Raw genomic sequence first — 123,522 nt, 5'->3', positions numbered from 1 at the left:
CCCATCACCTCAGCAGCTCAAGCACTGACCCAGAATCCTTAGAGTAAAAGCTCCACAGCAAGAGGCTGCTTAATGAAGCAAAAGTAGCTGTAAAGCCATGGGATGTGCTGGTGGCCCAGCAGCCACAGGCAATGGACATATTCACACCTGGGAGCAAGGCACCCGTCACTGCAGGGGAGGGAGATGTCAGTAGCTCCAGGGGGTTTCAGCCACTTCCTTTGCACTTCTTGCATTTCCTCCTTCCCTTTGCTGCTAGCAACAACCTTGCCCTTCTCACTTACAAGAACGCAGAGTGCAGGCTAACTGCCAGATACCTGTTTATCCACTGAAGAGGTGCAGCACACAGGACATCCTATGACAATGCTGAAGAGGCCCCCTCCCCTCGAAGGGAGAGATGGAGGTTCACACTTCATGTCCTCTCCAGTGCTTGAGATTTAGAGTAGAGAAGCATAAAATGTTAAAAGCTTTATGTGATGAAATGGGAGGTTTTCTTGGGGTGTTGTGTTTTCCGGTGGTTTGCATGCACAGGGGGTGGGACTCAGGTTCCCTGGGTGTTACTGGTTTAACAAGGTGAGGGGAGAGGGAGTTTGTTGTTACAGAGGACAGCGATGGCCTGGAGGATGGATACCCCAGCGACTGGTGACCCGCAGACCTGGCTCAGGAGACATAGCTGGTTCTGGCCAGTGGGAAGACAATGGGCTGCAGAGAGAGGACCCCGGTGACCTGACCAGCCAGAGGAGAGCTGAAAGGAGAGGATACCCAGGCCTTCCTATTTAGGACCCTGTTTACCCGGAGAGAAGACAATGGACAGAGGCAGGGCTTGGGATATCAGAGGCCCAGTGGGAAGCAGGGGGCTCGGGCTGGCGAGGGGAAGTAGGCAGAGCCCACCTGGCTGCAGGGGAGACTGGGATGTGCTGTGCTGGGAGAGGCCAGGCCTGAGGCCCTGAGAGTTTCCTGTGCTGTGTTCAACTCTCAATAAACCCTCCTGTTTTATGCTGGCTGAGAATCACTCTGGTCTAGAGAACAGGGTTGCATCAACCCCTTCGGGGGGTGGAGGCCCCAGGGGTCCAGAGCGTGTAGACTCCCTGAGGGGGCCCACAGCAAGAGAGACATGCTAAGGCTCAGAGAGGTGCGGCTCCAGGTGGAGGGGACTAACCCCGAGAGTGGACCCCCAAGAAGGGCTGTCACACTGGAAGGGGCACCCCCCACGGACCGCACAGGGCCAACGGTGGGCACGATCTGTGAGTCCGTGACACTTTATTCAAAAGGTGCTTTAAGTCTTTCCTTGAGAGAGATCAGTGCTTCACAGCAGTGGTTCTCAACCCACAGGCCGCTTGCAGCCCAATCAGCATATAGCTGCAGTCCATGTAATATTCTCAGGGCCATACAGGTAGTATATATAGTGTGGATGCAGCCCACATAACAGAGAGCGCTGCACAAGCGGCCCACAATGGTAAATAGATTGAGAAACACTGCTTCAGAGTCCTGCTCCATTCATCTTAGCTCTCAGCGCACAAGAGCCGGGAGCAATTTGGGAGACTGATGAGTTGCTACAGATGCCTGACAGATACAAAACCATTTGACTAGCAGCTGGCACAGCATCCACGCATGTGAGGCAGAGTCACGCTTCCTCAGCCAGAGCTCTGAAGATCTGTGGCCAAGACATCACTCTTTCTCCAGAGTGGGAAGGAAACAGGTAGTGTAATCACATGGCCAATGTACTGAGCTTGGGTTGTATTCTTGTAGCCATCCTCAGATGCAAGCCAACCAAGCCTAATTCAGACACCTAGCATGCGTGGGTGCAGTGCTATTAAAGGTGCCAGATAGCCCCACCAACCAGAGGCCTTCATCATGCCAGGCAGCAGTAGCATAAGCTTCCAATATGGCCCCCCGCCCATGTCTTAGAGCGAGAAAGGGTTCCCACTGCATAATCCACTCAGTCCTTAAAGGGGGAAGGATCAACAACTCCTGCCCCCTAAAAACTTGACTAAGACCTCCTAATTTCAGTCCTACATTTGTCTTGTTTCTCTCCCTCCCACCCCTCCGCCCACCAGAGATAGGGGAATGAAGGAGGCCAATTCCAGCTCACGCTCGCACTTTATTATATACTGAAAAATGGCGAGTGTCAAAGAACCACAACAACATGGGACAGAAGCAGTGAGTGGGGCCCAAAGGCACCGTCCCCACCCCCGGCACAGCCAATCAGCAATAATTTATACAAACACTTCCATAAATAAGTTAATTCATAAATAAAATTGTAAAAAGACAAAAGCAGCAAGGAATGATTTCCGGGGCTGTGGCACGTTCACAGCACTGACAATACCAACGCTATCTCGTGCACAGCCACACAACAGCAGTGAGGTATGGACACAGATCCCTTTCCCACTGTAGTAGTGGGATCACAACCCATCAGACACAGGCAAAAGCTACACAGTTCAGTACTGATACACTTCACTGGTCTGGCCAGAAGAGCCTTTTCCCTACACTTTCTTCCACAGAGAGTGGAGGGCATAGCAGTAAAAGGCCGCCACTGGTTATATACAAAAGAAAAATAAGACAGCCTGCCCTCACCCCACCGGGGAGCAAACAGACACTGGTTTGGCTTGCACATGCCCCCACTCTGCTTTTAACACAAGGCTTCCAGTTCTCCTTTAGAGTCAGTGGTAGCAGGTTTAACTGAAGGGGACGGGTTCTATCAGGCAAGTTTTGCTCTTGGCAGGATAAAGGAGGAAAGACAACTACTCACATCCTGCCCCCCTGCAAAATAAATGCATAAATACTGGACTGGGTAGAGCCAGGAACTGAGAAAGAAGGGAGAGAAGAATGGGAATGGGTGGAAATCTGGACTGGGATTGGGAACCCCCCGACACTCCACCCCACCCCCTACTCATCCAGGCCTGCTATCAAGTCTGCAATGCTGTCCACATAGTAGTTGGGCACCAGGTCCTTTGCAGCAGGGCTCTCGCTGGCCATGTAGGCCTGTGCCTCCTCCAGGCGGGACACACCAGTCAGGGTCAGGATCGTGGCAAGCCCACAGTTCTTGCCGAACAGGATATCTGTCTCCAGCCGATCGCCCACCATGAGGGTGCTGGAAGGGTCCACACCAAAGCGCTCTACAATGCAGTCGAACATATACGTGTTCGGCTTCCCCACCACCACCGCCTTGCGCCCTGAGGCTGTTTCCACTGCAGCCATGAGACTCCCTGTCCCTGGGAAGGAGAGAAACAGGCATTCACAAATCAATATGAGATTTTAGCTACTATGGGACGCAGCCATGAGGGAGAAACTCAGAACAAACGCTTGTTATCCAAGGGCAGACAGGGAGTTAGCATCCCTGCCAGTCAGTGGAATTCAAAGGTCTGCCTGCCTCTTTGAGGTTCAGTGCACTTTATACCCAGAGTTTGCGGGGTAGCACTGTCCCTCTTATTTGAGATGGGCCCTTGTCGTCAGGGGCAGGCACCACCGAGCACCGTGGGGTCTTGGCTCATGAACGGCACTTCTAGGCACTGCCTCTATTACAAATAATAACTACTGGTGGTTCAGTAAAGTTTAAGGATTAAATGTGTCTTTTCTAGATAAAGAGAGAGAGAGAGAACCACCATCAGTCATCTCCATCTGAAGGGGCTACTAGGGATGGGGCATGGCACCTCTCACATATAGGTCCCTGGCCCAGTCTGGCTACTGGCTGTGGGAAGTGAATTAAAGCTTTTGGTGCAGTTTCTAGTGGGAGAGATGTTTTTTGGTAACATGGCCCCACCACCATAGATGCCAAGCCTGCTTGGTGGTCACTCTCAGGAAGGGACTGAGCCATCCGACTCCCTTCTGGCCCACAGGGCTAGTCCCAGAGATCAGGGCAACTGTCAGAGCTGCATCTGCCCAGGGAACACCCTGGGGCTCAGCCCAGCAGCTTCAGTGTGGCAAGAGAAGCAGCAGCACCAAAGGGGGGGAGTAGACCCAGCGGGGGGCAGGCCTGAGTCTCTAGGCACCCGGAGGCCGCAGCGGTGGGACCCACAGACCCCCCCCCAACTGGAGATCGCAGCTCCCGGGCCTCTCACCCGGGGTGCACTGCCCGTCGCTGAGCAGGTGCCAGGGGTCAGGGTCGGTGGCCACCAGCAGGCACTGTGGGTCGCGCAGGTAGCCGCAGGCCTCGGACAGCTTAGCGAAGGTGAACTGAACATCGTAGCCGACCAGCACGGCGCGCACCGGCGGCTCGTCCTTCCCGCCGGCCGGGTCGCCCTCCCCGGCCAGGCGCAGCCCGGCCTCCCGCAGCTCCCCGCGCAGCCCCTCCCCGCCCAGCACGAAGACCCGGCCGGGCCCGGGGCCGGCGCCGTCGCCGGCCCCCCGCCGCCGCTGGCGCAGGGAGAGCGCGGCGCAGAGCGCGGAGCTGAAGACCTGCTCGGCCCGCACGCCGCGGAAGCCCAGGCGGCCGAAGCGCTGCTCCAGCTCGGAGACCGAGCGCCGGCTGTTGTTGCTGACGAAGAACGTGGCCTTCCCGCTGCGGCTCAGCCGCTCCAGCAGCTCGGGCGCGCCGGGCACCGCCCGCTCGCCGGTCCACAGCACCCCGTCGCAATCGAACAGCAGCCCCCGCGCCGGGCCCAGCACCTCCCGCGCGCTCGCCCCGCTCAGCCGCCTGCAGCCCGCCATGCCGCTTTCTCCCGCGGGAATGACGTCACCGCTGGGCAGAGCGCCGCCGCCTATCAGCGCGCGCCCTCGGCCTGATGGGCAGGCCCGCGGCCCGCCCACCTGGAAGGGGCTGGCCAGTGCCGTCCAATCACCGCGGGAGGTGGGGGAAGCGTGACGGATACATGCGACAGCCCTACCGCAATCGGGGGCGAGGCTTCAGCGTCCAATCACTACTGCGGACAGGTTTGATGGGCAGGGAGAATTAGCCACGCCCATGCCAGGGGAAAAGCGACTCGGGGACAGCAAGGAGGGATTGTGTTTGAGTTTCCTCGAGGACCAATGAGAGGAAAGATAGGGAAGAATTGATAGTTGTTCAGAGCCAATCAGCGTCCGTCCACACGCCACTCCGACCGAGAAGCCGGAAAGAACCCAGCCGCTATAGCCTATTACAGGGGGAGAAAGCTGTAGGGAGGCGGGCAAAACAAAAATGGCGGCTGTATTAGCTTCTCAAATATCAGGACATAAACGAGAAGGCGCGGGCAGTAAAGATTGACAGACGCATTAGCCTATCAAATATTGTAAAATGCTCAGCAGGTGGCGAATGGGTGAAACGACAGCTACCGGTGGGGCTTTAGTGCCAGACTGGCCAATGAGATGCTCGTAAAATTGAATGGGGTGGGGCTAAGAGAGAGACAATAGAGAGGCGGGGCAAAGGAAGATGATTGGCAGGCGGATAGAGCGGCCGAAGCGGTAGTCGAGGCTAGAGGCCCGCCGCAGCCAATAGGGCTGGGCTCGGGGGGCGGGGCCACGCGCTCCGTTTCCTTGCGCTCAGCGGACCCGCAGCGGCTCGTCTGCAACCTGCTGCCTGGGCGCGGGCTTGCAGCAGCCGCCTAAAGCAGCAGGGCGGCCGGGAGAGGGGACCCCTGTGCCAGGCGCTGTACAAACACCATGGGGGCAGCCCCTGTCCCCGCACGCTTGCACCTGGAATAGCCAAGTCAGCAGAGCCAGGGGGTAGGTGCAGGGGCGGCTCTAGGTAGTTTGCTGCCCCAAGCACGGCAGGCAGGCTGCCTTCGGTGACTTAACTGCGAGAGGTCCCCGGTCCTGCGGATCTGGCGGCACGCCTGCGCAGGGGTGGCTCCAGGTCCCAGCACGCCAAGCGCGTGCTTGGGGCAGCACGCCGTGGGGGGCGCTCTGCTGGTCGCCGGGAGGGCAGCATGCGGCTCCGGTGGACCCTCCGCAGGCACGTCTGCGGGAGGTCCACCGGAGCCGCAGGACCGGTGACCGGCAGAGTGCCCCCCGCGGCGTGCCGCTGTGCTTGGGGCAGCGAAATGGCTAGAGCCGCCCCTGTGCCTGCGGGAGGTCTGCTGAAGCCGCGGGACCAGCGGACCCTCTGCTGGCAAGCCACCGAAGGCAACCTACCTGCCGCCCTCGCGGCAACCAGCAGAGCGCCCCCCCATGGCTTGCCGCCCCAGGCACGTGCTTGGCGTGCTGATGCCTGGAGCTGCCCCTGGGTGGGTGTCCTACACGCTAGCAGCTGTGACCTCCATCCCATCCCAGCTCATTACAGCCCCTAGTGGGCCACAGGGTGCTCAAAGCTACTACAAGGAGGGCTGTGGAAGTAGCTAGACGCGGAGGTGGACAGATATGCTCCTGCAGGGGCGGCTGCTTGGCCACAATGGGGCAACCACAAGTGGCAAAATCCATAGACTAAATTGGCCAGTTCCCTTGGCCAGGCACATAGCAATAGCAGCCAGAAGGAAACAAGTGCTCTTTGGGGGCTGAGAGAGTGTTGCCAGAGAGCTCAAACCAGGGAGTCCGGGCAGCCCCGCAGAAGGGATGCAGTTAACCATCCTTATGGACCCACTAAACAGTCACCTCTCACCATTTTGTTCCCTTCCCTCCATGGACCAAGTACCCACACATAATGTGATTTTCCACCCCCTAGAACCATAGGCCCTCTCAGAGGTGATGGCTGCTGGCCCATATACAAAAAGGCAGGAAGAAATGTGTTAGAAGTGGGGAATGGGAGGTCATAGGAGGCTGGGACCTGCCCCCATTAGTCATCTAACAGTTCTAGCCCATGGTGACTGTAATAGTACCCAAGCTGCCCAGCTCGTACCTTCCAGGTCCATATTTAGGGTGCACTGCCCATCCCAATTCTTATGGGTGAGTCATGTATCCTGCACTTTAAACAGGATTTTCCACCACCATCCCGTCTACCCCAAGAGTTGTAATAATTTCTGGCTTGCCTGAGAGAAGAGAAAACCCTGAGCTTATGTGATTTGCATGCACTGTAGAGAACTAAATGCTGTTGTATTCCCAGAGGCTAGGGGAAAACTGCAGGTGGGGATGGGGAAACCCATCGTTAACTCAGTGCTGGGATGGTCCCCTACCTCCTAGTATTCTCTGTGAAGAGAAGTGGAGAAGCAAAGGGAAGGAAGGGATCAGCCCTGCAAGCATTCAGTGTGACAAAGTTGAGACTTTTTCTTTAAAATATATGTACATATATATTTGTAAAAGTACATTACCAGAGGAAACCGTGAGATACCGCAAAACACAACAGACAAAAAACAGCATTTATTTTACCGGGTTTTCTCACGTACAATCCCAGGACCAAATTCAGACTTGATGAATGCAGACTTGATCAACCCACTGAAGTTAGTTAAGTCGTGCTTGCTTACACCAACTATAAATTTGGCCCCAAGTCTTTAAATAACTTATCAGCAACACGTTAAAAAAATAGTCCTACCCCAAACCTCACCATGTCAATGTCAGAGATTCTTAGTGGGAGGAGTTTATCAGAACTCATTTGAAGGCAAAGTTGGTCCCAAAGGTAGAGAATTATTGCATTGCATATGTAGAAAACCAGAACAACCCTGTGTATCCAAATCTCATTCATTGGAAACTCATCTCAGTCATGACCTCTACTGTGTGAATCAATTGCAATTCAGTGCATACGCTCCGTTTCTCTGAATATGCTTTGAATGGCTCCAAACCATTCTGGATACAGACGAGTTTCCTCTAACTGAAATCCAGTCTTTAAAAAGAAGGAAGAGCTGTCTAGAGTCTGCAGGGTCCTTTGAAAGTGCGAGAGGGGATTTATGAAACCTGAGATTAGTTGAATGAAGCAGAATCATTTGGGAAGGCTCGGGGGGGAATGCTGGATAAGCATCTAATGATCCCCCATCTCCTTAGATTGTGGCAGAATCCTAGAACTCCAGGAGCTGGAGTTTGTGTCTTCCTATGGAAAGTTTCTGGTAGTTGGATAGGAAAGAGCAAGTTCACTGGTACTTTTGGGAAGACATAGGCAATGAGGTGCCAATAAGGAGAGACGAGGGAAGCAGTGGGAAGAGCGGGGTTCCCAATTTCAAGGGAGAGATTGGAAAGCACAGAGACACACATGCAGGGAGTGTTGGGAAGAGAGAGAAGGGAAGCACATGGAGGAGAGGGGAACACTTTCAAGGCTGGAGATGTGTGAACTACCTTCCCAGGAAACATAGTCCCATGGATCATCCTGGTCCATCTTCACAAGGTCCTCTCAGCTGAGCTGCTAGATAGATTTTTGGCGTATGTGGTCTGCTGGACTCTGGAGGAGCACCAGTCCCTCTTCCCTCCTCCTCCCTGGATCCTTGGCAGGCAGGCAGAACTGATGCCTTCAAAGCTTCCAGTGGGTCTCAGTCATTTTCTGGGGACTGGACCGTTGGCTGGGGTATGGCTGAAGAGCCTGGCCCTCCTGTATATGATGGCTCCTCCGGCCCTGCTACCTCTGGGGTGCAGTCTGCAGTGGTTTCTGTACTGTCACTATGTGCAGGAGGTTGGTCACCTGCAGAGGCCTCATCCCTCATGGTGTCTGGAGGCAACTTGGGGGTCAGTGGGGGCTTGGGGGACAGCGGAGCACCTCGACTCTGGCGTCTGGCAGGCTGGGGTGGAAGTGGAGGTGGAACAGCGGGAGCTCGCACGGACCCACTCACCGTTCGGCGAGGGATGACTTTGGGGATGGCAGTGCTCTCAGGCACAGGTGGGTTTTGAGGTGTGGGAGTTTGGGTTCGAGGCTGCACCTGTGGTGGGGGCACCATGGGTCGGACTGGGGCAGCTCGCTTCACTGCAAAGCAAACAGGGAAATAAAACTCCTTTTACCAGCTTGTTTTCCATCCACATGGCACCTACATGGCAGGCCTGCAGTCTGACTCCTGGCTCTCCCATCCTGTACTCCCATGCCCAAGTCCCATGGCGCAGCTCCTCCCCTTCCAGCCAGACTGAACTGGACAAGGTAGGGTCCAGCTCTCCATGATGTATTCGTACAGTGCCCAGCCCAATGGGGCCCTAATCCCTGACAGGGACCCCACAAATAATTAGGGGACTGCCCGTAGCAGCTTTGGCCAGAGGCACCAGTGCAGAATGCCAAGACCTTCCCCACGGCCAGGGGAGGAGCTTGCTGCCTCCACAGAAGGGCAGGATGGGTAAATTGAGAGGCTTATAGTCATCAATGCCCCACAATGGTGTTCTGTTTGCACTAGTTGGGCCACAAGTCAAACTGCATTAGGGACGTCTGAGGCATGACGGAGGCTGGTCCTATGGCAGGGGAGAAGCCCAACAGCCAGAGAGGCCAGAGCTCACCTGCCCCAGCTCGATAAATGCTCCCAGTTCCATATTGCCTGTTATATCCCAATATGCCCAGTCAGGACCAGCTCCAGTCCCCAGCCAGTGCCCCTTTCCCCACATCTCTGGGTCATAGCCTTGCTTAGAGACAGTCCCCGATATAATCACCTGCAGGGCCGGCTCCAGCCTTTTTGCTGCCCCAAGCGGTGAAAAAAAAGAAAGAAGAAAAGAAAAACCCAATTGAGCTGCCGACGAAGTGCCGCCAAAGAGGAAGAAGGGGACTGAAGGAACCGCCGCCGAATTGCCATCAAAGACCTGGACGTCCCCGCTGCCGAATTGCCGCCAAGGACCGGGACGTGCCACCCCAATAACGGATGGAGTGCCGCCCCTTTCTATTGGCCACCCCAGGCACCTGCTTCCTTCGCTGGTGCGTGGAGCCGGCCCTGATCACTTGCCAGCATCCCCTTCACTCCCAGAACAAGCAGGGCTGGTGAGGGGAAGCCAACCTTGGAACAGGGCAAGATGGGGGCCAGCATTGGTGGTGCCACTCAGGCAGGACCCTGATACCAACGTACCCCAGTGTGGGCCTCGCCCAGCTGAGGCATATTCCTCAGCAGACTGGTGAGCCCACTGAGCGGCAGCTCCATCAGCAGCATGTCGGTGCCTGGGCCATGCACCAGAAGCGATAAAGACTGTACGCATTGAGGTGTATCGGCCTGACAGACTTACTTTTGCGTGTGGTGTCATCAGCCGAGGGGCCCACAGCCACAGGAGAAGTTCTGGTCACCTTGGGGGAGACTGGTCCAGAGGACGTTTCGGGGTCTCTTCTGCTGTGGGGAAAGGGCAAGTCAGGTCTCTGTAATCACATCTGCTGGAGACCTGAACTATGGGCCTCAAATACGTGTGTCTGCCAGAGAGACATTGTGTGTCTGCCAGAGAGACATCGTGTGAACACGGCCGGCACATAGGGTGACACACCTAGCATCTGATCATGCTGTTAGCTGCATGGGGTTGTAAATGCGCATGATGAGTCGTACAGAGTGGGAGATGGGATGGGGTGAGCAGTTACTGGTACAGGGTGACCGTGCTAAAGACACGTGTCACTGGGGAAGCAGATGGAGCTCTCCTCTTGTGACACTGGTGGCAAGGGGTTCTCCTCTCAGACACCCAGGTGGGATATTGCTAGGAGACAACGGTGTGGGATGCAGAGACAGCTATACAACTGACACAGGTCAGCAGTGCAGCTTATCCAGGACGCTGAGGGAGGGGGACAGAGAGAAAAGGAGAAGATACTGAACATCATTATCATAGGACCTATTTATATGGCCTCCTTTACCATAGCATTTGAGCGCCTTTGTAATCATCAATGTACTGAGCCTCACTGCACCCCTATGAGATAGGGCACTACCATTATCCCCATTTTGCAGACAGACTAAGTGAGGTGCCCACGGTCATACAGGGAGTCTATGGCAGAACCAAGAATTGAATCCACGTTTCCTGAATCCCAGGCTAGAACGCTAACGCTGGACCATCCTTCCTCTTGCCCTGCCTCAAGAGGAAGCACATATCGGGGCACTGTGAAGCATTCTCTCTTCTGGTGGGGGGCAGTGTGTGCCAAACCTCCAGGTAAGGGAGGAAGATTCAGTTCATATCTAGAATCGCCTACAGAAGATGCCACTGGCTATGATGTGGGGACCCCATCTTTCTGCAGCGGGCCCAGGACAGATAGAACAGCACAGCCTCACTCACGGCCAGACACTTACGCTTCTCCAGGTGCTAGAGAGGGAACGCTGGCAGGAAGGGGCTGAGGCGAGGGCTCTTCCACTGAAGGGGCTTCGCTGGGTTTGATCTCTGGAGGGGGAGTGAACATGCCCGAAACATTGAAGTCTATCTCTTTAAAAAATAAAGAAATAAAGTGAATTAATGCAGCACAGAAGCACCCTCCTCGGTGTCTGCACAGACACTCCCCACACCAAAAGCAAAGCCACCCCATGCAGAGCACTAGGGGCCTGATCCAAAGGTCACTGGGAGAATCCTATTGACTCCAATGGGCTTTGGATTGTGTCCTGGGAGAGTGCAGCCAACACAGACTATCCTGCAGAGCCCACTCACCTACCTACAGGGACCCCTCACTCTCTTCTTCTCGAGTTACTCATGGGAGAATTCTGCGACACTGCGCACATGCAGAATGCATGTCCCCCGCAGAAAATACATTTTGCCAGGGAGGCACTGCAATTACACCTTTTGCCCACCAGTGGCTGCTGTGACACCAGAAGAGAGGGCAGCTGGCTCAGAGCTAGAGCAGCCAGCTGTGGAGAGGGAGTGGGCAGTGGCTGCCTTCCTCACAGTGCCCTGCCCGCGGGGACCGGGTGAGGAAGCATGGGATATGGGCGGGGGAGGGGAGGGGAAGTGCAGGATACATGGAGCTGCTGGGAGGGTCACATAGATTGGGGTTCATAAGGGCTAGTGTGGAGACAGAATGGGACTGGGGCACAGGAGCTAGTAGGGTGACAGCATTGAGCTGGAATGGGATTGGGGGTGCTGGGACAGATGGGGTCAGCTGGTAGAGGGCTGCAGGGCCACATGGGGTTGGGGGAAGGAGGGGTGGCTGACAGGTGTTTTGAAACAAATTACGAAAATAATTGAAACTGGTGTGATTGCATTGAATTATTGTGACAAATAAGATATGCGGATTTTTAAAATATTGTCAGTAGAATTTTTAATTTTTTGGTGCAGAATTCCCCCAGGAGTATCGAATGTATTGGCCTCAAGTCTGGGAGTGGGCAGTGCCCCCATCACAATACACTGAGCATCCAGAGAACAGCTACCCCTTTATCCTCCTGCAGCCTAGAGACAGACAGTGCCCATCAGTATAGACTCTCCAGACCCTGCACAACATCATTCCCAAGAGCCCCCCAAGAGCATGCACAGCAGTCCCGGGGGCTGGTGCCTTGCGTGTGAAGTGGGTGAGAAAAGGACGCCACCGTCCAGAAGACAGGTCACTACCAACGTCACTACGTTAGCTCGGCTTGGAGCCCCTGGGCAGCCTTTTGTCACTATATGAGGCTCCCAAGGTTTCTCCTCATTCTTCTCACCTGTCCAATTCTAAAACCAGGTCCCCAAATTTCACAGTGAGCCTGAGGGGAGGGTTGGGTGGGGAGCCCAGCTGTACCGCCTCGGAGATCTCCGTTCTTCATGTTCGGCACTGCAGCCACAAGCCTACCAACGAGGGCAGGGGAGGAGAAGGGAACTGCCCTGGACAGGATACCCCTTCATGTCAGTGTGGTTCATTCCTTTGGCTTTGTACCCTTCTCATCTTGGACTCTGAGCACGCAGGGCCTGATTCTGAACAGCACTCACTCCCACCTGTTCGACACTGGCATCACAGCATTGGCCCCATTGGACTTGCCCTAAGAGAAGCCAGGATCTAGACCAGCATTGCCTTACCTCCAGGGAAGAGAGTGTCGGCATTCTGTATCAGGGCCTCCACGATGCCCACCACCTGGATGGAGGACACGGAGGCGAGGTCTAGCTGTAACGGGTCTCTGAGGGACAGAGAGAGAGGAGCCGTTAGAATGGAGCTAGAAATGGACAGTCAATGAAGCTGTTGCTTCTCCTCTGGCAACAGCGCTTGCGACTATCTCTCTGCTGAACACGGGGCCTATTTGGAGGGGAATCATGGAAGGCAGCAGGATGAACCCATTTTCTAGATAGTCAAAAACTCGTGGGGTGCTATTAGCACCAGGGGTTCGCAGCAGAAAGCACAGCTGAGGGGTACAGCTCTGAGGTGGGGGCTATGTGGCACTGTGTGCAATGAGCACACTGCCCCTTTCACCTTGAAAAACCTGGATTCAAGCCCTGTCGTAGGTCACATGTGCCATGAGCGTGCTGGGTCTCAGCCACTGCCCAATAGATATTTGCCCCCCTTGCACAAACCCCCTGTGGATTGGCAGAGCGATGTGCTGGGGGACGAGGCTTGGCAGAGGGACACAGGTCAGCCGGGAGTTGAATCAGCAGAGCTGAGGGAGAGAGGGCCGATCCTTTCACTGGAACGGCAGGGGGTGTTTGCAGGTCAGGACCGGTGAAGAGGCTGAGGTGTGTGTTGCGGGCAGGACAATGAAAGGCCAGGAGTGAGGTACATTAGTACAGCTGGCTGGTGGGGCAGGACTGGAACAGAAAGAGGTGCATCCAGTGAGGATTGGGGTGCATTTGCAGAGCTGGGGCAGGGGCCTAGGACTGGAACAGTGGGGTGTGGGCGAGATCAGGAGTGTGGTACATTAGTGGAGTTTCGGATAGGAATAGCAGCAGGTGCTGCTGGTCAGTACTGAGCTCTATGGACCATTGGTATTAAAAAAAAAATCCCTTTAAAAGTTCTCAAACTGCCCTTGATGGTTACTAAATCCCAGCCAGGGCTGGTGCTGCTTCCCAGCCACAGCACTTGTTTTGTGGGGAGGCTGGTAGAGGAAACATTCAGAGGTGGTGGCGGAGGAGAAGTTCATGCCCTGGATCACCCCCAGCTGCTGACCCCCTGAGGAGTCCCGTACATTACCCTTTGCTCTGCTGTGACCACAGCAGGTTGGGGCCCAGGACGATGGCGATGTTGGTAGGGGTCATTTTATTCACTTCCTGATGTTCAGCCAGCTTAGCTAAAAACCTGATCAAATACCTGTTGAAAAAGGCAGGGGGGTTAGTAAATATCAGGGGAATGCCGCCCCTCCTGGCCACAGGAGTCAGTGCTCTGCATAGCCACACGGGGAGACTGGGATTCCCAACTGGGTCTCTCTCTCTCCCTCAGAACAAGTGGGGCTGCCAAAAGCGTGGAGACCAGGCCCTGGTCTCCGTGTGAGTGCCATGCAGGAGACCAGGGTTCTACTCCCGGGGCTGGCAGGGGGCATGGCAAAGGCTGCGCCCATAGTCTGAGGGGTTGGCATTGTGCACTGTAACACACCAAACTTCAGCTTAGGATTCCCCCCCGCCCCCATCCTGGTCTCCGGCTGCCTGGGAGCCATGCAGAAGCTGAGGCCAGGGTGCTTTGGGAACTGTAGCCCCTAGTCTCAGAAGACAGGGGATCACTCACCAGCTGAGGCACTGTGATACCACGGAGATGGGCAGAGCGCAAAGCCTAGAGACTGACGGATCCCTACCTCAGGTTGTTGTAGTTGTCTTGGGGGAGCTGGCTGCAGGTGTCTTGGAGGCTCTGTAGACGGCCCTCTAGATCCTTGAAACTGAGAGAGGAGAGGGAAAAGAAGAGATTTAATGTGGCCTGAGAAAAGGAAGGACGGAGCAGTGTCAGAGGGAGAGGCGAGAACCCCCTTTCCCTCTCCATTCCAGTACAGGCTGAAGAACAGGGGATCAGACTCATTTGGGGAGAGGGCCGAACTTATTCCTATGTGCTCCCCACAAAGCCCTCTGGTGTTAGCAGGGGCTTGCAAAGGGATCAAGGGAAGAATCCAGTTGTTTATTATTTCTTCAGCGCCTTCTTGTTGCAGTCACTATGGAGAAAATCTGCTTCTATTTAGATCACTGCTATTCCCACCCTTTGTCTCTCGTCCTTCCCGATCGCCTTTCTCTCTCTCTTCCTTTCCTGTCTTTGTGAGTCTCCTCTGTTCCTTCCTCTGCATTTCCTTTCCTGCAGCAATTCCCAAATGCCAACTGGCTTCACTCCTACCGCCCTACCCCCATTCCATCCCCTAAAATGACCAGCCATTAAATAGCTAACTTTGACAAAAGCATCATCATCACTGGACTTTAAAATTGATACTCCAATCAGATGAATAGGGGCCAGAAGATTTCACTCCCGAGTCTTTGTTTCAGGATCTCTGCACACTCAGGCAGACAGCACTGCATGCCTTCAACTCAGTTCACATGTGGAACATTCTCTCCACAATCAAGGGGGCTAGAAACATATTTTTCTTTCTTAAAAGGAAAGCTTAGATTTTGGGCAATGGGAATATAGTGCTGCCCCCTTTCAACCTGAGCAGCTAGTCAAGTTTGGGGCCCCGGGGACGTTCCAGCTGAGAGCAGAAACAGGCATGTGCAGTGATGTTGCAGCCCTGTCAGTCCCAGGGTATTAGAGGGACGAGGTGGGTGAGGAGCTGTAGTGCTTCTGGTGAAGACACCTCGCGGAGGTGGACTTATTAAGCCAATGGCAGAACTGTGCTGGTGCAAGTCTGTAGTGTGGATCTCTCCTGTCAGTAAGTTTCCCAGCCCGGAAGAAGCGCTCTGTGTAAGCTGGAGAGCTGGTCTCTCTCACCAACAGAAGTTGGTCCAATAAAAGCTATTACCTCTCCCACCTTGTCTCTCTAATATCCTGGGACTGACACGGCTACAACATAACTGCACCCCTCCGAGTCACAGGGAGGAAAGGAAGGTGGGGTGGGAGGAGAAAAAAGCAGCAGGGGTGTGTGTTGTTAGTGGGTTCCAGATAGTTGCAGTAATCCAGTGTCTCTGTTCAGTCCATGATTTTTTGTGTCTAGCAGAGTAGTGAATTTAAGCTCCCAGGCTTGTCTCTTGAAGGTGTTGGGCACCTGAGAAAAGCGTTCACTCATCGGTGATGTGTGTTTTTATCCTTTATCATTTTCCGGTGTGAGTTCATTACAGAGCGGAGTGATTGTCTGGTATCACCCACATAATTGTTATTGGGGTAGTTAGTGCACTGGGTGAGGTTCAGCACATGTGATAGGCATGTGTAGGACCCATGGATCTTGATAGGTGTGTTATGAGGGGTGTTGATCATTATAGCAGTGGATATATGTCTGCAGGTTTTGCATCTGTGGTTCTGGCAGGGTCTGATACCACTTTGAGTTGGTGCGTCTTGGTCTGAGGGGCGCTTGCTTCTGATGATGAGCTTGGAGAGGTAGGGGGGGATTGTTTGAAGGCCAGAAGAGGGGGTTCAGGAAAGATTTCTTTCAGGATGGGGTCTCCATCGAGTATGGTTATAGATGTTTGATGATACCCTGTATGGTTTCCTCCAGTGTGGGGTGATAGGTGACAGTTAGGGGTGTGTGGTGGGAGGAGATTTTATTTCTGTATTGAAGCAGGTTCTCTCAAGGTATTTAGATGGCTTGTTCCATGATGTGATTTACTTCTCCGGTGCAGTGTCCTTGTTTGGTGAAGGCGGTTTTGAGTGTATTAAAGTGCATATCCTGGAGCATATTCTGCGGTATGTGAGTGCCTGGCTGTAGATAACATTCGTGGTATGTTTGGGGTGGTTACTGGATCTATGAAGGTAGGTGTGGCGATCTGTGCATTTCTTGTATATAGCTGTCTGTACAGTTCCATTGTTGAAGCCAATCATGGTGTCTAGCATGTTGATGCTAGTGTGGGAGCGTCGCAGAGATAGTTTAATGCATGGGTGATGGTAGCTGTAGTTGTGGTGGAAATCTGTGAGAGAGTTTAAATTGTGTGTCCAGAGGATGAAAATATCATCCACGTAGAAATCGATGACAGTCAGGGATTTCTTTGGTGCAGTTTTACTTATTTACAAAGAATGTACAAAGTTCTGTGTCTTTGAACGCAGAAGGAATCAGATAGCAGGACACAGCTTCTTTTGCTCACAGCACCAAGAACATTCTTTTCAGACTGCCCCTCCTCCCCCCAAAGTCCTCCACCCACTTAGTCCAACTCCCAGGTGGATTCACAAACCCCTTTTTGTGTTAGGTGGGGGAGCTTCTGATTAACTCATCCTGACAGTTATGTTAACTGAAGGGTGTTTTCACACTCAAAGAGGTTTGTGAGGGAAGCCACCAGTACCTCTCAGCATAACACTCCCCCCATTTTAGCTCTGCCCATCATCCTGATGATGCCCCAAAATGGTGACACCCTGTATGACCCATCCCAAACAGAAAGCAAATAAACAGTTTAGCAAATTAAAAATGATACAAGGTTAAATGATTTATATAGGTATAGTGGACTTCTGTCCAGATGTTTTCACATCACCAGTCCAAATTGCTTTTCATTCCCATCCAGTATCCCACTCAGATTTTTCCCCCTCTCTCCCCCCACCATGGTCTTTCTTTAAACAACCAGGGAGAGGACCCCTTTCAGTCAGCCCTGGAGGGATGCCTGTTGTTTCTGTGGAATTTTCTGGCTGAACCAGCCCCTGCTTATTCTGTTTGAATGGGGGATTCACCTCTGTAAAAAACTTTTCCAGCCTCAACTTCCACAGCTACATTCTCAGATCCAGGGGTGGGGGAGGAGGGGAAGGCGAGAAGAGCCAAACTGAAGCTCTGTCTCCCAGACCATAAGCACTAGCAGCACCTGTGTCCAGCATAAAAGGGGTTTTGAAACATGGATAGGCCAGGACAGGAGCAGTCATCACCAGAGCCTTTCTCAGCTCTGAACACGCTGAATCACACCCTGAGGGCCAGTTAAACAGTTTCCCTTCTTCACTATTTACTGCTTGTCAGAAACATTCAGCAAATGAACAGAAATCAGTTCCTGGCTGTTTCAGATTCACAAGAGCTTGAGCAGCTAAGAATTCCCTGTCTCTCAAAACAGGTTTCAACCACTCCCATGCTGGAGAGCTACTACAGCATGTACCTGTTATAATGGTTTCTGCCCCTGGGGGCAGGATAGTTCACTCACTGCAAACCAACTGCCTACACACCGATTGTCTCACCTGCCTGGCCCATATCTTTAAAGGGCAATTTCCACAGACTGACTCTGTAAGTCACCTTTCCTGGCACTGGATTCCACAGGCATTAGCCATAATGAAATCCAAGCCAATTATGAGCTCATGCACTATGTCAGCCACCCAGACTTCTTGCTCGAATTCCAGAGGTCTGTTCTTCAAACCCAGTTTGGGAAAGGTGCCCTTGCCCCAGTCACTGTCTCCACTTGAAACCAGTTAGCTGGTTCGGTTTTGGAACCCTGATTCCCAAGACGTTTTGATGTATCTTGGTTTAATAAACGGCTGTGTCTGAGCCAGTGTCAATCACCGCTGTGCATTTTGCAGATCTTACTGTAGTCAAACTCCCATGTTGTTCAAATGCTCACATCCAAACAAAAATGGTGGGGCTGATCCTGGTACCTCCAGCTTGGGGTACCTCCATTCTCCAAACTGGGCGAGAGAGAGACTTTCACTAGCCATTTGTGGCAGTCTGTGTTGGTCTGCCTGGCATTTATATCAATTCTTTTTGTGGCCAGTTTTGTCACACTACCAGCGTTTAACTGAACCATTTCCTTTAATTTTTGCATACATGTCAATTTCTCTTCATTTACAAACCAAATGTATCAGGTTTTATCATCATTCAGTATGGTCACAAATCAGACTGAAATCCTCTCTTTCATCATACTCAGCAGATGCAGAGCTGTACTTACAGAGCTCATGGCAAGCAGTTTGCCTCTTCCTCACTAGCAGTCGCAGATGCTTCCTTCCTTGTCTGGTGAACTGCTGCAAGAAAATATTCAAATTCTGCGGCCAATTCCCCCAAACTCTCGGTGTGTCTTTGGCCTCCTTTCGCTGATCTTGATCGGCAAGTCCAAGTCCTGCTGAAGATCTATAAACTGGTCCATTGCCGGCCCATCCTAAAAACCTTGGTGTTATCTGGATATGCCATGAACACAAAGCTCTGCAGGCCCTCTGCCAGTTCAGATGGGGTTTCTTCTTTCCCTCTCTTTCTAGCTCTTAGCTGTGCCCTGGCCAGCTCAGATTGATGGCTAGCTCCAAACCACATGTCAAAGGCTTGTACCAGGTCTGGATTACACAGTCTGTTTTCTAGGAGTAAGATCTGCAGCACAATCAGAGCTGGGCCACCCATGTTATGAGTAACGCCCCTTCCTGTCCTTCCTCCCAGCCATTCATTGGCGCTATAATGTTGAGTTGAACCACATAAGCTTCCCAGAGAGTTTTTCCCTCAACTATAGGGTTTTTTTGCCTCATTTGAGCTGAGACAGACCAACCTCTCCCCTCTGGGCCGCTGTGGATTGCAAACTGGGTAGAAAACTTGTAAATGTCCAGCCTTCCCCACATCCTTTGGCTGGCTCAATTCCTCATTCAGGCGGTGGACTTCCTCTGTGGTCAGCAACCCTTTGAATTCCTCTGGACCTGAATTTTCATCTCCTTAAGTCCTTGCTGCAGCTCATCTCAGCTAGCCCATTCCCAGTTGGCTAAAGCTTGCTTGGCTCCACTGTTTTGTGGGAAAACTTCTGGCTTATGGCAGTCCGATTGTTGGTCACCTCATCAGTCTGTTTTATTCCAGCCGGGTGTGTTGCAGCCGGTTTTGCTAACCTGCCCAGGCACTTCATCACTGGTGTTCCAACAAGGATCGCATCTCGGCCTCCAAGTCGTCTCTGAGCCATTTCTGGGAAACTTTCAGCTCTTGTCTTAATGCCTTTTGCGACGTCTCCAGCTCCTGTTTGAGGGCTTGTTTTACATCCTGCTGGCCATTTTTGATTTCTGCAAGCCCTTCCGGGATTTGTTCCATCGTGGTTCCAAGCTCACCATCTCTCTCCTCGGAAACCAGATCCCACTCCTGACGTGAGTGTTGCCCCTTTTCAACCCAAAATGTGAGGCCCTGGGCATGGTCTAGTTGAGAGCAGAAGTTGGTGGTTGTCAAGTATTTCTCTGAGGTAGTTTTGTTTAGTTACAACAAAGAATGTACAAAATCCTGTGCCTCTGAAAGCAGAAGGAATCAAATAGCAGGAAACAGCACCTTTTGCTCACCATACTAAGAACACCCTTTTCAGCCTGCCGCCTGACCCAAAAAACCTCTCCCCAGGCTTCTTCCAGGGTCAGACTGTCTAGACACTGTGCTTTCAGTTGCTCCTTTCCTCACGGACATGCACAAAACACAACAGTACTCAGCAAAAGCCCTCTGCCCACTCAGTCCAAACTCCTGGGGCTGATTCACAATGCCCGTTTGTGTTCGTGGGGGGCTTCAGATTAACTCCTCCTGGCAGTCATGTTAATAGAAGAGTGCGTTCTGCCCAGTCTCGGAGAGGTTTGTGACTGATGCAGTCACCAGTACCTCTCGGCAGAACGCTATCAATACATCATGCGGGCCAGATCTAGCCTGGGGACCCCTATGTTTGACACCACTGCTGAAGAGTCCATAATCAGAGGGGTCCTTCTGATAATTTAGCCTGCCTAAGAATGTCCCTCTCTCTGGTTCTTTCTTACCAGGCTACTTTAAACCAGTCATCGTAGAGTTCAAAGGTCATCAAGGGTTGGGGCAGCTCTCGCAGGTAGGATTTCAGTGCACCTGAGATGGAGGCAAAGGGTCATGCTTTAGAGAAGGGGTTCTCAAACTTTTTTTTGCTCAGAACCCCTTTGAAATTATTTCAGGCTTTGCTGACCCCCCCATACCACGCTGCCCTTACTTCTGCACTGCTGCTGGGGGCTGTGCTGCCTTCAGAGCTGGGCACCTGGCCAGCAGCCGCTGCTCTCCGGCCGCCCAGCTCTGAAGTGCTCTGGCTGTCAGCCCTGTCCATGGCTGACAGCCAGAGCCCCGGCATGCACGGGGGCTGACAGCTTGCCACCTCCCCATAATAACCTCATGACCCCACTCCCAGTTTGAGAACTGCCGCTTTAAAGGTAACACCATGCTTCTGAGGCTGCTACTTGTCCAGTCAGCATCTCCGGGTCCCTTACCTAGGGCCTTCAGCACGTACCTGCAACAGCATGTGGGTCGGAGTAGAATTCCTCTAGCGCGTTGGAGCCGCTGGCCAAGCTGCACTTCAGCTTCCTCAGCACCGAGGCCCCTGCTGCCAACCTGAAGAGCCCCTAGAGGAGGGAGGTGAGAGACAGCATGACAGCAGGATGGACTGGCTGTGGTGGGGGGAAGGAGTTGGGCAGCAAGCAGAACCTACCTCCTCCCTCATGCCCGACGCCAGCAGCATCATGACACAGGCTTCAATGGGGAGGGCAATCTCCCGACCCAAAGTCCTCAGGTGCGTCTCCAAAGGCACCCCATAATACCCTGACACCGGGGTATCCACGGGGAAAGGGGACTCTGGAAAAGAGGAGAGAGATCAGGAGGGGGTGGAGGACAAACCCCAAGTGGAGAGGGCGCTTGGAGTCTCTCTCCTAGTCCTCTGGTTCTAGGCCAGGTTCAGGCTGGGGAAGGATCAGTGCTCATCACAGTCCAACAATCAGCTCTGTGGTAAATGAGCTGAGAGGTGTCAGCCTATTTCCTAGCAGGACAGAGGCTCCATATCACCAAACCGCCATCACCACGCCTGGCTGTAAATTGCCCTCCGATTGGCAGTCTCAGCAGGGAGGCCAAAGACCAAATGAGCCGTGGGAGACTAACTCTCCTCTCACTCCTAGCTTTGGTCTCTTCAGTGAGGGCTGAGGTACGTCGGCAGGGGTCAGCTTGGTGCGCAAAGCTCGCCCTGCTGTGTTCGTACAATCCCAGTGTAACGGGGCAAGGAAGAGAGCTGCCCAGCAAGCAGGGTCAGTGGGAGCTTGGAGAGACCCTGAGGAAGCAGTAGAGAGAATCGACCCCCTCTGCCTACATGCCTTGTGTAGCTACTCGCACTGCCATCCACAAAACCCTGCCCCGGCCCAGCTTGTCCTACCCACCTGCCTGGCTGTGGGTCTCCTTCAGCTCCGCCAAGACTGTGTCCAGAGATTCAAGAGACTTCCGGTGGTACTGAGCTTGGATTTCCATCAGCTGCCAGACAGATCACAGGCAAACACAGCTTTACTCGGCACAGCATCTCTCAGAGACACTGGGTCCCAGGGCATTTGACAGGGATGGGCACTTTCAGATGGGACGTGTGATGCAAAAGAAAGTGGCGAAGACGGAGCGGGAGCAGCAGGGTAGAAGCCTCTTTTGCCAGCAGCGGCAGGGCGGTGGGATGGGACCGAGAAGAAGCCAGAGCAACATGGAGACCCTAGGGGACTTGTACACAATGGGAACGAGCTGGGGGTGAAGGAACAGCACAGAGGGGCGGGACTTACTTTGATGAAGTAGTTAGCATAGCTGTCCTCCTTGGTGGAGAAGTGATAGAGGTCAGCCATGTACTCATCCTGGAGAGGAGACAGAGCAAACATTAACCTTCTCCTCAGCACCACCACAATGAAGGGGCCCCCATCAGCCCTCATCATTAACCCCGCCAGTCCCCCAGACAGTGCTCCCATAGCCAGATCTGGGCCATGAACACACGGCAGGCTACATCAAGAGATGCAGGGGGTCTTACTGGTGTTTGGAGCAGAAGCATATGAAGACAGTGCCCCAGAGGAGCTGGCTTGTTAGATTTGGGGTTACATGGGTCAGTGTTCACATTCTCCCTTCAGCCCCCCCAGGAAATAAGTCTCTATGCTTCTCTTTGTTATTATGATTGCAGTTGAGGCCTCAGCGACTATCAGGGTCCCGTTGTGCTGGGTGCTCCATGAGAGACAGTCCTCGCGTGGAGGAGCTCACCATCTGGGTTGACAAGACAGACGTAGGCAGAGAGGAAGGCAGGGTTGTCACCCCCAGGGACCAGAGGCACAGAGAACTGAGGCGACTTACCCAAAGTCCCACAAGGAGTCTGTGGCAGAGCTGGGTGCTGAATTCTGATCTGCAGAGTGCCAGGCCTGTCCCTGAGCCACAAGACGGACCTTCCAGTCTACAGTATGTTCCTCTTTGCTGCAGGTTTCTCTGTTCTATGGTGAGCACCCCACCAAGCTCTCCTGCAGCAGCTTTACTCTCTGACCACCACACTGCTGCTCTAAAGCCTTTACTACTCTATTACACTGGGGCGTGGGGCTGGCACTAGGGTCTGCCGGCTGTCTACCCCCTCTGGAGTCTGGGACACAGCCATCTTACCAAGGCCAGCACACCGCTGGTGCTGGCTGCATCTGGACCAACCCTCTCACTCTAGACAGAGCTCTAGCCTGTAACTAGTGACTGGCTCCTGGGGCCTCCCGGGACACAACCACTGGAGGTGAGTGGGTCGTTGCCCAGCTCTCAGAATGAACCCAGACCTGGCCTCCTTTCCCCCACTTGGTATCATCAGCTTCCCCTCCCCAAAGAGGGCAGACTCGTTTTCCACTCGCCTTACACTGCTCCACCCTTCGCTTCACCTCCTCTTCCTCTTCCTTCAGGTTCTCCAGTTTGATGGCAGCGGACGACCCCCCAGGGCCGGGGCCAGCACCAGTGCTGTTACTGGAGTTCTTGACAGCTTGGTTCAGCCTTTGGGTTGCAAAAGAAGAATCAGGCCCACACCCTGGAAGCCTGATGGCATTTAATACCAGGGATGCGGACACTTCAAATGGAGAGGCACAGACCCTCCAGCCCTCTCCTCCATCCACATCAGAACTCTGGCCGATATGTAAATATGCCTAGAAGCAGCAGGGTTGCCCCTCTCTTTCCTCTTGGCAGAGCATTTTCTTGAGGGTTAAACCCTCCATTTCTGCCCCTGGCACAGAATTTGCTCATTCAGAACGTGTGAACACAGAGAAACACCCCCCTCACCACCACCACTCCTGGAACCAGGACCTGTCCTCCTAGGGGCATGGACATGCAGGCAAATAACCCCTGCACCAGCTGGAGTCACCCATACAAAGAAAGGCTGAACATTTTGCTGCCCCAGGCGACTGCCTGTTCTGATTGTATAGCAGAATCCACAGTGTCTTTAACAGGAAGGGACTTCACAAGTGCACACTGCATGCACCTGGACTCATCCTTGCGTGTCAGGGACTTAGACCCTCTCTGAGGGTGCAGCTGTCAGCTCCACCCCCTCAATCCCCACTCTCAGGGGGCAATCATCTGGATCACAGCTGCAACTCACCACTCTCCCCTTCGCTCAGTACCTGCTCTTGATGGAATTCCAGTCCGAGATCAGCTTCTGAAGATTCTTCTTCTGTTTCAGGATGACAGGCAGCTCCTCCTAGCCGAGATTGGATGAGGGAGTTAGTTACAGATCCTACTCCTGTGCTGCCAGGAATGGCTGCATTTGTGCTGCATGTTGTACAATCACAAAGAGAGAGAGGCGAGAAGGTGCAGGGGAGAGCAGAGGTGGGGCAGAGAGCACAAGCAGGCAGGAGAGATGGAGGGAGAGTGAGCAAAGAAGGGATGGGGAAAGCAAAGGTAAGAGAGAGAGAGAGAGATCAGGGCTACCTCACTCAGTTTATTCAGAGGCTGTAGGACGTCTCTCTCTAAGGTGATTTCAAACTCAGACAGGACTTTGGCCAGCATGCTTTGTATGAAGCAGCTCATCTCTAGAGCTCTCCTGCAGGAATGGAAGGGGAGAATCACAGCAGGCCCCAAACACCCTCCCCCTCTCCCCCCAGGGGTAGTGCACCAGGGAGGCAGGCAGTGCCAATCCCAGCACTAGTTCCCAGATCCTGCTGCACTCGGAGGTCGAGAGCACAAATCCCCCAGCGCGCGTGCTCAGAGGCGGGGAGCCGCCCTGTGGCTGGCAGTGTTAACCTTGACGCAAGTGCTCAGAGGCTCAGTCTGGGAGCATGAACCCCCGAACCAGTGCCCTGGGGAGTGTGCACTGATTGTACCATATGCACTGATACTTTTCAGGGCTCTTCCCTGTGGGCACTTACCCGAGGCTGGAATCGGTGTCCAGTTCTTTGAAGCTCTCAGCCATAGTGATGGAAAGAGCCATCAAGGGCAGCTTCTTCTGCACAGAGCCAAGGAGAGAGGGGTTGGGGGGGGGGGGAAGGAAACAATGAGCAGACAGGTCAGATCCTCCCTCCCACTTCCAGTGTGGGAGTGACACCTTCAGCACCACAACCTGCTGATGGCAGGGCCAGCCAAGGAAGTGCCACCTCACACAGGACACATTTCACATCTGTCCCCACCTCACAGTCCCTCCTCAGAATCCTAGGGAGCTGTACCATGGAGGAGGAGATTACCCTGAGTGGGGTGTGATTATTCAGGGTCAGGACCCCTTCGCTCTAGGACAGGCATAATACATGGGAGGTCAAAGTACTGTCACATCTGAGGTGAAAGGTTCTGCATCTTATTCCTCTGTGCATGCAGTCTCCCAAACCGGCTCAGAACCCATGGCAATTTAGAGGAGAAAAGGTCTTTTATCCATTCCCCAGCCCCCTAAGCACTGTAGTTCCAATCTGGGAGCAGATCAGGACCAGTGACTTAGAGGAGAAACGTTCTCCATTCCCTTCCCAGCCCTCGGTAACAGCCAGTCTCACCCCAAGGCTCTAGCAGAAGCAGTGATCTAGCTGTGAAAGTTCAGCATCCACTTCCCCATTGCCACCACCTCCTGATCTCTCCAGAGCACAGACCAGACCCTCCACGGTGGAGGGGAATAAATGTGACGCTGTAACACTCAGGTTTCAGGCATTTTGCACCCTTGAAGCATCTTCCACCCAGCAGAGTCTCGCATGGAGCGGCTGGGCTGGGCTGCTGGGGGGAGGGGCTGACATCCTCTTCATGCGTAGGCTGAAGAGGCAGCTTGCCAAGGAGCGGAGCAGAGGCACTTACCACTCGTTTTTCCATGTCTGCACCGCACTGCCCCTGCAGGCACGCCTGGAGCCTCTTGGACACATTGTGCGCTGCCCGTTTGGCTGGCTCGATTCTCTGCTCAATCTGGAGAGAGGGAAGAGACTGGGAAGCGGGTGGGGCTGGGCTGGGGGATTCCCTTCCCCAGCCACCCCTCAATGTATCAGGTTCCAGGGTCGCCTTGGGATCTCTCTGCTGGGGTTTCCTAGCTGAGAAGGCAGCTGTGAATTGAGGGAAGAGAACTTCCCTTCTTCCGGAGGGCACAGGGTGACCTCCTCTGCCTATTGACATCTATCCATGTCCCTCTGGTGCCTCCCCTGTGTGTGCGGGATCTGGTGAGGTGTTGTGTCCCCATCCCACACCACCGCCAGAGAGGGATGGAGGGATGGACTCTGAAGCCTTGCCTACACTACAGGTACAGCCCGTTTGCATGGTGACCCTGTTCTACCACCGCTTGATCTTGGTAGATGTCACATAGTTTCCTTAATGTGGTTATAACACGGATTTGTCTGATCAACACAGGAAAAAACCAACCCATGTTCCAGCGCGGCCAGGCTGTGTTGTAACTGGGGTCCCTAACGTGGCTAGAGATAAGGCCTCAGAAGCAGGCTAGCATGGGAGGCAGGGCTCGGGCTTGAGGTCAGCTCTGTCCCCCACTGATGTAATCAGGGAGGCTTGTTAGATGTGAATTGCTTTGCTACTGTAACTTGACCCCTCTGCCTTCAGGCAAAGAAAGAAAAAACTCTAACAAGAAACATTTGTCCTTTTAAAATTCTGCTGTGCTTTTAGTTCAAAAATGATCCCACCACTCTGTCACCATGTCAGGGTTCCTTCCCCACTCTGAACTCTAGGGTACAGATGTGGGGACCCGCATGAAAGCCCCCTAAGCTTATTTGTACCAGCTTAGGTTAAAACCTGGTACGCTGCCACCACCAAGTGATTTAACAAGAAACAGGGAAAGGACCACTTGGAGTTCCTCTTCCCCCAAAATATCCTCCCAAGCCCTTATACCCCTTTTCCTGGGGAGGCTTGAGAATAATATCCTAACCAATTGGTTACAAAGTGATCAAAGAACCAAACCCCTGGGTCTTTGGACAATGGAAAATACTGTCAGGTTCTTAAAAGAAGGATTTTATTAAAAAGAAAAGGTAAAAATCACCTCTGTAAAATCAGGATGGAAAATAACTTTACAGGGTAATCAGATTCAAAGAGCCCAGAGGAACCCCCTCTAGCTTTAGTTTCAAAGTTACAACAAAACAGGGATAAACCTCCCTCTAGCAAAGGGAACATTCACAAGTTGAGAAAACAAAGATAAACTAATACGCCTTGCCTGGCTGTTATTTACAAGTTTGAAATAGGAGAGACTTGTTCAGAAAGATTTGGAGAACATGGACTGATGTCCAGTCCCTCTTAGTCCCAAAAGTGAACACCCCCAAAAACAAAGAGCACAAACAAAAGCCTTCCCACCCCCCCCTCAAAATTTGAAAGTATCTTGTCCCCTTAATGGTCCTTTGGGTCAAGCGTCAGCCAGGTTACCTGAGCTTCTTAACCCTTTACAGGTAAAAGGATTTTGGTGCCTCTGGCCAGGAGGGATTTTATAGTATTGTATACAGGAGGTGTTACCCTTCCCTTTCTAGTTATGACAGAGGCCTATCACCCACTGCTGCATTCCAGGATGCAGAAAAATCCAGGTTGAGGCTGCCCTGTGACTTTGATATAAACACAGAGAGAGAGGAACTCTCATGCAGACACACCAGATGTTCGCCCGACATGCAGGCACAGGCCCACACATGCCCACGGACCGAACCCAGGCCTTACCTGCAGCAAGTCTTCAGTCAGGAACTCTGTTGTTTCTTGGGCTCTGGGGAAGAGGGCGTGGGAGAGAGAGAGAGGCTTATTACACTTGGTGACCTCCAGCCAGCCTCCTCAGGAGGGAGGGCACTGAACCACAGCTGCTCTGGGTTGGTCCAGGGGGATGGGAGATGGTGGGTCCTGGGTCACCCCATCTAAGGCTGGGCTTGACTAAGAGGAGCTTTCAGGTGGGCCCACGGGAAGTGGATGTGAGGCATGGGAATGGCTCCCACCCTGAGAGCAGAGGGGGCTGGGACTCAGGCACAGGGTGGAGTGATAGCACTGGAGGTCCACGCTGGCTCCCTCTCAGCTGAACAGGGGAGCTAGGCCAAGATTTTCAGAAGAGTCTGGTGATTTGGGGCTCCCCACCAGAGACACTTGATTGTCCGGGGGTGCTGAGCTCCCGCCCCTAGTGATCAGGGCCCTACAAGACGTGTCGGGGTTGGAAACCCAAAAGCACTAGGCACTTGGGCAGCTCTTGGCCCCAGTTCTGGTTCTTCTCCTCCTCCTCCTCCCCCCAAGGGCTGCCCCCAGAGTCCATCCAATCCAAGGTCGTCTTCTTTCAGGGACTGTGCCCAGAGTGAAGGGCAGGTGAAGAGGAGAAGCAGCAGCGGGACAGTGGGGTGGCAGTGATTAAAGAGGGCTGGCAGTGGGATCCCACATCAGGTTGAGGAAGGGAGGCGCTGAGGTAGATCCGTAGCCTGTGAGGGGGCCTTGTAGCTGGGTTGAACAAGCTGATGCTCTGTCAGGCCCTAATGAAATCTCCTGGCTGGACACAGCTGGGGACCCCTTTAATGCAGAGGATGTGGGGAGAAGAGAGGCACTGCAAGTGCCCTAGTCCTTACACAGGGGGAGGGGGAATTGAGGGAGGGGACTGCTTTGGGGTAAGGGGAGCGGGAGGAGGGAAGAGCTTGCAGCAGCATAACCTACTGCTCCCAGTGAAAGACCCACTCGCCTGGCCTGGGGGCTCAGGCAAACAGTGAAATGAGTTTAAGCCATTCTCAGCCTCTTGACATTAAAAAAAACAATGTGTTTGTGTGTGTGGGAGTGAGAACCGAGACGGGAGAGCCCAGCCCTGCCAGGGCTTTTCAAGGTTTTGCAAGAGGAACAATTGGACAGAGAGAAAAACAATCAAGCAGAGGTGGCACTGGGCTGGGGAACGGCAGGAATGGAAATACAGTTAGAGACCCAGAGAGGAAAGGAGAGCAGGGCATATGCCCGGAGCCCCCTCCCTTCTCATCAGCCTACTGAGACACTCCCTGTTCCCCTCTCCACCTCAGGCAGGCTTTTCTGAGACACTGGGGGATACAAGAGGAAGCTCCCATAGCACCGTGTGGAGGATTCAGCTCCAAAGGGGGCCTCCAGCCCAGGAGGGAGAGAAGCCTTGGTTGGGAATGTTCCTTTCTCTTGTTACTCTTTTTCCTGCATCCCTGTTCCTCTCTGCCCCAATGGGGCCTGGGGGATTCCCTCTGCTGCCGACTTCTACACTTCCCTGGCCCCACCCCCTGGCTGCCATCCTGCTGCACAGAGGGGCACAATGCGACAGGCTCTCCCTGCCTAGCCTGTCAGGCTTAGGGTCACCACCTGGCCTGATAATCATGGGGCTGAACCACACCATTGAAGCTGAGCTTACAGGGCAATTCAAGGTCTGCCTGGATGGAGGGGCCCCGCTGCTTGGTCCAGCAGGACAAGTGGAGCCAGGCAGCAGCTCTTTGTTAACCTGGCTTTATAAATGACCAGAGGGAGTCGCTACTGAGCAACATCGCTGCGTCCCTCCGGCTCTCCCAGCCAAGAGGGCCGAGTTAACCAAGTCTCCCTGGGGGTTAGCTAAAGCTTCCCCACAGCTGGGGCTGCTCTGAGCAACCCCGGCCCCCTTCCACGGTCACTCAACCGCAGGGCCTCGGTGGTCATCACAGCTTCTTCCCCGGCTCTGGGCCAGGAGCGCGTCCGGCCTTCGACCTGCTGGAAGGCTGGGTGGTGGTGGTGCAACGCTCTCCGGTGCGGCTTCCTGCCCTCCCCGGCAGCCCTGCCAGTGGAAAGCTGAAGGGCTCGAGGCTGGGTCCTTACCGTCCTGTGATGCCGGGATAGGAGAGCTGCTGCCGCATCCGATTAAACTGCCTCTTCATCATCTTGGGAGCGGAGCAGAGAGCGCAGCACCGACCGCCCCCACGAGTGGCTTCCCCTACTCAGCACCAGCCAGCTGCACTTGTCATCAGAGGAGCCAAAGCCCACTGCCTCTTCCTCCCCGCTGCGCTTCTCGTTACTTCCCTCTCTCCTCTCCTCCCTCCCCACTTGCTGTTTTCTCTCCCCCTTTCTCTCTGTTCTGACTTCGCTTCAGACTCCCGCCCTTTTCTCTCCTCCCTCCTCCGGTTCTCTCACTCCTTCTTGCTCATTGGTGTCCTGCCTCCCTTTTCTCCTCTAGCTCCTTCTCTCACTTCTCCTTCCTTCTCATTCTCTCCTCGGTTTCCTCTCTGGTCTGGCTCCCACCCTCACACACCCCTGTCATTGCTGAGCAGGTAAGAGCAGTCAGTGCTCCTGTTGCTGCTCTCTGTTCCTGTCACCACCCCGCAAGTATAAATAACTTCAGCCAAGCCTTAAAGGGGAAATATTTTTACAGCAAACACGTAACAAGGCAGAACAAGCATCCGCCACCGCCTAACCAGAGCGCAGGGCCCACACACTCTCCCTCTTGTTTCCCACACTCTGTCTCTACCGGTGCTTATTTTGCCTTCCTTACGCCTTGTCAAACGCACTCGGGGACTCAAGCAATTGATCCCACTAGCTAGAGACAGGCACAGAGTGGGCAGGAGGCATGTTAGGTTCCCAGCAGCTCTGCCAACTCATCTCAGTCGTGGCCCGCAGCCTCCCTGCTGTACCTGCCCTGGAATCCCTGGCCAGCTCTGCCAATGCCCTTCATTCCTGGCTTTTGGTCAGGTGAAGAGTTTATTTGCCAAAAAATGCAGTTTTGGTTGACCCCAAACCATTTGTGAATTTGACACAAATTCACCAAATTGGTTTGGCCATTTCTTTTTTTTTAAACTGAGGTGCTATTCATAAAATGGGGGAACCCCAGTCTCTTCTAGCCCTGTGGTCAAGGTGCTCCCCTGGGATATGGGAGGTTCAACCCGTCCTTGGCCTGAGGTGAAGAAAGGATTCAAAAGTAGTGCTCCCACCCTGCAAGTGAACACCCTCACTGCAGGGCTATGGGATAATCTGGGGTAGTCTCTGCTCCTGCTCTCCTATTGAAGCTGTTCCACTTTGTATGAATAATTAGCCATTGGAGCATGGACTTGAACTTGGCTCTTCCATTACCTAGGTGAGTGCCCTAACCCCCATGCTGTTTCCTCCCCCTCCCACATGACTATCCATTGTTCTTCATTATGGCAACTCATGGTCATGCATAATGACAATGACTAGACATACCAAGGGAGGATGACTTTGTAATCTGGTGGTTAAGGTCTTCCCGCAGGATATGGGAGACCCAAATTCAAATCCTTTCTCCACATTAGGAAGAGAGGGGAACTGAACCTGGCACTCTCACCTCCCAGGTAAATGCCCTCACCCCTGAATGTTATAAATGGGTGAAATTTATAAGGAGTGCACTTTCTTCTCCTGTTTTGTGAAGCTTTCTAAAGGCCTGAACCAAAACGTGTTGGGTCCAACACCATGTGTCATGCACCGCAAATGGATTTGTTTTCAATTTGCTGACTTTTTCCTGTGATTGCAATTTTCAGATTTGATTCAAGCCAAACCATCATTTCCCCTGAAACTATCAGCAAACCATCACATCAGTTATGCACCCAGCTCCACTCCTGACCTGCTGCACTTCCTGCTATTCCAGTCCAGTCCAGCCCCACACCACACCCACAGGTCTTTCGCCCTCCTGCCCTGAACTAGCTGCTATTCCTGTCCTGCCCTTGCAGCACCCCCGCTCTGCCAACACGCCCCCATCCTGGCCAGAAGCAGTCCCTTCTGTTACAGCCATGATCTCCTCCCCTCCTCACTCCTGTTGTATGGCCCCTCTAACAAGGCAAGGATGGTCATTTTCTATGTACAGCACCTTGCACGAGGCACCAGCTTGGTGCAGCTGTAGTAATAAATGATAGCCCACTGCAGTCCTGGGAGATCTCCCCCAACAGCTGTCAGTGTACCTCATGCCTGATCTGCAGCTCCTGATAGGGTGACCAGACAGCAAGTGTGAAAAATCAGGACAGGGAGTGGGGGGTAATAGGAGCCTATATAAGAAAAAGACCCAAAAATTGGGACTGTTCCTATAAAATTGAGACATCTGGTCACCCTAGCTCCTGCTGCTATTCCTGTCCTGAGACCCCCACCCCAGTCCTGATCTGCAAGCCCCTTGCCATTGCAGCAAGGGGACTGTATTCTGCACCCCCAGAGTGATAATAGTGGTGCTGCAGGCTTAGGCTGGGTTCCTAGGTGTTGCATGTGCACCCTGTAGAGAGGCTGTGGCAGTGGGCTCACCACCGCTTTATCTGTAAGGTGCACTGCAGCACCTCCCACTCGTATGTCTGCAGCAAACCAATGGCAGGGGACCGCAGTGTTGCAAACACCCTGCTCCAAGCGCAGTGTGCAGCTCAGCACTTAAGCTGTCAACTCTGCAAACTTCCTTGGTGCCTTCCTCTGCAGAGCCCAGCCTCCCTAGCCACAGCCTGCAGCTGCAGGGCTCTGGGACATGTGGCAACCGGGCCCAGTTCTTACCCTCCCACTGACTTTATTCACATGCTCGAGGGAGACAATCTGTTAGACCGGAGATTTCTTTCCCTGCTGCGAGATCATCCCCAAGCCCCCCAAAGCCAGGAGCAGCCCAGCCATAAAGAGACTTAGGGAGGAGCTGTGGCCAGCCTGAATGGTCAGTAAGAAAGCACAAAAGCTGGGACAGGAAGTGGTGTGTGTGTGTGTGTGTGTGTGTGTGTGTGTATGTATGTAAAGAAATACACTGTGTAACTGTCAAGGAGGGAGAGAGGCAGGAAGATGCGGCCCATCTGACACCATCCCCATGCATGGCCCAGGGCTAAAATAAACAGCACCCCTGAGCCCTTACATGGTACTCTGCGCCCAGAGATCTCATTGAAGTAGTGTCATCATCCCCATTTCCCAGATGAGAAAACTGAGGGGTGGTCACCCAGTACCCCAGAGCAGAGCTAGGAGCAGAACCCAGGGTTCCTCGCTTGCAATCCAGTGCCCTAGAGCCCAGACCATACTTGATCCACAGGGGTTAGACTTTAGGCAAACAAGAGTGAAGTTTACGGACAACAGTGGCCAAAGACACCAAGGCAAGGCAAGCCCAAGAGGGAGTCTCTGTGCTACTCTGTGGGGACCATTGTGACTGCCCCTTCCCTCCCCGACTCCTTAGCCAGACTCCACAGGGATCAAACCCAAAGCCCAAGAAGCTGCTTGCTGAGCTTCTGCACTCAGAGGCCCTAGGTGTAGGGACAGTAGGGGAAGCCATTGCACAGAGGGTGGAAACCCCCAGCAGGGGGCACTCCTGCCTGCTATGGGATCCATTTAACGAGGACTCCCTGCCACTCCTGGACTGGGAATGAGGATCCAAACCACCTGTGCACCATGGACCTTGGTAGCCACCCTAGCTGGCATTTAATGGTGGGAGTTGGCAGTAGGGACACAGCCCTCGGACCAGCCCCACTATCTCAGAGACACAGGGCTACAGCAGGGATGGGGATGGGAAAACCCCACCCTCAAGTTGCAGCCGACCGTTACTGCTACTTCCCAAAACCAACCATCTTCCCAGCCCCCTTGGGAGGCCAGCGGGGCCTCACAGCACAGCGTGTGACAAGACGCACTGCGGCAGCTGCTGCAGAGGCTCCCACAGAAAACCCCAGGGGAAGAGGAAGTGGGGACAGTTACTAGCAGCCAGCCAAGCTGCTTGGCTGCAAACAGCAGTTGAACCTGGACTAAGACTGTTCAGTCAGGGGGCTCGACAGTCAGGGTTAACCCTGGCGCCAGGAGTTCCTAGCAATCCTCTCCAGGGTGGGAATGCTCAGCCCTGCAGAGCGCAGTCCCCTCCCTCCATCCTCCTTCAACCTGGGGAGCAGAAGGGGTGACAGGCAGCTCTTCCTGACATCAGCCTTGCACAGAAAAAGGAATTGAGAAACCGGGGAGGGGCATTCCAGCCCAAAACAGGAGCAGGTGCTGCTCCCAGTCCAGTGAGCCAAGACCATGAAATCCAGAGCAGCTCCAGCTAGCCAGCAAGCGGATTCGCTGCTCTTGTTTGCACTGGCACGTGGTTCCCACAGGGCAGGGCAGTGAACAAAGTCCAGGGAGGCTCCTGAGTTTCATGGCTAGGCTAACTGAGCTAGGGTGAGCATCCAGCCCAGGTTTGGCTGCTGTAGACAGAACTCAAAGTGGGTGGAGGGCACCATCCAGCCCCTGCCTCCCCGTCACTGGGGATCCATGCTGTATTTGTCTAGGCTGCAGTGTGCTGACATGGGCAGAGGGAATGGGGACACTTCCAGCACGTTAGCACAGCATTCTCCCCAGGTCCGGCTGCACTGAGAGGAATCCCCACATCAGGGATGGAAGTCTCCCTCGCACCAACCGGGAGCACTCACCTTAGCTGGGAGGGTGTAGGGACACTGGCAATGCAGGGGGCGGAGTTTCCATGGCTTACAGGTGTGGGGCTCGCTGGTGACAGCAGGGGGCGCTCTGCCCAAGTCTGACTCAGGAAACACAGACATCAGGAAAGAACACTCTTTATTTCCCATAAATACAGCAGATTTCGCGCCGGGCGGTTTTTTAAATCCTTTTCCATGTACAGAATTTGCACCGAAAATATATACAAGTCTGTTCGAGAACCAACAAGATCTGCAAAGAAAATCCATACAAAAACCCTGAAAGAGACCAGAAAGGAAAATAGATGCAGCAGAGCCCCACCTCACAGAGGCCTTCCCTCCAACCCATCCTCCCACTCCATGCTCTACCCCCCATCCCCAGAGCAATTCTGATTCCCCCAAGACAGGAGCACAGCCCCACTGGTTGGCCTCTGACACATGGATTGAGCCCTCACTCATGGACAAGGTCCCTATGCCAGCACCCTCTCCAAGGCATCTCCAGGGAGAGGTTTTGCCTATGACATGCAGGTCAATTGCAAATAGATGGAGCCCTCTCAGCACAGAGCCTGAAACCTGCCTGGGGGTGGGCAGGGGAAGAGGGGTTAGTGCAGCCTGCAAGCTGATCAGCAAGGTGAGGGTGTAGTGGGGAAGGACGCAGCTTGCAGCTCAACTATTAATCCATCCGTTCCCCTCCCTACCAGCATCATGGTCCAGCAGATACCAGTTTTGCGTCACAGTGATTGAACTGCTGGAATCTGATGCACGGAGAAAGACCTGCCCTTATGTCAGTCAGATAGAGCATCAGGAGTTTCCCATCTCCCTCCAAAGAGCCCTCTGGAATCTGGGCTCCCTCATCACTAACCTGCACTTTGTCAGCTCCTCCGGGAACAGTGCCGAGAAATGCCCCCTTCCCCTTCCCCCGTACCAACATGTGGGGCTCTACCAGTGGGGTTCCCCTTTGAAGTCCTCAGGCAGCTGCCTGCGCTCTCCCAGGTGGCGAGTGGTGTGGGGTGGGGGGGACTCCCCTGCTGGCCCATCCTCACAAGAGGAAGGACATAAACCCCCCAAACCAAGGAGTTCAAACGGCGAGATGGAAGAAGGGCTTTTAGCTGCTTCTCACCCCAGGCTCTTGCAACAGGTGGGGAGGGGAGGAGCCTGCGGGTTGGAACAGCCTCAGCCAAGCCCAGGGGTGGAGACATGCTTCATACCTGCTCCTCTTCCTCACTGCTGCCCAAGAAGGCCACGCTGCTTTCTTGCTAGTCCTTCTCGCATACGGCGTGTTGCCCCCCGCCCCCACCATGACCCTGACCACTTGCTGCAATGGGACACGGTCTGACGGGGCATGGCCAGTTCCAGAACCCCCTCCCCGGGCTTGAGTCAGTGGCTGGGAGCCAGGATGCAGCCTGGGTGCCATGGAACTGAAGAGCTCCCTGCTGGCATTACACAGGCTCAGTGTCACAGAGCAGCCAGCCTCCCCAGCATCGCTCTGCCCCTGGGCGGGAGCCAAGGACTCTGGGAATCCTGCCCCCAGCAGGGACGGATGCCTGCTCTGCGGTGAAGGGAGGTCAGGGCCCCTCGCCCAGCCCATTCAGCCTTGCTCCACACGGTTTCTCGAGGTGATCCCACCGTGGGTAGGGAATCATGACGGGGTGGGGAGAGACAACTTGGGGCCCGGCTGCAAAGGGGGAGCCCCCAAAGAGTTACACTCAGAGGTCTCAGAGTGGAGTTTGCTAGGAGTAGGGATGGGGAGTCTGAAGCAGATGGGGGTCAGGAGCAGCAAAGGCCCTACATCAGAAGAGGATCCCTGGATTCTGCCCCCCAGGCCAGGGTTTGTTAGTGTTGCTCTCAGCTGACCATTACGCCTAATGCTGAAGGGGAAGCGGGGTTAGAAGAGAAGCAGGAGGGGAGGCTGGATTACAAGAGCAGGGAAGACGGTCAGAGCAGCTTCTTGCTCCATGCCGGTCCCCCACCCTGTACTGAGCCGACACCCTCCTTCTCTTGGCTCGGCTCTCATCCGCAGGCCTTCACATACACGGCTGCTGCCCCCTGGCCCCAGTGGCTAGTTTCAGAGTCCACGCGCCGGCCCCAGGGGACTCCAGTCCTGCAGGCATGCGGAGTCCTTGGGATTCGGGAAAAGCACCCTTCTCGTGGCCCTAGAGGCTGCCCCAGGACTCTGGAGGGGGGAACTGGTCCACGTCCCCCATTTCATTGTAGGTTTGCTCCCCCATGGTGAAGGTCAGCTTGTATCGTAGTCTCACTTTCTCCTGGCAAGAGAAGGGAAACGCGGTCAGGAGGTGGGGCTGGGGGATGTGGTTTGAGAGACCCACACATAGGAGGGCGGAAGGGGCTCGGGAGAGCTGGAGTGAGCATGGGAACGAGAGAGGGAGCTGCAGGTCAGGGAGAGAGGCGCCAGCCCCATCCCAGAGCAGCGCAGGGAGACGCTCGCCTCAGGGGGCTCTGTGCAGCAGGGGAGGTGCCCTTACCTTCTGCGGGTTGGCAAGCAGCAGGACTTGGGTGATGGCAGTCGGGTGGACGATGGGGTTAAACGCCGGGAGCTCTGTCCCCGAGGGTGGCTGTAGCTTGACCTTCATCACCTGTGGTGAGAGGCCGGGGGCGTCACCGTCCGATATCCCCAAAGGAGGATGATAGGGCCCAGCTGTCTAAATCTGAGCATAGACTCTGCCCCATGAGGGCAGGCACCCCCACCCAGCCACCCGAGTCAGAAACTCCCCAGAGGGCGCTCAGTCACTCCCAGCCCTCGCTACTAACCTAGCTCTCCCGCAGCCCTCTCACAGCACTTCCCAGAGGCCAGTGACACATCGTCGCCCTGCTTTACAGAGAGACACGCTGAGGGGAAGTGACTTGCCAAGGTCACCCAGCAGGTCAGCGGCAGAGCTGGGACTACAGCCCGGACCTCCTGGCCCTCTCCACTGGATCATGCTTGGCCCCTGGACCAGAGATTTCCATCCACCGGGTACGGAGGAACACAGCTATTAGCAGTGGGGTGGGGAGAAGAGAAGGAATGAACTCAGCCCCCAGCTTGGAGCCCTCCCCACCCCAAATCTGCCTTCACTGCAGTGTGCATAAATAGACTGAGGATCTGGGGTTTGTGCGGGGGGGAAAGAAATACAACCTTTGCAAGCTCCCAAGATTGGGTCAGGAGCAGTAAAAACCTCCCCAATCCCACCCCCCAAGAGGATCCAGCCTTCTCCTCCCCCGGTCCTGGGGACACTACCTTGGGGACGGCAGACTGAAAAATGATGTTGCGGATGGGCAGCGGGGCTGTGCTGAGCATGGAGATCACCACCACCAGTATGTCAGGCCGCTCGGGCAGAGAGTCTCGGGCAAAGTGGAAGAGGACCCGGAAGCCGTGCTGGTCGTAGACTGTCACTGGGAGGATGCTGCCTTCAGGGAGAGGAGACCAGGGAACAGCATCAGTAGGAGCAGAGAGATGGGCACTGGGTGGAGCCTATCATGCTACACAGACATGGGACTGATGGAAATCCCCAGACGGGACAACCAACCCCGTGGGCCCTCTCCTAGACCCAGTTAGGTGAGGATTCCTTATAACCTTGCTGCCCCCAGCCAGCGGTGCCCCTCACTCACTCGGTTTGATAGACTCCAGAGGCACTGTGATGTTCGCCAGCGAGATCTCCTGGGGGGATGTGGGAGTGGCGAGCCCCAGCGGGGGCGGCATAGCTCCGGCTGGCGTGGGGGTGGTTCTCGGAAGCGTGGCAGGGGCAGGCTGCTCCAAAGGCGGTGGTAGGGGGGCCGCAGGGCTCGAGGAGATGCTCCGGAGCAGGGTGGGGGTGCTACTGGTGGCAGTCACTGAGGTGCCAGAGCTTGTCTTGTTCTGGAGGTCCCGTAATGTGAGCCGGGGGGGCGGCTGCTTCTCCCTGGGGGTGGAAGAGATAAGGGAGCAGGCCATCGGAACAAGGCATGGTGCTTGGAAGAGGGCAAAGGAAAGGCCGGCTGATCCCGTCCGTTCCTCACCCCCGATCCTGGCCCTGGCTCTTACCATCGGACTTGCTGTGACTCTGGAGGCAGGGACTGTTGTAACAGAGTCTTCCCCAGCAGATCCAGGTCATCCAGGCCACTGGTGAGAGGGGAAGGGCCCGGGGCGGGTGTTCCTGCCTCTGCTTTATGTGCCGGAGCAGCTGGGACGGAGGGCAGGCTGGGCTCACTGCTATCCTGCAATGACAGCCAGAGGGCACTACAGCAAGGGACAGACCTGGCCCAACAGCCAGCCTGTGCCTGGGGTTTGTACAACACTGCTCCCCAGCACTCTGGGTGCTGCTGCTACCTGCACAGGTCCTCTGCCCCACACACCGCCGTCCCCATCACACACGCCACACTCCCCTCTGCCCCACACACCGCCGTCCCCGTCACAGACGCCGCACTCCCCTCTGCCCCACACACCGCCGTCCCCGTCACAGACGCCGCACTCCCCTCTGCCCCACACACCGCCGTCCCCGTCACAGACGCCGCACTCCCCTCTGCCCCACACACCGCCGTCCCCGTCACACACGCCGCACTCCCCTCTGCCCCACACACGGCCGTCCCCGTCACACACGCCGCACTCCCCTCTGCCCCACACACGGCCGTCCCCGTCACAGACGCCGCACTCCCCTCTGCCCCACACCCGGCCGTCCCCCGTCACAGACGCCGCACTCCCCTCTGCCCCACACACGGCCGTCCCCGTCACAGGCCCGCCTCCCCTCTGCCCCACACACGGCCGTCCCGTCACAGACGCCCGCACTCCCCTCTGCCACACACCGCCGTCCCCTTCACCCACGCCGCATTCCACTCTGCCCCACACACCACTGTCCCCATCACACACACCACACTCCCTGTGCCCCACACACCACCATCCCAGTCACACATGGCATCCCCTTCTACCCCCCACACACCCAACCGTCCACATCACCCACGCCACACCCGTGCCCCACACAAGGCCATCCATGTCACACATGCCGCTCCCCCCTCTGCCCCACAGCGCAGTCACTGTCACAGACACCGCACACCCCTCTGCCCCACACACCACAGTCCACGTCACACACGCCGCTCTGCTCTGCCCCACATGCCACCATCTCCATCGCACACGCCGCTCCCCTCTGCGCCACACGCTGCCGTCTGTGTCACGCACCGCTCCCCTCTCAACGCCACCATCCCTGTCACGCACTCTGCACTCCCCGTGCCCCACACACTGCCATCCATGTCACATGCGCCGCCATCTCTGTCACACATGCCACACCCTCATGCCCCATATACTTCCATCCCCATCTCACACGCACATAGGCGGCAAGTTTGTATAATTTTTGGTGGGGCCCAAAATGGTGCCTCTCCCCCACCCCCCCGCTCCTGCCCTGTAAGCCGATATAAAATGAAGCTACAACACGTCAGTGCCACAAGATTACAAGGGTCAATTAAAAGTGGAAAGTCAGAAGCAGCACTTGCCTACTTCAATATACAGTATTATATTTTGTTGCACCTGTTGTGATGAAGTGGGAATGTTCTTAATATTTTCTCTGAATACTGTGTGGGTGCCTCAGCTTCCTCTGCAAGGTGCCAACTGAAGGTGTTGGGGACAAAGATCAGGTGGCCTCCTTGTCCGGAATCGAGACACAAAGGCCAGAGGAGGGAGTGTCAGTTTGGAGCTGGCTGGAGAAATGGGGAGAGGCCCAGAACCTGGGTCTGGGCTCCCCACCCCCCAAGATGGACCTGACTGAGGGGTCCTGTTTTCTGTACCCACAAGCTCTGTTCTAGACTGTGATCCTGTCATCTAATAAACCTTCTGTTTTACCGGCTGGCTGAGAGTCATGTCTGACTGCGGAGTTGGGGTGCAGGGACCTCTGGTTGCCCCAGGACCAGCCTGGGCGGACTCACTGCGGAAAGCACACAGTGTGGAAGAGCATGCTGAATGCTCTGAGGTCAGACCCAGGAAGGTGTAAGCTTCTTGCCCTGGAGACAGTCTGCTCAGAGAGGAGGCTCCCCCAGAGTCCTGACTGGCTTTGAAGGAGTGGTTCCAGAGCATCCCAGCATCCCCTTCCACACCATGCGCTTCCCGGAAGTCCGCACAGGCACTGACACTCCCTCCTCTGGCCTTTGTCAAGAAGGCTAACAGCATTTTGGGCTGTATAAGTAGGGGCATTGCCAGCAGATCGAGAGACATGATCATTCTCCTCTATTCAACATTGGTGAGGCCTCATCTAGAGTACTATGTCCAGTTTTGGGCCCCACATTGCAAAGAAGGATGTGGAAAAATTGGAGAGTCCAGTGGAGGGCAACAAAAATGATTAGGGGGCTGGAGCACATGACTTCTGAGGAGAGGCTGAGGGAACTGGGATTGTTTAGTCTGCAGAAGAGAAGAATGAGGGTGGATTTGATAGCTGCTTTCAGCTACCTGAAAGAGGGTTCCAAAGAGGATGGATCTAGACTGTTCTCAGTGGTAGCAGAGGACAGAACAAGGAGTAATGGTCTCAAGTTGCAGTGGGGGAGGTTTAGGTTGGATATTAAGAAAAACTTTTTCACTAAGAGGGTGGTGAAGCACTGGAATGGGTTACCTAGGGAGGTGGTGGAATCTCCTTCCTTAGAGGTTTTTAAGGCCCGGCTTGACAAAGCCCTGGCTGGGATGATTTAGTTGGGAATTGGTCTTGCTTTGAGCAGGAGGTTGGACTAGATACCTCCTGAGGTCCCTTCAAACCCTGATATTCTAGGATACTTTAAATTGACCACCAAATTTAAGTAGCGTGTTTTTCCCATCAGGTGAGGACTCTGGGGCAGGGCTGGGGATAAGGAACTTGGGGTGCAGACAGGCTGCCCCAGGGCTAGGGCCAGAGAGGACTCCCCTCCACCCTCCCTGGCTGCAGCAAGCTCCAGGGGAGGGACACCTCCTCTCCCCCCCAGTCACTGCACATGCTCCTAGGGTCCCTCTCAGGTCCAGAAAGCCCACTCGCCTCCCCTATGGTGGGTACCGAGGGGGGAGGTTGCCATCACGTGTGGCCTCCCCTGCTGCCACCCCTCACCATAGCCTCACTGGGGATGGGGCTGCCCCTTGCCCAGCATGGTGCAGGAGTGGGGACTGCAGGGTGGTAGCTGGGGAGGGGCACAGTATCACAAAATTCACCTAAGCCCCAGCTGCACAGGTCTAGGAAGCTCCCCTTCCCAGTGGTGTAGCCAGGTTCTAACATCAGGGGGAGCGAACACGTAAAAAAAGGTGCCAGCCAACATATCCAATTACTAATCAGGTAGTAGGGTTTACAGTGCTATAACAAGAGATTATGCTATTATCATTATCCAGTCAGCTTGCACGCTACTATTTTGAATTAATGATAATTCAGAGAGAGAGAAAGAAGAAAGCTGAATTTAGAGAACAATTATTAACCAGATTCCTGGTTATCCACCAGCCACTTTGCTCCAGCCCATGGCACAAAGCACCATAAACGCAGTAGAATCTGGCCAAGAGACTATTCACCTCAAATTGGCATCAGCTACACTCCCCCCATCCCCCGCCCCCAGTCCCCACTATTCAGGATGTAGTGGAGTGAAAAGGTGGCATTGCGGAAGCATTTAGCAGGTAATTGAAAACTCCTATAGAGCACTGCAGTCAGCAGTGAGACTGAGGAGACACAACTGGCACCTTAAAGCACCTTTACCCCCACCCCCTTCACAAGCTGCACTAAGCACCGTTTCACAGCCCCAGGTGCAACACTGAGGGAGGGTAAGTGGGGGGGGGGGGAATAACCCAAAGTCGCTCCTTTGCCTCCTGGCCCTGCTGATCCCTCAGCCCCCTCCGCTGAAGAAAGACCAGGAGAAAAAAACACCCCCCCCCCTTTTCCTTCCCTCTCCACGGGCACCAGCTGAGCTTCAGAGCCCCCTTGCCTGCCGCATGGCTGCCTTGCTCTGCACGGGGCTGCTGCTCCTCAGTCCCCCGCTGCACTTGGGGGGGCTGCCCTGCGGCCCCTCCCGGCAGAGCCCACCCCGGCCGGCTCAGGGAACTGGGCAGCTGCGAGCGGATGGGCGCCTCCTCCTCCTCACCCCTGGGGAGCCCCGCAACCAGCCGACCTGCCTGCAGCCCCCGGCAGTGCAGAGCCCAGAGCCAGCTGGCAGCCACATGCAAAACCCGGTCCGGACTCCAAGTCCGGAGCCCAGTGCTGGCTGCCTGGAAAGGTGCTGATTTTGTAAAATGTGCTCAAAAGGGAGCGGCTGCTTCCCCCCTTCCACCCCACTACGCTACTGGGTGGGCGGGGATGCTCCGGGGCTGGGGGTGGTGGTAGTGGCAGCCAGGGGCCGGTGCCTGCTCCAGGCAGGGCCAGGGGAGAAATCCAGCTCCAGATATTGGTGGAGCACAGCCCCCAGCCCTGAATATTCCTGGGGCTGGGGCTCCTGGAGCCCATATAACCCGGCGCCTATGCACACCCAGCTCCCCCTCTGCCCCATGCGCACTGCCATCCGTCACATGCCACAACCCCCGTGCCCCACACACCGCACTCCCTCTCACATACACTCCTCCCGTCCCCAACACATATGCAGCACCACCCCCTCTATCCCACGCGCTGCCCCACCATTCCCAGTGCGTATACACCACTGCCCCATGTAACCATGATGCCTCATCTTCACAGTCTCTTCCACCCGCTCACAAACTACTGCCCCTCTGCTCTGAGGCCGTTACCTGGAAACTGTTCCAGCCGCTGCTGTCCCCAGCCTGGGGGGCCGGGTCATTCAGTCCTGTGAGAAGAAAAGAGCCGACATGAGAAAAGAGCCCTGCGGTTAACTGAAGCGGGGATGACAGCCTGCGAGGTGGGCAGCTGCCAATCAGAGCTGGGTGGGGTGGGGAAGACATGCAGGGATGGAGGGCCGGGAAGAAAGCAAAGTGCCCCTAGTTTCCACCCCATCAGGTCTGGTCACTCCCCATCAGCTTCTTTCTCTGGTTGCAGGCTACTCAGTTGCCCTTCAGCACACAGGGGACAGGCAGGGACCCAAGAGAGTCAATGGCACAAGGTGGCCCCTCAAAAGGAGAGCGCTAACGTCACTTAGCGATCCTACCCCCCGAGGCAGACAGAGGACAATCACTAAAGGGAACATCTTCCAAAGCCCCTAAGTGATTTATGAGCCTATGTCCCATAGCAGCCTCCTTGGGAGCTGCATTCCCTGGGATCTACTCTGCATCGGCTGCCTGCAGTGTCTGTTGGCAACATATCTGTACAAGGCAGCTCCCCGGGACATCAGCAGCCCCAGCAACGGAGTGGGGGCCCCGGGCGGAGATCCCCAACCCCTCTGTGTTCGTAACCATTAGCTCCTGTGCTACCTTGTGTCTGCGCACAAGAGGTTTACTGCATTCTAGGAAACGAGAGCTGCTTGCGAAGGGCCCAGGTGCTCGCATGGCACGAAGACTCAGAAGCGAACGGGGGTTTCCCACGGGGCAGTGCGGAGCAGTAACCTCTCGGCCTGCCAGGATGTGTCTACACTCCCAGCCTGAGTAGACAGACTGGCGCTAGCGGGGCCGAGAGCTAACAGTAGCAGTGTGGATGTTGCCGCTCAGGCTCTTATGCCCACGTGACCCCTGGCTCTGAGCTCGGGGCACCAGCCTGAGTCTCCGCCAGAGCCACAATGTCCCCACTGCTATTTGCAGCACGATAGCTTGAGCCCCCCTAGTGCCAGTCTGACTGCCCTGCCCAGGCGGGGAGCTCGCTGCCAGCTGCAGTGCAGACATACCCCCCCTCAAGACACCGTCAGCCTTTCCCAGCAGCAGCTATCCCCCCTCAAGGCGCCGCCCGCCTGCAAACCACGCAGTAACAGCCCAGCGTTTTCTCCCTCCTCACCGAGAGACATGAGCTCGTCATCCAGCAGGGAGACGGAGCTGGCTGGGTCAGGCACAGGGAGCATGGAGCCACCCAACAGGGTGGGAAAGGCTGGGTAGGAGGGGCCCGGCGCTGGCATGTCCAGTCCCGACAGGTCCAGGAGGGCTGAGGTGCTGCCTGTAGGGAAGACACAGAGGCTTTGATCACTGAGCAGCTGTAAAGAGAGAAGTCCCTCCCCTAATCGTCTCACTCTGCTGGGAGCTGGCTTGGTCACCAATCTGCCTTCTTACCCCCACGCCCCTCTCTGCTCCCCCTTCTGGCTTCAGCCTCACCCAGTCTCTGATCTCCCCCTCCCAAAGCACCTTTGGCATGTCACCTGGCTCATCAAGTGTCTTCCTCATCTCAGCCTCCCAGTTACCCTGCTCCAGGCCCCCAACTGCACCTTTCCACCTCCCCTGGGGCCGCCTGACTGCCACCTCCCCTGGCTGGATCTCCCCCTTGACTCCCCTCCCCCCTTGAGGGCTCCACACCTCGGAGGGGGCCAGCCACAGTCTCTCCATTGATCTCCTCTCCTCTCACGAGCTGCTTGTACAGGTTGATCACCTGGGTCAGGTTGTCATTGGCCTGCAGGATTTCCGCTGCAATAGAAGGGGCAGGGGATTTGAAGGCAGAAGAGGAGGTGGGGTGTCAAGTGGCAGCCCAGCCATGTGCAGGCCCTGGCATTCCCTGTCCCCCTACAGACTGGGGCAGAGGAGAGCCAGGGAACTGACGCTTTGCTTTGGCAAAGACATCTTTGTTATGGCAGCCCCATGCCCCAGAGCAATCGCTCATTGCCCAGGTTATCCTCCAATCTGCCGCACACCCCTCCCCCATTACACTTTCAATGGCATGTTCCTAAGGGGTGACCATAGGTTCCCCCGATTCACTGTCTGTCAACGCCCGACGCGCAGCTGGGCTTCCCCCAGCACCCGCTTGCAGATCAGCCCCCCTCATCCCAGGGGGATGGCACAGCGGGCAGGGTGGGGACGAGGTGCATAGCAATGCAATGTTGGACACAGCTGAAGGGGAGGCGGAGGAGTTAGCAAGGGGGCTGTGCTGCGGTGGCGGGCGGCTCAGCCTACCTAGCGCCTCGTCGTTGTCCTCTGTGTCGCTGGCGAGCCGGAAGAGCATGGGCCTCATGCGCTCGCAGCGCTGGTACAGCTCCTGGGGGAGAGAAAGGGGGCGGAGGTGGGCGGCGGGGAAGCGCTCAGGAGGGGACGGGGAAAGGGAGATGGCAGGAGCTGCAGCGTAAAAACCCACTTCACCCTAGGGCCCCTCTACCTCACCCTGGTGTGGGAGACAGAGGGAAGTGACTCTGGGGCAGTCCCCGCCCTCACCTTCATGAGGTCCTCGCTGCTCTCCGTTGTCTCCCCCTCGCTGTAGTTGGTTGCCATCTCCGTCAGCAGCTTCACGTTGTTGTTCACCTCCTCGATGGCGTTTGTACGCTTGGAGATCTTCTCCATTCGCTTCTCGTCCTGGAGCGGGAGGAGCAGATAGGTGAGGGGGGTCTGATGTCCTCCCTCCCCACAAGCTGGGACTGGGACGGCTACGACAGCGGGCACAGAGCAGCCTCCCCCTTCGAATGACATCTGGAGAGAGCAGGGCAGGGAGGGGCTCCTCCTGGAATGGTTTCAGCGTGGGTGGAGAGATTCAGTTTACACTGGTGACCATCCTGCACCCACTGCATGGCACAGGGGCTAGGATTGCACCAGCAGAGGGTGCCACAGCAGGGTATGTGCTCCAAGAACACCCTCTGTGCCCATGTCCCATGTCCCCCTCCACCTGACTGGGGAAAGCAGAATTTGCTTCCAAATCCCAGGGATCTCTCTCCTCACCCCTCTATTGGCCCCTCCCGTGATGTCATGGGAAGTGGGCTCCCTTGCTTGCCAGGTCAATACGGGGATGCAAGCACACTGGCCATATGCTCCACCCCATCCCAGGGCCTCTCTGCATCCTGTGCCAGGCTTCTCCTCCCCGGGGGGTGACGGCGGATAAATCCCCAGCGCCCCTTCCCTGGTGACAGCCTGTATGAGGAAATTCACCTCCTGAACCATTTCCTTGATGAGCTTGTTGGCAGCCCGGAGGTCCTCAGAATGGGAGCTTTTCAGCAGGCGAGCCAGCATCTGCAAGAGAGACAGGGAGGCACGTGGACTGGGGCAGAGGAGGCAATGCCAAGCCGGGGTGGCTGGCAGCAGGGGTCACTCTAAAGCAGATGGTTCCCGGACAGACTGTTCTGTGAACACAGAACTAAGGCTGGGGCATCGCTGATGAACGGAACACCCACGCCCTCAGCACAGGGAAGACCCTGAACGTTTGAGAGTCCAGTTAAAGGGCCACAAATGACCTCAAAGGCGAGCGGCAAAGGGGAACATAACTGGGCTCGTGCCTTTGTTTGCGTGCTTCTTTCTGATACATACTAAAGAACCTCAAAGGCCCCCCCAACACGCCACACAGACACGTTTTTTTCCGGCTTGTTTTATTACATTAGAAATTCCAGCCTTGTCTGACGGTATGGGGAGCTAGAGACCGACTTCCCCAGCACAGGGGAAGTGAAACCTGATTAACAGAGAAAAGCGACACCTGACAGAAGGGATTTTCCCTCAGGCCCAGTCTACACACAGTTTTTGGTCCTACTACAGCTATGTTGGCTGGGGGCGTGGCTTTTCCCTAGTACCAGGAGTGGCAGCACAACCCCCTAGAGTGGCTGCATTTATACCCTGATAGAGGCGCTTACACCGGCCTACCTTATTCCCTATCCCATACGAGAATAGCTATACAGGTCAGCACACACCACAGTTACGCTGGTATAACTATGTCCACGCTGGAGGGTGGGATTCAGCTTCAATTCTACCAGTATCATCCAAGTGCCACAACTCGTGTGTTTAGCCATGCCCCAGACTCGTTAAAGCATTGCCTTTGTTAATGCCAATGAATAACCCCCTGGGAGTAAAGCTCTCTCTGTTAGCTTCAGACCCAGTGCCCTTCCTACAGGGACTCTGAAAGCTCCTCTCACACTCATCCACTCACCCTCACAGCCACACCCACCCTTTGGAGTCATCTCCAAGGAGTTGTTCCAACAAGAGGTGACTTTTCCAGACGCTTCTCTACAAACACTTTGTCCAATCAACACTGGACCCTCTCGCCAAGTCTCCTGTGCAGAGCTGGAAACGGCTGGACAGCCTTGACTATGGAGCTGCTGCCACAGGAGCCTCATTCCAGCTTTCCCCATTGTAAGAGCATCAGCACTGCCAGAGCGGAGGCTTATCCGTCTGGTATCACAGCTGTGAGGGAGGCTGATGCTGGATGGTTCAAGGAAGAGTTAAACAATTGGGCCATACGTGTCCTGGTGGGAGGGAGAGGAACAGCGTCTGCGCTCTGAGCTGCAATCAGTTTATGCCACGTGGCAAGAGGAGCCATCGCCCCAGTAATATTCTGGCAGCTGCTGTTCATTCATACGAGTGTCAATGCTAGGTCATACTAGTCCCCATTCTATCGCCCTAATCAGTATCCAGCAGCAGCAAGTTCAACAGGTCAAACAGGAAGTCTCTCTTTAAGGGCCCGATTCAGAGCCCACTGAAATCAGTGGGAATCTCTCTACTGGTTTGCTTTGGATCACGCCCTAAGCACGTCCCCTTCCTCAGCACAGCACACAGCAGGCGAACGAGCTCCTGGTTTTGTTGCTGCGCCAGCCAGCCCCACGGACGGAGACGAGTGAGCACAGACGCAGGAAGGCCAGGCCTTCTGCTCCTCCTCCCACAGAGCCCTCACCTTGGACTTCTCCTCATCATCAAAGATGATGTTCTTGGGCCGGGGGGGAGGCAGAGGCAACGGAGCCTCGTCCGGCAGCTTCGGGTCGCTCTTCACGATTCCTGCAGGGGAGAGGAGCAGAGACATCACCGGGCCCAGCCCTCACCTCACTGCAGCGGTGCTGGGGTTACCAGATGGCTCTTCTGCTAACCCCGCTCCAGGAAGCCCTGATCTAGGCTTCACACAATGGACATCTTCTTTCCCTCTGGCCAGTCCAATTCAGCTCTGCGTCAGGGTTGGAGGTGGGGGGCATGATCCACCCACCCCCTGCTCCAGCCGTGCATCGTCTGCAGCGTCTCCAAATCCCCACTAGCAGGAAATCATCCCAGTCATTCCATGAATCACATGTCCTGGTCTGCCATAACCCTATTATTCCTATGGCCCCACCTCTTATGAAGCCACATCTGCTAGGGGGGGCTGGTGAGGAAGACAGATATCACCCCTTCACCCCACACACAGGTCAGACCACCAGTGACTCTCCCCCTCTTGCCTGGATTGCTAAAGTTCCCATTTGCTCCCTCCGGCCTCTGAACTGCGCAGCCCATACAGAGGCTAGACCAGACCCGAGCATGGAGAAGGCCAGAATCCAGTCTGGACCCAGCTTCTGCCACAGCAGAGGAAGGCCCTTGCCCCAAAGGAGATACCTGGCTCTCACCTTGTTTCTTCAGCATGTGATAGGCCTCTGTGATCTTCACTTCCTGAGGCAGCCCCAGCGTCCAGCTGTACATCAGCTCCAGGATTTTCAACTTCACCTTCTCAGGAGTCCGGCTGCCTAGATACTGAGGGGAGAGGTGGGCAGAGCTGATCCATACACGGCCAACCTCTCAGGGAGAAGTGAGATGGCTCCCAACGGACAATGGAAGGGAAGGAGGAAGTGAGTAACAGCCCTTGCAACATGCCCCATACTGTGGTTGGCCTCCAGCATAGGGGGGCTGGGAGGGTGGGTGAGGCCCTGAGGGTCAGAGTTTATATGAGATCCCAGGCAGTACCAGCCAGTGTGGGGCAGCCCTCAGACACCATGAGATGAAGGGCCAGTTTATGTCCCATTTTCCCAGCAGGGGGAAGGTGCATATGGGGAGATTCCTCTGTAGAGGAGTTTATAGTGGCCAACGAGAAGCTGCCTTGCTATGTCCCAGTGGAACACAGAGGGAGGCAAACCGAGTCCTCCTCCCCCAATACATTCACTCCCAGCAACGGCCTCCTTTGGGAGCACACCGAGAGCAGGTAATGTAGATCTGCACAGGTTAGGGAGGGGAGGGGGAAATCCCTACCCCAGCTCCACCTCTCTCTCTATCCCTCACTGGCACCTGACAGCCTGCCCTGCCAACGGGGCGCTGGCACCCACCTTGGGCGACACCACCTTGATGAGCTCGTTGAGGAAGCGGAACTTGCCCACCTCGTCGTGGAAGCGCTTGCCGCAGTTCTTCATGCAGGTCTCCAGCACCTGAGAGAGCAGAGGCCGAGTCAGGGGCAGCAGGCGGAGGAGCCGGCTCCCCTTGGCAGGACTGACCCCGCAGCACGAGGGAAGGGGAAAGCAGGCCCCACATCCTGGCTCGTGGGCTCAGGGTCACCGGGGAGGGACCCTGGGTGCCTCTGATGCAGCCAGGCTGGTTCCCCCTTTCCATTTCATATCACAGGTGCCAGCCTTCTGACTAGGGAACAATCTGTCCCTACAAAGGGTGGGCGCAGAGGCAGACGAGGTTGCCTGAACCACACAGAAGACCATGGGAGGGGAGAAACAGCTGGTGGGAATGTCCTCTGGGCTCCCTCCCCCACCCCAGAGACAGGCAGTGAACCCCCGTGCTCACGTTAGTGTGTGTTGTGGTGGTTTGGGGGTAAATCCATCAGAGACACAGAAAACAGGGGAGCTCACAGCAGAGGCATTCATAGCACTAGCTCGGACTAGATTATGAGGGGCCTGATCCAAGGCCCATTCAAGCCACTCCCACTGATTCCCTCTGGGGTAAGATCCTCCACTTCAACTGAGATGGAACAACCTTCAGCCCGTGGGCAGTGCTCTATCAGCCCTTCCCGACAGCCTGGGTGCACCAGGGCTTTAGCTGAGCAATACGGGAGAGTCCCCGCCCTGGCCTTTAATCTGTCTAACCCGTCTGGAGAGCCTCTCCCTTACCGTTAAGGCCTGGATGGCTTCCCATTCCTGCGGAGACTGGATCTTGTGAGCTAAAAGTCGGGTGGCAAGCGGAGGACTGGAAGGGGAAAAAGCACAGTGGTTGTAGGGAGACAGTGTGACCTAAAGGATACAGCACTGGACCGGGACTCAGGAGACTGAGTTAATTTCCTGGCTGTGCCTCTGGCCTGCTAGGTGACCTTGGGGAAAGTCACTTCCCCAGTCAGTGCCTCAGTTTCCCCGTCTATAAAATGGGGACAATAATACTGATTTCCATTGTAAAGCACCTTGAGATCTTTTTTGATGAAAAACCTCTATATAAGGACTAGGTATTATTATTAACGAGAAATGGACCTGCATCTCTCCAGGGGACACAGCTCTTGCTCATACCTCTGGGTATGCACAAAGTCCTTACGGGGCCCCTCAATGTGCTTGGGGCAAAGGGGCTAGTTTCAATAGCACACGGCAACTTCATTAATTAACTGATGGGGCCTTAGAGCATCTCTAATCCCAAAGGATCTCAAAGTCCTGTACAAATCTCTGTAGGAATCCTTCACTGCCCCACTAATGCAGCTGCCTCTGGGGTGGAATGTAGCTGTGATTCTGCACAAGCAAAGCTACACGGCAAAGTCATAAGGGGGCGGAAGAGAAGAGTGATCTCCCAGTGTGAAACTTTTCAGGTTGGCAGAATGTTACTATCCTTGTAGGAATTTGGCCAGGACTCCTGTTCTTGCAAAAAGAGCCGTAGGTCAGAAGCAACCAGGACCTCAGTTTTACATCTCCTTGAGCAGCAACATCCTCCCTCTCCTCCCCCAAACAACACGTGAGGACAGCGGAAGCGCCTGAAAGACATACTTAAAAAGGGAGGCATCAACCCAACAAACTGGGAGGACACGGCACAGAAAATAACACAGCGGCGCCACACCATACTCCAAGCCACGGCTCACTTTGAGGAGAACAGACGTTCTCATGAGACAGAGAAGGGACAAAGGAGGAAAGAACAACTATGTCTCCTCCAAAATTACACCTGTCACTTCTGTGGGAAAATCTGCAGGGCACCACTTGGGCTCCACAGCCACTTAAAACCCACCAATGAACCCCCTTGGCACTGAGGGATAGCCGAAGAGGAGCAGGGCACAGTACTGCCTTAGAGAGAAGAAAGAATGCCACCCACTGGGCTTTTATGCCATTTCCTGAAGCAGAAGGACTTTTCCCTGAGAGGTTCTCCCCGATCCAAGCACAGACTCAGAATGACCTTGCTTAGCTTACCAGATCGTGCATTTGGAATCCAGGTGTGTAACCTGGAGCTGTTAGAGCAGTGGTTCTCAACCAGGGGTACGTGTACCCCTGGAGGTTCACCGAGATCTTTCAGGGGTACATCAACTCATCTAGATATTTGTCTAAGTTTACAACAGGCTATAGAGAGTGCTAGGAACTTCCCTAGGGCAGTGCAGGGCCTGGAGTGGAAGTGATGAATCCGTCACTTCCGGGACCGACTGCTCTGGCCAATCACACCGGCCCACGGGGTCCCCCAAAGCGCAGGTCGCCAAAGATTCGCCATACCCAAGGGACGGCTCTGTAGAGAGCACTAGCAAAGTCAGTACAAACTAAAATTTCATACAGCCAATGACTTGTTTATACTGCTCTATATGCTATACCAGGGGTAGGCAACCTATGGCACGGGTGCCGAAGGCAGCACGCGAGCTGATTTTCAGTGGCACTCACGCTGCCCGGGTCCTGGCCACTGGTCCAGGGGACTCTGCATTTTAATTTATTTTTAAATGAAGCTTCTTAAACATTTTAAAAACCTTATTTACTTTACATTCAACAATAGTTTAGTTATATATTATAGACTTATAGAAAGAGACCTTCTAAAAACGTTACAATGTATTACTGGCACGCGAAACCTAAAAAGAGAGTGAATAAATGAAGACACGACACAGCACTTCTGAAAGGTTGCCGACCCCTGTGCTATACACTGAAATGTAAGTACAACATTTATATTCCAATTGAGTTATTTTATAATTACATGGTAAACATGAGAAAGTCAGCAATTTTTCAGTAATAGTGGCTGTGACACTTTTGTATTTTTATGTCTGATTTTGTAAGCAAGTAGTTTGTAAGTGAGGTGTAACTCGTGGGTACCCAAGACAAATCAGACTCCTGAAAGGGATACAGTGGTCTGAAAAGGTTGAGAGCCGCTGTATTAGCGGGAGGAAGGAGAAGGAGTGTACTCACCCTTCTAGCTCCTTATTCAGCTGCTCACAGAAAGCATTGATGCTGTCCCAGTCCAGTTCCTTGTTGAGAGGATTCGTAGCCCTGTCTGGATGTGAGAGAGAAGAAAAGAGAGTATCCTGTCAGAAAGAGAATCTCCCACCCAGCGAGGATCAGCCACACAGGTTGTAAGGGTGGGGTGTAATACCAATGCCACCCACTAACTCAGGAGTCTGGCCTTTCACAAGCTGCATTAACAGAGGTTCACACTGAGGGGAGAGCAGACCTTCCACATGCCTCCCCCAAAGGAGTCAAAACTGGAACTGAGATGGAAGTTAATGAAATACCATGGCAGGAAGTTTGCAAACATTACTTGCAGGAGAAGATGGGGAGGGGATCAGAGCCACCCCACAGAGAATCAGCGCTAGAAATGTAGCGCTAGAAAGAACCTTGAGAAGTCATCAACTTCAGCCCCCTGCACTGAGGCAGGCCCAAGTAAACCTAGACCAGGGGTCGGCAACCTACAGCATGCGTGCCAAACACAGCATGCAAGCCGATTTTGAGTGGCACGCTGCTGCCTGCCGTGGTCCCGGCCCCCAGCCCCCCTCAGCCCCCCTGTCCACCGCTCTCCCCTGTGCGGGGGCGGGAGGTAGAAGCTTGGTCCTGCGGCAGCCAAGCTTCCCCCTTCCCGGCTTCTTCCCACAGCGTGCTGCTTTCCTGCCCCTCCTCCTCTCCTTCCTGGTGCCAATCAGCTGATGGCCCTTGCAAGGGGGAGGGGGAAAAGTGGCAGCCTGCTCGCTGCTCCATAGAGGAGGCAGAGAAGAGGTAGGGACAGGCCCTTGGGGAACGGGGTGGAGCAGGGCATATCCCTTCCAGCCCCCTGCCATGAGCTGCTCAGGGCAGGGGGCTGGGAACACCCCCAAGAGCCAAGCACCCCAGCCCTCTTGCCTGACCCCTGAACCCCCCCCACACCCAGCCTTTTGCACTGCACCCCCACCCCTCCCCAGCCCTCTGCCCTGACCCCTGAACCCCCAGCCCTCGGCCCTACACCCCCAGCCCTCTGCCTGAACCCTGAACCCCACTCCCAGCCTTCTGCCCTGCACCCCCACACCCCAGCCCTGACCCTGAACCCCACTCCCAGCCTTCTACCCTACACCCCCAACCCCCCCACCCCTCTGCCCTGACCCTGGAACCGCTCCCCACCCCCCGCCTTTTGTCCTGCACGCCCCACACCCCAACCCTCTGCCCTGACCCTGAACCCCAGCCCTCTGCCCTATACCCCACACCCCAGCCCTGACCCCTGAACCCCACACCCCTGCCCTCTGCCTTACACCACCCCCACCCGTATTGCCCTCTGCTCTGAACCCCCCCACACCCCCACTGCCCTGAACCCCCCCCACACCCAGCCTTCTGCCCTGCATTCCCACACACCCCCAGCCCTCTGCCCTGAACCCTCCCCACACACCCAGACTTCTGCCCTACATCCCCACCCCTGACCCTGAACCCCACCCCAGCCTTCTTCCCTACACCCCCAGCCCTCTGCCCTGACCCTTGAACCCCCACACACCCAGCCTTTTGTCCTGCATGCCCCACACCCCCAACCCTCTGCCCTGACCCCTGAACCCCAGCCCTCTGCCCTATACCCCACACCCCAGCCCTGACCCCGAACCCCCACACCCCCATTGCCCTCTGCTCTGAACCCCCACTGCCCTGAACCCCCACACACCCAGCCTTCTGCCCTGCACTCCCACACACCCCCAGCCCTCTGCCCTGAACCCCCCCTCCCTGATCTGGGGTCCCGCTGCCAGCCCCTTGCCAGCTGGCGTCCCGGCCGCAGGCCCCGCTAAGCCGGCTGTCGGCCTAGGTGAACAGAACCCCAAGCTGGCAGCGAGCTGAGCAGGCTGGCGGTGTAAGATCAATATTTTAATTTAATTTTAAATGAAGCTTCTTAAACATTTTGAAAACCTTGTTTACTTTATATACAAGAATAGTTTAGTTATATAATATAGACTTATAGAAAGAGACCTTCTAAAAACGTTAAACTGTATGACTGGCATGTGAAACCTTAAATTAGAGTGAATAAATAAAGACTTGGCACAGCACTTCTGAAAGGTTGCCGACCCCTGACCTAGACCATCCCTGACAGGTGTTTGTCCAGCCTGTTCTTAAACCTCCAATGGTGGGGATTTCACAACCTCCCTTGGAAACCTGTTCCAGAGCTTAACTACCTTTCCAGTTAGAAAGTTTTTCCTACTATCTAACCTAAATCTCCCTTGCTGCAGATTAAGCCCATTACTTCTTGTCCTACCTTCAGTGGACATGGAGAACAATTGACCACCATCCGCTTTACAACAGCCCTTAATATACTGGACAACTGTTACCAGGTCCCCCCTCAGTCTTCTTTTCTCAAGTATAAACATGCCCAGTTTCTTTAACCTTTCCTCACAGGTCAGGTTTTCAAAACCTTTTATAATTTTTGTTGCTGTCCTCTGGGGGCTATCCAATTGGTCTATATCCTTCCTAAAGTATGCCACCCAAAATTGGACCCAGTACTCCAGCTGGGGCCTCACCTGCGCAGAGTACAGCAGTACAATTACTTCCTGTGTCTAAGGGCTTGTCTACACTAACTGATGTGTGGCAATTGATGCATTGGCGGTCGATTTAGCGGGTCTAGTGAACGAGAAGCGCAAGGGGCGTCGTCTCCCGTCAACATAGCGTAGCATGGACCCCACAGTAAGTAGATCAAATAAGTCAACTTCAGCTACGTTATTCATGTAACTTAGATCTATCTCCCCCCCGGTAGTGTAGACAAGGCCTTATATACGACACTCCTATTCATACACCCCAAATGACATTAGCTCTTTTCACAACTGCATCACACTGTTGAGTCATATTCAATTTGTGATCCACTAAAGCCCGCTAGATCCTCTTCAGTAGTGCTACCACCCAGTCAGTTTCTCCCTATTTTGTAGTTGTACATTTGATTTTTCCTTCCTGAGGTACTTTGCATTTGTCTTTATGGAATTTCATCTTGTTGATTTCAGACCAATTCTCTACTTTGCCATGGTACTTTTGAATTCTAATCCTGTCCTGCAACCTGCTTGGAACCCCTCCCAATTTGGCATAATCCACAAATTTTATAAGCATACTGTCCACTCCATTATCCTTCATTAATGAGAGCATAAATGAATGATGGGACTGGATCTGGATCAGAGTGTGGGTGGCAGGTGGATCTGTATTGTGGCAGTACCGAGGCCCCAACCAGACATTAAGGCTCCACTGCACTAGGCACTGCACACACATATGAAAGGAGAATCCCTGCCCAAAGAGTTTATAATCTAAAACATATGATTGAGAGACAACAGGTGCACACAACAAAGAGACGGAGGAGCACAAGTTAACATGAACAGGATAACAAACTGTGTATGAGGGTGCAGTGGCTTGAGAACAAGCCTAAAAGAGAGGGACACTGACACCCCACAGATCAGAGTTGGGGGTGGAACTGATCATGGCAGGAGTAGGTGCATTTGGGGGGGTAGAGGCCAGGCGGCTGGGGGCCAGGCAGTGAGGTGGGCTCTCTGGTCTGCCAGGGGCTCTCTGGTCTGCCAGGGGTGGACAGCCCAGCTGATCTGGAACAATAAGGGACGGGGAGGGGGTTGATCCGGATCACACTGGCGCTGACGAGGGAGTGCTGAGGGGAGTTGATCCGGATCACACTGTGGCGCTGACAGAGGGATGGTGAGGGGGGTTGATCCGGATCACACTGTGGCGCTGATGGGGGGATGGTGAAGGGGGTTGATCCGGATCACACTGTGGCGCTGACGGACGGATGGTGAGGGGGGTTGATCCGGATCACACTGTGGCGCTGACGGACGGATGGTGAGGGGGGTTGATCCGGATCACACTGTGGCGCTGACGAGGGAGTGATGAGAGGGGGTTGATCCGGATCACACTGTGGCGCTGACGAGGGAGTGATGAGAGGGGGTAGATCCGGATCACACTGTGGCGCTGACGAGGGAGTGATGAGAGGGGGTTGATCCGGATCACACTGTGGCGCTGACGGACGGATGGTGAGGGGGGTTGATCCGGATCACACTGTGGCGCTGACGGACGGATGGTGAGGGGGGTTGATCCGGATCACACTGTGGCGCTGACGGACGGATGGTAAGGGGGGTTGATCCGGATCACACTGTGGCGCTGACGGACGGATGGTGAGGGGGGTTGATCCGGATCACACTGTGGCGCTGACGGACGGATGGTGAGGGGGGTTGATCCGGATCACACTGTGGCGCTGACGGACGGAGGAGGGGGGTTGATCCGGATCCCCGGGCGGCAGGGCCGCGGGTATCCGCGCGTAGGGCCCCGTTGCCCCCCAGCCCCACTCACTGATCCACGACTCCAGCGTGTCCGGCTCCATGTCGGCTCATGCGGCCCCCGCCGCCCCTTGACTTAAAAGGGCAACGTCCCTTCCGCCCTCCCGGCCCGGCGGCGCGGAGCCATCGAGATCGGGGAGAACAGTCTAGAGCGCCGCTACGGAGACCATAGAGCTCCCCACGTCCGCATAGAGCGTCTCGGGAATCACAAAGCCGCTCAGCCTTCCGCTAGAGCGCCACCTCCCCTAGCGCGTCAGCGCCGGAAACCATAGAGTTCAGGACGGGACAAGTCCGCCGCGCACGGGCCAACAGACGAGACGAAGCGGAAGAACTGCCTAGAAGCCGTTGCTTATGTGCCATAGAGACCATGTGGCAGCGCTAGAGCGTCGGGAACAGGGCGGCGCCATAGAGCCTGTCTCGGGGGGTGGGTGGGTGCCTGTGATTGGGACGGGAAGGGCATTTCCGGTGGCGAGAAACCGGAGAGGAAGGGGAGCTTCCGCCTCGGGGCGCGTGTCCTTTGAAAGGGCGTTTGGTGGCGCTGTAGGGCCGTGGGTGCCCTTGGTACCGTCCGCCCCAACCCCGTCGGGGAATGGAACCTCCCCGCGGGCTGGGCCGGGCGTGGGGGCGGCGGCTCGTGGGGAATTCCGAGCTGGTGAAAGGCGACTCCCCCCCCCCCACCCAGCGCCAGCCTGCGGAACGACCCGCCACAAGGCGGGTCCGAGTCCAGCGCTGGGGTTGGCCGGTGCTAACACTGAAACAAGGGGCTGATGGGGCTGCACATCCTTGTGCTTTGGGGGTCTAGCTGGTGTGTGGCTGTTGGGGGGTAGGGGCCCCATTACTGCCTGCAGGGAAGGGCCTCACATCTTCACCAGGATGGCCCTGGTCTCCGTATAAATATCCTCCCCCTCCTTGACTCTTATGATGTTCTTGGAGCTCAGTGATGCCATGTGGCAGCGAGTTCCCCAGGCCTATGGTTCTCTGGATTTAAAAAAGAAAATCAGTATTTGTCTTTTCCATTTGAATGTCCCACGTTTTAATTTCAGTGAGTGGCCCCTTGTTGTGTTATAAGACAGGGATGATAGAAGCTTTCAATCCAATCCACCTTTGCTATACCATTCATTATTTGATATACTTCTGTCACATCTCCTTTCTAAGGAGAACGTCCTCAAGCTTTTCATTCTCTTTATATGGAATTTGTCGAGGCATTTGATCATTCTCATTGCTCTTCTCTGAAACCTTTCCAGCTTTGCACTATCCTTTGTGACATAAGGTGACCAGCACTGCATGCACTATTCAAGGTGAGGTTGACTTATATAAAGCCATCATAATGATTTTTGGTAGTACTTTCCATCCCATTCCTTATTAACCCTCTTAGCTGTTTTTGACCACAGTTATGCATTGTGTAGAAGTTTTCATTGAGTTGTCTGTGATAATGCCCAGTCCCTTTCTTGGGTTGATAAGTGAATTTAGAACCTTGTGAGGTATATTTTCCCTGCAATGTGCAGGTATTTCCCCTGCAATGTACGCCTTTTAACACCAGAGTTTGTTTGCTCATTCATCTAGTTTGGTTAGGGCTCTCTGATCCTGACTAACTGAAATAACTGTCATCTACCAGTGTTGCAACCTCGCTACTCACCCCCGTTCTAGACCATCAATAAATATGTTAAACAATAAAGGACCTATTACAGAATCTTGAGGAGCCCCCATAGTTAACCTTCTGCCATGATGAAAACTGATCATTTAATCCTAATCCTTGCCTTTCTGGCTTTTAGCCAATTTTTTAACCAGGACTATATTTTACCCCTTACACCATGACTGCTTTGCTTCTTCAATGGCCTCTTGCTGAAATCTAAATAAATTGACAACTAGTTCTCCTTTTTTCACTGCCTTATTAAGAAGAATTCTGGTAGAAATTTTAGAGACAAGGCATTGGTGTGGTTTGATATCATGTTTGATCCTGTAGGGTAATTCCAACATTTGTTCTCAATATCTCTGGTTGCTGATGAGCTAATCTTTTAAGTGGTGTGTGCCGCAGGTGTAGTTGTGTGGCACTTCCACAGGCAACATACAGAAGCAAAATGGCATTCTCCATATGGCTTGACCTCACACTTAGGGTGTGAGGTCATGCATTGCAGAGGATGCCATTTTGATTTACAAAATGGTGTCCTCCATACAGCATGATCATGCAGTACAGTGTGTGTGTGAGGTCATGCTGCATGGAGGATCCCATCTTGTAGAGCAAAATCGTGTGGGGCTGGACAGAATCATCCCATGGGCCGGATTTGGACCACAGGCCGCCAGTTGAACCACTTATAGCTAATGCACCCCCTCCTCTCTCTTGGGCTCAGTAACATTCTGTGTTACTTATTGCACAGATCTGAAATGATGCTGGTGCAACTTTAGCATTTCCTTTCTCTGGCTTATTTAAAGTACACGCTTCAGCAGCAATGCCAGCTTGGCCACACCGAGCCTGTATATTAAGATATTAAAGTTCACACCTTCTGCAGGGCTGTAAAATGACATCTACTGTAATGTATGTGCAAGGGGCTGAGTCACAGATGCTGCTGGAACCTTAAAGGGATACTGACCTGAAATCTAATCAACTTAAAATGAGTCAGCAGTAATTTCAGCTACTAAATTTGCCCAAGTTCCCCTAGAAACTGGCTTTCTGAGGACATTTTCCTATCTCTGTATTTTTCTTCTGTTGCTGTGGAGACACACAAGTAAATTAAATCCACAACTGATTGAATATAAAGAGGGAAAACTGAAACTGACTGCCCACAAAGTGCTGCCAAATGTGTAAAAGAAGCAGAATGAGGGAGAAATTTCCCCCCCCTTTACCCTTAACAAAAATTATTTGTAACAATATTAAGTATAAGATTTTCAGACTGAGTTTTTTAAGTGGATGGTTTCCCTTTCCCTTTGAATTCAATCTTACTGCAGTTCTCTTGCATTTAATTTATTGTAAAGAGTGAGAGCTCGTTATAGGAAATGAAGGTTTAAAAATATAAAAACCAGAATGTGAATTGCTTCTCGTCCTGGCTTACTTTAAAGTGGCTGGATACATCATTAAATAGCATTCCTTTCTCTTTTAATTTGGAACGTATTTTTCCTCCTTGTTTGAACAGCTGCTGGAAAAAATCCTGGAAAAAAAAATCAAATTCAATGTGTCCTCTTTCTCCTTACTGCTTCAATAATCCAGTCTGGCTCTAATTATGACACTTAGTAAGCGCTGGTTGTATTTTCTGTGCTCTAGTGGTCTTGGAGGGAACATTATGTGTTCTCTACACAGAGCCTTTTTAAAAAATGTAATGCTGGCGAAAGGTGCCAACTTGACAACTTTGGAAACTAAAGACCTCTGCTTATTTGTAGAATGGATACTGCACAGTATGGGCTGGGGCACTCCAAGCATCAGCTCTGCCCACCAGCATGTCTTGACTTGAAGGACCACCTGTAGCACTAAGAAGGATCCAGTAATCCTACAGGGTCCATTCAGTCATACACGTCCAATCCCGCAGGCTTCCACGGAACTCGTGTATGGGATTACAGACGGGCATAGGCAGCGAGATATATGGGCCCATGGTGCCCGTGCTCCACCAATATTCAGGAACTTGGGCCTGGCTCCACCAATGTTTGAGTTTATATTTTCAGAACCGTTTACAGGTACGGGACAGCTCTGCTTGGACCCGTTTTGGGCACCACCAAAAATTATACAAACCTGGCGCCCATGCAGACGGGTAGAGTTATTCACGTGTAAGTCCCTGCAGAATTGGGCCCATGGGTGTAAAAGAGGGAAATGGCCTATTAGGTCACATCTAGTGTGTCTCACCGCACTGTCCAATGTGTGTTCTCTCACAGTCTGTCAGGCTGATCTTAAATGCCTCCGGCCATGAAAGAAACTGATCTGCCTTATTGTTGGGGAATAGTTCCTGGTGTTCAACCTTCATATTCCTTTTCTTTCTTTTATCCCATTACTCCATTGTACCATGTCTGGCCATTTCCCTTTCTCCCTTATTATGCCCTTCACAGATACGTGACAAGCTGCCATATCCTCCCCCAACTGGGTTCCAGTACATTATACATTAGCTAGTGTAATCTTTCCTTATGAGTCAGTCTTTTTGGCCCCTTATGCCTCTTGTTTGCATTTCTGAGAATGTTTAACATCTTCATGGTACCCAGAGTGGAACCTGGTATTCTAGGTGTCTCATAACGTCACACTAGGTACAGTCACATTGGAGCTTTATAGAAAGGGTGTATCCTTCCTGCTCCATGAGGTGATGCTTCTGTGTCTGCGGTTCAAATTTACTGACGCTCTTGGTGTGGGCACCACATCAGTTCAAGCCCATATCTAATAGGCTGTTGATTGTCTCTAGCTTTAGCATTTTGGCATTACTGCTTTTCTCAAGTGTCTCCCATTAAATACCAGTTTAGATTGTCTCCCTTCCCCACACCAGATATTGTCAGTTGCATTGTCCTGATTGGATCACTGAACTTCAGCTTCTATTTCTTGTCATTCTGAGTCCCGTTGTGTTCTTTTTCTGTCCTCCCTAGGGTTTGCAGCTCCTCCCAATTTAGTAGCATATGCAAATTGAATTAGAACACTGTCTGGGCCTTCTGGATCACCACTGAAGATGCTGGATGAACCCAGACACAGCACCAATATGTATGGCCTCCTACTGAACACCTTCTGTTCCTTCCCGCAAACCTAACACAGGGCCTTTCCTCCGTACCCGTTTGAATCCATTCCATGTCACACTGATGCTGTCCCCATCAATGGGCTTCAGTAAAATTAAGAGAGCTTTGGTTTGCAGCTGGGAGCTCATTTGTGCTGTGCTTACAGTGGTGGTTTATGTCATGCGCGACATTGTCCTCTGGGTTGAAAACCTGACCTCACTGTACACAGGTAGTTAGGACGGCCATGCCTCTCAGCCAACACTCTCCTGGACCAGATTTGAACTGATGATGAGCTGAAAAGCTCCATATTATTACTAACTCCAACCTAGAAAACATTCCCTCTTACATACTAGTATTATGATGTATAACCATTGGCTTGTACAGGGGCAGCTCTAGCTTTTTTGCCGCCCCATGCACGGCAGGCAGGCAGCCTTTGGCAGCGTGCCTGTGGGAGGTCCCCGGTCCCGCGGCTTCGGTGGCTTGCCTGCAGGAGGTCCGCCGGTCCCGCGGCTTCGGCGTACCCGCCGCCGAATTGCCACTGAATCCACGGGACTGGTGGACCTCCCGTGGGCAAGCCGCCAAAGGCTGCCTGACTGCTGCGCTCGCAGGGATCAGCAGGGCACCCCCCGCGGCTTGCCGCCCCAGGCATGCGCTTGGAGTGCTGGTGCCTGGAGCCACTGCTGGGCTTGTGGTTGGTTGCTGGGGATGTCACCACACGCAAACTGGAGCACTTCATTGTTTGTGCACTAGTAGTAACAGAGAATATACTGCAGAGTTAGGACTGAGAGGGAGGCGTGTGCATATGGGTGAGCAGCTCTGATGCTTTCCATCCAGCAGAGGGCAGTGGTGGGAAGGCAGGAGAAAGGCTATTGAATATTCGTCAGTTTCGAAAGATCTATGAAGTTGTGCGCTTGAATCACAGACGCACAGAATTACATGCACAGTAATCAGAAAGAAAGAGACTGCATCTGGGATTTCCTCAGCTGACTCCAAAGATCATGTGGAAGAAAGTTCTAGCAGCCAGGGCTCAGCTGTGTTTATCTGTGCATCTCCCCTGGAACACATCAGTCCTTCCTCTCCCGCCGCCCCAACACAGGCTCATTTGGTTCTGAATAATTGTCTATGTACGATCCAAGCAGTATTGCTTGTCACCATCTTCTGACACCCCTTACTGAGCATTTCACCATGCTGGGTGCTGCTAGATCTTCAGATGTAGCCTATAAGGGTGGGTTCTGTTTCCCCAGCTAGGTTACTCCTTGATCCGGGATGCGTTATGCTGTACTGCTCACTTTTGCAGACTCTGTACTGCAGTGCCTTTGTTCGCTTCCCATGTGCCTCCTTTAGCTGACTGCAGCAGACAGTTCCTGGATCTTTGGCTGAATTGCTACTTTCCCTTGCAACAGAGCCAGCATCTCCTCTCCTGACATCACCTCTGTCCATGCGTCTTACACAGTCTTCTGGATTTGAAGCCTCACTATTCCCTGACCTCGTCTGTCCCTCACCTCTGGAAGAGTTTTCAGTGCTTTTCCCCATGGAATGTTGCTATTTAAGAGCCAGCGACAGTTGAAAGTTTTGGGCTTTTTCCCGTTAGTCTAATAGGAGTTTCTGTCGGCAGTTCCTAGGGGACTGATGTGCAATAAGGAGCATGTTCACGAGCTGTCCAGTCCCTTTTCTTCCACACTGTAAATTCTTAATGCAGCAGGTTTCTTTTTACCGTAGGATGATGGGTCCCTTCTCGTGATCAGGGAAACCATGCTGCAGTCATGCTAGCGTGAGTCTGCCGAGGCGCTAGGGAACTGGGAATCAGGAGCTGCCACTGTCCTGCTGGGTGACTTTGGGCAAGGCATTTCCCCTCTCTGTGCCTAGATGGGATAATTACATTTCTGCCTTTCTTAAAGTGCTTTCAGATCTCTGGATTGAAAACCTTTTCAGTCTAGTATCCTAGTAGCAGATGGGTGTGAGAGACAGGGAAGCAGAGGAAGTGAATGTTATGGGCATTTGGAGATGAACATCAGCATCCGTTCTCCCCCTCTCCCGTGCAAACTCTCCCGCTGAATCATCCGCCCAAGGGGTCCCCTGGTGCCTTTGAAGAATCCCTGGCAGTCCCCCGCTTTCTGCCTGCCTCTCAGCCACGGATGCTAGGAGAAGATGGTGCATACAGTGGGAAAGAGGACAACTGAATTTGCTCTCGCAGAGGGGCGGGAGTTAGTGAGCTTTACAAAGGATGGAAGACTTTAACATGGCGACGAAGATACCCAGTAACAGGCTGAAGAGTACAGCAAGGAGACTTGTTGAAAGCCCAGATCAGACTCGGCCTGGAGACTGAGGAGCCGGGATGGGCTGTGTTCCTCTAAACCAGAAATGAAATGGGGAGAGTAAAACTCTGTCAGGTTAAACGGCGAAGTGCGGGAGTTCATTAGGGCTAAGTGAGCCTCTTTTAAGAGCGGAAATCCTGTGTACAAAGCCAGGCCCGGATCCGGCTGGGGGAGCCTCACTGAAGTTGCTGAAGCACGGAGCAGCTTGCAGGATTGGAGGCCCAGGATGGGACAAATGCTCTGCTGGTGAAGGGCCCACTGCAAATGATAAAGGCAGAGGGAGGCTATTGAAAAGGTAAATGGATTCTCTGTTAGAAACCAGATGGCTTGAGTCATGGCTTCCATCCCTGCATTTCTTTGATTTATTGCTATCCATTTTTACCATAAAGGATGAGGGTGGGGTGGGGTGGAACTCCTATTGCAAAAGCATATTCCATGAGCAAAGTCTGGCCCTAGCACAGAGTACAGCCTCCGAGGTGGAAGTTACGGAGCAGCCTAAGAAAACCAAGCACGGTGAATCACCAGGTCTGGATGGTAAATACCTCTATAGGTCGTGGTGGCAATCGAGTGTGAAATAGCAGAGCTGCTCTTGGGGATGCTTGGTCCCGCGGCCGTCTGGGAAGCTCAGAAAGTCAGACCTATGCAGTCTGGCTTTAACGTGGAGCTAAGGGAGGTCCTAGGAGTTACTGCCTCTAAATGCCCCATTGCTCGAATATGGTCTGAGCTGTGCATTGGTCTAGTTTGAGTTTGACTGGCAGTCCTTGGCCCCAGCTGAAAATCCCAGACCTGCTGTCCTGCCCGAGGTTTCCTGAGAAACTTCAGTCCTGGCCTAAGTCAGGAGTGGGAAGCAGCTGGAGGAGGCTGTTCCACTGCTGTCAGCACTATCTATCCTGGCTGTGCTAGAGCCTCGCCCCCTTCCAGTTGCCACATGCTGCCAGCTTCAGCCCCGGCTGCCTGCTGCTAAGGGACAGCGGGGGGGGGGGGGGGGGGGGGTGGCTGCTGACTGAAGAGGAAGCAGCCCAGCAGCTGGGAGATGCAAGAGAGCTGGGTGGGGGGTACAAAAGGCAGAGAAGCCTTAAAGGAGGAGAGACCTGAAATGTACCTGCACAGGTGCACACTTCTCTCCTGGTGGGGTTCAGTGGCCCCCAGCTTCCTGCCTTTGGAGAACTGTTGTGGGCCATATTAATCCTAGACCCCTCCATCCCCCAGGCAGGACTTTGAGTGAATCCCCCACGGAGGCCTTCTGGGGCGGCTGTCGTTTGTGTGCCCATGTGCATGGTGTTTGCTGCGGAGGCTCGCTGGCAGCCGGCCCAATCAGAACTAGAAGCCTTTAGTATTTCCCAGCAAGCAAGCTGCTATGCCTTCAGCTGCTCCCCTGTGAGCTGTGACATGGGGGTGTCTGTTCCTACCTGCCCTGGCAATCCCCCAGAAGGGTCACTCTGTGTGAGTGGGGATAGGTGAATAATGGTTGGGTCTAGTGTGTGGGTGCTGGGTGGTGGTGGTGGTCTGTGATTTACCAGAGGTTGCACTAGATGACTGGTGGTCCCTTCTGGCCTTAAGCCCTATGACGCTATGTAGTGGGGTGCCCCCCGTGAGTTGGGCATGGGGTTGAGAGATGGAATCTGTTGGCTTATATCTCAGGTGACACCTAAAGCTGGGGGACCCCCAAGAGCATGGCAAACTGTAAATCCTCCCTAGACACAAACATGGGGCCAGATCCACACCTGGGGTAAAGTGCCATAACTCTGCTGCCCTCGGTGGAGCCATGCTGGTTCACAGCCAATGAGGATCTGGCCCATGATTCATATTATTATTTATTTTTATTGCCATGGTGCCTAGCAGCCCCACTCCTAGCCGTTGTGCAAGGTGCTGTACGAACATGGTCCCTGCATCAATTAAACCCTCACGGCACAAAATTTCCATGACACCGTACTGTACTTCGGGCAATGCTGGCACAGCCTAGCAATCGTTTCAGCCTGTACGCTTCCTGTTCTGATTTGTTTTCTGTATCACCGAGGCACCCAGCCCTGGACCAGAATCCCACTGTGCCAGGCGCTGTGCAAACACAGCACAAAGAGATGGTCCCTACCCCAATGAGCTTACAATCTGAGTAGCCCAGGGGCTATTTATTCCTTTCCCAACAGGTCCTGCAGCTTGTGCTTTGTTTCTGCCCACTGGGGCCTTTCCTTGATGGTGCTACGGCAGGGGTTAAAATGAGGGGCGTGCCAGTGGAGCAGCACAGCCTCCTCCCTTGCTAAAAACAGAGGGGCTCCCCCGGCACAGCCACTCCTTCCCCCCTGCCCTTTGGCTGGTGCAGCAAGAGCTCCCCCTGCTGTTTCAATCTGTTGTAGCCAGTGTGCTCTGTTACTGCAGCAGGGTAAACTGATGTCATTTAGCTCTGTGTCCAGATTAGATGGCACCGTGTTTTAGTAATTTCTGGTCCCTGATCCACGGGGAGATGGTCCCATGGAGCTGTTCAGTGACTATTCACTCTCCTGTTTTAACGAGATGCAGTGAGTCATAGAGACACCCCTTAGAAATTGCGCTGTACTAAGGTGCTACATTCAGGCTCAGGAACAGAGAACAGGCCTCCACAGGCCTTGCACTGCTGTTGCGTAGTAGCTGAGGATGCGTGTCCCACCTTGGCAGCTGAGGAGATAAGGCTATCTCTGCACTGACGGGTACTGTCTTGCAGTTAGTGTTGCCAGCTGTCCCACGGCTTTTATCAGATCTGCTGGCTGGGCGAGTTTGTTTGTTCCTGGGTAGATGGCAATATGTTTTGGCTTGTTCAGCCTGGTAAACTTGATAAAACTTGTCTGGCCTGATCTGCATTCAGGCATTTAACTTGTATTTCTCTTTCCCGCTTGTGGGAACGAGTGTTTCCCAGCCAGCAATCTGAATCCAATAGAAGGAACGGATCGCTTGTGGGGGCTTGTCTCTCCCAGGAAACCTGGGGGCAGGCCGGATTCAGCCAGGGGCGCAGAGCGTCTCCTGCAAGTAGTAACACGTAGGGCAGAAAGTCCACTGAAGGGGGGAATTGTGGCAGGCCAAAGCAGCCCCAATCCTTCTGCTGTAGGGAGGCTGGCGTGGGGCAGCTCTGCCTGAAGAGCCAAGGGCTTGTGTCAGAACAGTTAGGCAGTTTCCTGGCCCAGCTGACTGCTGGTGGATTTGAAAGCTGCCCTGCTCTGGTGGAAACCCTAGGGGAGTGCACTGGGAGTTGCTGTCACCTGTCCTTCCTTGGGGAGCAGGAAGGATGTAATGAATGCAATCTGTCATATGCTCTCAAGATCCCCCTCCGACCTGCGATAACTATATGGTTGTTGTCTGAGGCCTGGTCTGCACTAGAAAATTAGGTTGGGTTAACTATGTCGGTCGGGGTGTGAAAAATCCACCTCTCTGAGCAGTGCTGTTAAGCCAACATAAGTCCCGGTGTACGCAGCGCTAGGTCAATGCAAGAATTCTTCCATCGACCTAGCTACTGCCTCTCGGGGAGGTGGATTACCTATGCCAACAGGAGAATCCCTGCTGTCAGCGTAGTAGTGGCTACACTGAAGTGCTACAGCTGGGCCACTATCGTGTTTTAAGTGCATCCAAGCCCTTAGTTCTTAGTCCCAGTAGCTTCATTTATTTCTGGCATTTCTCTTGGCAGCACGCTCATTGCATCAACCTGGGCTTCTCTTAGTTCTCTTTTGGCTATCTGAGGTTCCCCTTTTTAGAGGCCTGTTTCCCAGCACTCAACTCAGTTATTTGGGGATTTCTGTTCCCTTTTCTAGCAGGCTTTTATTTTCAGTTTCCATCCGGTTTGGTTTTGCCATTTCATTCGGTAGGCCAGGGGTCGGCAGCCTTTCAGAAGCGGTGTGCCGAGTCTTCATTTATTCACTCTAATTTAAGGTTTTGTGTGCCAGTAATACATTTTAACGTTTTTAGAAGGTCTCTTTCTATAAGTCTATAATATATAACTAAACTGTTGTTGTATGTAAAGTAAATAAAGTTTTTTAAATGTTTAAGAAGCTTCATTTAAAATGAAATTAAAATGCAGAGCCCCCCCGGACCGGTGGCCAGGACCTACGCAGTGTGAGTGCCAATGAAAATCAGCTCGTGTGCCGCCTTTGGCACCCGTGCCATAGGTTGCCTACCCTTGCTGTAGGCAATCAAAGGGAATTTGTTCTAGTTAATTTCATAGCAACATATGGTTTCAGCTTGACATCCTCTCTAAGCCATCATTTAGGCCCAGATCCTGCCAGGCGCTGAGTGCCTTCAGACCCCATTAAAGTTGGTGGGAATTAAGGATGCTTGGCATTTTCCTGCATGCTCCCAGCACCTTGCAGGATCCATCCCCTTGGACTTTGGCGATTTGATGACCAGGGAACAGACATTGTTTGTTCTCCCTCTTGGTAGCTCATGAGCTACGAATTCTTGTGGCTTCTCTCAATGTGTTATTTGAACTTCAGAAGCTTCTCCTTTTTTTTTCCAGTTGATGAGCCATCCTTGGCATTTCTGTCACATGTGTGACTCAGACAGACACTTTCTGCCTGTCTTAGGGATTTCTGTGAGACTTCAGATTTGACCAGGCTGCCTTGGATCATTGCTGTCCCATTGTGATGAATAGCCACAGTCACTGATAATGTGCTCTCAGCGTTGGCCCCATCCTGCTGGATGTAATGTGTGTGCAGCGATTTGTATGTCACCGCCATCATGTTTCGGGTGAGTGTGAAGGATGTGGAGGTGGTCGGACGCTAGGGCGAGCTCCAAGCCACAGTCCCCTCAGCAATGTCATCAGCAAGCAGAAATTGCAGGTTTGTTTTTACTGCATTGAGCTCAGTCATGCAGCCTTACGCAGTCCTTGCTACGGGAGACGCTCCCCTCAAAGTCAGTGGGAGTTTGGCCTGTGAGACCCTGGCCTCAGTTTTGAAGAGTGGCCACTAAATGTGAATGGCTCTGTTTTTGGAGGCCCAGGTTGAGACACCAAGGGACTGATCTTCAGAGGCATTGAGCATCTCCAATTCCTGTGGGCCTCAACTGGAGTTGGGAGTGGTCAGCTACTCTGAACGCCAGCTTGTCTGGGCCAGATTTTCAAAAGAGTTCAGCTCCCATTTAGGGTCCTAGGGCAGATCTGAGCTCTTTGGAAAATCTGGCCTGGTGTGTCTCAAGTGGAGCACCCAAAATCCCTGGACACTTTTCAAACCGTAGGCCTCATGTTGTCACGTGCCTCAGTTTCCCCATCTGCTCAAGAGGAGGCTAATATTTCCCTTCCACCAGGGCTGCGGTGACAGCGCCTTTACTTTTGTAACAGAGAGCTGATGAAAGGTGCTAGGGAAGTGCAGGGTCTCGCAGGCTTTCCCTCCTCCCGGAGCACTGTGAACAGGTTTCTTCTCCCCTCCCTTTGCCTGGCAGAGTCGCATCCCGCCTGAGTGGCTGAGGCAGAGCTGGAGAGCCAGCGAGCCACCTGTGCATTCTCCCCTTTGCCAGTGGGAAGGCCTGAGGACAAGCATTCCTCTTACCAGGCCCTTGGCAGGGGCCTTGTTGAGAACCTACCCAGTGCTAGTCTTACTGGAAAACCCGGGAAGTGCATCCGCCCACTTCTAAAGGCCCCTCCCCCAGCCTAGCGGGAGGGACCACTGGACCCAGGGTCCAAATGAGTATGGGGACAACAAATGAGAAAAATGGAGTGAGGTGAAGGTCATAGGTTCAAAACGAGGGTACCAGATGGGGACACCGAGCAGAGAACCCCGGACAGCGCCCACTGCTCCTCAAAGGTGTCGAGGGAGCCAGCAATCGCTGCCCAGTGGGACTCTGCCCAGATGCATGAAACTAGGGAGGAACGGAAATAGGCCCCACAGTCGCAGAGCACCCCCGAGTGTAGCATCCTCCTCCTGGTAGTGTAGATGGAGAGTTTGGGCAGGACCAGGACGAGGCTGACGAGGAGGCCTCGTGACTTCGTGGGGCCCCGGATGGGGCTGACGAGCACCTGCAGCCCTTTCCTCCAACCTCGCAGCGTGCGTGCCACTGCACCCGGTCCCTGGAGAGGCCTTGTACCACCCCAGCAGCAGGGCCACTGTGAATGAAGGGGATGGGCTGGCACGCAGGGGCAGCTTTAGGAAGTGTGGGGCCCAATTCGAACATTTTCAGCGGGGCCCCGGCAGGGATGACTTACAAAAAAAAATGTAAAAATACCCCCTTTCGTTTCTTCCATGTATTATTTACTTTCCATAACTATATAAATAATAACACAATTATATATTATGTACATTGCGTAATGTATGCGAATGCGTGTTAAACCCACCTAAAGTTCTTGACGCCCCCCCCACAGGGACCCATACCCCATCCACCCTCCTTCCCTGTCCCCTGACTGCCCCCCGCCGCCCCATCCAACCCCTCCTCTCATTCCTGATGTTCCCCTGGGACCCCTGCCCCATCCAACCACCCCTTCTCTCTGTCCCCGAATGCCCCTGGAACCCCTGCCCCTGACTGCCCCCCACTGCCCCATCCAGTCCCTGTTCCTTCCTGACTTCCCCCACGGGACCCTTGCCCCCATTCAATCTCCCTGTTCCCTGCCCTCTGACCACCTCGACCCCTATCCACCCCCCCACAACCCTCCAAACTCCCCTGCCCTCTTCCAACACCCCCTCCCTGCTCCCTTACTGCACTGCCTGTCCCATCGGCTGCAAAACTTTCACATGCATAAGGGCACTTTCATGAAACTTTGTGACTTGCTTTCCCCTGCCCTGAAGCACCAGAATACCAAGATGAGAGCAGCCCTCGCAGTTGAGAAGCGAGTGGTGATAGCCCTGTGGAAGCTTGCAATGCCAGACAGCTATTGGTCAGTCAGGCATCAATTTGGAGTGGGCAAATCTACTGTGGGGGCTGCTGTGATCCAAGTAGCCAATGCAATCAAAGAGCTGCTGATATCAAGGGTAGTGACTCTGGGAAATGTGCAGGTCATAGTGGATGGCTTTGCTGTAATGGGATTCCCTAACTGTGGTGGGGCGATAGACGGAACCCATATCCCTATCTTGGCACCGGAGCACCAAGCCAGTGAGTACATAAACTGCAAGGGGTACTTTTCCATGGTGCTGCAAGCACTGGTGGATCACAAGGGACGTTTCACCAACATCAAGGTGGGATGGCCCGGAAAGGTACATGACGCTCGCATCTTCAGGAACTCTGGTCTGTTTCAAAAGCTGCAGCAAGGGACTTTCTTCCCAGACCAGAAAATAACCGTTGGGGATGTTGAAATGCCTATAGTTGGGGACCCAACCTACCCCTTAATGCCATGGCTCATGAAGCCATACACAGGCAGCCTGGACAGTAGTCAGGAGCTGTTCAACTATAGGCTGAGCAAGTGCAGAATGGTGGTAGAATGTGCATTTGGATGTTTAAAAGCGCGCTGGCGCAGTTTACTGACTCAGATAGACCTCAGCGAAACCAATATTCCCATTGTTATTACTGCTTGCTGTGCGCTCCACAATATCTGTGAGAGTAAGGGGGAGACGTTTACGGCGGGGTGGGAGGTTGAGGCAAATCGCCTGGCCGCTGATTACGCGCAGCCAGACACCAGGGCGGTTAGCAGAGAACAGGAGGGTGCGGTGCACATCAGAGAAACTTTGAAAGCCAGTTTCATGACTGTCCAGGCTACGGTGTGAAAGTTCTGTTTGTTTCTCCTTGATGACACCCCTCCTGCCCCCGGTTCACTCTACTTCCCTGTAAGCTAACCACCCTCCCCTCCCCCCTTCGATCAATAAAATCATTGTTGCTTCACATTCATGCATTCTTTATTAATTCATCACACAAATAGAGGGATAACTGCCAAGGTAGCCCAGGAGGCGTGGGGGAGGAGGGAAGGACAAGGCCACACTGCACTTTAAAACTTAAAAACTTATTGAATGCCAACCTTCTGTTGCTTGGGGAATCCTCTGGGGTGGAGTGGCTGGGTGGCCGGAGGACCCCGCTCCGCGTTCTTGGGCATCTGGGTGAGGAGGCTATGGAACTTGGGGAGGAGGGCAATTGGTTACACAGGGGCAGTAGCAGCAGTCTATGCTCCTGCTGCCTTTTCTGCAGCTCAGCCATACGCTGGAGCATATGAGTTTGATCCTCCAGCAGCCTCAGCATTGCCTCTTGCCTTCTGTCAGCAAGCTGACGCCACCTATCATCTTCAGCCCGCCACTTACTCTCTTCAGCCCGCCACCTCTCCTCGCATTCATATTATGCTTTCCTGCACTCTGACATTGTCTGCCTCCATGCATTCTGCTGTGCTCTGTCAGTGTGGGAGGACAGCATGAGCTCAGAGAACATTTCATCCCGAGTGCATTTTTTTTGCCTTCTAATCTTCTCTAGCCTCTGGGAAGGAGAAATATATGCAGCTGGTGGAGGGGAAAAAGGGGAGAGTGGTAGTTAAACAATGGGTAGACTCTTTCATGGTAAACCTTGCTGTTAACATTACATAGCACATGCTTTTGTTACAAGGTCGAATTTTGATGGCTTCACCCCTCCCTGCATCGCGTGGCTAACAGCGGGGAACATTTCTGTTCAGCCACAGGCAAACAGCCCAGCAGGAACGGGCACCTCTGAATGGCCGCTTAATAAAACCACCCTATTTCAACCAGGTGACCAGGAATGATATCACCCTCCTGAGGATAACAGAGAGAGATAAAGAACGGATGTTGTTTGAATGCCAGCAAACACTGGGACCATATGCTGCAGTGCTTTGTTCTGCAATGATTCCCGACTACGTGCTACTGGCCTGGCGTGGTAAAGTGTCCTACCATGGAGGATGAAATAAGGCTGCCCTCCCCAGAAACCTTTTGCAAAGGCTTTGGGAGTACATCCAGGAGAGCTTTATGGAGATGTTCCTGGAGGATTTCCGCTCCATCCCCAGACACGTTAACAGACTTTTCCTGTAGCTGTACTGGCTGCGAATGCTAGGACAAATTAATCATTAAACACGGTTGCTTTTAAACCATGTATAGTATTTACAAAGGTACACTCACCAGAGGTCCCTTCTCTGCCTACAGGGTCCGGCCGGGAGCACGCCTTGGGTGGTTTCAAGGGTTACTGGCTCCAGGTCCAGGGTGAGAAACAGATCCTGGCTGTTGGGACAACCGGTTTCTCCGCTTCCTTGCTGTGAGCTATCTTCAACCTCCCTGTCATCATCTTCCTCGTCCCCCAAACCCACTTCCGTGTTGCGTCCTACTCCACTGACGGAGTCAAAGCACAGGGTTGGGGTACTGGTTGCTGCACCCCCTAGAATGGCATGCAGCTCATCATAGAAGCGGCATGTTTGGGGCTCTGACTCGGAGCAGCCGTTTGCCTCTCTGTTTTTTTGGTAGGCTTGCCTGAGCTCCTTAATTTTCATGTGGCACTGCTGCGGGTCCCTGTTATAGCCTCTGTCCTTCATGCCCTTGGAGACTTTTTCAAATGTTTTGGCATTTCGTTTACTGGAACGGAGTTCACCTAGCATGATGGACTCGTCTCCCCATACAGTGATCAGATCCCGTACCTCCCGTTCGGTCCATGCTGGAGCTCTTTTGCGATTCTGGGACTCCATGGTCACCTCTGCTGATGAGCTCTGCATGGTCACCTGTGCTGATCAGCTCGCAACGCCGGCCAAACAGGAAATGAAATTCAAAAGTTCGCGGGACTTTTCCTGTCTACCTGGCCAGAGCATCTGAGTTGAGAGCATTGTCCAGAGTAGTCACAATGGAGCACTCTGGGATAGCTCCCAGAGGCCAATACTGTCAAATTGCATCCACACTACCCCAAATTCGACCCGGCAAGGCCAATTTCAGCGCTAATCCCCTCGTCGGAGGTAGAGTAAAGAAATAGATTTTAAGAGCCCTTTAAGTCGGAAAAAAGGGCTTCGTCGTGTGGACGGGTGCAGGGTTAAATTGAGGCAACGCTGCTAAATTCGACCTAAACTCATAGTGTAGACCAGGCCTAAAACTATTAAATGCCATGCTTAAGGTTGTGGTTGCTACAGCTGGGACATGTATGTGACACTGGCAGCTGTTTCCACCTCAAGGGGCCTGAGATTTTGAAAGCATTCCCAAGGGCCCAAGAGATCTCCTTGAAGCTAGAGGTTAGGTAATCTTATAGGGATGTTAATCTCAGTTCCCAGGTCAAATTCCAATTTAGTAAATGCATTCTCTGCTTTTCTCTTTAGGTATTCGCCTCCCCTTCCTGCCCAGAACTGTTGCTGCCATTCATTGTTAATCAGCTGCCCTGTTCCATCCCAGAGGTGGCTGCCTTTCAGTGTTGTGATTCCTATGTACAGGTTGTAAAGCCCTTTGGGATGAACAGGACTATTAATGTAAGTTGTGGTCATTAGTATGGTATTAACGCCCATGCGCTTCTCCATATGACAGTTAGGTCTCTCACCTCTCATCTGATTGTCCCATTTTAGCTGCGCTGAATTGCAGACTCACATCCTGTTGAAAGCCTGGCTCGCTAGGCGTGTATGGCTGCTTGTGACAGTTAGTCATTCTTGGGCGAGGGCTCAGCATGGCACTGCACAGTGCCCTCTGCTGTGACCATGCATGCAGCTGTAAAGCACATATTTGGTTAGGCTAGGCTTCCTGTGGCTCAAGTGGGTTAGACACTTCCTGCCATTCGTGGGGCCTCCTTCCAGGCATGATTCCCACAGGGTGGGGCTGGATTCACCCGCACTTGGGTGCAGTTTGCATGCACACTCTGTGTCCAGGCATTCACGGCCCCTGCCGCTGGGGGGTCGGGGGCAGCCAGTGGTAGGCCCATTGACCTCCACCAGGCATCCAAAAGGGTGTGGCCTGGAGGAGGCTGCCCAGGAGATACGCTGATCCAGGCACTGGTGGAGCCAGGTGTATGGGCAGCTCGGGTTGCTGCATCCCCACCATTGGGGGCTGCAGCCTGGTTTGTGCTGGCTGACATGGTCACTCTCAATTGGTATCCTCCTCCCTTCCCTTAGAGCTGCTTCCTCCTTTCCCCCACACGCTCCCCTCCTCCCTTCTTTCCCCCCCCCCCCCCAGCTCATTGCACAGACCATCTTCCTCCTTTGCGGACACTCCTTCAGTGGCAATTCCTCTGTGACTCACCTTCACAAACCCAGAAAGAACCAGAACAAGATTATCATGTGCTGGGACTTCTTTTGGGGCCAGAGACTTGATCCTCCATCAGCTTGATCTCCAGCTAAAGGTGAGACTACACACCCTGCATCTTAGAGTACGTCTACACTACCTGCCGGATTGGTGGGCAGTGATCGATCCAGTGGGGGGGTCGATTTATCGTGTCTAGTCTAGACGTGATAAATTGACCCCCAAGCGCTCTCCTGTCGACTCCCGTACTCCACTGCCATGAGAGGTGCAGGCAGAGTCGACAGGGGAGCGGCAGCAGTTGACTCGCCGCAGTGAAGACACCGCGGTGAGTAGGTCTAAGTACGTTGACTTCAGCTACGTTATTCACGACGTAGCTGAACTTGCGTAACTTAGATCGATTCTCCCCCCCACCCACCCCCCCAGTGTAGACCAGGCATTAGTCTTCACATATAAGTCAGCAGTGTGGAGATGCGATGTTGCAGAGACAAGCCAGAGATCCACCTGTAGTCTCTCCATCAAACACAGTGGAGGCCTCCCTGCAGTTACAAGCTCTGCTGACACATGCCAGGATTCATCCCTAGCCTGGCGCAGGGACCAAGAAGGCAGACAATGCACCTCCCCTTAATTGGGGGCTGGTTTGGTGGCGGCCAGGGCAGCTGTCATTTACACTATGGTTGCAACAATCTCTGTAGACCTTTGCACCACTGCCAAAAGCTGGCATTCGGGAATGCCCTGTCCTCTCCTGCTCCTCCACCACTGCCCCTGCTCCAGGGTTATGGAGCTGGCTACACTGACTGTGTGCCCATTGGAGACTCCTGCTACGCTGGGGGTATTCCCTGAATCTATATGGCACATGGCAGGGATGAATTACCCCCCTCTCCAATGCACCACAAAAAGGGCTCTCTCTAGGTGTGTATATATATGTTTCAGCTGTGGTGCTGAAAGGCCACTTGCTCTGGTCCAGGGTGCAACGAAACCTTGATCCGCCTCTGTGTGGAAGGAGCAGAGACCATGCCTTCCCATCTGCTTTGCAAGGGTAGTGTGAATCTGCATGCAGCCATGCTCTGAAGTGACAGGGCAGAGGGGGATTTCTGGAGTAACTTCTGTCTTCCAAGATCTTGCTCCCTTTTTTGGGGACACCCCCATTCCTTCCCACCGACCACATCGGAGCGTCCCCTCTGCGCCTGGACAAGATCATTTCCCTCCATGAAATCTGACGGTCCCAGTTTCCCACTGAATTGTAGCTGTTACTGGGGGAGGGGAACCTAAAGAGATCAGCCAGGCCAATGCTCCCTCGTGGGAGGAGAGCAGCTAGGATATTAGTCTTTTGTGGGGTGGGAGTGGGAAGGAGCAGATGGGGTGATGGTCCTGTGACATTGACAGACCAAGTGCCAACTCATGGCAAGTCCCGTAGGCCTCACTGAACACTGACAAATGCATAGCTGGAAACCAGTCTGGCTCACCTAGGTCTTAGTACTGTTAAAACAGGGATCCGATTCATAAAAACATATTGAGTGTTTAGACTTTATGAAATGCTTGTGAGTTGCTACATGCGTTAATCTCACTTACAATAGCTGTATCTCATGTTCGAAGATATTAGAGAGTTGGCTCTGAAACTCTAAATCAGGAGAGCAGCATTACCAACTGTGAAATACTAGTTTGCCACAAGAGGTCTCATCTCCTGCCCAACAAAAGAAGGCCCATAGAAACCAGACAAGCCGTTGTGGAACATCAGAGGACAAAATACTTTGCTGATTGTTTCCTCCTCCAGCCACGAACAGGGGACGTGCATGTGGACTCGTCCCACCAGCTTGAACTCTGGGGGAAGCAAATAAAAATCCCTGGCAAGGAGGAACTGTAGCTTTATGCTGCTTGGACTCTGCGGGGAAAGGATTACTAAGCATAAGCAAAAGATCCCCAGCACTTGGCCTGGGTTAGCCCTAAGGCTATATAGAGCTTATTTATTATAGATGCTTCTACCACCTCTTGGAACCTAAGACTGTAACTCATGTGTGTGTTTACCTGCTTTAACCTTGTCAGTAACTCCCTTAGTTCTTTTTTTTTAGTTAATACATTTGTATTTAGTTCATTATAGGCTAGAAGTGTGATCTTTGGTATAAGATCTTAAGTGCAGTTGACCTGGGGTAAGTGACTGGTCCTTTGGGACTGGGAATAACCTGAATATTGTGATTTTTGATGTGAGGGATTGGGAGCTCTCTAGAAGTGTGGGGGGGCACAGGCACCTGGACTGTGGCCCTGCCCACAAGGCCCCACCTCCACTTGGCCTCTCTCTCCCCCAAAGCCCCATCCTCGCTCCACCTTTTCCTGCCCCTCCCCCTGAGGCCTCGCCCACTGCCACTTGTTCCTCTCTGCCTCTTCCCCCGAGAAACCCCCGCTGCTCGCTCCTCTCCACCCCCTCCCCCAAGGTGTCCCACCCGCCACTCGCTCCTCTCTGCCCCCCTCCCAGAATGGGGGTCCTGCCCTAGGGGAGCGACAGAGGGGAGGGGTGGAGATGAGCGAGCGGCAGTTGGGGGGAGCCTTGGGGGAAGAGGCGGGGTGAGGGCAGGGCCTTGGCAAAGAGGCGGAGCAAGGGTGGGGTGGAGTGCAGGCGGGGTCATGGTTCGGGTGCGGGGCCTCCTCCCCACTTCTATGGAGCTTCGCTTCTGGTGGTCCAAAGGCAGTGGCAGGCCAGCGTGCCTTCGGAGGGGTGACCCATGCTGCCGTGGCATTTCCCCCATGCATGGCCAACTTTTCTGGGGAGGTTTAACCTCCCCTGGCCTCTTATACGCACCGCCCATGGGGGTCTCCATCCCCTCACAAGACTTGGAGGGGTTAAGATGGCAGTTGGGCCAAGGAAATCCCCAGGCTGCACCTGCAGGAGGTGCCAGGGAGCAGGGATTAGTTAGATGAGACTCAGCTGGGCAGGACCAGGAGGCACCTGTATAAAGCCCAGGGGTGGGGAGTAGAAAGGGGCTGCAGGGAAGCAGGCTGCAGTCACGGCCTGGGAGAAGGGAGGCATGGTTGGGACTACAGAGGGTAATCCACAGTTACTCCCTGAGAGGTGGGAGTTTGGGCTGGCAAACCCAGGGAGGTGGGGAAAGCCAGCAAGGTAGGAGGGGCTTGGGGGAAAGGCAGCAAGGTTTGCTCCCCCAGCCACTGGGGAAATGGCTCCGATGAGGTAGTGCAAAGCAGGCTGCCTGGAACAGTTTGCCCCAAAAGCCTTTGATACCCCAGAAGTGGAGGACCATAGAGGCCTGGCCGCAGGGCCAGGTCACAAACAGGAAGCTGCAGCTCCTGGATCAAGAGGGGCTGCAGGGTGAGAGAAATAGTTGAGTTGAAAGGCTGCCAGAGGCGGGCACAGTGCCTGGGAAGTGCTAATCCCCAGAGTGGCCAGGAGGAGGCGCCTCTAGTGGTGAGTGCACCCTCATGACAAGGTCCCTTAGTGATTAAACCGCCTTGGGGTCAGGCAGCTGGAGTAACTTTCCCAAGTCAGCAGAGTGCTGATCCCTTATCAGGGAACAGGGCTGGGGCTGGGGCAGGGTATTGATTAAGACACGTCAATTCTTTGGTCAGAGGAAGTTGGGGAGCAGATAATTCTTTGATTTGCAGCCTTCCCCAATGGCTTGGAGAGGTGAGAGAGAGCTGTTAATGTGTAACTCACCGAGACACTAGGCCTATAAGATCTCCTGCGGGAGGTGTACCTGAGCCAGATCCTCAGCAGCTCCCAGCCGCGTCTATCCAGCACCAGCAAGGAGGATGTCTGTAAGGATTGTGGTGTCTTGCCGTCAGTTCTTTCCTTTTCTTGCTCTCAGCTATTCCCCTATATTGGTGGGCTCTCACGTTCTGCCTTTGTGTCTGCTGTCATCACCCCCGCTCAGTCGTTCATTCCCCCTCACCTTTCCAGCTCTCCGGTTTCCACTCCCACCTCTTCCCCTCGCCAAGCAAGGAGTGCGGGGTACCAGGATGGTCCTGGCTCAGGGCCATGAGGTGACAACGAGAGGGCAGGGGACCTGCTCCCGGCCTTTGTCCCGGCTCAGGTGGAATTGCTGAGCTTCGTTCCTTTTCATTTGGGGCAGGGGGTGGGCATGGGTCAGCCAGGGAGTCTCGTGACGTCAGGTCTCTCTGCCGCAGGAGAAATTTGAAATCTTGAACCTGGATCTGAAAGCAGGGAACACCCTGAAGATAAAGGGCAAGGTCGCCAATGATGCTGAGACGTGAGTGTGAGAGCGGCCTCAGACGAGGGGGGCATGGGCTGCAGAGATGGGGGCAGCACCCCAGTTTCCCTGACTGTACCAGGTCTGTCTCTCTGGCTTGGTACTTATACAGCCCCCACCACCCTTGTAATTGAGTGCTCCGCAGATGTCCTGGCCCTGTCTGTGGATGGGGAAACTGAGGCACGGAGCTTAAAGCGACTTGCCCGTGGTCAGCCAAGGTGTCTGCAGCAGAGCTGGGAGCTGAGCCCAGGTCTCCTGAGCCACAGGCCTGACCTTCCTCCAGGGAAAGTGGCTCTTGGGCTGGAAGCCCCAGCTCTCCCTGAAACTGGCAGGGTGGAGCCCTCTGCCCCCATGAAATTGGTAAAAGGAGAGGTGGGTGTAACTCATTCAGCTGCCCTCCTTCGGGCAGGGGTGGGGCTCCTGTAGCCGCAATGCTGGCTCCGTGGGGGGAGTCTCTAATGCCTGCTCTGCTCACACCCCGCAGCTTTGTGATTAACCTTGGCAAGAGCCCTAGTGAGCTGGGGCTGCACTTCAACCCTCGCTTCAATGAATCCACCATCATCTGTAACTCCAGATGTGCCAACTGCTGGCAGTCGGAGCATCGCGACAACCACTTGTCGTTCTCCCGGGGCTCGGAGGTCAAGGTGAGGCGGCTCCTGGGAAAGCAGGGTGGGGAGTGGGGGGCGGCTGGATGAGCTGCCAAGCTCTTACTCTGCCCCCCTTCTTCCCCTCCTGGCTGGTGTCTTCAGGCGTTGTTTCTCCCTGTCTGCATCTCTGGCTCCTGCGACCCTGAACCCTCCTCATCAGCCTGCTCAGAGTCCCAATCCCCACAGATCCTGTTCTCTTCCCATCTAACCCTGCCCATGCTGGAGGCCTCCTGAAGGCTGCCTGTGACCTGCCTTCAAGAGCCCCCGTGCCTCTGCCCAGCAGGTGCTCACGCCATCGCTGGGGGAGGGAGAGGGCTGTAGGGAGCAGATCCCTCTTCCCCCGGCCCTCGGATCTGTCTCCATCATTTTCTCCCCGCTCCCACCCCTTATTTTCTTCCCTCCAGTGCTTTGTAGAATGAGACTCTTAGGCCTCCCTTCTCCCTTCTGCTTGGGCAGCTGTTTGTTTGCCTCTTAGCATTGCACAGTTAATCACCCGGTTTCTCTGTGGCTTGGAAACGGTTCCTTCTCCTTGCCCAGCGCTCCCCTGGCTGAGCTGGCTGGGGCAGGGGAGTGCCCGCGGGAAGGAGACGATTCATTTCCAGCCATCAGTTATTAGTTTTGTTCTTTGAAAAGTCCTGGGTCCATCCTGTCCCCTTGCACTGTCTGCGCTGTGGGCTAGAAGTGGCATTTCCCCTCTGTTGCTAACCCCAAGACAGATCCACTGGTGGGGTAACAGTGGGAGAGCCAGTGGGGCAAGGCTCCTGCAGCCGCTGGTATTTCATGTGCTGTCCCGCCCAGTGCAGAGCAGGCCTAAGCAATGCAGTGCGTTAAAACAGTGGTGGGCGCAGGAGCCTTGTCTACACTAGGGCTCCCAGTGTTGCCACTGCCATTGCAGCTGAACCAGAGTTAGCAGCGGTGTGGGAGACATTGCCCCCAGTCTCCCAGTGTAGGCAAGACTTCAACTTCCTGAGACAAGCTGATTGCTCTGATTTCAATGGGACTTAGGTGCCTAAATACCTTTGAGGACCTGGGCCTCTGGCACCCAACCCTGCAACACGTTTAGTGAGCTCAGCTCCCAGCAATGTGCCTAAGGCCAGCAGAATCGGGGCCTCTCCGCCCAGGCAGTAGGGGCAGGTGCTTGCTGTTGCCAGCCAGTTGTTTGCTTTTGATGCTAACTCCCCTCCACGTTCCTGTCCTTTCCTTGCTCCCCGCTCTTGCAGTTTATCGTCAGCTTCCTGGGAGACAAGTTCAAGGTGAAGCTGCCGGACGGGCATGAGGTGGAGTTCCCCAACCGGAACGGCTATGACAGGATCACCTATCTGAGTGTGCAGGGCGGGTTCAAAGTCATCTCCTTCAAACAAGTATGATGGGCCCCGCTTCCCTGCTCTAATAAAGACCCCAGGTGAGGGGCCAGTTTGTCCCAACTGTGCTGGCTCCTGTGATGTCCTTGGCCAAGACCTTTCAGCACCCAATATAGGAAAGGTTCTTGTGGGAACACCCCAAACTGGGTTCACCATCTGCTGGGAAGAGGCGGATGTCCGCTATTCTGGTAGGACGTCTTCTCTAGGCACCTATGGGTGTGATTAGTGGAGCGGGAGACAGTGGCTGGGATGAAAGTGTCTCCAGGGCACCAGAAGGGGGCGCTGCCCTGGGGGCACTGACAGAGTGGAGAGGAGTTCCCAAGCCTGAGTGTGCAAAGGAAGGAAATGATTCTTTGGCAAGGCTAGGTTGTGGGTTGTGCTTTCAGCAGGCTGGGATGAACTGATGGCCAGGTGGGAGACAAAGCCCAGGGTTTGTCTCAGGAGGAGGATGGTAATGTCCTGCACCTGCAGAATGCTCTGTCTCCAGGCTGGGGGACACTACCAGTGCAGGGGGAGATTCTCTCCTTGGTACTAATGGAATTTCCCCACCAGCTGGTGTAAGAGGTGGCTTGACCCGCCCCCTGGTACCAGGCACAGCATTGAGGATGCAACTGCACAGGTGTTAATAAGCGCTTGTATCCAGCAAGAGATAAGGAGAATATTCCTTATCTCCTTCATTCTTATCACTGCGTCTCTTATCAGCTGGGAAATTCCAGCCAAGTTATCCATTACCCAGCCTTTCCCATATCTTATCTCAGTCAGTGTGGGCGAGAGAGCGGGGGAGACTTTGGAATGGCAAGAGAATGAAACCTGTGTCAGCTTGCGTCCTTCACAGGGGCGGCTCTAGGATTTGTGCCGCTGCAAGCAGGGCGGCATGCCGCGGGGGGCGCTCTGGCAGTCGCCGGTCCCGCGGCTCCGGTGGACCCCCTGCAGGCATGCCTGCGGATGCTCCACCGGAGCCGCGGGACCAGCGGACCCTCCGCAGGCATGTCTGCAGGAGGTCCACCGGAGCCGCCTGCCGCCCTCCCGTGGGACGCCGCCCCAAGCGCGCGCTTGGCGCGCTGGGGTCTAGAGCCGGCCCTGGTCCTTCACATGGGCTGTCACTACCTAATGTCTGGTGAAACCGCTCTGGTTAAAGTTGCAGTGACTCACTCCAGAGGTTCACATGCCACAGGGGGAATGGCGCTGGAGAAAAACTGGCTTGAAGCATTATGGGTAACTCCCCTCCACCCCACACATCTGAAATATAGGAAGTCTTTGGTACCAGCAGGGGGCAGTCTTGCCCTCTGACAGTACAGGACAAGGGGCTCCCAGCACAGGGAAAACAGACATTAGATGTGACTCCCCCAAAGCCCCACAAAGGGACACGCCTCACCAGGTTCAAAGTGGCTTCAGAGAAGAGCCAACTTCTAACAAGTGGGGGTGAGGAAGAACTGGGACGGCTCATCCATAGCTGACTAGTGCAGGGTTCTTACCCCTTCCTCTCCAGCATCTGCTGCTGGCCACGGTCAGAGACAGGATACTGGGCTACCTGGCCCTCGGGCTGGATCCAGTCTGGCAATGCATATGGCTAACGCTATGCTCAGGATATAAGGATAGCAAATGTTAGGGGTATTTAGTCGGCAAAGGCCAAGCATGGAAGAGACTGATATTTAGAGAGACTCCCCTGAAGGAGCACACACTGCCCCTTCCCTTCTGCTTCCACCCTGCTCCAGTGTCGGAGGGTCATTCAGTAAAATGCAGAACAAATAACTTTCATAAAATATGTTGCCAGCCTGTGGAACTCACTGCTGCAGGCTCAAGTGCTAGGGCTGGTTGAGAACATTTGTAGCCAGGCTGGCAATGAGCAGGGTAATCAGGGCTCTAGATGCGAGGTGTAAACTGATCTCTGCTGGGGTCAAGATGGAATCTCCTCACCCTGGCCAGCATTATTGGGGTTTTGCTTTTCTCTGATGCCACACGTATGGGTCCCAGCAGGAGCGTAGGGACCAGAATGGCTGGTCCAGTGATCTGAGATGGGGTAGCAAGTCCTATTTTCCCAGGAGTCTCAGGACTGGAAGTGCAGAGAATACCAATGCAGGGAGGGGGTTCAGCCACTGGGAGCTGGGAGGAGATGACTCCCTGGAGTCTGAAAGTGCAGAGGGAGTAGACTGATTTGCTGCTGTTCTGCAGGCTGAAATCCTGGGGCTGGCTGGGGCATGGGAAGAACCATCAGAGGAGAGAATAGTATCAAAAACTGTTTTAATAAGATCAATAATAAGTGCACAGGCTGCAAAGGGAGACAGCTGGGATGTTCCTTGGGGGTGGATCTTTGGTATGGAGCTTCTGTGACAAACTTGAATGAGCAGGGTGAGCCTGAGAGAGACCCTGGCTCCCAGGGTGGGGGCAATGATGCGTAGCAATGGTTGCAGGCTCTGGACTCTACACTCTAGAGCCCTGCTGGGCACCTGTAGCTCCCGCTCACTTCAGCCCCGTCTCCCCCTATGGCTGAGTGTGAAAGGCTGAGCAGCTGCCTGCAGTGTGATGAGATCAGTCAGCTGGCAGCTCCAGGGCCTGTGTGGGGAGCAGAACGGGCTCCTAGGACTCTTCCCACCCCCCCGGTGTCAAAGCCTGGTTATTATGCTCTCATGTGCTCCCTGACAGACACAGACCTCCGGGGCGACCGGGCAGCGGGAGCGTGGGCACGGGATCCCTCCGGCCACAGGCTCGCTGGCCCTGGGCGAACAATGGGCATGCTGTGCGGGCCAGTGGAATGACCTCACCCCCCCCCCAGTCATTCCTGCTCCAGGACATGGCACAAAGCCCCCTCTGTGTGAGCGTGTCCGCACGCGGGACAGTGTGGGGAGCGGCTCCTCCGAAAGGGGCCGTGTTGCCCAGAGACACAAGGAGCAGTGAGCAGCCCCCACCCCCTGCCGGCAAAAGGCCACCGGAAAGGGGAAGTGCGTTGGAGGGGGGGCGAGTTTAGACCCCTCTAAATGGTGTCAGTTAGACCAAGGGCAGCCCCCCTTTCAACTGCCTGGGCTGAACACTATAGCACAGAGAAAATGTTCTTGTTCTAAGAGGGGGCGGAAGGGAGTATTGGAGTTCGGGGGTGTCCCCTCTGGGGTATGGAGGGGTCTGCCGGGGGCAAAGGCAGTGGGACCCCAGCATTGTTTTTATTCTGCCTGATTACTGGAGTCGCAGCATTGCCAACGCTAACGACCCGCGATTTGGTGTTTCCCCTGAAGGCCCAGCTGCCAAAGCCAGTTACTGCCTGAGCCTCCCAGCTTTCATTACACAACAGGAAGTTTCTAGCTCTCCTGGCTGTGGGGGAAACCTTGAAAATGGCCCCTCGGCGCAGTCCAGCACCGGAGGGCAAATGGAAGAACCCGCCAGTTACAGCTTTGAAAAATCTCATGAGTGTTGGCGCCTGACTCTGGCAGGGCTCCTTGGTGCCCAGGTTAAGGGCCATGACATGATTTCCCCGGCTGTGCTGCATTTGGATACCAAGTCATTGCTGGCTGCACCCCCACCGAGCCTCCTGTATTGCTGCTCTGAACACCTCCCCGAGGACAGTGTGGCAGGAACTCGGGGAGTGGGGCAGGGGGAGCTCCTCCCCAGATCTGTAGAGTGGAGCAGCCGGCTCTCTGGAACCAGCCTCAGAGCCTCCAGCTCACGGTACTGCTGGAGGATAGGAGCCACACCTGCCTTTCTCCCTGAGCACAGCCCTGCATCAGCTCAAGGAAGGAGGGCCACCCCACTCAGGTGGGAGGACTCCCCACTCTGCTGCCTGCTCCATGGGGAGGGGAGGGGATTGTTGTGCCCTTGGAATGGCCTTGGGGGGGAGGGGAGGCCCCATAACTGGCTTGCTAGGGCAGGCCTTGGCAGGAGGGAACCAGGAATTAGCTAGCCCAGCTGGCATGGCCGCTGGCTGAAGGCAACAGAACTGGCGAGGGCTGGTAGGAGCTGTGTGAGACTAGCCCAGCCTGCTCGCGGACAGTGCTGTGTGGTGCTGCATGGCAGAACCCGGTTCAATCCCCAGGCCCAGCCGCGCGCTGGGAGAATGGCCAGGAGCACTCAGGCCCCAGGGAGAGGGAGAGGGAGAATGCTAATGCTGTGTTGCTCCAGCCCGGGGTGGCCGACTCAGAAAGCAAGCCTGCCCCAGGCCTCTAGCTCAGGGCGTGTGGGGGAGCGAGCCGTGCGGCTGGAGTGCTTTCTCTGTCTGCTCCTGTTCGGTGCTTGCTGGGGGCTCGGTGACCTGACAGGAGCATTCCCTTACCAGCCCAGCCTCCCAGGGGGCGGGCGCCTCATTTCGAATGAGAGAGAGGAGTGGGGGGAAGGAGCATGCGATCATTGCGATTTCCCCATTAGCATGATCTGCCCTTTGGGGAAGGCGGGGCCTGCGCTGGGTGGATCGAAGAGCTGCTTCCCCTGCCTCCATCCCCACCAACCCTCTGCGGCAGGAGGGTTCACAGCTCCCAAGGGGCGCTGGCCCCCGGACAGCTGACGTCTCTCGGGGAGGGCTGGGGAGTCCCAAGGCCACAGGAGACGGTGGCTGTTCAGACCTTCACCTCATCATCCTCTTCCTCCTCGTCGGCGTACTCAAAGGAGTCGCTGCGGCCCTCCCCAGCCGTGGCCTCCCCCTCCCGCACAGCTGGGAGCGCAGCCACCGCCGCCTCCTCCTCTTCCTCCTCCTCCTCCTCCTCACTGTGACTCCACCCAGCCTCGTCCGCCCGCCACGAGCTGACAACGGGGCTCTCCCGGGGCCCCTCCTCCTCTTCCTCCAGGGTGCCATGTGCACCTCTCGCGCTGTAGTGGCGAGCCAGGACCTGGGCAGCCCGGTGGAACTCTCCCGCCTCCATGCTGCAGTCATTCCAGTGCCCCTGCCACAGGCTGTCTTTCGGGAGCGCCCCCGGCTCCTCAGCGGGTGCTGAGCCCCATGCAGGGCTCTGGTGCCCGCTCCCAGCATAGGCAGGTCCCCCCTCAGCATGCTCTAGGGCATGAGCATCTCCATTGGCATGCACCAAGTGTCCCGTTGAGGAGCTGGCCCCCTGCCTCGAGCAGGCCCAGAGGCTTTCTGCCATGTCGCCCTCTATACACCTGGCATTGGGTGTCCCTGATCCCCGAGGGACCCCGGCCTCAACCCACTCGCCATGCAGGGCAAGGGGCGATGCAGCCTGGCTGCCAGCCAGGGCCCTGGCTTCCTCCCTCTTGTCACTGCTGTCCATGGCGTCTGTGAAGCTGATGACCTGGAGGAGCTCGCTCATGAGGGAGGGTCCGAGGTCCAGGCGGAAGGACAGCAGGGAGTCCGAGCGCTGGAGCTCTGCTTCTGCGGGGAAGGAGCTCTCCCGGGCCTTCTCTGAGCGCGGAGCACGCGGGATGGTGCAGAACCCGGACTCCAGCCCTGAAAGGACAAGGAGCCTTTGCTGAGTGGAAAGCCTCTGGCACTGCACAAGAGCCAGGGGGAGGCAGCGACTATCACACTGGGTGGGGACAGACTGGGCTGTACTATGGGAGACTGGGACCAGTGACTGTATGTGAACAGGGATAGACAAGTCACACTCATGTCAGCTGGGCTATATTGGGATCAATCACTCTCATATGGATCACTTTGCTAGACAGCCTAGGAGCAATTTCACCATCTAGTGCAGAGGTCGGCAACCTTTCAGAAGCGGTGTGCCGAATCTTCATGTATTCACTCTAATTTAAGGTTTCACGTGCCAGTCATACATTTTAACGTTTTTAGAAGGTCTCTTTCTATAAGTCTATAATATATAATTAAACTATTGTTGTATGTAAAGTAAGTAAGGTTTTAAAAATGTTTAAAACACTTCATTTAAAATTAGCAAAGAGTCTTGTGGCACCTTATAGACTAACAGACGTTTTGGAGCATGAGCTTTCGTGGGTGAATACCCACTTTGTCGGATGCATCCGATGAAGTGGGTATTCACCCACGAAAGCTCATGCTCCAAAACGTCTGTTAGTCTATAAGGTACTACAAGACTCTTTGCTGCTTTTACAGATCCAGACTAACACGGCTACCCCTCTGATACTCGACATCATTTAAAATTAAAATGCAGAGCCCCCGAACCGGTGGCCAGGACCTGAGCAGTGTGAGTGCCACTGAAAATCAGCTCACGTGCCGCCTTTGGCACACATGCCATAGGTTGCCTACCCTGATCTAGTGCCTGTTCAGTATTGGGAAAGTCTGGCTTGTACTAGTGAAAACTAGCACCAGTTACACTCCACTGTAACGTGACTAGCCGGTGCTAGGGAAGATGGGAATCAGTCCCGCTGTTTAAGGACTGCTCGGCGCCAGACACCCATGGCCCAGCCCAACTGGAAGATAACAGCACGTGCTGGAACTGGTCTCTGCCAAGAGTTGAGAGGGTGACGTCGAGAGGGTGATGGGTGATCAGCCCTGGGAAATTATTTCCACTGGAATGGCTGTATAACCTGTGACCAGCAGGTGGCAGCATTGCACCATGCCACCTTCGTTGCCCGTCCCTGGCCCAGGCCCAGCCACTCCCACACCGGTCACACTGACCTGAGCATTAGTGCCACGGGAAATGCTGAGCTGGGCCCCTACGTTTGGAGAACACGGCCTTTGTACTAAAGAACCCAGCCCCCAGCACCCGCCAGAGCGTCGCTCAGACGTAGCCAGGACTGAGGGGCCTGGGCAGGGAGCCACGGCTGGAACAGGGCAACCGGGAGGAGCATGAGCAGAGCCATTGGGGGCATGGAGGGGGGGCACTGGATAAGCGGTGGGGCTGCAGGTCCAGAAATAGTAACAACACCCAGCTCTTACACAGCGCATTTCCTCAGCAGATGTTAAAGTGTTTTACATCCTCCCCATTTTATAGATGGGGAAACTGAGGCACGGGACAGGGACGTGACTTGCCCAAGGTCACCCAGCAGGCCAGGGACAGAGCTGGGAAACAGAGCCCAGGTCTCCTGACTCCCAATCCGGTGCTTTAACCATTAGGCCACTGTCTCCCACTGGGCTGTCTCTCCAGAGCTGGCTGGCTGGGGGGGCATCGCCTGCTGCCTACTCCCAGGAGCAGTAAAGTTCACCTAAATCACCCCCCCACTCCTTTCTTCGCTGTGGGGCTGGAGACGGCCCTTCTGTGTGAACGCCAGCAGCACAGCCTCTCCCCCGGTGCTTCCCCTCCACACTGGATGGACCGTTCCCAGTGGGGCACGGAGGCTCTGTGGCCCATTCGCACCCTGAGGCTGCCAGGGGGACAGTGGGTCTCCCTTGCTGTCTGTGAACAAGTTTCTCTCATAGGAGGTGGTTTGAGACCTGCTCCCCCCTCCCCTCCCGACTCATTTCCCACAGGCCACCAATTGGCCATCAGATGGGAACGACCTTGGGTTACTACCACCCCAGCACTGGACTAGAGCTGGAGGATTATAGGTAAGAAACTATATCCCACCCATAATGGCCTGAGCTCTGCAGGGCCGTTAACAGGTGAAGTCGAAGGGGAAGTGGGTTCGGGGGAAGAACAACTGGGGGCTAAGGGTGTATCTCAGAAAAGGATCATTCTGGGATTCACCAGGACCAGGAACTCCCTTGATCATAGCTCTTAAATAGTCCGGTCCATCCAGAGATGGAGATTACACAGATGGGGAAACTGAGGCACAGGAGGGTGGGCAGGGACTTGCCCTGGTTTCAGCGACACAGCCGGGAATAGCACTGGCGTCTCCTAGGCCCGTGCCCCCGCTACAGGACTACTCACCGTAAGCACAGTGTGTCTCGGACACGTTGTTTGGAGCGCTCTTGAAGGCGAACTTCCCAGCCGGGCTGCTGCTGCCATAGGTCCCCTCGCTGAGCTGCGGCAGCGACACGGCGTTCTTGATGATGGGCGAGATGTCTGGGGGGGCGGGCGAGGCTTCGGCCTTGCTCCCGCTGCCCCGGTTCCTCAGTGGCGTCCTCCGCACGTGCCGCAGGGTCCGAGCGAAGAAGTTGTTGGCTTTGGCCGTCTCGGTGCCGCCGTGGTTGCTGAGGAAGGAGGTGTCCCCGAAGACGTCCCCGCCACGCCCCACGTGCATGGTGTGCCGGAAGTCCCCCAGCGGTGGGCTGATCATGTCCGGCGTCAGCTCCGATTTCAACCGGCGTTTGCCATGGGAGCCCGACACCCAGCCGAGCACCGGTAGCTTCCCAAGACTCATGTCACACCCCGTTGTTACTCCACACCCTCTCCCCTAAAACACAGGAAACTGGCCTTCAGTGTGAGGGGGCACAAACTCCAGAGGGGTCACAGTGGCTTGTCACGCCCCCGGACTCCCCATCACTCATGCTACCCCCTCCTTTCGGCCGGGTCGTGTCCTGGGCTGGGGAGCTGCTCCCGGGACCAGCCCCTGCTCCCGATCTTTGGAGATGCCTTAGAGCGGCCGTGGGGAGTGTGGGCCTGTCTTTTCTCCGGTTCGGCACTCCTTCTGGATAATTGCTCTCTACAGCACTCATTAAACTGCCCAGGGGAGGCTTTTCCGAACTGGCTCACCCCTGGCAGCTTCTGCTATTGAGTGCAGGCCTCTGGATCCTCATCTCTCCAGGTGGGTGCGGGGAGTCCTGCTTGGCCCTGGGCAGGTAGGACGGCAGGGCTCGGGCAAAGGTATCTCCAAGGAGTCAGTCGTCACCCTGGCTGCTGCCGCTGGAGCTCTTGTGCGGCTGGAAGTAAGCAAAGCTGGGGATTAATGTTAATCCGCCATCCTCCGTCTCCCTGCTTCCGCCCCTGCCGCCTGCTAGCGTGGGAGTGGCTGGCAGATGGGGCAGCAGGTCACAGCCGAAGGGGGGGTCTCAGGGCAAACTCCTTGATCCTGATGTAAGACGGCCTAAAAATGACAACAGCAAAGGTGAAGGCTCAGGCTGAGATTTTCTGACTGTTCTGGCTGCAGGAGTGAGTTACCGGGGTGCTTTGCAGGGTTCCTGCCAGGAATGAGTAATGCCAACGCCTGGGGAGGGACGGGCCAGGTGAAATAAGAATGGACACTCTGGACCTGTGCCCGACACCACCCCTGCGACTGAACTTACCTCTGAACCTGTGCTCAACCCCAAACCTGCACCCACCCCTGCATCTGCACCTGCCTTCGAACCTGCACTCGTCCCTGCCCCTGCCCCTGCCTTCGAACCTGCACCCACCTTCAAACCTGCACCCGCCTTCAAACCTTCGCCCGACCCCAACCCTGCATCTGCACCCACCTTCGAACCTGCACCCACCCCTGCACCTGCCTTCGAACCTGCATCTGACCCTGCATCTGCACCTGACCCCATCCCCACCCCTGCATCTGCACCTGCCTTCGAACCTGCACCTGCCTTCGAACCTGCGGCCGCCCCTGCATCTGCACCTGCCTTCAAACCTGCACTCGTCCCCACCCCTGCCCCTGCACCCGCCTTCGAACCTGCACCCACCTTCAAACCTTCGCCCGACCCCAACCCTGCATCTGCACCCACCTTCGAACCTGCACTCACCCCTGCACCTGCCTTCGAACCTGCATCCGACCCTGCATCTGCACCTGACCCCATCCCCACCCCTGCATCTGCACCTGCCTTCGAACCTGCACCCGACCCCACCCCCACCCCTGCATCTGTACCCACCCCTGCATCGCCCCCCGCCCCTGCAACTGCACCCGCCTGCGAACCTCCAACAGACCCCACCCTCCCCCCTGCATCTGCACCCGCCTTCGAACCTGCGCCCACCCCTGTATCTGCACCCACCTTCAAATCTGCACCCGCCTTCAAACCTGCACCCGACCCCACCCCCAACCCTGCATCTGCACCCGCCTTCGAACCTGCGCCCGACTCCACCCCCGCATCTTCACCCGCCTTCGAACCTGCGCCCGCCCCTGCATCTGCACCCGACCCCACCCCTGACCCCACCTCTGAACCTGTACCCACCCCGACCCTATGCCCGCCCACCCCCGCACCTGCGCCTGCCCTATGTCCGACCCCACTGCTGAACTTGTATCCCCCCAGACCAGTGCCCGAGCCCAACCACGGGGTAGCTAGAAAGGGAAAGAAATACATTAAATATTATGATTACTGGGGAATTCGTTTGCATTTCTATGGCAACTTGTCTCCAAGGTTCACAAAGCACTTCACCAATGCTACCGTATTAAGCATCAGCCCCTGCACCCACCCATTCTGGAGGCAGGGAAACTGAGTCACAGAGAGACGATGTGACTTGTCCAAGCCAGCGGCCAAGCTGGGATTGGAAGCCAGCTCTCAGTCTGTGCGCAAATAGTCTGTCCCTAAATATTATCGCGACAGGCACGCTGGAAATAAGTAGGCAGACTGTGGCGGTAGGTCAGGTTGTCTCTGGGCTCCTGGTCCCAGGTTAAGTTTCTCTCCTAGCAGACTCCCAGTCTTGCTTTCCAGCCCTGAAGGGGCCAGGGTAGCTGTTCAGATCAGCTTTGCATTGTGGAGTGTTGCCATTTCAGAATCTCCTGGAGGCTGCTCCACTCCAGGCCTCCACTGAGCAGTCCTCTGCCAACACAGCAGGTGAATAATCAATGGGCCAAAGGCCGCTGGCACCTAGGCATGTTCCCCCTGCCCAGGTAAGCTCAGCCCCAGGGCCAGAGGAAGACACCTTGGTTCCTACACTGAGGGGCAGGGCTGGGTCCTTTCAGCAGGATTAGCGACAGGGAGGAGTGAGCCAGACAGGCTGCTGGCTGGGCTGGGGTCTGGAGGGCTCTTGGAGGGCTGGGGGTGAGATTACCTACGGCCCAGCCCCTGAGGTTCTGCCTTGCAGCTGGAGAGCACAGATACGCTCTGTGGCTGTGTGTGCACAGGACTGGGGGAGGCGGGGGGGATGGTGCGGAGGAAGTAGGGTGGGGGAGAAGGAGGAATGCCAGAATAGACTCCAGGAGATCAGTGATAAACCCAGCCGATACCCCCCGCCAGTGGCATTTCCAGTGCTCCTTGGCCCTTGTCCCCAACAGAGCCACCCTTTGTCCTGTCCCCAGCTGCGCTCCCAGCCCATTTCAGCCTCCCGCTCTGTGCTCCCCTCCCTGCCACGTGCCCCTGTGCTGCTGCCTGCAAGTCACCTTGACAGGGAGCAGGTGCCAGGGAGGGCTATGCTCCGGGAACGCTGGCCACGAGTCTCCGTCACCACTGGCGCCACGTGTCCTTCCCCACCCCAGCCTTGTTTGCTCACCCAGGGCCCTCTTATCTGCCAGGGGGTAGAGGTAGGCAAATGCAAAACAAAACTCCCCTTGAAATCCGCTGCAACCATTGGCTGTTTCCCTGGGGATCAGGGGGCAGGGAGCCTGTTTCCCGGGGTCCTCTAACCCCATGGCTCCCCAGAGTCCCGCCTCCTTGCTGATGGAGAAACTGGGGGAGCTCTCCCTTCTCAGCTGAGACCTGCTAGGCATGTGGTGTGGGGGGGCTTGGGGATCAGCCAGGCCTGGCTACAATGGGGCTCCAGGCTTCCCCGCTGGGCTTGGCTCCTACTGGGCTGTGTGAATTCCCCACTGCTTCCAGCTGGGGGGTTGGCACCCCCCCCCCTCACCCCATGAAGACCCCTCACCCCATCCACAGCTTGCACCCGTTGGCCCAGGCAAGAAAAGGAGGGGGGTGGGGAGAGCAGGGGAATTTGCCGGGGGCCCTGCACGCCCCCTGCAGCCTCGCTGAGCTATCCCGGGGCCAGGAAGAGCCGAGCCCCCTGTGCAGGGAAGGCAATGGGGCGGTTGAGACGGTTCCCAGCACTCCAGCTCCCCTGGCCTTGGGCCAGGCTCAGAGAACAGGGAGAGGGGATGAGCTGTGCCTCTGCATTCCCTCCCCCGCCCCCCCAGGAGTCTCCCTCTCCTTGGGGCACATGGGGCCCAGATGCTCAAGGCTACAGTGGGGTCAGATCAGAAAGAAGAGGGAAAGGGGGCAGGAGAGAGGTGGTGTTCAGCAAAAGGCCCATCTGGGCTGGGGGTTGTGGGCCCATTCCCTGCTTGGCGGGATCCTTGGAGGAGGAGGCGGGTACTTTTCTCCCCTTCGTTCTTTCCCTCACTACCACAAAAATGACTAGCCCACAACCACAGTCTGGATTTCAGCAGCCCCCCCTGCCTCTAGCTGGCACTGCCCTCCCCTGCAATGCCAAACCCAGGCTGCAGGGCAGGCCTTCTGTCGCCGGCCTGTCCCTGTGACCCCTTTCCTTCTTGCCTGTCAGCCCCCGCTGGTGTGTGGCCGCCCAAAATCAACAGAGGCGCTCAGAACCCTGCCTTCCCACCTGGTCTCTCTCGTTTTCAGCTCCACTCCAGTTATTCTCTCATCCATGTGAAACTCGTGATTCTCTGAGCAAAGGGTCAGCCAGGGCATGCGTTCTATTCCTCCTGCTGTGTCTGTGTTACAGCCCATCACTGCAACGGCTGGGCCCTTTCCCTCTCCAACAGCTCCCCTTCTCCTTAATCCTCCCCGCCTCTCCCCTTTCCCCAGGGGGCCCCAAAAGGCAAGCCACAATCAGACTGCCAACATCTCTCCAGCCTCCCCTCTCCCTAACTTCAGCTGGTTTCCACTGATTTGTCTCCTCTGAGATGGGCGGAAAGCAGAGAGGGAAAAAGTGATCCAGACGAGCAGGACTGCCAAACGCAGACTCCCCACCACATGCCCGCCCCCAGGGCGTAAAGGCCCAGGAGAGAGAGGAGATGTCCACGGTGGTCTGAGGAACATCGGGATGGGGAGGAACGAAGGGAAATTTGGGCTGGAAATTGGGAGAACATTCCTAGCCGGGAGGGTCTATCAAGCTGTGGAAGAGTCTCCCAGAGGAAACAACAGCCCCATTGCTTGGATCATGTAGAGCCAGACTGAAGCGTGCTATAGGGGATGCTATAGGGGACAGCCCGGTGCTGAATGGCCTAGACAGGACCATCTCCAGCTCCTCTGAGCGCAGGAGAAATGCAGACTGCATGTGCTGGAATAAAGCACCGCTGAGCTCCCGGGCCGCTTGCTGCTATATATATAGATAGATCACGTAGGGGTTTTTCCGAACAGACCCGCTTTGAGGCTGAGGCTGGAATTCCACACGCAGCACTTTTTGCCCCCCCCCCCTCCTCGAAAACAAAACAAAACAAAACTACTCCCTTTCCTGTTGGGGGAAAAAAAAGTCTCCCTCGGACCCTGCGGGAATGGGTGGCCACAGCTGAGCGTAGGAAGGCAGAGGGAACCCTACAACCCTTCCAGCTCCCCTGCTGCCTCCGTGCCCCTTCTTCCCCCTCTTCTTCTGCATCCCTCCCTCCACCCCCCATCCTCTCCCTTCTGCCATATCCCCCTTCCTCTCCTCCCCCTCCTTCCACATTCCCCTCTTCCCTTCCCCTTCTTCTGCCATATTTCCCTTTCCCCCATTCCCTACCCCCTCCTTCAAACCCCCTGTTCTCCAACACCCCACCCCACGCGCCTTCCTTCGCCTGCCCTCTGCTCCACTGAACTTTCCCCCATGCCCGTCAAGTCTTAACTTTAGCTTTTACCTTTTTGAGAAAAAAAAAAAGGTTTAAAAAAAGAAAAGTTCTCCGAGGTTTCAAACGTTCCCCGTGGCTCTTGGCGAAGTGCTGCCGCTCCCAGGGGAGGTGACCCCCTTTTCCCACTGCTTGGGGGCTGGCTCCTCAGCAGTCTCCCCCTTCTCTGCGCTGTTCCTTGGCTGCTGTGCAGGAGCACTGGTGCCAGTGGAGGGAGGGAGAAGGGAATGGGGAGGGGATGTGGGAGCAGTGGGTGGGGTCTCCACATTTACTGACCAATCCCCAGCTGTCTGGGAAAGGAGGCCAGAGAAAAAGAGGGAGTTAGTCCAACTGTCCAGGAGAAAAGATTGCAGGAGCCCCTGTTCTGCCCCCTCCCTCCCTCCCCACTACCCCTTGTGCCTGGGTCGGCAGCATCTCACCCTCATCAAGAGAGCAGCCTCAGAGAACGCCTGTGTCTAGTTGAGTCTGTCTATCAGGAAGCCATGGTTGGGTCAGAGGTCCCTTGCCCCAGCCTGTGTGTGCCGTGGGACAGCATTGCCTACAGGTGACTGGGTGTGGCCAGCAAGGCTAAGAATTGCCGTGTGATGCACACCTCACTAAGAACAAGTCTGAGGGCGTCCCAGTCCCTGAGAGCTCTGAGATTCACCTCCCCCACTATACTTTTACTCCAGGATTGCCCCTGCCACACACATCCCCTTTTTACCAGCAAGGGATGGGGAGAGCTCCGGCTGGCTTGGAGGAAGGGTCCCATTAGTAGAACTGAGCAGGGTCTCTGGGTAGGGTTGGAAGGAAGGTCTTCTTAGGGGCACTGATCAGGGTGGGGAACGGAGGGTTTCACTGGCAGCACTGTGCAGGGTCAGGAAAGATGGTGTTACGGAGTGGGATGTAGGCAATCTTGCCTAGTAGTCAGAGCAGGAGTCCAGGTTGGGGAACAAAGCCAAGAGTCTGTATGAGAGTCAACTGCCAGTTACCAGAGCTGGGGCCAAGTCAGAGTTGGGCCAGAAGTCAGAGCTAGGACTGGTGACTGATGGCTGGAGGTGAGGCATAAGGGTGGGAACAGGAGGAGAGACAGGGATCAAGCCCAGAGCAGGAGCACCGTGGGAACAGTAGCAAAGGCAGGAGCCGCGCAGGAATCAGGAACAGGGCTGGGTGCAAGAGGCAGGCACAAATAGGGTCCAATATTGCCACAACAGGAAATCACCTTGTCACTCAAACTTCCTGTGCCTCCTTCTGGCTTAAAAAGTGTGGTTGGACCAATTGGTGGAGCCGGGGGATCCTCCAGTCAGGGCTCCTGTGGGTGGTGCCTTGGCTGAGGCTATAGTCTTACTAGCTTCTCAGTCCACCAGGTTTTGACAGACCTTGGGAGTCCAGGATGTGGCAGCTGTCTGGAGTGGCCCAGGCCTGAGTTCAAGACCTGGGACATCACAGAGGGTCTCATTAGTGGCCCTGTGCAGGGTAAGGCTGGAGGGTCTCATTGGTGGCACTGTGTAGGGTGGGGATGGAGGATCCTATTCGGGGTACTGCATAGGATTTCTGCACCTGTATGGATCATCTCCATGGTATCGCCAGGGGTTTTTCCCTTTATAGGAGTGTGGTGAAAAATCCTGCGGAAGGGAATGTTGCATTAATGTCATCATGAGGGGAATCTCCTGGGAGAGGTAGAGTGGAGTGTCTGGTTGATAGGAGGTACAAGGTAGAGGTGGGATGAGATCCTGTGGCTCTGTGTGGGAGCTCTAGGCCAGAATGGAATGGAGGGTCCCACTGGTGGCGCAATGTGGGGTCTTTAGGTAGAGGAGGGGAGATGGGGCTCTCTGGCACTGAGTAGGCCAGGCATGAAAAAATTGCTACACAGCTGCTAGCCAGAGGGAGAAATGGAAGATGGGAATGAAGCTCAGACCCTTGGCATCTCCACCTGGGTGCTGCTGAGATTATGCCAGGCAGGGCCAGCTCCAGACACCAGCTCAGCAAGCAGGTGCTTGGGGCGGCCAAGGGGAAGGGGTAGCACGTTGGACTTTTCGGCGGCAGGTCCCTCAGTCCCTCTCGGAGAGAAGGACCTGCCGCCGAATTACCGCCGAAGAAGAAAGTGGCGCGATGGAGGTGCTGCCGATCACGGCTTTTTTTTTCCCCCTGCTTGGGGCGGCAAAAACCCTGGAGCTGGCCCTGATTCCAGGGTGCTGTCCCTGGACTCTGCTTGGGAAACTCCATCTTTGGTATGGGCCTCTGTCTACAAAGTGTCTGATCAGTTTGAAGCTCTACCCTCTTCTAGCTCCTGGTAGGGGAAGATGTCTATCTCTTCTACACCCTCCAGAGCCTCTGCTGCTACCACTTTTCCACCCCTTCCCAGGCCTCTGCTCTTTGGTTCCCCTTTCCACATGACTAGCTCCAATGCATGAGTAGCTAGTGCTGCTTGGGGAAGTTAGGAGCTGTGTCACCTTCCAGAGTCTGCACACTGCTCAGAATGCCTCTACAGTTGCTCTGAATTTTTCCAAGCAGCAGCATGAAATTGATAGGATTCTGGGGAGTTTCACTGTTATGGCTCGTTTCTGGTGAAGTTTGGATAGGCTACTTGTGGCCCCATGTAATATCATGGGCCAGGGATGGGATGGAGAGTCCTACTAATAGCACTGTGTGTGAGTACACGCTTATAGGGCAGCGAGACCTGCGGTAGTGGAGGAGGATAGCCTTGGGGCTAAAACACAGTGTGGAGAGTTAGATTCCATTCCTGGTTCTGCAACAGACCTGGGTAAATCAGCCTCAGTTTCCCCATCTGTAAAACGAGGACAATTTTTTCTGTCTCATGGGGGGTGAGGGGAGATCAGATTCATTAGGGCAACATATTATTAACACGCAAAGCCTACATTCCTGGAATACAAACCTGCCAGCCCTATAGATTTGAAGGGTAGGAGGTGATGTCTGAAACACTTCTTTCTCCCTGGCAGAGGAGCTGCCCCACTAGAGGAAGCCATCTGAAGTGGTGAGAGGGGCAGGATAGGCCCTTTCATCAGATCTCATTCATCCCCAGAGCGATCTGGGAATGCTATTCCCTGTCATGGTGCATCCCCTTCAGTCTGCATCTCTTTCAAGCTGGAGCCACTCAGCCAAAGTTGGCTTTGGCTGGATGGGTACCTCCGCGCTTCCACTGTAGTCTCGAGGGCCCCCCACTCTCCCCAGTGCTGGCTGTGCTGGGGAGCACTGATTCCAGATGAGTGGCAATCATCCCTGCTTGGGAATGCAGAACAAATCTCTTCCAGATGGGGGTGGGGGCAACACTCTCCACAGGGAGGGGCTGCAGGGAGTCCACTCTCTCTTCCTCCTGCTCTCTGTCCCCTCCCCCACCACACTCTAAGCATCTTTGAGCTCCAGGGCAGCAGGATCCACTATGTTTCCAGGGAAGTGGGTGGAAATCCAGCCAGTGGTTTTGCAGCCAAACGACCTCGAATTGTGATTCTCGTATCCCATCAACTGAGCAGGATTAGGTTGGGGTGCAACTGGGCTAGGAGACCTCCAAGGAACACGCAGGCTGCTGCAACCAGAGACGCTGCCCATTCAGTGGGGTCACTCTGAATCAGAACTGAACCCAGGCCCAGCACAGTGGAAGGGGTGCTGTGCTGTGCTGTGGAAAGTGCCTTAAAAGGGAGCCAGGACATTTGATCCCTGGCACAAGTACAGGGATGTTAACCCGGGTAGCCCCATTCCAAAGTGGGTAATTACTTAATCCATACAGTCCTCCCTCCACCTCTAGCCACCTGGAAAATGGGGACATAATCCTTCCTTTCCTCTGCCCTTTGTCTGGCTTGCGTATTTAGATTGTAAGCTCCGGGACAGTCTCTCGCTATGAGATGTGCAGCATCTAGCACAATGGAGCCCTGATCACAGCCGGCACCTCCAGGCCATATAAATAAACAGTAATATTAACTAATAATCAATAGGCATTTCTACCCTGCCTCTCATTGTGATGTCCAAGTGACCCCACAGTTTCAGCTGGAGATGTCATTATTAGCTCTGATTTCTGTGGCATCGAAAGCATGGAGAAAACAAGGAGACACGGTCCCTGCCCCAAGGAGTTTACAATCTAATGCACAAGTGAGGGGTGGGGATGCAATGAAAAGCCAAGTGACTGGGCAGCAGAACTCAGAGTGTGTCTTGCTAGATCCCTGTCTGGCTTTGAGTTTTTGTTGCCCTATGTCTCCTCCCTCTCCTTGAGTCTGCCGTGTCCGCGTGCCTAGGGTTTGGTGGAGGTGCTTGTTGCAAGATGGGCTTTGAAGGAGGCCAGGGTGCTGGGCCTGACCAGGAAGGAGATTCCAGTTATTCTTCTCTTCCCTGTCACAGAGAGCTGCTGGGTGCAGGATGGCTGCTGAAGCCCAGCTTAAGGGTAATCGCCTTTCAATGGCTGGGTATCTGCCTGCTCTCCATCCACAGTGCAGTCCATAAAGTGCTTTGGGCTCCCGGACACTGGAAGGTGCTCTCCAATGGTAGAGGGAAATTCATTCATTAGTGGCCTTTGGCCTCTCTGGGATGCCCCTTGTCTCTCCACCTGGTCTCCTTTCCTCCCTTCATGTCTGGCCAGTGGCCCTTCCCTGACCCATGTCTGTGAGCCAAGGAGGGCTGTGGGCATGTGCCAGGTAGGTGACAGTGGATGTTGTGACAGTGCTCTCTGCATGGCCAGGGCTGGAGGGGATTTCCCTTCCCTTCCTTGCGAGCGATGCCCTATCTTTGGCCTTGCCGCTCTCGTTGGCTGCTTTGAGGGCAGGCCGTGCTGAGGGCTCCAGGGCTCCATCCACACACAGGCGGAGTGGGGTCTCTGAGCGCTTGGTCCCTGCACAGTTATTTGGGAGGGAGGAAGAGAGATGGTGGGGGCAGGGGCAGGCGTCTGGTTCAGCACACGAGAAGCAGATATCCTGTTGCTGCCCAGGCTCCTTGGCTCATGTTTCCTCATTAACTGGGAGCGCCGTTCATTTGCGGGCGACTTCCAGATGTTTCCATTCTCCTCGCAGCGGCTGTGAGGTCGCATACCACACGGTCTGGGAATAACTGCAGGCATCTGGGCAGAGACAGCCCCCTGCCACAAGTGGAGGGGAGGGGGCCTTCCTCCCCACACCCTGCCTAGGGGTATCAGCTTCCTTTTCCCCCGGCCCCCAGGGCCAGTCTGTCAGGCCCAATCCTAAGCCTCTGGCCCTGGGCACTTGCCCCCTCTCTGTGTGTCTCACTGAGTGACAGCAGGGCTTTCTTTTGTGGGAGGGAGAAGGTGACTTCTGACCTTCTTTCCCCCACCTCCTCAGCTTCTAGATCACTGGGCCACTGAATAGCAGAAGCTAGAGGAATTCCGGGGCTTTATTCCCCCATCTTCCTCTTCCCAGTGATCTGAGTTTTTGGCCACGTTCCTTTTGTGGCCAGGGGGTTAGCGGGGGAGGAGGCGCCTTTCCCCTGGGAGTTGGGGAGAGACGCCGAGAGCTCAGGCATTGCTGTCTGCCAGATGCCAGGGGAGGGCCGAGTTCCCAGGCTCCCTCTCTCACTGTCCCCTCCCTCCCCCCAACCTTTATATCTCTGTCTCTTCCTCTCCCACCTGTCCTCCTTGCTTCCTACCAGCCCTGGTTGCATGGCGGAGGGGAATGCGCTGCAATGCTGGTTTGCCTGCTGTGGGGGCTGGGCATGGGTGTGGTGAGGGCAGAGGTGGGCTCAGAGGGCTGGGGGGAGTGGGGTGCAGAGGAAGGGGCAATGGAAAGCCCTGGGCAGGGGCACTCTCTGCTTGCCCCCTCTAGAGGGGAGGGTGGGGTGGTGTCCATGGGGTGGGGGGCTGTTCTATAAACTAGAGACAGTAAGTGGAGATCAGGAACAGCTGCCAGGGGCCCGGAAACGCCTCTGGAATTCCAGGCGCCAGGAAAAGATTTTTTTTCTTCGTCTTCTTCTCACCCCCACCCCAATCCCTCTTAATTCTCCGGTTCCTGTTCACAGGCCCTTCAGGGGCCAGGAGGGGCAGAGGGGGGCTCAGATATCAGCTTTCTTTCCTGCAGGAGCCTGTGTAGCAACAGAGCGAGGGGGGGCACTTCTGGGTCCACTTCCCCTCCCCCGAATGCATTCCCTGAGCAGAAGATTGGGGTGGGGGGTGGGGGTTGCACATCTGCAGGAGTTTAAAGTCTGTATGTGCTGGCGGGAGGAGGGGTGTGTGGGGACGACTTGGGGCGGGCAGGGGGAGACTGCAAGGATAGGGGAGATAGGGAGAGATTGCCCTGGGGCGGGGAGATTAAGGGGTGGATGAGAGTGGGGGAAAAGGAGCCTGCCTGGGAGTGGAGAGGAAGGGGGAAAAGGGGAGACTGAGCCGGAAGACTGGAGGGGAGGAGAGAGGTAGTGAAAGGGAGGTAGACTGTGGGGAGAGTGCCAGAAGGGAAGGTTTGGGGTTGGCAGCGTGCGCCTGTAGGTAAGGCAGTGAGATGGAGGGGGGAGATGTGTGCGGGGATGGGCAGGGGAGCGGAAGTGCAGAGGCAGGAGAGGCTGGGAGGCAGGCAGCTGCGGGGGGGCTGGACAGCTATTTTATCCTAATTGCTCTGCCTGTCCCTCCTGCTTGGGTATTTTTGGCCTGGGGAACGGGGGAGGCAGCTAAAAATAGGGGTCTCCCCACCCACCCCCCGAGGAGGCGTCTGCCTGCCTGTGGGGATGCTGCAGGGTCTGGAGGAGAGGAGCAGGCCGGGTCTCCTCCCCGAACTGTCTGGCTATGCCTTTGTTTGTGTCTCAGGCCTATGAGGACAGGAAGAGGCCGTGAGGCTGGGAAACAATGGCTCATTCTCCTGCAGTCGGTGCCTGCGGAGCAGCGATAGGGATGTGGGCGGGCGGCCAGCAGGCGGGCACTGCCTTTGACCGCCTCTCTGGCGAGCGGACACGGGCTGCGGTAGGGGAAAGGGGGGCTGAACGAACAGCTGCCCTGGGGCCTTGTGCAATGCTGCGCCGAACCCTGCCGCCCCCACGGGGTGCCCCCAAACCAGACAGTATTCTGGGAGGGGCAAACAGCTCGTTACGACATACAGGGCCAGTCGGTGGCGCCCAAGAAAGCACCTCAAGCGGGGCCGTGGCACATGGTGCCCCTCTCCCTGCACCTGCAGAAGGTGGGATATGTAGCGACAGGTGGGAGAGGGAGCTCTCCTATGCGAATGGACCCAACAGGACTGTCTGTGAGGGGATGATAGAGCCTTTCCCCCAAACTGTGCGCCCCCTAGTGCTACTAAGGAGACCATTCCAGTCTGTGTAGACTCAGAGCTGATGACTCCACTCCCCTTGAGCTGTCCTGTACCCAACATCTATTGAGCGTGCCCCTGGCAGGAGCCATAGGCAAGTGTCCGTTCTTCTCTTCTGCTGAGCAGTGGCTCAGGTTCTTCTCCCTCCAACACAGCCTGGTCAGACTGCCCCCTGGGGAGGGCAGGGGGGTGGGTGGCACAATACATTCTCTTAACGCCCAGTCCTGGGGACTCCTCTCCCCATGTGCACCCTAACCTCAGCTTGTGGCAGCGTCTCTCCCAGAATCGGCACTTCTGGGCCTCACTGGGATCCCCTGAGCTGGGCTGTGCCAGGTCAGATCCCAGAGGCCTTAGCTGGAACAGCCTAAATGGCCCCCGCCATGGCAGGGGTGCTCAGCATATGTCCTTGGCAGCTCCCTTCAGGGCCTGACCTCATGAGGTTAAAAGGGTGCGGGGCTAATGCCTGAGCCTGGAGAGAGGTTTGTAGACTTTGTGCAGTGGGGGGGACCCCTCTCCACCCCTCCATGAGGTCTCTGACTGTGAGGCTGAACGCCTGCCAAAGCGCCTCTTGTTTACTTAGCTGGGAGCTGACACATCCAAGGTCTCTGCTGATTCCAGTTTCCCACGTGCAGCTTGCTGCTGCATTCCTGGAGAGAGTGGGAAGGGGTGGAGAGAGGAATGCAAGGGGGCTTCGATCAGGGACCCACCCCTTTGCTTCCTACACCAGACAGGCAGGGAGTAGCACCACTGCCCCTGGGGGTGGCACAGAGCACTGTGGGAGGGGGGATAGTACCTGTGGAGTGGTACCCTGGACCTGCGGAGCTGGGGGGCTCAACTGAGCCCTGCTTTATGAGCTGAAGTTACTACAGCAAGGTGGGTTGGGCTGTGCTTGCTCCTTCCCGCTCAGGGCTAGTGCTCTGCACTGCCATGTGAGAGACCCAGATCCCAGTCCAACTCTTGGGGTCCTGGAAGTCCTGTGGGCATTGGGCCCGGTGCCCAAGGAATTAACACACCGGGAGACCCAGGTTCCACCCAAAGTCTTGTGTCTTGCTCCCCAGGGCTGGATCATGCTGTGGGGACCCAGGCTAGTCTCACTCTGTAGTGGCTTGGCAGGGGCTGGGAGAAGCTGTGTGGGCCAGAACCTTCAGGGACAACGCTCCATGCTGCCATGCTGGAGACCCAGCTTCTGGTCCCAGCCCTGAATCCTTTGCCTGCGCCATGGTGCAGTGAGCCAAGGGTTAAAAGTTTTGGTCTGTGAGAGCCAAGGACAATCCAGCTCCAGCTTGGCAGCAGGAGGAAACGAGCCCCTCCCTTGAGGGCACCCGCTGCAGCTCTCCAGGCCCTGCCGTGCACGCCCTCCTCGGCAGCTGCCAGGCCTGGCACTGGCCCGGACGCCTTTGGTTTTGGGAGGGAACACCACAGAGCTTTTAAAAATAAGCCTGGGAGCAAATGAGGCTCTTCGGAGTCGACTCTGGCCCCAGGGCTGGAGAGGAGCCCTTGCCCTTTTGTGCTCCGCGCTCCCTTTCACTACGCGTCAGCAACCTCCGTTCCTAAGGCGGAGCACCCAAGTGAGGCTCGGGGCATGCTGCCCCCAGGGCTGGGGACAGCCCTGGCCACATGCACTGGTGTAGGCCCCCCCCTTCTCCCCTAGGTCGCTGGGGGTGACAGAGACGGGCTGGGAGAGCCTGGGGTGACCTCCTTTCTCCCTGCATCTGCCTCACGTAGGCGCTTTTACACTGAGACATGCTCTGTGTCGAGAATAAGGGGCTTAGTCTCCCTCTGAAGCAGCCATGGGAAATGCAGAGACTGAGGTCGGGGCAGCCAACAGCCCTTCCCCAGGAGGCCATGCACACAGAATACAGGGACTTGTTTAACTCTGAAGGGGGGGGGGGGAGAGGCCAGGCTCTTCCTGTTTATGTAACTAACAGACCCTCCCCCCCCCAAGGGAGGGAGCCAGGGGAGGAGAGCTCACAGCTCTTGGTCTGTCGGTATGTCTGTGGCTAGAAAGACAGACTGGGGCTTGCATCCCTGGGGTAGGGCTGCAGTCCTGCACTGCTGAGACTGGGTTTTGATTTGTAAGGCCATGAACCTGACTGTGCCAGGGAGTCTGGGGTTAGATTGCCCAGGGCTGAGCATAGATCCTACTGGGGCAGGGAAGCTGGGGTTAGTTTCCCAGGGGCTGTGGCATAGATCTCACTGCACCAGAGATGGGGGTTAGATTGCCAGGGGCTGAGCATAAATCCTCCCCATGAGGGGAATTTGGGGTTAGATTCTTGGGAGCTGAGGCATAACTCCTGCGACACCGGGGGCTGGGGCTTTGATTTGTCTCAGTTTTGTTTGTCTGTGCTGAATGCGATCTTGTCTCTGTCCTTGGCTGGTGTTGGTCTCTGTGGGATGGCCTGGGGGGGGTGGACAGATTGGCTCGGGACACAGGAATGAGAAGCCTTGGGAATGGTCAGGAATGTGGGAGTAGAATATTTAAAGGAATTGTACAAATAACAGCGAGTTAGCAATGGGGACGCCAAAGCTGAGCCTCTGCGGCCGACAGAAGAGCTTCAAGAACCCCTGCATTATCTAGGGTCACTTCCCAAGGGCCAGCTGGGAGGGGGCCTGGGAAGATGGATGTAAGGGGTGAAATCACTGGCTTATCCCCTTGAAAGATCTGAGCCCCAATTCTGGCTTATGTCAGCAGTGTAATGAGTTTGATGGGTCTCAGCCTAGGGCTCCACAAGTTGCCACACAGTCCTCTGGAGGGGCCTAGAGATAGCAAGAGATGCTGGCCAGGACTGGGTGAGCGTGCACATGCAGAGCCCAAGGCTGGAATAACAGAGGGCTTTGCAGGTCAGGTGTGAGAGGCACTGGCAGACTCTTGCACAGCACTAGGCTGCACTTTCCAGCCCTGGCTTTCATGAGCAATCCAAATTCTTCCCTTCGAAGATCAAAGGCTATTGCACCAGCGGTTGCTTGCCACAGCCTTTCCCCTTTTTGCCTACAGCTCCATGAACTCCCCATGCCACTTAGCAGCAAGCCAGCCAACATCCCTGTGGGACACCCCCTCCTCCCTTCCTGTCTGAGTGCATAGCAGCGTGAGGGTGACACCACCCTGTGGCTCAGTGGTGGCAGTGCAGATGTTTATTGTGTAGGCTCCCTTTGATCTCTTCAGAGAGAGCAGATTGGGGTCCGCCCCATGGCTAATTGCAGACAGTGCCTTAAATCCTAGGCAGGAGATTTGGCTTCTGTGTCATGGGTAGTTTGAGCTCTGGCACAAAGAGGGCAGGTCGCTCTCCCCTTTGTGCCTTTCTGTGTGTGCCATTGCAGCAGAGTCTTGATACTCCTGCCCTCCCCTGAAGCTGCATCTCCCACCTCTCTAGGGTGACCAGATTTTCCAAGTGCAAAAACATAGCCCATACTACAGGGAGGTGGGTGACGGGGGGCACGTGGGGGAGAGTTCAGGTGGGGAGTCAGCAAGGTACATGTGAGAGGGTTTGGCAGCTTTGGGAGAGTGGACAGGTGCCTGCTCCTTCCTCTTTTCCTGTAGCAGCACAGCAGGGCTAGGTGTGTCTCTGACGTGGGTTTACCAGCCTCACTGCTCAGACCCTGGGCTTGCAGCCCTATACTCTTGAGGGAAACATGCTCTAGGTTGTAATGGGCATGTAAACCGTCCTCTTCTGGATGGGCTGCCTGACCTGCTCAGGTGCTGTGATCACGTCACCCTCTAGTGGCTGCAACTTGTGGCAGCTATAGCCTCTGCTGTGACTACAGTTAACAGAGACTCTCCTGCCAGACGCCTGTGTGTTCTGGGAGCAGGACATCAGGAGCAATGTCTCCCCTTATAATCACAAGACCAGGGGATAACTGTGGGATCTTCAATGGCCCCACGTGTACATTTAGCAAGATACATTTCCCAGCTGCAGAACTTATATGAGCAAATTCCTCTTTCAGCAAATTGAAATTTTTTTGTTAACACCGTGACACTCGAGCAAGATTTGGGTGCATTTATACGAGGGCTTTGTGCAACCGGTGTGTCCAGTTCCACCACCAATCTCAAAATGGCACCAGCGGGTCATGAACCTGTCTTGAGAAGCCACGAGCAGGAGTTTGCATTAGAGGGACTGACAAAAACTTTGGGAGCCAGACCTCCAAAAGCTGAGAACTGACACACCATGAGGAGGCTGAGTTAGCGGTTATCTTCTCTATTCATACTTGCACCTCCATTGGGGCTCAGATCTCAGCCATTAAGTTAGGCTGAGGCTTGAGCTGTACTCAGATGAAACTCCACCAAATAAAACCTAGCTGTCTTCAGGCAGTGGTGTCAGTTGCTCAGTGCTCTTCCCTCACACTAGGTATTGACTCAGTGCCCGAGCAGAGCCTTGAAATGGGGAGATGCTGTTCTGCTGCAGGTGCTGTCTTTCAGCCAAGATGGAAAGCTGACACTCTGCTGAAGTCAAGGGGAAGAAGGAAGGCACTGTGCCTTGGAAAAAGTATTTACAGGCCTGAGTGTAAGGCCTATGGACACTAAACACGATGGGACTTAGCTGGAGTGGAGGGCTGAGTGACCAAAGCAACTGAAAGGTGTTGGTGGCTGGGTGGAGTTCAGGAAGACCAAGGGGAAATGAAAGCAGAGATGCTGCGCTGCCCTACTGTGTTGTAAGGAGGTGCTTGAGACCAGAGAGTTTTGTAACACACACTTATTAATCAAATCTATCAGAATATATTCTTTCTTCACCTCTAGTCTGCCCGCCTGTTATGAGCTGGGCATATCACCTCTTGTACTCTGTCTTACCTTCAGTTTGCAGGCTGGAGACCTGACTTGACCTTCCTGCAGTCCCACTCTGCTGCTGCTGCTATGAGCAAGAGGCCATACCCTTCCTAAAAGGTCCAGAGATTACATCCGAGGCCACCCGCCATCCAGCAATGAGCTAGAGAGCCAAGGCTGATTTCTCTGTGTATGGACTAGTGACCACAGTGTATCCCTCTCATTCACCCTCCCAGTGTGGCTTTCAGACTCCCTCCCTCTGGATATGGGTCAGATATGTGCCTTTCTCCCATTCATTCTACATGGATTGGCTGCAGACACCAGAGAACCCTGTTCCGAGAGATAGGCCTTTCTTAGTTCCCATGGAGGAGAAATGGGAGCCAGCATCTGTAGAACATCCCTTTTCATCTGTAGCTAATGGGCCAGATCCTCAGCTGGTGTGAATCAGCGTAGCTCCATTGAAATCAATGATAGGAAACATATCTAAAGTTGTTGGACTAGTAATGATATTCCTGTATCTATTAGGAGGGTTACGGGCATCAGAGTTTAGGTTGGGGAACCTTAGCGGTGAATGTTCTCACTTTCAAATATTTGTATTTTATAACTGCAGTGTTCTATGGTGATATTATTTTAATGGCATTAATATTCATTTACCCACAACCTTAAATCTATCTCAAAGTTGTTTTCTGGGGGGAGAAATTACAAACTACATTTGTATGTCTGTCTTTCCATAATGTTGCATACCACTGCCTGGAACATCTGGTTTGCGCAAGTTGATGTGGCCATGTTACCCTCTAGTGGCTGTAGCCTGCAACAGAAGAGTACTACTACACAAGCATGAACGTTTGAGGGGATACTGCTTGTAGTAGGGATTACAAACCCCACACAGACCAGCACCTTCCCTGCTTATAGGCAACCAGGCTGACCATACCTCAGCACAGCTGCCAGAACCGCCATTTATGGAGACAAGCACCCTCAGCTAGGACCAATAAGGAGAACAGCTATAAAAGGAGGAGAACTGAACAAGGAAGGAAGGCAGAAAGGAAGGACTGGGATGATAGCGTGGAAACAGTTCCTTGTCAGGCTATCTCCAGGGAGCCAATAAGGAGGTGGATTGCAAACCCTGGAATTGAAGGTCGGATTGATTTGTTTTATGTTAAGTTGATCGACTGGGCTGATTTGACGTGTCTAGAGGAAAGCCGGTTAGATGAAAGTTGGGCCATAAAAAGGGACTGTACACAGAACAGTTGACAATGCTACTATGTTAATAATGTGTGGAAATGTCATCTTTGATCTGTTGCAGTCTGCAGTTAGTGTGCAATCTGGACTTGTGCTACATTCTATGGGCTTGATTTGCTATCATTTTGCTTGTTATGCAATTGTGTGTGTGTGTGTGTGTGTATATATATATTGTTTTAATGGCATTAATATATATATAATGAGAGATTCTGTAGCCCAGTGATCAGGGCACCCCCATAGGAGACCTGGCATCCAGTGCCCCTACTCCAATCATTCTCTTATTAGTTATCCACAGTCAGGGGTGAAAGTAACTTAAAGGACTTACCGGTACTCTGGAGTCCTGAGCAGAGGTTGTGGCCTCAACTGGAAGAGGTGGGGCCTTTAACTACCCGGGCCCTTTAAATCACCGCTGGAGCCCTGCTGCCGCTGTTCCGGGGTGCTGGCAGCGGGGCTCGGGCAGCGCTTTAAAGGGCCTGGGGCTCCGGCCATTGCAGGGAGCCCCGGGCCCTTTGAATCGCCAGCCTGGGGAAGCCAGTCCAGTCCGGCTCGGCATACTGGCTCTTGCCGGTACACCGTACCATACCGTACCGGCTTACTTTCACCTCTGTCCACAGTGAAACAGCTTCACCAGGACTCACTGAGGGAACCCCCACATCAGAATATCCCATAGCTCTGGGTAGAGCCCACACCTGAGAGACGGGAGACCCATGATCAAATCCTTACCCCCTCCCTCCATCAGGCAGAGGGGGAACTTGGGTCTTCCCCATCCCAGATGAATGCTCTACCCAATAGGCTAAAATTTATAAAGTGGGCATTGGCTCACTTCCGTCTCTCGCCGTTTTGCATGGAGCAAGGCAGGCACCTAACCCATTCCTGCAAGGAACGGCTTAGGTGCCTACACCACCTGACTCCAGGTGGCAGGTTCCCACTTGTGGATTGTGAGCGAGGCATCTCCCCACAGCCTGGATTTAGGTGCCTATCTCCAAGAGAGGGGTGGGGCTTAGCACCCCCCCCCCCCTTCTCGGCATCTCCTGTTGGCTAGCTTGGGCAGCTCCCCACCGAACATGCTGACTATTTTGTGGATCACATTCTAGGCACCTGCCTCTCCCCATTCATTGTAGAAGAACCCTGGTGTCTAACTCAGGCTTTGTGGATTGCAGTGTTGTTCCTCTGATTTCCTAGGTGATTAAAAGTCAGGCCCCGCCATGCACAGCACTGCAGCGCCTGTTCCTTTGTGGATCTGGGCCTTAAGTTCATTCAGGTCTGTAAAGTACTATTTATACAGCACCCCCATGAGGTGGTATGATTAGCCTCGTTTTACACCAGGGGAACTGAGGCATGGAGGTTTAGGCCAAAATGGTTGTCTCAATTAATTTTGGGTGCCCAATTTGAAATGCCTAGGGCCTGATTATTCAGGGCCAGGCCCGCCGACTGGGAGGGGGCAATTGCTCAGGGGCCCTCGGCTGCTGCTGTGGTAGCGGCAGCCAGGAGCCCTGGGCCCTTTTAAATCTCCTGGGCGGGCCGCAGGGCTCCTAGGCGTGTGCAACTGCTTGGGGCCCGGGCCCCACACTTTGGGGGGCCCTGTGGGCTGGCGCAGGGTCGGTCCCAGAAGTGACGGATTCGTCACTTCCGCCCTGGGCCCTGCCACCCCCCAAGGATGACCCTGGTCCTGGGGCCCGGAATTCCTGTCAGTGGGCCTGTTTAGGGTACTTAGCATATAAAGCACTTTATTCAGAGAGGAACTCCCATTGACTTCTGTGAGTGCCCAGCACTTCTGCACATCAGACTCAGGTGTCCCAAGTTGGGTGCCCAGAAAATGAGGAACACACAGCGGCTTCCTGGGAAAATGTTAGTTTATGGGACTCACCCCATGTCCCACAGGAACTCGGAGGCAAAAGCAGGGAGATAATCCACATCCCCAGGGTGTCACTCAGCTGCCTTAGCCATGAGACTATCCTGCCTCTTCCTGCAGCCCCTGCCTCATTCAATGCACACCTTCCAACCCACACAGCAAATGAGGCAGGGCTCCTATAGACAACAGCCTCCTTCACTACACAGCCCTGATTCATCCCTGGAGCACCATCCATCCTGTGCACTGAATGAGGCAGGGCTCCTAAGGAAAAAACAGTATGTGATCATGTAATTAAAGATTGTTTCATAATGCATAACACACAAAGGGGCCAAATGAAGGTTTCATGGGCATCTTCAATTCTGCTATTTCCTAGTGTTGGAGTGCTGGACTTTGCAACCTTCATGTTCTTTTCCCAGAATGTTTTGGATATAACTTCCTAATTTTGTAACAAAATCTTACAAAAATTTAAAAGCCAAAAATTTCCGGACATGGAACCATACTGACGCCGCACACAGGTCATCTGCAGGGGTGGGTTCTTTAGATCCACAGCACAGTCTTCTTCCACGTGAACTAATGGAGTAATTAGTAGCGGTGGACAGCTGTTATCTTCTACATGGACCTACCACTAGAAGAGCAGGACGTAGGTGACAACTCACCACCCCCCGGCGGGCACCACTGATCAGCTCCTCCTCTGCCCCCAGCGCCTCCCACCTGCTGATGATCTGCTGTTCAGCAGCAGGCAGAAGGCACTGTCTGGGAAGGGGGAGGAGTGGGGGCAGAAAGAGGTGGAGTGAAGGTGGGGCTTGCTTCGGGGAGGGGGCAGAATGGGGCAGGAAGAGGCGGGGTGGGGTGGGGCTTTGGGGGAAGGAGTGGAGTAGAGTGGGGGTCGAGTACCCCTGGGGAGATGAGAAAGTCGGTGCCTGTGAGCATGGAGACAAACACTTTGCCAGTTGTTTTCACAGATGTTTGCTGGACAGCTGAGAATGCTGAGATTCGGGAATGCTAGGTTCTATTCCAGGTTTTGTAGTGAAGTTTTCTCTAGTGGTTACAGACCTTCCCCCCCCCCCCCACCTCTCCCTGTCCCCTTCGGCTTCTATCTTCTTCTCCCCAGCTCCTGCCCCTGTCTTCTCCTCTTCTGCAATCCCCCGATTTGTTCCCCCAGTTCCTTCTCCTCTCTCTCCCCCTTCTGCCCTTCTAGGGTCCTGCTTCTAACCCTTCCCTCCTGCCAACCTGACCACCCCCTACTTCTTCCCTTCCGTGCTGCCTGGGAGCACGGAGTGCATAGGGGAGATAGTCTCTCTGCTCTCAGTTCTACCACAGCAGTCCCTGGCAGCTAGGAGGAGTTATTTCAAGAAAAGTCTTGCTCAGCCCCAGGATTTTTGGAACATTGCTTAGTTGCTCTGTGATGATTGTGCATGTGCAATCCTGTCACATGTAGGAGATGTGAGTGGATGGAGCATGCTCCATTGCTCTGTGTGGATGGCACATGTGCAGCTCACTGGTCATGGGAAAGCTGTGAGGCAATGGAGCACGCTCCGTGAGGATGGAATCCTCAGAGAATTTAGCTGGTAAAACTGAAGTGTCTACTGAGCATGTGCGAACTGAGATTTTTCAGATGCTGTTAAATTGGCCAAACGTGGCTGAGTTTTCATAGGGACAGCGAAAGGCGCGTCTCTCATACCAGAACAACTCCCCGGTAAATTTCAAGTTTTTGTTCCAAACCATGGAGGGGCTAGAGCGTCTCATCAAATGCTTGTAAGAATTTTTTTTTTAACATGGCAAAACAATGTCTTTTCCCCTGACTTCATTTTTGGAAATGGCTGAACTGTTTTGGCTGAAACTTTCCCAGAAAATTCGGCCGAATGCATACACCCCAGTGTGGAAAATTCAGCCCAAATGGTTAAAGTTTGGTAAAGTTATGAGTAAGGCTAAGATTTTGTCATGGATATTTTTGGTAAAAGTCAGAGACAGGCCACAAGCTTCCGTGACCTGTCCATGACTTTTACTAAAAATATCTGACAGGTCACGGAAGCTTGTGGCCTGTCTCTGACTTTTACTAAAAATATCCCTGACAAAATGGGGAGCCCAGCTATGGGATCCCACACTGCCTGGAGAGGTTGGGCAGCTGCGGGGGCTGCTCCAAGCTCTGGGGGCCCCACCACATGTGGGGGGTTGGAGTTCCAGGGTTCCCTGGCTTGGAGCTCAGGGTAACCCGCCATCTGTGTCAGCAGGAGCTTTGAAGGACCCTGCTGTGGACGGGAGCTGTGGCCTCTGCTGCCTGTGGTGGCCGGGCACTGTGGGCGGGGGGCCCGCCATCCGTAGCATTGCCTGTGGCAGCTGGGAACTGTGGGGGGCCTGCAGCCATCGGGAGCTGCAGGGTCACCCTGCTGCAGCGGGCGGCAGGGGGACCCTGCAGCTTCCGGCCCAAGAGGACTGAATCCATGGTGGGCGCAGGAAGTCTCGGATTCCGTCACTTCCACAACCTCTGTGAAAAAACCGTAGCCTTAGTTATGAGCAATTGAAAATAGGGTCTTATAATGGAAAGTGTCAGAATGGAGAGAGGTAAATAGTGGTGTCCTCCAGGGATCTGTACTGGGCCCAGTCCTATTTAACATATTCATAAATGATCTGGAAAAAGGGGTAAACAGTGAGGTGGCAAAATTTGCAGATGATACAAAACTACTCAAGATAGTTAAGTCCCAGGCAGACAGCGAAGCCACTCACCCCTACGGCGCCAACTTCCCCTCTTCCGGGTGGGTGCTTGCCCATCCCCTGATTCTTCCCGCCCCTGGACTGCCCTTGCCCCACCCCCATTCCACCCCCTTCCCCCAATTCCCTGTCCCTGTCCTGCCTCTTCTCTGCCTCCTCCCCTGAGCGCGCCGCGTACCCATTCCTCCCCCCTCCCTCCTGGAAAGTGCTAAGCACCGTCAAACAGCTGTTAGGCGGCGGGAAGCGCTGGAGCGGGGGGAGGAGCGGGGATGTGACGAGCTGGAGAGGGGGAGAAGGAGGCGAGGAGGTGGGAGCTTGGCTGCAATTTTCCCCCGTGGGTGCTCCAGCCCTGGAGCACCCAAGGGATCAGCGCTTCCCTCCCGCTCGCCTCCTTACCTGAATATTCGGACAAATGGCATCCTGATCGTACATTGATCGGGTCGCGGGACAAAGGGTTAAATATCGGGACAGTCCCGATTTTATTGGGACATCTGGTCACTCGGACTAACCAGTTTGGAATGGTAGTGTCTGACATCCACATTGTGCTGTGTAAATGGCTGCCTAAGGTCCATGACATCCCCCTCAGAAAATCTTTTCATTAAAAAAAGAGAGAGAGAGGCTGACTCTGGCTGGTTCCAGCAGAGTAACTAGCAGCAAGAACTGTCTCTGCATGAGTCAGTCTCAGTTCAGAGCAGCCAGCACTGCTGGTACTTGCTTCTGATTGTTCATGTGCAACTGGCAAATTGATTCCTCTGACTTGAGGCAGCGGAGTGACACCGGCATTGAATGCTGACTGGAGACTACGGGTTAAGTTCTCCCACCTCACAGTGCAGTAGCCAGGCGGTGACTGTCTCTGGGAAGACTGGTGTTTGGCCCCACTGAGTGAGAATGAGTCAGAGACAAGTTAACTCTTCCTGCATTACCAGAGCTTGGTGGCTGCAGTGCAAATATTGTGTTGCTTGCACAGCATGAGAAATAAATCAGGACTCTCAGCATTTCCAGCAGCACGGAGGCCAGACATTGCTGCCAAGTCTGGTGAGCAGAGGAATATTTAAGAACATGAGCGATAAATCAAGTCTTACAAATGGAGCATTCGACTCAATTGTTTTATCTCATCCTCGGGTCTGCGATGCGCTTGACCTTGAAAATAATGCAGCACCAAAGGCAAAGGGCTTGTTAGCTAGCGGCTAAGCCCTGTCTTCCCAAGACCAGCCTGCATAGCCGAGCTGGGGAGCTGCCTGGTGACAAACGGAGGAATGCTTCCCTCGCCAAGACAGAGAACCAGAGTCAAACCCAACAGCTGCTGCTCCAGCCTAAATGCTGGGGGAGGCCTCACGCCCTCTTCCTTGGGAGAGGATCCAGATAGCTGCAGCTTCTCTGGCCTTGCTCCCACCCACTCCTTGCAGGGCACTGCATAGAGGATACACCCCCTCCTTTGCCACTCCATCCATGGGAACGGCCTATGGGGCCTTCTGATCTCATGAAAGAGGGGCCAACGTTCCCTTGCACCTTTTCTCCTATTTTGTGCCTCTGTGGAAAAATAGCATATTTCCTCCCTATTATGGGCCAGATCACTGGTCCTCGGTCCATTCCTTTGCCCTGCTCCAGCAGAGCAAGGGGGGCAGGACGCTGTAGTTGCAGGGCAGTTAGGGATTCCCTTTGCACCAGTTCGGGAACCCCCACCCTCTGTGTCACTTGCTTCTGGCTCCTCCTGGTGCAAGGGTGTGTTGGTGGTGAGAAGGGGAATGGCAAAATAGGCATAGTTTGACTTCTATATTTGGGGGGGCAGGGCAGGGGGCATTTAACCAGGGCCACGGGGTGGCTAATGTGCAGGAGGCACCAGCCGGGGGAGGGGCATCTTGGAATCCTCAGCTGGAAACCACCCAGCCTCGAGAGGCTCCGGCTGGGGCTGGGGCTGCTCCACTCCTGTGCGTGGGTTTCCTGTTGAGTCAGAGCCAGTCCCGGGCTCGGTCACATGGTGCTGTCAGGCCCCATCCCTGCATGGCAGCTGGCAGAGCCGAGCCAGTCAAGTGACCACAGAGGCCAGGCGAGCAGCGAGCTGGCTGTGTGAGCTGCGCCCCGCCCCGCAGGGAGAGGCAGGAGCAACAGCTGGGTGCTGTGGGGAGGGGCTGCTGCTTTCCGGGAGGAGATGGAGGGTCAGGGAGGGGTCTGCCCGGGGGTGTGTGTGACATGCTGTTTGGGAGGCGGCTGACCCTTTAAGCTGTGCCCCGCCACTATCAATATATTCAGGTTTTTTTTGGGGGGGGCAACGTCCCCTATGCCTTCCTAATCTTCACCCTGGAATAGCAGGAACACTTTATGCTCTGCAGAGCCCCACTTGGCACAACAGCCCCTGGGGCCATTGCAGCTGGAAAGATGTAAAGCAGCCCTGAGGCTGCTCCAAGTTACATGGTTGGCTGAATTGGTCCCTAGCTAGCTCAGGGATCAGGGGAGCATAAATAACGGTGGCTTTAAGTCACCTTTGCTATCCCCCTTGAGTCCTGAACTGCCTGCAGCTTGGCCAGATTCAAGGCTCTGACCCTTGGGTTTGAATGAAAAGAGGAGGAGGGAAGACAAGGGGGAAGAAACCAATGACCAGTGGGGCTGCCAGACAGATGCAAAAAAGCATCAGTCCTAGAAGGGAGGCACCAGGAGGGATTGAACCCAGCCCTCTTCCTACATAGCATCCCTAGGGCCACAAGCCCTCCCCCTATTGTCCTCCACTGCCAGACTGTGTGGTACCAGTGACCAGGACTAGGAATCACAGGGCGGTCAACCAGCACCTAATTTCAAGGCGGCGACAAGCCCTTATTTGGCAGCGCAGGGCATTACCCCACCCACAGCTCTATGGATGCTTGATTAGTCTCATTACAGTTGGTATGGCAACACCCATTTTTTCATGTTCTCTGTGTGTGTATATAATATATATATATATGTATATCTTCCTACTGTATTTTCCATTCTATGCATCCGATGAAGTGGGTTTTAGCCCACAAAAGCTTATGCCCAAATAAATTTGTTAGTCTCTGAGGTGCCACAAAGTACTCCTCGTTTTTCAGAGATTCCCCAGGACAAGAAAAAGGCTGCTTTTGTTAGATATGACAGCAATATCTTCAGTGACTGGCCCCGGGCACCCTTTGGCCAGCACCTCTTAGAGACGATGGGTGTTTGCCCGGATGTGGTTAATGATTCTGAGAAAGCAGTTTGCTCACCACCCACCAAGTGCCTATAACTCAGTGACCTTCGGAAGCATCATAGAGATGCCTGGATTCAGCCACTCCCTTGGTAGACCAGGCTTCTGATGCAACCTACTGAGTTCTAAAATACAGCCCCTCTCCATCTCCCAGTGACCCCAGGGTCTGGAGAGAGCTGAAAGCAGCTGCTGCTGCACCCTGACACCGAATGCTGCCTCAGTTTCTCTCTCTCTCACGGGAATGCTACTGGATGTGCAGATCAGGTGCAGCCCACAGGCTCCTGGGAAGCTGCCAGCACGGTGTTTGCCACTGTAAAGCTTGAGCACCCAGACTCGACAGGAATGTCAAGTGACGTAAGTGCCAGGACAGGAGGTATGGGCATGCAACAAAGCAACCTACATCCTGCCAGAGAGTCGCTGGGGCGGCTGGTCAGGTGAAGAGCACCAAGAGGCTTTGTGGAGGGAGGGCAGATCAGTGACCGTGCAGCTGCCTGGCTCCAGAGGAAAGGGAGCCCTGAGCTGGAAGTGCTGTCTCTCCAGCCCAGAGGTCAGGTTTACACCCCCCTCCCCGCCCACCTGGCCAGATTCTTCTCTCAGAAGGGAATTCACAGCTCACATTCCTGGGCGGGAAGCAGGGGTGTCAGCACTTGTTTTTGCTCAGGCCTTCTTGCATTCCTGAAAAGGAAATCTGCCTCGCCACTGTTGCCTGGTCATGCCAGGTGTGTGGTAGGGGTGGTGAGAGAGAGAGAGAGAGAGGGAGACGGAGAGAAAGGCAGGAAGCAGAGAGAGAGGTGAGAAGCAGCTGGCTCCAGTGGTTTGGGACCCTGCTACTTGAGTGATTGCTCTCCTTAGCTGGCACTGTGGCATCGACCATCAGCTGAGGGACTGATGCAAACAGCACCCCTGGCTCAAACAGAAGGGGGCCAGCAATTTTCAGTGCTGGGGCTCTGGACTCTGCAAATCCCCTCACAGGCCCATGCTTGTCGACCTCCAGGGCACACTGTCTTCCTACCAGGGCTGGGCACAAGCAGCTGTCTGGTAGGGGGTCGAGGTCCCTTTTATCGGGATGAGGGGTGAGTTTGTTTAATATTAACATTGTATCGGTTTGTAAAGTTGGGAGGCGGGATAGGCTGTGACTAGACACTGTTCACACACTTAGAGTTTGTTGCTGTGCACACTATGCGATCAGAGACTGTGAAAGAGACAGGGCGGGGAAGGGCCTGGGACACACCTGCTGGGATTGCGATACAATCAGAAACCTGCCTGGGGGAATACAATCCAGACTAGATTCTTGCTGTGTGACACAAATTAGCGTCAGCCAACCAGAGCAGGAGTATGAGTCCCAGATCCCACCCATACTCCATTCCCAGCCCAGATTAGGCACTTGGAAAGGAGACTACTGAGACACGGGGACTCTTGCTGCTCAGATTGGGAAGGCAGAGGGGAATTTGTGGGAGCAGAAGTTTGATCCAGCGGTTGGCTCTGGCAGTGTCCTTTTGGCATGATAGGTAAAAGAGCCCTGACAGCCATGGGCAAGTGTCAGGCGAAGGGAGATGTTAGTGTGTGGTGTTCTTTTACTAGTACAATTGTGTGTGTGTGCAGGGGGAGGGGGAGGGTTTGTGTGTGAAATCTTCCTCATTTAGGACTTTTAAAGGCAGACTGTACAAACCACTAGCAAATGGACCTGTGCCAGGCCAAACATGCATTGGCAGGGGTGTGTGTGTGGGGGGGTGCTAGATGATGTAATGACTGTTGGCTGGCTGCTTTCTGTGATTCATGGAGTTTACTTCAGGCATCATCACAGCCCTGCCCTGGAGGCACCTCGCCCCTGCCTATGGAGCTGCACTTCGCTATTTGTGCAGTGGGGAAGACCCTCCTCCCCCTGGGTCTGCTGGTTTGTGTGTGGGGGGTGGGGAGGAGATGGGGGACAGGAGAAGGAAATTCAGTCTCTCTGTTCACTCAGACTAGATAATGCTTTTATAGACACCACGCTGCCCTCCCCTGCCACCTGGAGCAGTTCAGCTCAGCCCTGCCTGGAGGGAGTAATGGGAGAGGCGGGGAGAGGGAATTCAGCCTCCAGAACTGGCCTCAGTCTTACTGCTGTGACTGCCTGTCAGGAAACTGGTTGCATATTGAACAGTCGCAGGGCACCCGCTTGGATTTCGTTAATGAGTGGAAAGAGAACAGGAGTACTTGTGGCACCTTAAAGACTAACAAATTTATTTTAGCATGAGCTTTCGTGAGCTACAGCTCACTTCTTCATCTGAAGAAGTGAGCTGTAGCTCACGAAAGCTCATGCTAAAATAAATTTGTTAGTCTTTAAGGTGTCACAAGTACTCCTGTTCTTTTTGCGGATACAGACTAACACGGCTGCTACTCTGAAATCTGTCTTAATGAGTGGGTAATTCAAACTCTCAAATCAATTCCCAGGAAGCGGAGTTCAACCCAGCAGCCAAACCAGCAGTGCCAGTGCTTGCCCATTGGGGGCCCTAAGCAGGAATATTTTCGAGTCCCCCTCCCACAATAAAAAAGCAGGCAAGTTCTTATAATAAAAAGGGAATAGGAGGCGCCCATGAGCTGCTCAGGGTCATAAGCAATTGCTTAGTCTGCTTATGCCCAGCGCCAGCTCTGCAGACCAGTTTAGGAGCTGATACACCCTTCAGGGGCTGCTGTTAAATTCCCCTTCTGCACAATTCTGTCTCCAGACAAATAAATGAATCACAGATGCAGAATAGAACATTAGTTGCAACAACATTTTCCCCCAGGGCCTTCTAGCTGATAGGAAGACTGCAGGCGCTTCGTCTTCTAATTACCCCAAGTGCAACAGGCTAGAGATAAGTAGCCTTGTTCTTGCTGGATTAACTCCTACTGAATTCTCAAACTGACACCCTTGCTGTGCTGTTTGGTATCATTTAGCCCCCAGTTTAGCAAAAGACGATTCCATTCTCACCTTGGGAGCTGCAGGGGAGGTGGTGAGCTTTGCCTAAGGTGGCAGATTGTCTTGGGTGGCCTCTCCTTCACCCTCCATTTCTGATGCCCCAGGTGGGTGATCACTTTTTGATCCTTCTGGACAGTTCTGGTATTTAAGATGATTGATCTGCCATTTGGGCCTGGAGAGCTGACCCCTAGTGCCACTCCATGTCGATGACTCCCCACTGTCACAACACAACTTCTTCCCCCTTCCAGGCCCTGAGGATGCACCAGGCCAGGCCGACAGCCCTGCAGAGGAGGAGCAGGAGGAGGAGGAGGTGTTGTGGGAGAAGATTGAGAGTGCGCGGCACCAGCTGACCCGATCCTTGAACCCAGCAAAACTGACGCCCTACCTGCGCCAGTGCCGTGTGATAGACGAGCAGGACGAGGAGGAGGTGCTGAGCTCATGCAGGTTCCCATACAAAAGCAATCGCACAGGTAGGAGAACTCACTGTGACAGATTGCTATGTGGAGCCCTTCTTTGCCCAAGACACCTCTGCCACTCAGTGGTGAGACCCACCATCACTGCTCCCTACAGTGACTATCCCACCCTGTAGCCAGCTCTCCCGCCCTGTTCCCTACAGTGACTCTTCCCCCCACAGCCAGCATTCCTGCCCCATTATCTCCAGCGAGCCCCCCTACAGGCAACGCTCCTGCCCCGTTCCCTACAGTGACTCTCCCCCTCACAGCCAGCGCTCCTGCCCCGTTCCCTCCAGGGATTCCCTCCACGGCCAGTGCTCACACCGCATTCCCTACAGCGACTCCCCCGCCCAGTAACCCCCCACAGCCAATGCTTCCTCCCCGTTCCTCACAGTGAGCCCCCCACAGCCAGCGCTCTTGTTCCAATGCCTACAGTGACTCTCCCCCACCACAGCCTGCACTCCCGCCCCTTTCCCTAAAGCAACCCCCCACCACAACCAGCACTCCCACTCCGTTCCCTCCTGCAACACCCCCACAGCCAGCGCTCCCAACTTGTTCCCTACGGCAACTTCCTCACCCCCAGCTAGTGCTCTCGCCCCATTCCATACAGCGACTCCCCCACCACAGCCAGAGGTCCTGTCCCGTTTCATTCCCTCAAGCGACTGCCCCCATAGCCAGTGGTCCCACCCTGTTCCCTACTGCCCTGATCTTAAAAGTGGGGGAAACTGGTTAATTTGCTCCTTGGTACAGTGATGTCATTACACCTGGTTGCTCATGGGTTTAGCAGTGCCTTGCTCCTGTTGCTCTGTCTCTTTTAGGACACTTGATGGATATCCTTCGATGTCGAGGAAAGCGAGGCTACGAAGCCTTCCTAGAATCCCTGGAGTTTTATTACCCAGAGCACTTTACCCGGCTGACAGGGAGGGAGCCAGCGCAGCGCTGCTCTATGATCCTAGGTAGAGACGCAGCCCCCTTCTCCTTCCCTAGCTGTGCAGTGGCTTAGAGAAGCCTGTGTGTGAGGAACCCAGGCACCCTGAAGCCTGGCCTGGGGAGAGCCCTGTGTGTGTGAGGATCCCGGGGACCCTGAACCCCGGGTCAGGGAGAACCCTGCGTGTGTGAGGATCCCGGGCACCCTGAACCCCGGGTCAGGGAGAACCCTGCGTGTGTGAGGATCCCGGGGACCCTGAACCCCGGGTCAGGGAGAACCCTGCGTGTGTGAGGATCCCGGGGACCCTGAACCCCGGGTCAGGGAGAGCCCTGTGTGTGTGAGGATCCCGGGGACCCTGAATCCTGGGTCAGAGAGATCCCTGTGTATGTGAGGGACCCGGGCACCCTGAACCCCATGTCGGGTAGAGCCCTGTGTGTGTGAGGATCCCGGGCACCCTGAACCCCGGGTCAGGGAGAACCCTGCGTGTGTGAGGATCCCGGGGACCCTGAATCCTGGGTCAGAGAGATCCCTGTGTATGTGAGGGACCCGGGCACCCTGAACCCCATGTCGGGTAGAGCCCAGGTATGTGAGGAACCAGGCACTCTGTACCCGGCTTGGGAAGAGCCCTGTGTGTACCAGGAACCCTGGTTTGGGGGTACAGAGTGACTGAGAAGTCTGTGTCCCAGATCTAAGACAGGGTGTTAGTTGTCCCTGTCTCAGCACCCAGGAATGTTTTGCCTTTCTCTCTTCCAGATGAGGAGGGCCCTGAGGGTCTGACCCAGTTCCTCATGTTGGAGGTGAAGAAGGTGAGGGCACAAAGGAAAGAGCACCTGGTGAGAGAGCACCAGTTAAAGGAGAAGAACCAGGCCCTGGAGGAGGAGCAGAGCCGGCTGAGGCAGAGGCTGCAGGAGCTGCTGAAGGTGCAGGAGCGATGCCAGAGGCTGCGGGAGGAGTGGGAATCCAACAGCATGGAGCTGCTGCGGCTGAAGGATGAGAACTACATGCTGGCCATGCGCTATGCACAGCTGTGTGAGGAGAAGAACCTGGCCGTGCTGCGGAGCCGGGACCTTCAGCTGGTGGTATGGCAGGATGGGAGAGCGGGAGCTTGGCGGTTAGTGGGTGAGAGGAGTGCTTATTACTGAGCATGGGCATGGGTTAGGCTGCAGACTAGGGTGTGATGGGTGTTCCCCTCGGGGTGTGTGTGGAAGGGTGAGTGTGTACGTTCTGTGTTGGTACTGCAGGCAGGATGAGTGTCAGGGATGGGGAAATGAATGAGTGTATGTGTGCCAGTGGCTGAGGTTGTGTATTTAATGTGTTGTTGTGGGTATTAGTGTTTCACTGAAAATGTGTGTGTTCAGTTGCATATTAGTATGTGATGGTGTGTTTTAGTATGTATGTGTATCAGACATTGCTCTGTCAGCGTGTCTGTACGTGTAATCTCTGCTGTGTATGCATGTTGCTGTGTGTGTACTGTGTGTTCTCTGGGTGTTGCTCTGTGTGGGTTGGTGTTATATTTATTCTCTCCACTTAAATAATGTCCATATCCATTTTTCTGTAGGAGGGAGCGTGGGTGTCTTGCTGTGTGAGTGCACTAGGCTCTGGGTGTATCTGTGCAAGGTGCTCTGGACTGCTTGGCATTGAGTGTGGTTACTGAGGTGCCGGGCACAGAGCCCACCCTACACTTCCTCTCCCCTCAGATGACGCCAGGGAGAAGGAATTCATGACACATGCCCTGGTTACCATGCTTTCACCTCCAGCAATTACACATCCACTTCCTCTGTCTCAGATAGGATGCCTGCACCTTTAGTTCACCTATTAATAACCCTGTCCTTGGTAACACCTGTTCCTTGGGTCGTTCCAGTGCCAGGCTCCCACACAGCCCTGCTGATGCCCCTCCTTGTGGTGCTGCCCGCCCCCCTGCTATTCTAGTGCTGAGCCCCCATATACAGCCCTGCCCATGGCCCTCACGTCACTCCAGCCCTGCTCACACTCTGCTCTTTAAGCCCTGGGATCCCCACACAACTCTTGCCCAAGTCCCTCACTCTTGACCAGCATCCCTCTGCTATAGCAATCCTAGGCCTCTTCTGAGCACAGGCAGCTGGATTGTTTGTAGGTTTGGTAATATGGACAAATACCCATCAGAGAGTAGGGTGAGACCCACGGTCACAGTCTGGCCCAGCCCCCCTCTCTGGATGGACACCAGGATGTGATGAGTGGACCTAACCGCTGGATCCCATGTGCTACTAACCTCCCTGGGCCTGGGTAGTGACTGGTCACAGTTCCTAGCTCTGGGTCTCTCAGGGTATGTCTACACTGCAATAAAACAACCATGGCTGGCCAGGCTGGTCTGCGAGGCTCTACAATTGCAGTAGATATTCAGGTTTAGGCTGAAGCCTGGGCTCTGGGATCCTCTCCACCTTGTGAGATCTCCAAGCCCAGGTTCCAGCCCAAGCCCAAATGTGAACACTGCAGTTTTATAGCTCCACAGCCCCAATCCAGCAAGCCTGAGTCAGCTGACTTGGGCCAGGCACAGGTCTTCTACTGTAGTGTAGACATACCCTCTGTTATGCTCCTGGTTGCAGACCCCATGTCTGACACCTTTCCTGGGCAGTAGGATCCTGCAGTTCAGCTGCCTAGACCCCAGAACCAGTGCTCCACCCTCCTGAGCTCCCCCCACTTGCTTAGATACATTTCCCTAGAGCCCACCAGGCTATGAAAGTTCTGGTTTCTTGATTAACCCCTTCAGAGATGACAAAAGAAAGGCAGGAAAACAAGGAACACCAGCTTAGCATGGGAATTTCTTAGCCACAGAGACTTTACTCTTTAGCAAAGCATGCTCAAGAGTCACAGATTTTTGGAAAATGACAAATAGTTCAGAACACAGCCATGCAACTCTGATCTCACCCTGTCTGTGAGTCCTGGGTTTGGTCAGCATCATTCAACTAGTCAGCCCTTCCTGCCTCCTTAACCTGGTCTTCTGATGATGGATGGGGCCTTGCTCAGAGAACCCCCTTTCTGAAATATAGCCTCTATTCTCTTTGGTCAGGTGGCCAGCAGAAGAAACTGCAGCTCTCCCAGCCCTATGCTCTAGCTGGGAAATTCCAGCTCCTCCTCACCAGTCCAACTGCTGTTCAGAGAGGTCATTGCTCCAGGGGCTGGCGGGTCAGTGAGAGACAATGAAAGCTGATGGGGCTAGATTGCTCTGTTTTAGCTTCACAGAGTCATTCCACTAGGTGCCAAGCACCTACTACCAAATGGATGCTCTAATGCAGAATGGAGGTTGCAATACAATATGACCATTACAATACAAAGTGGCAGTCACTTAAACTGGGGCTCACAGTTTGGTACAGACCTAGCCTACGCTGTCTTGCCCACCAACCCCCTTTGAGAGCTAAGTCAGAAGAGATCCCGCCCCCACACCCTGTAGTTGTACAAGGCTTTCCCCACCGTGTTGTCTCAGCCCTTGCTTTCATTACTCCCAAGCCCTCTCCCTGTGTGCCAGTCTCCCCGCTTCGCCCCATGACACCTAAGGCAGAGGCAGTGGGCATGAGGCTGTCTTTGTTCTCCCTGCCCCAGGTGGACCAGCTGAAATGTAAAGTTAGCAGCCTGGAGGAGGAGTGCAGGCTGCTGAGGAAACATGCGTCCGCTGGGCCCCAGCGAGAGGCAGAGGAACGGGGTCAGCCTGACACAGTGCCTGAGCTGCAGGCCGAGAACCAGAGGCTGACGGCCTCACTCCAGGAGCTGCAGAGCATGCTGCAGGTACCAGCGTGGACAAAGGGAGAAAAGCATTGGTGGATTAGCCACTGGGCCAATGGGGCCCCTGGCAAAATGGGTGCCCCCATGCCCCACCACACTCTGCCCTGTGCTCCTACCAGGGAGTGGGGGCACCGGAGGGCAGGAGGAAGAGAAGATGGATTGGGGGTGGGGCGGGACTGCAGGCAAAAGGGGTAGGGAGGGGCCGCCACTTGCTTTGGCCCAGGGCCCCACAACCCCCTAATCCGCCATTGAGAGAAGGCTGGGTGACCCTGACTCCTCCATGGCTGGACCGCCAGTGAGGCTGAGAGCTATGTCCTGCATGGACATGGTCTCACCCTAACACGGAA

General features: G+C 54.8%; 6 protein-coding genes across 19 annotated transcripts in view; 3 read left to right on the top strand and 3 right to left on the bottom strand.

The window, feature by feature from the left end:
* Window positions 1–2,078: 2,078 nt before the first annotated feature.
* On the bottom strand, window positions 2,079–30,040 carry SH3BP1 (SH3 domain binding protein 1). Its single transcript, XM_039492666.1, has 20 exons — window positions 29,547–30,040; window positions 27,447–27,489; window positions 25,611–25,715; window positions 24,710–24,786; window positions 24,273–24,384; window positions 23,966–24,042; window positions 23,210–23,345; window positions 22,130–22,198; window positions 21,749–21,839; window positions 21,034–21,176; window positions 20,836–20,947; window positions 20,345–20,426; window positions 14,367–14,447; window positions 13,772–13,888; window positions 12,670–12,767; window positions 10,986–11,115; window positions 9,952–10,052; window positions 8,299–8,725; window positions 4,056–4,816; window positions 2,079–3,209 (listed from the first exon to the last, which is right to left on the bottom strand). The coding sequence occupies exons 1-20, from the start codon at window positions 29,606–29,608 to the stop codon at window positions 2,884–2,886; spliced, it is 3,150 nt and encodes a 1,049-aa protein (XP_039348600.1). The 5' UTR covers window positions 29,609–30,040; the 3' UTR covers window positions 2,079–2,883.
* A 6,029-nt stretch (window positions 30,041–36,069) lies between these two features.
* GGA1 (golgi associated, gamma adaptin ear containing, ARF binding protein 1) lies at window positions 36,070–56,654 on the bottom strand. Its single transcript, XM_039487306.1, has 17 exons — window positions 56,444–56,654; window positions 52,082–52,166; window positions 49,847–49,922; window positions 49,061–49,159; window positions 48,371–48,494; window positions 47,677–47,777; window positions 45,951–46,031; window positions 45,246–45,383; window positions 44,991–45,072; window positions 44,400–44,507; window positions 43,891–44,046; window positions 42,741–42,796; window positions 38,088–38,260; window positions 37,676–37,965; window positions 37,305–37,474; window positions 36,553–36,663; window positions 36,070–36,333 (listed from the first exon to the last, which is right to left on the bottom strand). The coding sequence occupies exons 1-17, from the start codon at window positions 56,472–56,474 to the stop codon at window positions 36,223–36,225; spliced, it is 1,992 nt and encodes a 663-aa protein (XP_039343240.1). The 5' UTR covers window positions 56,475–56,654; the 3' UTR covers window positions 36,070–36,222.
* A 62-nt stretch (window positions 56,655–56,716) lies between these two features.
* Window positions 56,717–80,784, top strand: LGALS2 (galectin 2). Of its 11 annotated transcripts, XM_039487383.1 has the most exons (7): window positions 56,717–56,854; window positions 73,579–73,725; window positions 76,571–76,629; window positions 78,095–78,247; window positions 78,617–78,699; window positions 79,184–79,343; window positions 80,567–80,781. In XM_039487383.1, the coding sequence occupies exons 4-7, from the start codon at window positions 78,242–78,244 to the stop codon at window positions 80,711–80,713; spliced, it is 396 nt and encodes a 131-aa protein (XP_039343317.1). In that variant the 5' UTR covers window positions 56,717–56,854; window positions 73,579–73,725; window positions 76,571–76,629; window positions 78,095–78,241; the 3' UTR covers window positions 80,714–80,781. The 11 variants fall into 11 exon arrangements, with proteins under 11 accessions (XP_039343317.1, XP_039343275.1, XP_039343287.1 ...); XM_039487353.1 differs by lacking the exons at window positions 76,571–76,629; window positions 78,095–78,247 and adding an exon at window positions 57,675–57,728 and having other exon boundaries at window positions 56,731–56,854; window positions 80,567–80,782; XM_039487319.1 differs by lacking the exons at window positions 56,717–56,854; window positions 76,571–76,629; window positions 78,095–78,247 and adding exons at window positions 57,124–57,235; window positions 67,894–68,215 and having other exon boundaries at window positions 80,567–80,784.
* A 2,147-nt stretch (window positions 80,785–82,931) lies between these two features.
* CDC42EP1 (CDC42 effector protein 1) lies at window positions 82,932–94,361 on the bottom strand. Of its 2 annotated transcripts, XM_039520538.1 has the most exons (4): window positions 94,139–94,361; window positions 89,191–89,521; window positions 88,426–88,891; window positions 82,932–86,090 (listed from the first exon to the last, which is right to left on the bottom strand). In XM_039520538.1, exons 3-4 carry the CDS (start codon window positions 88,856–88,858, stop codon window positions 85,246–85,248), a joined length of 1,278 nt encoding a protein of 425 aa, XP_039376472.1. In that variant the 5' UTR covers window positions 88,859–88,891; window positions 89,191–89,521; window positions 94,139–94,361; the 3' UTR covers window positions 82,932–85,245. The 2 variants fall into 2 exon arrangements, with proteins under 2 accessions (XP_039376472.1, XP_039376471.1); XM_039520537.1 differs by having other exon boundaries at window positions 88,426–89,357; window positions 94,139–94,360.
* LOC120373718 (extensin-like) lies at window positions 89,672–90,646 on the top strand. The gene has a single exon (XM_039492553.1). The coding sequence runs from the start codon at window positions 89,672–89,674 to the stop codon at window positions 90,644–90,646; it is 975 nt and encodes a 324-aa protein (XP_039348487.1).
* Window positions 94,362–116,096: 21,735 nt separating the features above from the next.
* CARD10 (caspase recruitment domain family member 10) overlaps window positions 116,097–123,522 on the top strand; it is a 24,622-nt gene continuing 17,196 nt past the window's right edge. For 2 of the 3 annotated variants that reach the window (XM_039520145.1, XM_039520133.1), the window contains exons 1-5: window positions 116,496–116,609; window positions 118,288–118,509; window positions 119,310–119,447; window positions 120,173–120,498; window positions 122,996–123,178. In XM_039520145.1, the coding sequence (XP_039376079.1) occupies window positions 116,603–116,609; window positions 118,288–118,509; window positions 119,310–119,447; window positions 120,173–120,498; window positions 122,996–123,178 (876 nt within the window). In that variant the 5' untranslated portion in view covers window positions 116,496–116,602. Of the gene's footprint in view, window positions 116,175–116,495; window positions 116,610–118,287; window positions 118,510–119,309; window positions 119,448–120,172; window positions 120,499–122,995; window positions 123,179–123,522 lie in introns of those variants that run through there. The other variant, XM_039520138.1, reaches the window with a different exon arrangement.

Source organism: Mauremys reevesii, linkage group 1 (genome assembly GCF_016161935.1).
Source record: "Mauremys reevesii isolate NIE-2019 linkage group 1, ASM1616193v1, whole genome shotgun sequence".
Lineage (NCBI taxonomy): Eukaryota > Metazoa > Chordata > Testudines > Geoemydidae > Mauremys > Mauremys reevesii.
Note: the sequence above shows the minus strand (reverse complement) of the source record. Positions and strands in the feature narration are given on the sequence as shown.

Excerpts from the sequence above, each read along its gene's own strand:
- SH3BP1 (XM_039492666.1), bottom strand. The coding sequence starts at position 29,608 with ATGATGAAGAGGCAGTTTAATCGGATGCGGCAGCAGCTCTCCTATCCC. Across the intron at positions 24,385-24,709 it reads GACACCGATTCCAGCCTCGG|GAGAGCTCTAGAGATGAGCT; the intron begins GTAAGTGCCCAC and ends CCATTCCTGCAG. Across the intron at positions 12,768-13,771 it reads TGGTCACAGCAGAGCAAAGG|AGACCCGTTACAGCTAGACC; the intron begins GTAATGTACGGG and ends TCTGTCCCTCAG.
- GGA1 (XM_039487306.1), bottom strand. The coding sequence starts at position 56,474 with ATGGAGCCGGACACGCTGGAGTCGTGGATCA. Across the intron at positions 49,160-49,846 it reads AAGCCATCCAGGCCTTAACG|GTGCTGGAGACCTGCATGAA; the intron begins GTAAGGGAGAGG and ends CTGCTCTCTCAG. Across the intron at positions 45,073-45,245 it reads GCAGCGAGGACCTCATGAAG|GAGCTGTACCAGCGCTGCGA; the intron begins GTGAGGGCGGGG and ends TCTCTCCCCCAG.
- LGALS2 (XM_039487319.1), top strand. The coding sequence starts at position 68,081 with ATGTGTGTGCAGCGATTTGTATGTCACCGCCATCATGTTTCGGGTGAG. Across the intron at positions 78,700-79,183 it reads GTCGCCAATGATGCTGAGAC|CTTTGTGATTAACCTTGGCA; the intron begins GTGAGTGTGAGA and ends CACACCCCGCAG. Across the intron at positions 79,344-80,566 it reads CCCGGGGCTCGGAGGTCAAG|TTTATCGTCAGCTTCCTGGG; the intron begins GTGAGGCGGCTC and ends CCGCTCTTGCAG.
- CDC42EP1 (XM_039520538.1), bottom strand. The coding sequence starts at position 88,858 with ATGAGTCTTGGGAAGCTACCGGTGCTCGGCTGGGTGTCGGGCTCCCAT. Across the intron at positions 86,091-88,425 it reads CGAGACACACTGTGCTTACG|GGCTGGAGTCCGGGTTCTGC; the intron begins GTGAGTAGTCCT and ends TTGTCCTTTCAG.
- LOC120373718 (XM_039492553.1), top strand. The coding sequence starts at position 89,672 with ATGGACACTCTGGACCTGTGCCCGACACCACCCCTGCGACTGAACTTA.